Here is a 139,317-nt window from a genome sequence, read left to right on the forward strand (position 1 = left end):
AGGATCTTTTTTCCCTAATGAATCGAAGAGTGAAGAGAAAAAAATTTGATTAAGATTTAAAAATTATGATATTTAATATATTAATAACATTAAATACTATATTTAATAAAAAATATTTTTTTATTTTCTTAAACAAGCATCCTCAAAATACAATAGTAGTTTGCAAAACTGAAAAAAAAAATAATGAACTTATGATAAAGACTCAGAGTCTTGTTACTAAGTCTTAAAAAACATGTGTTAAATGATTTTTTTTTCTGACAAAAAAAAGCTTTTTTCTTAAGTATTACTCTCATAATAATTATTGTGTAAATAAAGAAAATAAGTAACTAAATAATTATCATTTTAGAATTTCAATATTAATTATATAATAATAATTTTAAAAAAACAGGCATAAGATATTTTCTATTAGCAAACTTATTAAATTTATAATAATTATTTTAAAAGATACATGTAAGATATTTTTTAATCGATAAATTAAAACTCATGCATGAAAATTAAACTTAAAAGGCCAACAAAAATTAACTCAATTGGTAGAATATGAGTTCAAATTCTCCTTCTAATGTGATGACCTAATCAGTGAACAATTTATATCTTTATAAGTGTTTAATAAACTTTAGAACGGACCTTGGCGAGTCATCTTAACTTTTTTATATATAAAAAATAAACTTAAAAAGAAGAATTTCTAGTTTGATAAGTCTATTATCAATGGAGAATTCAAGAAGGCTTTTGGGCATTTTTTGTCATTATCCACGACGCTTTTTGTCTAGGGGAATGCAAAGTTGGGTTTTGCAGTTGGGCAGCAAAGCAAGACCTAGTTCTTCATTGTGGCTCCTTGCTTTATTTCAATCTGTAACTATCCTCATGATTCATGAAAGAAAAATATATATATTCTATTTGTTCACGTTGAATTTCAAGGACTCAAACGGAAATATCACTTCACCATTTGGCCACACGGAAGGCACATTTTCTCCAAAATTCTCTCTTCAATTTGGTCTATGGCTTATACACTGGTTGAAGATGAAAGGGCGACAAGATAACGACAGAAAATTGTGACACTTGCCTCTGAATGGTTAGACGGCGCCGCTGAATCGCACTGGGCACTAATTTTTTCTCTTTGTAGGATTTATTTCTCATTCAGAGGCAAGTGATAAGTAAATCTGATGCACCCAAAGATCATTGGTGCCACGTGTCTTGCAGGTGTGCCTTCATTTTACATTCACATAGTGAGGACTAGACTTTAGTTTTGGACATGCACTTCTAGGTTGAGGGAGGGGAGAATCACACGGCAAGGACCAGACTTACATTGTGTATTGGGTAAAATATGAAAGTGTACAAGAATGAAAAAGATTAAAGATAAAAAAATTAAAGTTGTTTGGTTAATAGAGAGTATAAAGTTTTAAATTTGGCAAAGTTTATCTAAAAAGCCTTTTTATATGCAAAAGAAAAAAAATGAAAGAAGGTGAAATGAACAATTAACAAGATCTTTTTAAAAAAGTCTCTGGTGAGCTCATGACCCGCATAGTTAATCTATGTAGCTCCTGATTTCATTTTGCATTTGATTTTTTACTTTGTTGTTATTTTGCGCGTGCATTTTCTTGTTCCTTGAAGATTTGGGTTCTCTTATGGTATATAATTTATTATGTCTTAGGTAAAAAAAATTGTTTTTGTGTGTTGTGTTAAAAAAAAAGTTTATAACAAGTACTTAAATTGTATTTTTGTTAGCACACTAATTTCTTTTTTTTTACTTACTAAATCACTTGAATTCTAATATTTATTATCGTTTTACTTTTCACTTCTTCCCATTTCATACCTTTTCACTTCCTTCCATTTCTTTACGGGTCAGTGTCAAACAAAATATATGTTTTCACTCTTCCAAATACAAAAAAACAAAAACAAAATTTACTCTTATTTTAAATATTTTGTTTACTTTTAGTAATTAATATTAAATAGATTTCGTCTTTTGCTTTTAAAATGTATTAGATATGATTCTTATTCCTTAAAAAAATCATTTTTTTCCTAGTATCTCGCTTATAAAAATAGAGATCACATATGAAAAAAATATATTTTTTAGGAATTAAAAGAAAAAAAAAACTGATTTGCATAAAATAGAAACATATTTAACAAAACAATAATATTCATGACCTACAAATTTTATTTTTTGTTGGCAAATATTTTAAATTGAATTTGTCTAATATTTTATTATATTTTAATTGTAAAATTAACTTATTGTTTATATAAACCAAAGTATGCTTATGATAAATGTTAAATTAGTTAAAGTAAACATATTTGAATTTATTAATATTTAAAACAAAATAGTATTTATTTGGTGTAGATCTATAGGATGAGGGGAAAGATACCGAAGGGTAGGCCTGGTGATGTAGATTGAACTGCCAACCCAACTAGTTATTATTTAAGATTTTCCATTTCATGATTAATGTTTTATATTTTGAAATTGTTTATATTTTAGGATTTATTTTATCTTTTGAAAAAAATGTCTTAGTGCAATATCTTTGGATTTGTGTAGTTGTTATTATGTTGGGACTTTATTGCATCTGGGCCTATTGAATATTATTGTTTTCATTTGCAGAATATTATTGCTTTTCTGTATAAAAAAAAAAAAAAAAAAAGATGCTTTGCTTTGCCTATTGAATATTATAAATCTTAAACAATTTTACCTGTTGAATATTATTGTTTTCATTTACAGAATAATTGAGATTAAGAGAAATGCTTTGCTTTTTAGAGGAGTATTTTAGGTTTATTTTTTCCACTTTCCCGTCACTTGGACTACAACAACGGGCATATTGAGATATTTGTAAAGAAAATACAAATAACATGTTTTTTAATATGCTTTTTCTAACACATCTATTATTAAAAATTAATGTATCAACTCCTAAATAGGAATCTATCTCATTTGCGAGTGTTTGGACACACGTCTGAAACGTATAAAAGTGAAAATTAAAAATAAATAAATAAATATATATATATATATATATATATATATATATATATATATACGTGTAGCATGCAACTAAATACTGTAAAAAAAGTGGATTAGGACCATGTGAATAGGAGATTGCCAGCGTTTTAGATTTGTGGTGTTCTTGTGTTTTAAGTTGGATAGCTCAGGAGTTTTTTTATTTTAGTTTTGTTATATTAGAGAATTTATTAGGTTCCATTTCTCCTTGTTAATATTAGTTTTTCTCTATTATTTTCTGTACAACTTTTTAACTTAGTAATTATGGTGGGACTTTCAAATCCTGCTGTTGGGTCAATTTGGGTTAACCAGAACCCGTCTATATTTTTTTAAAAAAAAAAATTGTCTCATTAGTAGTACTATTTTCATTTCATTGTCCAAGTTAGACTAATTGTGGCTGATTTTTGCACCTCATAACCCTTTTCTTTTTAAATTCAATCCTCATCCACCAAATGACCCACGTATTTTGCTCCAAATCCAATGGGTGCTCAATGTGGGCGAGTTACACGGGCTATTACCAAAACCTCCTTTTCAATACAATAAGGTTTGAATTTTCAATAAAAAAGGATAATGATATCACTCATTTAATTAAGAATCAATTCTTTTTCAGATTTAATTATTTTAATTATATATATAATAAAATTATTTTCTTTTATCCATAAGTTATTCAAATAAAATTTAAAATACAAAATTACTTTATATTTTTTTATTTGAATTAAAACAAATTAAATATTAGTAGTTTTGACCTTTTTCATAAATTGACTGTACTTAAAAGAAATACCAACAAACTTACGAAAGGGATTAAAGTTAGAAGTATTAAACTATATTTTAAAATACTTTTTAAAATTATACGTAATTTTTATATAATATTATTAATAATACTTGTTATTATTGTCGTTATCAAAAGAAAATGTAGACAGAATTTTTTTTTGGTACATAAAGGAGGCCAAAAGCTCCTTACTATCAAAAAAACAAAAAGCTAAAATCCCAAACTAAAAATCACTAGAGAAAGAAACAATGGTCCTAACCAGCCATGTTCACTACTTGGTTCGCCAAAGAGTAGCAAGAGTGCTCTCTAACGCATCCTTTATTCAAAAACTAAACCGCAAGAGCAAAATCAGACTCCATTATGATAATTTCATGAATCCCTCTGTCATGAAGAATCTTCAAACCATGGTAAACTGCCCAAAGTTTTGCTTTAACTAAAGAGAAGGATCCCAACTTGTAGGAAAAAGCTAGCACACAAAGGCACCAAAATGGTCTTTTATTATACCACCACAAGATACGTCTTGGCTCTAACAACAGCTCAATCACTTTTTAGCTAGTAAGCTGCCTAAAGGGGGAAGAGACCATTGAATATAGGAGTTATTATGCTGACAACTCAAACTAGGAAGAATGGGAGACCGATTTTGAAAAGTCTTTCCTTATCTCTTGAGATCGAGCAAGGCTCTCCACAACTAATTAGTTTTCAAAATGTATTAAATAGGTTGAAGAAATGCACTTAATAAATTCAAAAAAACTATTTTTTTAAAAGTATGTTAAACATTAAATACATTTTGTGGGCCCTTTATTGTCACCTAGGATTTAAGAACCATGTTTTTTTTCTTTTTTAACTCGGTTGAGAAATTAAGAAAAAAACACTAGAAAGATTTTCACCCATACACCATGAATAAACTATATGAGTGAACCTCATATCATACCTTAATCTAAAATCTTAAGATTCAAATTTATAAATATTATATTCACTTATATGGTATTCAACATTCTAATTCTTATATAAAGTAAGACTTTACTTGATACTTGGACTTCAACAATTTCTTTCTTAAGCGTAAGTCTCTTTCATCATATGATAACTTTTTTTCTCGAGAATCGTATTGAATCATGAACTCTGATATCAATTATTAGGAAATTGTTAAAAAATATCATAAAGATTTTCACTAATAAATCATGAGCAATCATATACATAAACATAATATCACACCTTAATCTAAAATTTTAAGATTCAAATTTATGAGTCTTATTTTTAATTATATGTTATTTAATTTTTTGAGATAAAATTTCACCATAAACTTATACATAAACATAATATTATACCTTAATCTAAAACTTTAAGATTTAAATTTATGGGTCTTATTTTTAATTATATATTATTTAATTTTTGAGGTAAGATTTCACCATAAACTTATACTTCAATATACTTGTTCGCTAAAATTATACTTCAATATACTTGTTCGCTAAAATTGAACATGAGCTTATATATTAATTTTTGTGGATCTTTATTTCCATTCATCATTCAATGTTTTCTTTTTCTTCAATCACAAGGACGCTCCATCTCCTTTCCCACCCACTCAACGTTCCCCCTTGGACCTTCCTCAATCCATTCTTTCTTGCCCCCTCAACCACTCCGCATACCGCCTCCACTCATTCTTCCCAGTGTCAGCGGTGGAGGAGATCTGCATCTCTCACAGCTTGCATGCGGTCATCCACTTCTCGGAAGGCCACATCAATGACAAACGAAGGTGGAGGAGATTTGTCCACAACCACCACAACAACAAATGAGATCCACACCCGCCGACAAGCAACGGTAAAGGAGCTATGCGCACGACCACGATTGTGAAGGACATTTGGATTTTTGCGAGTGATTCTTCCATATTTCTCAATTATTTTTTTTAAAAATTATCACTTGATTTATAATTTTTTAAAATTTGTTATTGGGATGAAATGTTGTGAAAAAATTGTTTTTGATTATGGGTTGGAATTGTATGATCTCTCTTTTCATTTTCTTCAATTTGGATTGTTGTACTGACTTGTTAATTTTTCCTCTTAAATCAATTAAAGGGAGACATTAAAAAAGTATTCTTACATTGTGGAGAATATATGTTTTGCTCTAGTGGTACGTCAAGAATTATTGCACAGAAGAACTTGCTTTAAAAACTAACGATAGAGATGTAGTCTAACAATGTACTCCGTGTGATTTTCAATGCAATCTCAATTCAATCTTATACAATTTTTTTATTTATTAACCAATGCACTAGTTAGCAGAACCCATCTAGAAATTAATTTTAGAGAAATCTACAAATTCTTAGAAATATTTTATCAAAATTAATTTCCAAAATATGTTAAATTTACTCACAAAAATAAATTTCTTTCGAAAATCATATTCTTAAAAAAAAAATACAGAATGCGTAGAAGAGTAGGAGAGTGCAAATAGAAATGGCCAATATTTGAATTTTTGACCGTTGGGGCCCGTTGCAGTCAAGTAACGGTTGGGACAAGGGGGAAAACTCCCAGAGCCGTTGTCTTCCAACTTTTCGTCTTCTCCAATACCTTAAAACTAACAAAACAATAGAGAGAACCTCACTCACTCATGGGCTGCGTCTCCTCAAAACACATCAAGAAAGACCTTAAGCAAGAAGAAGTCATTGCCACCAATGGCGGCAGTTACGTGAACCACGTCGTATCCCTCACTTCCTCCACCTATGGAGCACTCATGTTGGACAAGGAGAAGGAGCAACACCAACTTCAACTCCCCGTCGAAGAATCCAAAACATCTCCACCTCGGATTCGCGAAGAACCCGAAGTTATCAACGCTTGGGAACTCATGGAGGGTCTCGAAGAGGGAGTGCCCATTTCAAACAACCCCATGAAAATCCCCAAGTCCACACCTTTCCTTCGCGGATTCATCTCCACCGACCCAAAACCCAAAACCAAAACCACCCCCTTCAAATTCCTCAACCAACTCGGGTCCCCCAAGAGTCTCAGGAAGTTCACAGGGAAAGAGAACAAAATTGAAGTGCAAGTTCACCACAATGCCGGTGTAAGACGCTTGGATTACAATTTTAGCCCAAAGGGTATTCTCAAACCCTCCAATTTTTGTTCTCCTCTAAACGGGTCCCCGATTCGTGCTCGAAGGAATAGTTTCGGGAGCGACACCAAGCGGAGGAGTCCTAGTCCTCTGTTCGATCCAGAGCTTCTCGCCTCTTACGAAAAGGAACTCTCCCAAGAGGAAGAACAGATCAAGAGAATGGTGTGGGCCACCCCCAAGACCCGAAGAGTCAGAAAATCTTTGGATTCACAAACTTTCATTAAGACGTTTGAGGAAAAATTGCCCCCCGGAGGGGAAAATTGCGTTGTCATTTACACCACCACTCTAAGGGGAATCAGAAAGACGTTTGAGGAGTGCAACAAGGTAAGGTCCATTATCGAGTCCTATTGCGTGCACGTGCTGGAGCGTGACGTGTCAATGGATTCGAGGTTTAAGGAGGAGTTGCGGAAGCTGATGGGGACCGAGCAAGTTAAGGTTCCGGTTGTGTTCGTGAAGGGAAGGTTTGTTGGGGGTGCTGAGGAAGTTGTGAAGTTGGAAGAGGAGGGGAAATTAGGGGTTCTCTTTGAAGGGATTCCTCCCAAGGCTTTGGGGGAGTGTGAAGGGTGTGGTGGTGTGAGGTTTGTGATGTGCGTGGAGTGTAATGGAAGTTGTAAGGTTTTGGATGAGGATCGCAAGAAGACTCTGAGGTGTGGGCAGTGTAATGAGAATGGATTGATTCAGTGTCCTATGTGTCGTTAAGGTTGCTGGAAATGGAGTGTGTGTGGTTTTGTTGGTTTGGGTTTTGGCCTTTTGGGAGGGTTTGTTTCTGCTTGATTTGTGGGAAGAGAGAGAGACAGAACAAGCATGATGCGCGTGTGGTCCGTTGTTAATTTGTCATGTTCCTAGCGTAGGGTTCTAAAGCGTGTTTTAGTTCCCTGTTTGATGCTTGATTCTTTGGCTGTCTTGTATTTTGGGACACTGGTTGTTCCTTCTCTAATCTAATTATAATTTGCTGCACTATCATTAGCTTCATTTTTAGTTCCACACTTGTTACAATTTATTCTTTGCTGTTTCCAAACACGTTTTTCTTACAGGAAATCTTTAGGTATATTTTCGATGTACTGAAAGAATTGGGCCTTGCTATTTGCATCACATGGTAGTTGTCTCAAATCTCAATATCTATCTATATATAACTTGAGGTTGGATTAGGATGCACCATATATATATATATAGCAATCATATATTGTAAATGCTCTAATAAGTTTATGTTATTACCTTAATCTTTTACTTTTAAAAGGCTATTTAAAAAGATCTAATTACCAATGTTTAAAATAATTTTTACTGCCTTAATTAAACTATATATAATTTGTAAATAGCATAATTAATAGAATTAATTGTTTTTATAAATAAAAATAGAAATTATTAGCAATATTTAACGATTATACTTAATAAAAAAATGAATTATATATAATATTTACATTTATTGATACTACTAAATATAATAGTAGTATATGCTTATTTTACAATAAAGGTATAAACTTGAATTTTTCAATTTTTGCATTCTTGAAGTCAAGAAGTTTTCATAAACAAATTAAATTATATAACAAAAATAAGAGAAAAAATAAAATAAATTTTAACTAAAATAACTCATAAAACAGGAATAATATCAAGTGAAAATACAATTAAAATTAATAATAAGAATTGTAACAGTTCATAAAAAAAATGTAGGGGTGAGGGAGAAGCAACCCTTGCTTTGTAACGGTGAGGGAGAAACAAGTTTTATTCTGCCCTTGGGTTGGGGTACAATCAATGACATTATTTGTCTTATGCAATGGACTAAAGTTGTAATGTGGAATCTAGCTACCAAAAAATTCAAGCTCATTCCTCCTGGTTATGCTGAGTCTATAACACCTTACTGCGTTCTTTTGGTTACATATCAAGGATTTGGTTATGATCATGCTACAAATGACTATAAGGTGTTTCAATACTTATCATTTTTTCCTCGACGATCTGATGTGCCAGTGCTACAGTCATGGAAGAATATGTCTCTCCGCCCCTTGTGGGAGATATATAGTTTGAGAAGTAACTCTTTCGAGGAAACTTGATATCGGTATGCCTAGTAACTTGATATCGGTATGCCTGGTAATATTGATGACCAAGCAGGTTCAAGTGTATATGAATGGAATATGTCATTGGGTAATAGTGATAGTGAAACTGAATTCAGTTTGGTGTCATTTGACTTAACAATTAGGTTTTCCTTACAACACCTATGCACTCAGACAGAGATGACATTAAACCATTCATTAGTTTAACAGATGATAGTCACTATTATATGGGTACATACTTGACGATTTTAAATGAGTCTTTTGCTATAATCTTATATTGTGTAGGTACAGCCGAAGTTATCAAAACTGGACCGGACTTGGTGTGGTCTCATTAATGTAAATGCAAGAAATTTTGTTTGTTTTGGTTTCATCCGGTAGGATTTGATGAAATCTGATGACCTAGACTGAGTTGGTCCGATTTAATTAGATCAATTTTTTTTTCAATTCTTATAATATGTTAAATTGTTAATAACTAATTATTAAACGACATATAATATTTTTTATAATATATTTTTTATCTTGATAACAATATATAATAATTAATTGTTATCATATTGATCATGTATAATATTTGTGTATTTTATATATCTTCATCTTATTTATTTATGTTCATTCGATAACTTTTGTATTTAATCCTGAAAATTAAATGTTTCCTTAGTTATTTAATGATAATACCCACAAAAATAATTTATAATAATAAATGATTATATAATATTTATAGGTTGATCATCACAATGAATTTAATTTTAGAATATAAAAATATAAACTGATCGGATTTTATTAGGTATATTATATATTTTTTAATTTTTTAATATATATACTAGGTTAATTGGGTCAATAAGTGACCCATGGATTGAACCTCCTCTAAACCATTGATCCAATGCCTCAACCGAGTGAATGATTGTCGATTTTCATAACATTGGGTACAACTACTTTTCTGATATCAATTTTGGGTGAACTCAAGTGTGAAAGAATCATGGACTAAAACTCTTCAATGTTGGTCCTTACCTTGGGTTGACACTCCTATTGGAGTGAGACTTGAGGAGGGTGATATGCATCCTATCGGAGTGGGGAAGAAGGGCAACATATTCTTCAGAAAGAATGATGGTGAACTAGTCTCGTTTGATTTGAGTAGCCTGAAGATTGAAGAGCTTGGTATCAAAGGAAAGCTTCACTGTTGTCAGACAGTAATCTACAAGGAAAGCTTTCTTCCGATTGCAGAAATAGATAACTAGTTTTTTTTTCTTTGTTTTCACCTTTGAGGTTTATGACTCTGGTTATCAAGATTTTACCTTGTATACTGTGTGACTTGTCAATTACGCATGTCATACTTATTAATAAGTATATGACAAATTAAAAAACTACTTGATCATGTGAATATTGATTTATCAATTTTATTTTGAAGTTTACTCTCTTTCTATTTGCAAATTTTTATTTAATTGTAAGAATGATTTGTTGCCTTTATTTAATGACCTTTAGTTTTACGTAAAAATGGCATAAATTTGGGAAACTTGATAATCCAATGCCCAACATTGAACTTCATCATCTTTTACTATGTTTAATTTTGTACTTCATCAGTATTGAAAAAACCAGCTATGGGAATCCAATGAGATATTATTAGAATTGAACTTCATCCTTTGCAGCAAGCAGCATGCTCATCTGCAGATGGAAAGCAGTTGTTCAAAAACAGCTTTAGACAAGCGAAAGCTTAAGTTACCAGTGGGAAAAATATCGTGAGTAAAGATTGTCATACTGCGAAATTATGTAAAGTAATCAAACCAAGTTGAAACATTTGAACATTGCAGAATCTTTTAATATATAGAGACAGCAATACAGACTGACACCTAACCAACCAACCAACAAGGAGAGATTAATCATTTTGATGAGAAAACTAGTATGTAATTCAGATGAACTAAATGTGATGAATTAAGATAGCGAATAAAAAAAATAATATTATCCATTGGCGGCGGTTCCTGTAAACCATTGGATGCTCCAAAACCAAATACAATGCAATAATAGTGTGTAGCGGTTGCTAGCAATTTATATTTTAAATTGACTGCTATTAAGATTTAGTTGGTGTGTTAATTGACTTCCACTGTTAAAGCATGTTTCGAAACAAATCTTCCTCTATTTTGTTAACCAGTATTTTCCTTTTCAAGGATGGAAGATTGATCATCCAAGTTAAAGTTAAGCGTGTGGTTTAGCTACTCAAGAATGAATCCAAACTTTTGTATGTATAAGTACAAATGTACCAAAAACCTCATATCAGTAGTTAAAAAAATTTATCTGCTTCTATAACTTATGAAAATCTTCTCCAAACTCTTCTTCCCTGCAAGACATCTCTCAACTGTTTTCCAATCCTTCTACTTCTACTAGATAACCTCACTTTTATGTAGGGACCGAAGGAAAAACTTGCAACGGACTTCAGATTAATTTAGAACAGGCAAGTGCATTTCTGGATTAGTTACACCCCCCCCCCCCTCAAAAAAAGGGTAAATTTTGATTTAAATTTCTTTAAATTAGTTTTGTAAGTGCATATTTTGTTTTTATTTGTTTCAGTTATAGATTAACCTAGTCAATAAATGATTCTTATACTTTAAGAGCAAGTCACTTTCAATTTTTCAGTTTTCCTAAAATTAATAAGTGATTAATTTTTGTTTTGCTATATATTGTATTGCTGCTCAGAACAATTTGATTCAGAAAAATCATTATATTTTCTAGAGATTGTATTGTCTCTCTTCTTCTTTATTTATTATATTTTTCTGCTACAAAACTAATAAATTTGAATTACAAGTTATTTGGAACACAAAAACTAGTCCAGACACAAACTAGAATGAGTAAAAGATAATCATAATAACAGCCAATGAACATCATTAAAATCATTACACTTAGTGAAACCTTCGCTTCGACAAAATCGTTTCAGACTAATTCCAAGCCAAACTGTAGATTCTATGCCTTCAAGGGATGTAAGCATGGTGTCCATTAATACGGTTGAAATGTTAAGCTAGCACACTTATTCAGTGAAATTCTGCTTCTGATATCAGTGTGGATATCGGTAGTTGGTTACTCTATTGTTGCCTTTGCCAGGTTAGGCTGGAAACAGTTGGTGCAGAGATGCAGGTTTTAACAAAAGTGAGAAATGGATCTCGCTTCAGGCCGATGGTCAGGTTGTTCTGACTCCTGACAGGGGACAAGAAGCATCTTCACAGATACTGCCTATCAATTTTGATGGACTGGCAAAGGTTTATTAAAAGCTTTCAGCCTTCTCATGATATTGTGTGACTGACTTGCTTTTCATGTACATATTTTCTAGGAGTATTAACCTGAGTGGTTTCTTTTTAAGTTTACTCTTGGTTGCCTCTGGTCTTGCTCGAATTGGAATCAATCTCAACTTGCTACCATTGCTTAGCTAAAACTAGCTGTAAATTTCAGCTATCTATGTGATTTTGATCTTGCTTATGGTGTTATAAATAGAAGATTACATTTGCATGATTCCTTAGAGGCCCTTTGCTTGAATTGTAATTTGTTACTTGCTACATGATTAATACAATCTATATATTATGACTCAATTTTTTTTTTCAATGCAATGTTTGAGTTTGTTTGAACCTTAATCTTGTATGGATTGTTTACAGTCAATCAAGAAGGGAGACACCAATTTTATTGGTCAATACTTGCTCACAGGAAGTGAAACTACTTCTGTATTGCTAGAGGTAATATGAGTTGAGCACAGAAGACAAAATTTATTCCGATAAGCCCCTTTCCATTTTTTTATTGTCATGTCCTTCAGGTTTTTTTTTTTTTTTATAAAAAAAATCTATATTAACAAACCATTTGTTTGAGTGTAGCCTTTTGGGAGTGAGAATAGCAACTCCCAGTAGGAGATTTCGTATTGAAGACTAGTTTGGTTGCGCTGGACAAAGTGAACCGTGCAGGATATAAGGAGGCCCAATTTGTTATTGGCATCTTGGATGTGTGGAATACAAGAGGTCAATTGGAGCAGACATATTACAGCAACGACTACCGGATTATGTATTGTAGGAGATAAAAATCATACTCTGATTTGAACCGATTCTACACGATGTTAGGACATAACATAATGGATGAGTTTCTTCAAACTTAAACAAATAATTTTAAAATAAGTATTTTTTATATAAATATTTTTTAAGAAGAAGATATGATTTCTTTCTTAAAATAAACAAAAAAAATATTTTTTTAAACAGGAATCGTTTAAACAAACATACTAAAAAAAATATATTTATTTTATTAAAATAAACACTTATTTTAACAAATATGTTTAAATAAACTGACTCAATATAATATTGAGTCCAATGCCTTTGGTTTTCAGTCTTGTTAATATAATAATGTTAGTTTTGATTTTTTTGGATTTCATTCATCTTTTTTGATTTAATAGTCTCAACAAAGCGTATAAAAGTAGCCTATTGAACGATTGTATGTGTGAATGCAACGTGTTTCAACCTTAGTTGTTGTTGAAGCTTCTTGTCTTCCCAGTCAAAACCTTCACCGTCTAACCTAACAAAGAAAAATTACAGAAGAAAAAAATGAGAAACCCAAAAGTTTGTTTTATGAAGTGATGGCCGAAAATTAAATTAGCTACAGCTTGCAAACATGATTCAACGGCAAGTTAGGATGGAAAGCGTTGAATCTTTTGTCATTGGGTTTGACATTTTGGCCATTTAAGAGAGGCTTGGTAAGTGTATAATCATTCTCCTTTGACATGTGATCAATGGAAAATCAAAATGGCAAGCCACCCCTCCCTGTCGTCAAGTCCACCTAGTATTAGTAACACGGTCATTCTACCTTAAAGATCAACGCCACGACACGAATTGATGGTAAGATAAGATTGAGGTTCAACTCTGATCTTTCCTTAGTCCTATGTAATATAAAAATCAGTAGACGTATGATGCAATATAAACACTTTGGCGCATTTTGATTCCAAACCGAAATTATGGAATTAATAGGACTTGAAAAATGGTTTTTAAATTTTCTAGCATGTTCCCTTTGCAAACTTCTCCCATAATCTATTGAAATTTAAAATGATTTCTCAAATTAGTTTTCTAAAAGTTAACGTACACTTTATCAATTTCTTGAAAAGGCATAAATATACTTCTCTTTCATAAAAAAAGTGAATCTTATAAGATTTAATTAACCTGTCGCCATAATAGGTGAAAAAGAAAAAAAAAATTAATTTTTTTTTCCCTAATATATATCGATAGTCAGTGTTCTTTAGAGTCGTCAAGCATTATGAATTACTACAAATAATAATAAAAAAGCACTATGAATTACTAATTTGAGATTATACTGAAAGAAGATATATATTGGTAAATATTGTACACTCATAATGCCCTTTATATGATTAACGTAAAGGAAGGCAAGATAGAAAATTAATTAAATTTTAATTACGTTAATTACCATAATGCCCTTTATATGATGACTAATTAAAGAGAACAATTCTTATGTTGTGTACGTGAGCATACAATAAAAATCTCTTTTCGTAATGTATATTGCATAATACATCAAGAAAAATATTATATCCTCTTATTGATGTGTATTTTTATTAATTCTCTAAGTAGTTCATAAAACAAAAATTAAATTATTTACTATTCTAAAAAACATACAATGTATTTAATTTTTAATTTAATTCTAGTAAGTAAAAATATTTACTAGAAGATATTTGAAAAAAAATAAAATTATTTCTTCCATTTCTCTTTACATATCGTTTAATTTGTTCATGCTATGTTAAAATAATTTGTAAATTAATCTATCCTTTTTCTCTTATTTATTATTTGAGTATTTCATTAACTAATATTTCCCCTTTTTATAAAGATATTAAAAGAGAAATAATAATTAACAGTATCATTAAATTTTAAAATAACAGATAAATAAGTAAATTTCCTTTAAAATGAGAGGTAAAGAGAAACAAAACTAGTGTCCTAACCTAAAAATGGTATCTGCGGTTAAAATACGGATATCCTCCAATCCATGCATGATCTTTTAATTCATCAAAACTGTGCATCTGCGCAGCTCTAGTCTCCCTTAATTAACAATATAGAATTCAGAAACAGCAAAACATTAACACCCATGCTTAATAATTTTGCTTAATTGAAAAGGAGAGGGAACCGGCAACGCATGCACCGTTGGACAATTCATACAATTATTGAAACCCAAGAGAGAAAATCAAAATATACATACATCTGCTCAATTCAAAGAAACAAAAACCACTCATGACTCGTGTATATTTACAAGACAAAACTTTGTGGCTACAAAATACACCAGATTCAATCAAGCACAGCACAAAAGGAAAAAGATTTTACTTTCCAAACAGTAACAAGTAAAATTTGTTCAACGCGCCACGTCACTCCCTCTTCCAACGCCTTGGTCCCACGCCAAAAGACTCGCCTTTTTATCTCAATTGCTTACATCCAAGGGCAAAGGGCCCCACTTCGTGTTTGCCCTCGCCGAACGGTTATCTTCATCCAATACTACTGTGCCACGTGTCCTTCGGAATCACCTACTCCCCACGACTCAGACCTTCTCCCAGACGCGAACCGCATCATGCCACCCAAACCGGGCGGTTCGCTCTCCGACACGCTGTTTCGCGAGACTGACTCCTCGAACGACACGTCGTTCAAGCTCGACGTGCTGTGCCGCGCTCTAGAGTAGTTAACGGCACCGCTCTTCGTCTCATGAGTTGAGTCCGCGGCCAGGGGATCGCTTTTCTTCCGGTCCGGTTTCCCTTTTCGGCCGGACCGGAAAATAGAGCGAAAACTCTCGAAAAAACCGGGTTTCTTTCCGCTTCTGCTGTGTTTTTCTTTGGCGTCTGTGTCAGGGGAAGACTTTCGTGAACTTCTCAACTTGCGATTTCGATCGCGCTTGGATCTGACTCTTCCCATGCAAGAGACTTTGGGCGAAGACGGTTCGACGAGTCCTGACTCAGATTTTCCGACCGAAACGCTGCGTTTCGGGAACAGCCTGATGTTACTGGGCTTGTTGTGGTTGCGGCGGTTCTTGACGTCGACGAAGGAGGTTTTCTGCGGCTTAGGTAAGCCAATGATGGTGGAAGCCTTGGACTTGAAATTGAGAGAGAAACGCTGGGAGTTGTTGCTGGAGTTGATGCCAGGGTTTAGGTTTGTTGAATTATTATTACTTGCCTTGGTGGATTCTTTGCGCTCGTAAACGGCGTTGCGGTCCCACCAGTCGTATTCCTCGTCCCTCGAGAGCCAGAAGGACTCCGGCGGAGAATCCGGGTGGGACTCCGGCGGATCCGTGGGGTGGACGTCGTCGGCCAGGGTCTCGCAGGCGATTTTCCGATCGCTGGATCCGCCGGCGCACGCTGAAACCAGTGATTCCACCTGTAGCATCGATCCTAGTTCGAAATGGAAGGGTTATTAAGAGAGAAACAGAGACAGAGACAAAGTAGTGGGAAATTGTTTGAGGATTGTGTTTGTGACTTAGTGGTATGGGGTGGGGGAGGAGGAGGAGGAGAGAGAGAGTATATATAATTTGGAGGGAGAGGTTTCAACTTGCTTACTCACGCTATTTACTAGAGCGGTGCTTTTGTTTAGTTTTGAAGTTGACAAATAAATGCCAACTATTCATGTTCAATTATTTTAGTATTAAAATCATGATAAAACCTATTTTTAAATAGGCCAAATCACCTATTTGTTTTTTTTTGTTCAGTCTATTTATTGTCTTTTAAAAAAATTATTTTAATAATTTATCTTATTTTTTATTCAATTTAATAATTCAATTAATTTAAAATTGATGTCGTCAATTATGAAGCAAAAAAAAAAAAGAAAACTGAAAAAAAATCATTTTTAAGTTATTATTGAAATCAATCTTAAATAACTTAAAGAATTAAATTAAACAAAAATAATAAAATAAATGATCAAATAAGATTTTTAAAAAATAAAAAATTAAACCTAAAAAAACTTTTTAAAAGATAAAAAATCTGAACTAAAAAAATAAAATAAAATAAAACATCTAACCTTTTAAATAAAATTATAATATAAGTACGACTCACACACGAAAAAAATTGTAACCGTACTGTTTTATTATATTTTATTAATGAGGATTTTTTTTTACATTATTATTAACGATAATAGGATATGCAGCGCGTATCATTAAGTAGTTTTAATTTAATCGGTATTTAGAGATCTTAAGTTTAAGAGAAATGTTACTTCTGAAAAAAAGTTTGAAAGATTTAACAACATATTCACTGGCATATTTTGTTTAGAGTAAATTAGTCATGAATCTTATGTATTTTTAGTGAATTGTAGGATACCTCTTTATCATTTTTTATTATTATCACCTTATTGATAAATAGTATTTATCATTAATTTTATTGATAATTAATAATTATAAAAAATTTGGTTGATCATTTTGATGAAATTTTCATTTTCAATATTATCAAAATTTTCATTTTCAATATTTTTTTTAATCTAAGACGTGACCTAAGGAAATCAAACTTAATAATATTTGAATTAAGGGTAAAAATAACACTTGGTGTTATTATTGTATTTGAATAGTAGTTTTTAGGTTTTTTTAAGCAAGGAACCATATAAAAAATGGAAAAAAGTCCATGAAAAAAATATTAATGATTCATATAAATCACTAACCAGTAGATGGCCTGAAAAAATCCAACTATAAAAAAAAATTATTATCATGATTTTTTTGATGAATAAAATAATCCTATGATTTTATTTACAAATAATAAGATTATCAAATGAATTGAAATAATTTATTGATTATGTTTATATTATGTCATCCTTTTACAAAAAGTTTAATTGTTTTTCAGGTACAACATCCGATACTCATTCCTCTAAACATGTTTACCCAAATAAATGAAAATACTATTTTATTTATTTATGGGCAATGTGATTTTGATATGCCATCTTTATACGTAATTATACTCACACCCTTGTGTGTTTTCTTTCAACTACGCATAATATCTTTTCATTAATTTTATTGATATAGAATTTGTATGTATATAGATAAATGTATCGTTATTTTTCTTATACATTATTGATTGTTATATTTATCAAATATAATATATTTATTAACTTTAATGAATATAACGACAATATACGTATATTAAATATATAATTTTTAATTGAATTTATATATTTAAATATTATATTAAATAAAAAGTAATTGTAGCTAAAATTAATGTGTACTTTTATGTATGTGTGTATTAAACAGATATTTCTTATTATTCCTTAAAAAATAATTTATAAAATTTATTTTAGAATAGAAAAATTGAAGTATACATAAGTATTATATATATATATATATACAAGCTGAATTCTAATTTTAATCAGGGTGATAATAAAACAAGTACCATTAAGGTAATATTTAATTAATTATATTAATATAATATTTGTATAAATACATTATATATGATTTATTGAATAAATTATATTTACACTTCCTTGTTTTTTTACAAATTGTGATACCCTCTATTTACATATGGTTGTTAATTAAAGATGTTATAACAAGGTGTACAAAAGTAAGATCAAATAATAGATGAGTATTAGGCACAATTCACACAGATTGTGTGTAATTTACTCTCTCTTTTTTATTGACCAAATTAAAATTTATCAGGATCACAACTTTTTGGTGTCCTATATTTGAAAAAAATAGTTTTCAAATAAGATTAATAAAATTAATTAATCATCTTAATTAAAAAAAATTTAAAAATAAAATAATAAAGCTAATTAGTATTAATTAATTTTCTTAATTAGGACATAAATTAATTGTTTTTACTTATGTTTTAGTGCGAAACGAGTAAATGGGATAAATAAAAATTAATGAAAGCGTATCCGTGATTTAGCTTTTCAACAATTCATCTTTCAAGTTTCCGAAGAGAGAGAGAGAGAGAGAGAGAGAGAAAATGAGGAAGAAAAGCATATTTTTTTTGTCCTCGTCAAATGCACACGAAAGCAATGGCGAAGCCAAAAGCTTATTCGCCCTTTGTTTACAATTTGTATATTTTAAAACAGTGGGTAATCACTTTTTTTTTTTAGTTTCAAGTTCTTGTTTGTGTGTATGTGTTTTTTACTTTTCCCACCCTTAAATTGCTGTTGTTTGATGGTTCGTAGTCTTGGCTCTTCAATGCTTGCAGGTTGGTTCGGCGTCGTCGTCCAACATAATGTTCCGTTTTTAATGATGTTAACTAAGAAGAAGAGCTTACCTGTGGGTGATCTAAAAATGTTCATAATAATTAGGAAATTAAATCAAGTTAGTATGACACAAAGTATAACTCAAACTTTTCTTGAAAATATATATGGTCTAATTTCTAAAACTCAAATATTTCAAAATCAACCTTGGGCTATGTTGGATGAGTAGGATAGGACAAGCCATGCTCTCCTATGAGAATCTCACTTTCCACTTCACATAAGAGAATTATATGAATATAATATGTATGGATAAACCTTTTTATAAACACTTATAGGACAATAAAATATTTCTAAAAAAAATAAAATAAAATAAACTTCTGTCATAAACTAAGACTAGTTTTTACATGAGTTAAAATCATTTTTTTTATAGAAATTAAATGAAAAAACTTTACAAATCATTTATGCATAAATTAATTGATTTAATTTTATTTTTGCTCTATTATATTTTACAATTATTTTATTTTGATATATTAAATTTTTAAATTTTTATTTTAATTTCTTATATTTTTAAAAGTTTATCATTTTAATTATTTTTTTAATTTTCCATTTAAAATATTAGTATTTTATTAACATTTAAATTTTAAAATAATTAATTTAGTCTAATAACAACTAAAAACTATCACTATTTATCTTTATTTCGTGTCACAACCCCACAAAGTTCCCATCAGATGCACCCCACAAAATGCATAAATAGAGCAACACAACAAGACAGAAGCAGACGACGTGAGAGAGAAGTAGCACTGCGACAAGTGCGCAAAGGGAGAAACAACAAAACGACAAGTGCGCACGCAAGCACAAGAGAGAAACAACATGACATCTCTTGCTTTCATGGTCTACATCGCCACCGCCTTATTTCACACACACATATTCTCTCTCTTTCTCTCTCTCAGTGTATGTCTCATGCTTCATCATTCCCAGTAACTTGAAAGAAAAACTCAATTCAGATGTGTTTCATGCTTCGAATTTGCCACCAGTGATGTTGTCAGGCAAGATGAGGGGAATGACAATGAGAAGCGAAAGAAAGGAAGAGAGCGAGGATCGGAGGTGGTGGGTCACGACAACATAGAAAAACAAGAGAGAAGCCAGTACCCCAACTAAAACCACTAAAGAGCCCGCCTAAGTTTGGTAAAGCTATGAAACCCATTCGGTCACTCCCCAACAGAGAACCCAAGCTAGCAATTGCTCCAAACTACATATCCCACCACATACAATGAATTATATCCCCTAAATAAATACTTGTACCCCCTGGCTATATATCAATCTCGTACCCTTGACAGTGGTTATGGAGTTATAGATTTGATGGTCATAAGTTGTCTTGATAAGATCATATTCAATTCTTTACCCAAAAACTCAGGAAAGCTCTCACAAAAAGAAAAAAAAAACTTAAACTTTTATTCAAACTCATTTCGCCTCAAAGCTACAAAATTTCTACTATTTTTAGGCTAAATTTTCTAGTTTTTTTCGATCTTGCTTTGGTTATTGGGTCTTTCATCAATTGCAAAAGATATTTGAAGTGATTGGAGTTTTATTGGATCATATAAAGATCATAATGGTCGCTAATGTGCAGTTTGTGTTAGTTGGATGAGAGGAGGTGGTAAAAAGTTATAGTCCTGTTTATCGTTGGTAGATTTGGTATGAAGGTTAAGCTTGATGAACAAATAATTTTGATAGCTAAAAAAGGCCATAGAATACAAATTCGTTATTCCTTGTTTGGTACATGCTAGTGACATAAGGGAAAAAGACTAAAAGAAAACATTTTATAAGTTTGAAGGATTAGAAAAAACATTTAAATTTAAAAGACTAAAAAATATGACTCAATTTAAAATATTAAAAACATATGTAAACCTTAAAAAAAATCTTCCCATACATACCAATTCATAATTGAATAACAAAGTAAAAAAAAAAAACGTTTACACGATCAGTATAGTCGAATTAAATTCATACGCATATACGAACAAATGTTGGTAATTTTATGTTTCTTATTTTAAACATTACATCGTCTTACGTATATACAAAAGATCAAAATCTCGTCTTAAGACACATTTGAATCATGCCTAGAAAGTGGGAACTTCACCTTCGAAGGATTTGTGATGTTACGTCAATATCACGACTTCATGGTATTAGTTTAGCTCAAGTTCCCAATCGATGTCTCCTTTCATCATTATGCCATGTATAGTTCAAAAGACATTAGCTTGTTTAGTTTGATATATTGGGTTGTTTACGCGCGCCAAACCACCAGTGTGCATGCTTTTTAACCAAAAAGCGATGCTTTTTATGACAAGCCATGGTTGATAGTTGAATCACATCTGACGGGTTTCTTTCTTTTGCTTGTATAAGAATGATAATAGGTAAAATTTGAGTGTAGTATTGTGGTGTTTTGCTTATACTTGGTTGAATCACATTTGTCGATTCATATTCAAATATATTCACATGAGTAACAACTTATATGCAATGGAGATTTTTTATATCTATGTTTAGATTCTTTGGATCTATTGTTTATCAATAAACCAAAAATTATAAGATAATGACATATTGTGATTAATGTTTCGCTCTTACTTTTAAATATTTATCAATACAATCTCTCATTTAATTATATATATATTTTAGTCTAAAAATAATTAATTTAAAAATATTATAAATTGAATTTTATAAAAAGAAACAAACTCTAATTTGAGTCTTATGAATATAAGAGATAGTAATTTTTAATAAATTTTATTTATCCTCTATAAAAAATTACAACCATTACTAATAATTCATTAGAAAGTATATTATTGACATTTATCTGGTCATTATATCATCAAGCAGGTATTTCAAATAAATTAGTTACTAAATTAATCTCTTAGATATTTAAAGTGTCGTCTTAATCTTAAAAAAATGTCACTATATTAATCTGTTGAAGATTTAATATTTTATTACCGAAATAATGTTTTTTGAAAGATTAATTTAATGATAAGTTAAGTATTTCATATTAATGACTTTTTTTAAGGATTAAACTAGTCATAAAAATATTTATGAACTAATTTAATAACCATTTTTTTAAAATACTTATTTAACAACACATGTCGTTTTACACGAATAAATTAAAGATTTACTCTTATTATTGTTGTTACATCAAAAACATTTTAGACTATGTTTATTGGTCCAGTTTACAAGCTTTCATTGTGTTTTCCATGTTTCTAACAAGATGGAGATTTATTTTTCATTTCAACAAAGTTTTGTTTTAAATTTCTTCCAAAACCTTGGAAAGAAGATAATTTTAGGGCGACATTCATAATTATTTTGCCCGTTTAGTATAAGGCCGTGGGCCTCTTCCTCCTTCTGTGAATTTACCCATTGATTGTCATTCTCAAGCCCAAAAAGTGAGGGGAAGGAACAAACAAGAGCTAGCACAATAATTGATTGCGCAATTATTTAAGCCCATTCTGCTATAAACACACCAAGCATGGCATCGGATTGATCACCGAAACTAAATCTTATCAAGATTAACCAAGAAAAAAAGACGGAAAAACATAATCAATGTTAAGAAATTAAATTATCATTTAATGATGTGCTGTCATATTATTTGATAATTTTGTGTTATTATTTATTATTGAATAATGCATACAAATTCATTTCACAAACTTATTGATCATGTTGGCCAACAAGTTTTTTCATTGCTACTACAAACGGTTTTTCATTTTTTTCAGGGTTTATTGTGATGCTTTTATTCTGTGTAAAAATTAAAATGCCCAGTCTAATTAATTAGATTTTTTATATGAAATTTAACATTTTGTGTGCACATTAGTCATACTAAGGTTCAAACTTTTCCTCTCATGCGTATTATTTTGACTCCACTACTAGTATGATAATTAGATATCTAACCCAATTAACAAGCATGTTCATTTATATTATAATCACTCCTTTTCTAGTAGTTTTTTGTGAACTTCATAATTAATCAATTGGTAATAAAAAAAACACAAGTGGTTTATTTTCGTTCAAATGTATTAATAATTTATGATAATTTAGCTTTTTTTTATAACCTGTAGTTAAATCAAATTTGAGATAGCGGATTGGAAATTTTCCACACAAAATAAAAGTATTTGATAAAATTTTGTCAAATATGTAAGTCCCTTAACTCGAATTAAATTAGCTGGGTCTTAGTGATTATAAATGTAGAAGGCTTTTATAAGATTTTTTTAAACATTCGACACCAAAGTTTTATCTCGAATTAAAAATAACGAAAAGATAAAAAAATATACAACCTTAACTTTTAGATGTTCAAATAATCGAATTCAAACCTTTTTTTCTTGGTTGAACTGATCCATTGGTCACGTTTATTAGTTTTATCTTTTATTCTTTTAAAATAAAAATGTTACTCCGTGCTTCTTTTACACCTTATCCGAATTAGATTGATTATAAGCGAAAGTGTTTGCAAGTTTCTTTGCGTACGCCCATAGGTTTTGAGGACACGTCTATCTTTTTGTTAGAAAATTGACTTTTTTCTCCCTCTAAGAATCGAAGAATTTTGAGTTTTTATTTTGAAGAAAAATAATTTTAGAAGTTATTTTTATTAAACCATTTATATAAAATCTGTCCAACCGCTTGTCAAGTGTTATTGTTAATGTGCTGCAGGCTCACCATTTTTTTCATCTTTTTATTTATTCTCTCTCTCTTTTTAGCACGGACCCACCATCTAGTTTTTCTATATAATGCATGTGTAATTTTATATTTTATTAATATTTTTTAATAAAATTGAAAAATAAAGTATAAATGATGATACAATTTAAAATTTATATAAAAATATTTAAAAGATAAAGAGACATTTCAATTTATTACTTGTTTGCTTATTATAATTTAAAATAAACAAATAAATGAAATCATGTGAATTGTAACAATTTTTTTTTAATCAAACTATAATCATCTTGATTGATAATAATTACAAATAAAAATATAATTTACTAAATCATTAAATGTAATTAAATGTTGTTTTATTCATTTTTATATGCATTAATTTAACTCAAACTTAGATTATAAATCAGAAAAAATTCAAGGTAATCAATCACACACATAGTATAAAACTATATATAGAGGGTCAAATTGTGCTTTTATATATATAAATTGTTTAAATTTATGATTATATCAATATATATTTAAATAAAAAAATATAATCTATTTACGGTCAAACCTCAATTTTTATTTTTGAAATCAATGATTAGATGTGATCGATTGAGTGTAGGAAAATAAGAAAGAAATGAAATAAAAAAAGACAAAGGGGTGAATAGTCTTGACTTTGACCAGAGTGAACAAAATCCTACAAAAGCACGGAAGAGTTACCATTGTGTGCGAAACAGCGCACACACTGGACAAAAATGCACCACTAGATATCTGACACGTCACGATAATTGGCAAGGGTGTAGCGGCGGGGCGTGGAAGCGTTCACACGTTAGTATTTGTACAACTGTGTGAGTCATTCACACGTGTTGTTCATGTGCTCTCGTTAACCTTTTCTGCAGTTTGTGTTTGTGTAATGTAGGAAGCAACTTCATTCTTCTCTCTCTCTGAAACGCAACTTCATTAGCCAATTAATTGGCTTCGCAAAATGTCGGGGAAGAGAAAGAGGAAGTTGAAATTGTAAGTTATATTCATCCTTAGTCCCAATTTGAACTTTGCATGCTTATAGGGACATGAAGCATTTCCACAGGGTTTCAATGCTGGATCAGTACGGATTTGTAGGATGTGTTGGTTTTTCTTCAGTTCTGTTTTTGCTATTGAGTTTGAATTTCGCAAAAATGAAAAAAAAAGTTGTGTGGCCCTAATTGACTTAGTTTGTGATTGAGAATGTTTGCTAGGGTTTGTGGATCGGATCAGTGTTGGATTTTGACAATTGAGTTGAAGAATGGGTTGACTTAATTTGAATGGCTGAGAATTGGAATTTGTTACTTGTAAATATGTTGTGTTTGATTTCAGTTATCTAGAATAATATTATATTATACTTACTACATGTATGTTATCTCCAATTTGATGAATTTTTCATATTTCATTCACACTTATTTACTGTATATGAAGTTTGCTATTGATATCTTGTCCTTTCTCTTGGAGCTGTGATTGGTGCGTCATGACTGGTTCTATGAATAACCATTTCTAGGGTTGAGGCTTGTGGGATGCTCCTGTAGATCCATATCATTGGTATTTATAGAGTTCTTAATGGTGGCGGTATGATATTGTATAATTGTGGTATTGTATACTTGTCATCACATAAGCCTGCAAATTTTTGTACCTCACAGAAATTTACAAGTTTTGAGAAGAGATGCAAGTTGGTTGAATGTCTATGCCATTGTTCTGTTTATTTTTTTTTTCCTGTTCTTCATTTGATATTTTTCTAAACTGCTAGAAGTTAAATTGGTATACATCTTTGTTGGGATGGAAAACTGTTTCTAGTTTCCAAATTCTGGCTCTTTTATCATTCTTGTTGCATAAGTTCATTTGTTGAATTTGTTTCACTTTTATCTTGCATGCACATCTCTAATACTTATTATTTAGGTTAAGCGATGCAATCACAGATAATAGAAGAACAGTTGCTGAGGTGAAAAGTGAAAATTTGGAGATGCAATCCTGGGCTGATCTCCCTGCTGAACTCTTAGAATCGATCTTGTCCCGATTGATCCTAGCGGATAACATCCGTGCTTCTGCTGTTTGCAGGAGATGGCATTCTGTTGCCAGTGATGTACGTGTAGTAAACCAATCACCATGGCTTATGTATTTTCCAAAATTCGGTGACTGTTATGAATTCTATGACCCTGTGCAGCGTAAGACACACACCTTCGAGTTGCCAGAGTTGAATGGATCTAGAGTTTGTTATACAAAAGATGGTTGGTTATTGCTATACCGGCCCAGAACTCACAGAGTATTCTTCTTTAATCCCTTTACTCGGGAGCTGATCAAACTGCCAAGATTTGAGATGACATACCAGATTGTGGCCTTCTCTTGTGCTCCAACATCACCTGGCTGTGTTCTGTTTACTGTTAAGCATGTTAGTCCTACTGTTGTAGCTATTAGCACTTGTTATCCTGGGGCAACAGAATGGACCACTGTTAATTACCAAAACCGCTTGCCCTTTGTCAGTAGCATTTGGAATAAGCTTGTGTTTTGTAATGGGCTATTTTATTGTCTGAGCCTCACTGGTTGGCTTGGGGTGTTTGACCCAGTAGAATGTACTTGGAGTGTTCTGGCAGTACCTCCACCCAAATGCCCAGAGAACTTTTTTGCCAAAAACTGGTGGAAGGGAAAATTTATGACTGAGCATGAAGGAGATATATTAGTAATTTATACATGCTGTAGTGAAAACCCCATTATTTTTAAGTTAGATCAGACATTAATGAAATGGGAAGAGATGACAACACTAGATGGAGTAACTCTTTTTGCTAGTTTTTTGTCATCTCATTCAAGGACTGACCTCATTGGAATAATGAGGAACAGTGTCTACTTCTCCAAAGTTCGTTTCTATGGTAAGCGTTGCATTTCATTCTCTCTTGATGACTATAGATACTATCCCCGTAAACAGTGTCATGACTGGGGAGAACAAGACCCTTTTGAGAACATCTGGATTGAGCCACCAAAGGACTTTTCTGCTTGCATGTGAAGAATTTTAGTGAAGCAAGTAAGCATTTTCCGAGTCAGTATTGTGTATAGCTTCTTTTCTTTTTTCCACCTAAGCTTTTAACTTTGTATAACTGTTGGATCCATGCTTTTATAGCTAGCATAACAAGACATTTATGGGCCAACTAGTTTATGCTTTCCTAATTAATTTATGTATCTTTGAACTTTTCATTAATGTTAAATATTTTTGTTTGATAACCAATGTTTGCCCCATACAAATCAATCCTGCCTCATGTAATCTTATCAGGGCTAAGTTATATGCAGACCTTAACCGGATTTTTCAAGTGGTTATGATAGGGTTAAGAGAATGCCTAAACCTCTTGTTACCTAAGTGTATGTTAGGCGCTAGCCTGACAGTAATGGGATTAACTAACCGAATTCTGTTAGGAATAACTAACTGAATTTTGTTAGTTAAAGAGTACTATAAATAAGAGCTCTAACGGATTGTAAAGGAGTTTTTGGCATATTGGGATTTGGGACTAACTGAATTGGGATCAGAGCACCAATCTGGTGCCCTGAGATCCGCGATTCCAGACGCTGCGTATGAAGACCAGGAGTATGGCGCGAAACTCTGAAGATTGGGAGCAAGAACATGAGGAGATGAGGATTCGATTGGAGCTTGCTGAAGCTCTGGCGAAGAAACACGAGGAACAAATCGCAGAGATTGTCGCGCGATTTGGCCAAAATCGAGATCGTGATCGCAAGGGAGGTCTAATTCTTGAAGGAATCGGCAGCAGTGGTGGTCATCTTGAGGATACGAATCGAAGGGAGAAGTGGCGCAAGCTGGAGATTCCGAATTTTGTTGGAGAAGATGCGTTTGGCTGGACGTATCGACTGGAGAGATATTTTCTGTTGAAAGATGTCACTAAAGATGAAAAGATGCAAGCGGCAATGATGGCTTTGGAGGGAAAAGCTTTGAGTTGGTATCAATGGTGGGAGAGGTGCAATCCAAATCCAAATTGGGAAAGGTTCAAACTTGCTGTTGTGAGGAGATTTCAACCTTCCATGATTCAAAATCCGTTTGAACAATTGCTATCTCTCAAGCAAACAGGCACTGTGGAGGAATTTGTGGAAGATTTTGAGAAGTATGTGGGAGCATTGAGGACTATTGATCAAGAATTCGTGAGAGGAATTTTTCTGAATGACCTTAAGGAAGAGTTGCAAGCAGAGGTAAATTGTATGATTTACATTCCTTATCGGAAATCATTCAAAAAGCTTTATTGATAGAACAAAGAATGTGTTGCTTAATAAGAGGAATAGTTATGGCTATGCTAGAACTTCTAATTATTCTAGAAGCAGTACCTACACAGAAACTGTTACTCCAGAGTCTAAATTGGGAAATGATAAGAAGAACGAAGTTTCTGCTGTGAGTAGTACAGGGAGTGGTACAGGGCAAAGCCAAATTGTAGAAAGTGGGAGGAATAGAAGTGGGGAATTTAAGCACTTAACTGGGGCAGAAATGAGGGAGAAAAGAGAAAACGGACTATGTTTTAGATGTGATGAGCCATTTACTAGAGAACACAAATGCAAAAATAAGTAATTCAGAATGATAATTCTAGAAGCAGAAGAAGAAGAGGTAGAGGAACAAAAAGACAGTTTGCAGACTTTTAAATCCTTGCAATTATCATTATGCTCTATGTCTGGATTTACCACTTCAAAATCCTAGAAAGTGGAGGGTTTATTACAGGGCCATTCTATTGTGATATTGTAGGATTGTGGGGCTTCCCACAATTTTATAGCCACAGAATTGGTGGATAAACTGAACTTGAGAGTTCAAGATACTCCTTCTTACCTTGTGGAGGTGGGAGATGGCCATAAAGTGAGGTGCAAAGGAAAATGTCTCAAATTAAAGTTCCAATTGCAGCAACTAGAAATTGAACAGGATTTCTATTTGTTTACTTTGAAAGGGGTGGATATTGTTTTGGGGTTGGATTGGTTAGCTGGTTTGGGGGAAATCAAGGCTGATTTTGGCAAGCTGGAACTTACTGTCAAACAGGGAGGCAAATTGATTAAGATTTCTGGAAATCCTGCATTGACAAGAACTGCACTTCCTTTAGGGGCTTTGATGCAGATTCTGAAGGAGGAAGGAGAAGGATTAATGATTCATTGTGAATAATTTTCTACTGAGGCTGCCATTGAAAAAGTGGAAATTCCTACAGCTGTTCTGGATTTGTTAGCAGAATTTGAGGATGTTTTTGCTGATCCTCAAGGGTTACCTCCAATAAGAAGACATGACCATGCCATCCAATTAACAGAAGGTGCTTCTATTCCCAATCTGAGGCCTTATAAGTATCCTCATTATCAGAAAAATGAGATAGAAAGGATGGTTAGGGAAATGGTGGAATCAGGGGTCATAAGGCCTAGCATAAGTCCTTATTCTAGCCCTATTATCTTAGTCAAAAAGAAAGATGGGGGCTAGAGATTTTGTGTGGATTATCGAGCTTTAAACAAGATAACTATACCTAATAAATTTCCAATTCCAATAATAGAGGAGCTTTTGGATGAAATTGGTGGAGCTACTATCTTCACTAAATTGGATTTGAAGGTTGGATATCACCAAATCAGAATGAAAGATTCAGATATTGAAAAAACAGCCTTTAGGACACATGAAGGGCACTATGAGTTTGTGGTCATGCCTTTTGGTCTTACCAATGCTCCATCAACTTTTCAAGCCCTTATGAATGACATATTGAGGCCATTCCTTAGGCAATTTGCTTTGGTATTTTTTGATGACATTCTAATCTATAGCAAGGATGAGTTGGTTCATGTGGATCATTTGAGGAAAGTGTTAGAAGCTTTAAGGACTCATTCTTTAACTGCCAACAGAAAGAAATGCAGTTTTGCTAAGCCCAGTTTAGAGTATCTTGGCCACATCATTTCTGGTTCTGGGGTGGCAGCAGATAAATCCAAGGTGGCAGCAATGAGTTCCTGGCCAGTTCCTAAAGATTTGAAGAGTTTGAAGGGGTTTTTAGGACTGATAGGCTACTATAGAAGATTTGTCCTAGGCTATGGTAAAATAGCAAAGCCTTTGACTGAATTACTGAAGAAGGATAGCTTTGTATGGACACCAGAAGCTACTCTAGCTTTTGAAACTTTAAAATCTGCCATGGTCAGTTTGCCTTTATTAGCAGTTCCTGATTTTTCAAAAACCTATGTTCTGGAGACAGATGCTTCTAGTAAAGGAGTAGGGGCTGTTCTTATGCAAGAGGGCAGGCCTTTGGCTTTTTGGAGCAAAGGACTCTCCCCTCAAGCACAGCTGAAGTCAGTCTATGAAAGGGAGTTGATTGCAGTTGTGCAAACTGTACAGAAATGAAAACACTATCTTATGGGGAGACACTTTGTTATCAAGACTAATCAAAGGAGTTTGAAATTCCTCACAGACCAGAGGCTCTTTACTGAGGAGCAGTTTAAGTGGGTTGTGAAGCTCATTGGATTAGATTTTGAGATCCAATTCAAGCCAGGAAGGAAAATCCAATCGTCGATGCCTTCTCCAGAAAGGCTATGTATGCTGTTGTTTCTGTAATACAGTTAGCTGATTCTGAGGATTGGTTTCAAGAGGTGCAACAGGAACCAAAATGGCAGAAGGTTATTTAGGATCTACCTGGGGATCCTAATTCTCACCCTGGATTCCAGTTTCAAGCTGGGAGGTTATTGTATAAAGGAGGATTAGTGTTGTCAAAATCTTCAAATAGAATTCCTCTTATTCTGGCTGAATGCCATGATAGTGTTGCTGGGGGCCACTCAGGTTTCTTCAAAACTTTCAAAAGGGTATCTAGTTTTTTTTATTGGGAGGCCATGAGGAATTATATGAAACAGTATGTGGAGGCTTGTGATGTTTGCCAGAGATACAAGCATTCGACCTTGGCTCCTGGAGGTCTTTTACAGCCATTGTCGATACCAACTCAAGTGTGGCAAGATATCTCCATGGATTTCATTTCAGGTTTGCCAAAATCCAGGGGAAAAGACACTATCTTTGTGGTAGTAGACAGGTTAACGAAATATGCTCATTTTTATTCATCCTTTTTCTGCTAAGGATGTGGTTGCTGTGTTTGTCAGAGAAGTGGTCAAACTCCATGGTTTTCCCGCTTCTATAGTTTCAGATAGAGATCAGATTTTTCTCAGTTAGTTTTGGCAGGAATTGTTCAGATTGGTAGGAACACAATTGAAGTATAACACTGCCTACCATCCTCAAACCGATGGACAAACAGAAGTGGTTAATAGGAGTTTGGAAACTTATCTCAGATGTTTTGTGGGTCCAAAGCCAAAATAGTGGGTTGATTGGTTATCTTGGGCAGAATTTTGGTTCAATACTACTTTCAATATTTTTGTTGGCATGACACCATTCTAGGCTTTATATGGAAGAGATCCTCCTACTTTGATTAAAGGGTGCACTTTTACTTCCAAGATTGACGCAGTGAATCAGCTACTGGTAGCCAAAGATGTGGTCTTACAAGAGTTAAAGCGGTATAAGAGACAGTAAATGTAAAATAATACTTTATTTGTACTTAAAACTGAAAATGAAATGCTATTCATGTACATGTAACCTTGATAGGGTTAAGAGAATGCCTAAACCTCTTGTTACCAAAGTGTATGTTAGGCGCCAACCTGGCAGTAATAGAAATAACTAACCGAATTCTGTTAGGAATAACTAACCGAATTCTGTTAGTTAAAGAGTACTATAAATAAGAGCTCTAACAGATTGTAAAGGAGTTTTTGGGATTTGGGACTAACTGAATTGGGATTCAGTTGGAGTTGGTTACAGAAGTTCAACTGAATTGGGATTCAGTTGAACCTTTTTCAGTTGTAATTCTCTGTTCTGAGTTCTTCTTCTGTAACCAACTCTAACTGAATTCCAATTCAATTAGTCCCAAATCCCAATATGCCAAAAACTCCTTTACAATTTGTTAGAGCTCTTATTTATAGTACTCTTTAACTAACAGAATTCAATTAGTTATTCCTAACAGAATTCGGTTAGTTATTTCTATTACTGCCAGGCTGGCGCCTAACATACACTTTGGTAACAAGAGGTTTAGGCATTCTCTTAACCCTATCAAGGTTACATGTACATGAATAGCATTTCATTTTCAGTTTTAAGTACAAATAAAGTATTATTTTACATTTACTGTCTCTTATACATTGAATTGTTTTTAGTACATTATAAAGTGTTTCTGATTTAGTATCATGTTGCCAAGTCTTCTATTTCAACATTATGATTACAGTCAAGTTTTTGATCATTGGCTATGGAAATGTGAAAGGATCAAAGTTACATGTTAAACCGCAAAACATAATTGTGTGCCTGGATGCAATTAAGAGCACTAGTTTATTGTTAGAATGAGAGAAGTAACCAAGTCAAGTCTGCATACTAGAATTTATAATTAATATTTTTAAAGTTCAATGTTAATTTAGACAAATTTCCTTTATTTGCATTTAGTTTCAACTTTTGTGAAATTCTTATATGAGTTGGGTAGTAAAAATTGTCAAATTGTGAGCTTTATATTGCCTTGTTACCTTCTCATCTAATTAGAGCCAACTTAAATAAATTTGACTGGTTTAGAAAACCTATTAGTAAGGGCACCATTTTGACTTTTATTGGTGATCCATATGTTTCTTAATTCAGCTCGTGTACATGTCGATGATGAAAATATACACCTGCATTCCTTAAAATTTTAAGAACATTCTTGGCATTGGCAAACCTTGTCTAGGCTAGGGCTAGTTTGTGCTGAACCAGTCTGATGGGTAAATGGTTATTGAGTTGTTGAAAGGCTTCCTTTTTTGGGTGGTTAAGCTGATTGGACCAAGCTGTTGATTGATCATATATATCTTGTTTTCAAATGAAGAGTGGAAGATCAAACTTTCTTTTTCAGATTGAGATGTTTCATGAGATTATAGTGTAGTGCTCTCTACCTTGCCATTCGTGGAGTTTTCCCCCTCCCTCTTGCTTTATTGTTTGTTCCTTCTACTTGTTAACTGTGGATCAGCATTGCCTAATATGATCTATGTCTGTATGCAGCATTTTTTATTCATCGTCAAGTCCTAAACCCTAATGCAGAACATGTGAATATTTGGAAACATTGCTATGTTTGCAGTCTGCATATAGGAGGCTAATATATGCAGAAAATGGAAGTTACTTGTAAAGGAATGGACCTCTGTAAGAGGGAAGCGAAAAAGACTTGCCTCCTTGGTTAGTCTTTGCAGATTCTGGAGCAATAAGATTTTTTGCCCCAGCACAGCAGAAGACATTAGAGTTGATGCTGATCTAGAGATTAATTATTATTTTGGGCATGATCCATAGTTTATTATATGTAGGAATGGACATCTGTAAAAGGGAAGCGAAAAAGAGTTGCCTCCTTGGTCATTTTGTCTTTGCAGATCCTGAAATATTTAAGTTTTTTTGCCCCTACACAGCAGGGCTTATGCAGAACATTAGAGACTATACTAATAAAGAGATTTATTAATTACCTTTGTTTATTGTTACTATTGATATTAGTCTTGTGTTTAGTATTAGTATCAATTAGCATTTGATTCAATCAAAGTTGTATAAAAACCGTGCTTTATTAGGATTCGGCTCTTCTGAAACGAAGAGATGTAAATTGAAATATGAACTGCATGTGATTTGTCTCAAATATGAGTTAATTATATCCCTTTATTTTTTAAATCAAACAAATTTAATTTTGTATTAATTTTTCTATTTAAAATGTTAAAACTCTTGTTTCTACTCAAAATCTTTACAACTTCAATTCATTAAATTATTAATTTTTATTTATAAAAAAAACTGAACTCCTCTTTTCAAACTCCAAATCTCATTTTATCAAATCCTTTAAATTTTCTCTTAAAAAATTTCTTTAAATTTGATCCACAAATTTTTAACATTGAAATTAATATATTTTCTAGACTCATAGGTAACTCTTCAATATTTAGAAACTAGCAATTTAAAGACTTTAAATAGAAAAATAACGATTAAACCAAAATTGAATAATTGTATAAATATAAAAAGAATAATAAATCAAAGCTATTTGTAATTCTAATAAGAAAAATAAAAATACAATAATATTTTCACTTAAATTATGTGTGGAACTTACACTTACCATTTCCTAATAATTTTCTATTGTAAACAATTTCTTTATAAAAAAAAAGTGTGTTATCATTTCAAAAGTATACAGTCAATTGTCTCGGCATGGTAAAAAGATTGGATTGCAATATGATACTGCATTACAAACTTTTAGCAAATGACCTAATTTGTATCATTGTTACCTCGGCAGGTACTTTAAATTTTTTGAGTCAATGGATCTATACATGTTCAGTTAATTCTTTTTAACTCTTCCACGAGTCCGTAAATGGAGCATACGAAAATGGTATCATGCTACCTTTTTTTTTAAAGGAATTATTAAAGTAAACTCCTTGAATTGAATGTAGATTAGTTCTACTTCTAACGATAAAATAGCACGGAATGCAACTTTTGTACGGATAAAGTACTGCGTACAGTCGCTTAATAAAGATAATTTTATGGGGTTAGATAAGAGGAGTTTGTGTTGCACTGGCACCAATACTCATTCAAACATCGTTCCAATTCTTCTAGAACGACGGTTAGAAACATGAATACATGAACCGCTAGCAAAACATCTGAAACACCTCTACCAAATTTTTCATCAATCTAGTAAGATTTATCGTGTCCATCAGATCACTGTGGTATCTTTAAGAATTTGAGAACAAAAAATTGAAGGACAAGTAAAATTATACGAAAAGCTGGCTTAGATGCTTAACTGAATCTTGGCCTTAGGCAGATGTATCAAAATCATAACTTCGTTCATAGCAGCGCCCTATTTGTCTTTTAATCGGTTGGGCTCCGTGCCTTGAATCGTCAACACTTTTAGGCCTCAAGTGCAATTGCTGATGGACACAAAATACGATATCAGAAAAATCTCGTTTCATAAATTGTCTATCACGCAGAGATAAATGAAGAAAATGGAAGGCAGCATTATATGTAAGAATTTCAACAAATATACATGAATTGAATTGTAATTTCATTTCCCTGGATTTGTTCTCCAGAATTTTTTATCTGTTCAGCGACAAAGCTTTATTCAGCATTGGTGGAGGTAAACCACTAACAAGCAGGAACAAACCTCCATTTCCTAGCTCCTTAAAGCCCAAGTTAGTAGGGATGATAGCGGCCATGTCCACGATTGCTGTTATTATCATTACTGCATTTCCCACCACTTGAGCTACCGCCACCACTCCTCCCATGTCGGGATACTGGCATTGGAGCAGGCTGTTGAAACCCTGGCTGTTGCCTATAGGTATAGCCCCACCAAATGACAAAAGAAATAAAAAAAACTTGGTAGATGGTGTCAATTGTGAATTGTTATACTAATGTGGAAAAAGCTAACATGCTCCCATGCATGAATAGGAATGATGAGTAAAACATCTAAAACTAGATAAATCATGATGACACTCACACTATGTATGCAATCCTTCCATCTGATAAAATCATCGGCATCATTGCCATGCCACAAGGGGTTGGTTACTGTGATTCATATCTATTACCAATACATATGATAATATAATTAACATAGATATCAATACATGTTCCAACTTGTCAAGAGACCCTTAATCCACAAATTGAAGATCATGTTAACCTGTTTCTCCACGGGATGAGGGCAACACAAGTCCATCTACAAGTAAATTAAAGAAAAAACAAACTAAAAGTTGGGGATCATTTACAGCAAGTAAAATTAAGTTGGACAGTTGAAGGCATTAATCATCCAAATTGATAAAAAATTTCATGCTTTACAATTAAGTGCAACTCACTCCTGTAACCTATCAAGGTGAGACAGCACAGTTGCAGCAGTGAGTTCATGGGAAGCATATTTCTGGCTAACCTCCAACCCTCAGCTTTATTTAGAATACTGCAAAACTAAAAGGTTGAATTCTACCAGGCGAAGAGCAACTTGTGCAAAGCCAGCAGTACCAAATCCTGCACCTATAGCACTACCAATCATACCACCATAACCAAGATGAGGTGGATAAGCAGGAAGTACAGCTGGCTTATGTGAATTTGCTTGTGGCTTTGCTAGTGAACACTCCAACGTTTGTCCTGTCCATCCCCAGAAAAAACAATGCTTACCATATATAACAGTCCAGTCCACTATTACTAAAGAAAACATAGGGAAATAAAAACTACCATCAATTTCATATTTCTCTGCGTTCTTCAAAGCCTTCATGGCACTTGACCTTTCAGCAAAGTGAACAAAACCAAATCTGCTCTTTTCTTGCCCGGTTTTAGCAGAAGGGAGAACCACTTTTGTGATCTTTCCATGATGTTCAGACAGCTCCTTAAGACGATCCTGAGTAATGTTTTCTGGAAGGTTCTTTACATACACTAATTTTACCTTGTAACGAGAACTAAGTCTCAGTTATGAAACTTTCTATAAAGCATAACTAATAATCCAACATATTTCATGAGGAAAACAACAGGAAAGTTAATCCCATAATCACAACAGCTGCACAGACTACATAACATGAAATACAATAACCAAAGATACAGGAAAGTTAATCCCAGGGCCAGTCCAATAGTAAGACGGATAAAGGCCTTGCTTTAAGCCCTCCCAAAATAATTTTACTAACTATTAAATTTTAAAAAAACTAAAAAAGTCAGTAACTAATCAATAAATGATAATAGTTTATTCGGAGTAACTAAATAATTTTTTTATAAAGATCCCTCTTCCTATTATAACTCTCCCTTTTTCATAAAAAAAGCACCATTTGTTCATTAATGAAAAACAGATAGCAATATACTATAGCAGAAATGCACTAAAGACAGAAAATGGAGAATCCAAAGTACCTAACAAGGTTTTTTTAGGATAAATGATCATTTTGATCTTTGAATGTGTAAACCAATGATAATTTAGTCTATGAAAGAATGAAAATTTTGATTTAGTCCCTGAATGTGTAAGTGCGACAATTACATCCTACCATACAACTTAATGACAAATTGGTCCATGAACTTTACAACTTAATGACAAATTGGTATTTGATCATTATAACTTAATGACAAAATAGTCCCACAAAAACATAATAGCAGGACACAAGTGTTGCACTCTTTAATTTACATAATTTCTCTAAACTATTAGTTTGATTAACAAAGAAGAAAAAAGGCATTTTAAATGAAATTTATAAATAGGAGTAGTACTGGTTATAGACACCCATTATTTTCATGTGAATATAGTCTTTCATATATATATATATATATATAAAAGATTTTTTTATGTTTATTTGCATATTATTGTCATTTTGAATAGTAATCAATACATCATATCTTGTTCATAAAATAGGAGCCATTATTCAAATAATTTCATTATCCTATACAATGCATGAAGAGGTTGCAGATGAAAAATATGATCTAAACATTATGCTATACCCTAAACTATAGCCATGCATGAAGAGGTTGCGGGATGAATTCAGTCGAGGGGCTTCCATTCACCAATACGGAGATAGAAGCAGATTTGAGGCACCCCTCAACCCATTTAATCCACTTGGGGCAGAATCCCAACCTCCGTAACATGTATATCAGAAAATTCCATGAAACTGAATCATATGCCTTTTCGTAGTCTACTTTGAATACCATGCATGGCTTTTGGCACCTTTTGGCTTCCTCGACTGCTTCATTTGCTATAAGCACGCTATGCAGTAAATGTCTACCCCTTATGAAGGTAGTCTGTCTTTCGTCTATAATGGCTGGCAGCACCTTCTTCAATCTTTTTGCTAATATCTTAGCCACAATTTTGTACATGCAGCCTATTAGCGAAATAGGTCTGTATTCGTTAAGGTTTTGTGGGTCAGCCACCTTAGGGATTAGAGCAATAAAGGAGGCGTTGCATCCCTTTGGAAAAATTCCGTTAACATAGAATTCCTCCAAAAACCGAACAACATCGGATTTAATGACTTGCCAGAACTCCTTAATGAACTTAAAGTTTAGTCCATCTGGACCAGAACTTTTCTCGCTCCCACAATCCCATACAACCATCTTTATTTCATCCTCATGAAAGCGCCCCGTCAGCATATCATTTTGTTGCTGTCCAATGCTCTGAAATCTGATCCCATCCAGCTTGGGTCTAACCCGCTCGATTTCTTCAAATCTTTGCGAGAAAAACAGCCGAACTGCCTCTTTCACTCTTCCCGGGTCATCAACCCAGGATCCGTCAATCATCACTCCTTTCATAGAATTATTTCTATGATTCGAATTCATCAAGTGGAAAAAACGTGAGTTGCAATCTCCTTCTCTAATCCATCTTGACCGCGCCTTCTACCTCAATAAAGACTCATGTGATTGGGCAGCTAGCCATAGATCCTCCTGTAGCTTTTTTCGGGCCAACAATTCTTGGGGAGATAATTGCCTGTCAATTGTGTCCGCTTCCAGCTTGTTCAAGTCAGCCTCAATACTTCTTAACTTCTTGAGAGTATCTCCAAACTGTTCTTTGTTCCAGACCTTCAGCCTCTCCTTAAGTCGTTTTATCTTCTCTTTCAGCACAAAACCCCCCATCCCCTTTACTGATTTTTTGCCCAACAGTCCTGAACAATTTTTCTGAATGTCTTGTCTCGAAACCAGCAGTCGAAGATCCTAAATGGTTTGGGCCCCAGTCAACATGTTTAGATCTCAACAAAATGGGGCAATGATCAGAGAAGTTCTGATCCAAAATAAATTATGTACTTCCAGGCCATTTGGTAAATCAGTCAGCAGAGACGAAAATTCTGTCCAGCTTACTTTTGGCTGATCCATTCGGCCTGTACCATGTGAATTTTCTCCCCACGCATGACATTTCTTCTACCTCCAAGTCCACAATCCAATCATTGAACTCCTTGATATTCCTATCATCCACCCCTCTCTGACAAGCATCCATTCTTTCTAATGGTGTTCTGATATTGTTGAAATCTCCCAATATGCACCATATTCCTCCAGGGTTTGAATTTTTCATCTGGCAGACAATGTCCCACAAAGCTCTCTTCTGATAAATATCGATGTTCTGATATTGTTGAAATCTTCCAATATGCACCATAGTCCTCTAGGGTTTGAATTTTTCATCTGGCAAACAATGTCCCACAAAGCTCTCTTCTGATAAATATCACATGGTGAATAAATGTTGACTATATATACTTTTTGTGCCTCCTGAACCCACACCCCTTCCAACAAGATAAAGCCACTTCCACTGACCTTCCTTTCCATTGCGAAAGTTTTCTCACTCCATAGACATAATAGGCCCCCTCCTGTATTGGATGCAAGTTGTATTACCTAGCTAACTTCAGAGTCCCCCCACAGTGCTCGACACATCGTCTTCTCAATTCGCTCCTTCTTGGTCTCCTGGATGCATAGCAAGTCTATTTGCTCTTTTTTGACCATTCTTCTAATTGCTGCCCATTTCACCCCCCTCCTCAGCCCCCTTACATTGTATGTTATAATATTCATATGAGAGCAGTCCTATTTCCCAATCTCTCTGCCTCTTTCCTCCATGGCCTTTAGCTTGTCAATGATTGTATCTTGCTCTGTCCCGCATGTTACCCCCATGTCTTTTGCCATATTCCAATAGGATGTTGCCTCTTCCAGCTGGACATTGATAACATTGTTATTGGTTGGTGTTACTTCCTCTATTTCATTTTGCACTGGGTTCGGGTCCACCCAAGTATTCACCTCCTTTCGTCCATTGTCTCTTAATCTCAATAGCAGGCTTTCAGCTTTCTCAGGGTCACCACTGTGCTGTTGTTGACCGTTATTTTTTGTAGCTGGTTTTGTGTCTTCGGCAGCCCCCTTGTTATTTATGTTGCCTTGGTCCAATTGCTTTTTGCACCTCCTATTTTGTGAGTACACCTACCTTGCGCATATTGTCCCCTCTTTTTTATTTTGTGGGCTGGTGAGTTTCTGTTGTGATGCTACACTATTGGTGTGAATAGTAAGGCCCAATAAATTTCTGAACTCCCCATCAGCCTCCTGTGGGTCACGTGACCCTTTTCATTCAAATTTTGTTTCCCTGACAGCTTGTGACCTACTTCAAGGTCAACATTTTCACTTTCGTGAAAACACTGCTCCCTCCCTGTCATGTTGATTTGCCTCTCACCCTGTTCCGATTCGGTCATGTTTGCTTCCTCTTCTTGGGGTCTGTCATCTACCGCCATCCTGGGGCACGCCATATGTTTTGTCTCTTTTCCTCCTATGCTTTCTACTCTGCACCCATTCTGAGTTGGACAGTGTGTCCACAGAACTCGGTTTTTACACTGTGGTCTTTCCGGTTCGTTTTGACCGCTGGACATTAGTGTATTCCCCTGAACTGAGAAACCATCGTTCGGATTGCAACTGGTTCTTCTCAGTGCAACTTCATTCTCCGACGGGGCATCCTCCTTTGATCTCGGGGTTCCGACTTCACTTTCCTCAGACTCGATTTCCTCCGATGACCCAAAGACACTCCTAAGTCGACAATTGCATTTTCCGGTGCTGGTCCCATTCTCTTCCGCTATATAGACTCTACAAGTCTCCCCGTCGATGACTACATTTATTGTGTGTTGGATTGGGGGTCGCCACGGAGTTTTGATGAGTACCTGTGCCCTATCCAACCTCAGAGCTTCTTCAATGTCGTCGTCCACCTCCACCATCTCCCCTATCGTTGCCACAATCTTTTGAATTTGCACCATGTCTCAAGTTAGTAGCAGGATACCCCAACATTGTACCCAGACCAGCCTATAGCCTGTTCGCATCCTCGGGTTACACTTCTCCAGTGAGTGAAACAGGGATGATCCATTCATGGTTTCTTCCTTGGCCATCTGTTCAGCTCTGGCATCAATGAGACCAAGTAACAATACCATATCGTCCCCTAGGTACTTCGGCGAAATGTGTACTCTTTCATCCCACGAAAGTTCGTCTTCAACTCTATCAAACAGGGCCAAGTTCTTCAGTCGACCCACACAAACGCCGATGAACCATTTCTTCTCGTCCATCAGAATATCCAGCTGGATCGATGAATGTGAACTTTCATGCCTGTGGATCGTGTTCTCGTCTGTCCACCTTTGCCCTGAGTTTCTGGTGTTTGTCGCCACCACGTTCGCATACGATACTGAAGTTAGCCTATGTTGTGGTTGCCTTTGTCGATCTGCTTCCCTTTCGTGTTTCTCCTTGTACTCCTGTACTTTGTTTTCTGCTATCTGAGTTACGTTTCTCTTCATCTCCCTTCCATATTTTGGTATGTTGACATGTAGCTTTAATCCTCCAACTATGATATTATCCAGCTGTCGTTCTAATCTGTCCACATCGGTCACCCCTTTAAACCTCGTGAAACCGTATCTCCTACTGCTTTTGTTTCTCTGTTTGGAGATAAAAATCTCCCTCACATCCCCCCACTTTTTGAACTGGTACCATAGATCCTTTTCAGTTACATCTTCTGGAATCTTATAAAATAAAAGGATGAGATGTCAGCCATATCCCTCCAGTTTGCCCACTTAAAACTAGGTTGTTGTTCATCCTTGTTTCCGGCGAAGTTGAGTCGAGGATCCTCTCTCGTCCACACTCTGCCTCTCTCTCTCACCCTCTTTGTGTTTCTCACGCTAACCCACTCTCTCTCTCTCTCTACTCATTCTCTCAAGCTCTTAAGTTCATCAATTATGTACTCAGTATGGAATTTTCTTTACCCTGATCGACCCTCTAGTGTATAGAATATTTTAAAACTAAAAGGTAAACAAATCAAAAGATGGGTACACTGGAGTAAATGATGTGATCAATGGACAAGATAACAACTAAAAATTAGAGAAAATAACAGCAACAAGTGTACCAAAATACCTTAAATTCAGAGTTGTTCAGCTCCTTAATAGCCTTATATGCCAATTCCTTTGTCTTGAAGGTCACAAAAGCATAACCTTTTGCTTCACTGGTTTCTTTTCCCTTCATTATCCTAACCTGTACAAGTTTGATTAGTTTAGGCAGTCATGGAAAAGGGAAAAAAAAGGAAAGAAGAATTTCATGTATCTTACCTCTGAAACTTCTCCCACGGATTGACAGAAGACCCTCAAATCTTCTTCGGAAACATTTGGAGAAATGCCCCCAATGTAAACCTCAGACCCATGAGGTGGAAGTGCAAGAAGCTCAGCATGCTTCTTTTTCTCAACTTCTCTTCTTCCTCCTCCTCTACTTCTTCATACTCAACTTCCTCCATTGTCTCCTCTTGATCATTGTCCCCATCAAAGTCTACTTGCTCATCAGAATCTGTAGGTTTCTCAAGCTCACTGTTCCCCTCTGGTGACTCTAGATTTTGAGCTGTATCTCTCTGCCTCGTCCCAGGCATTTTTTGCATCTAGAAAAGCAAACTTGCAGGGGAACTGTGAAGGAAGCACAGATGCCAGAAGCATTCATAGAAGAGAGATAGCAAATATGTAAGGGGGAAACAATATGAGAGACCAAATGGAATAGCAGAGTAAGAATTTTGATTGAATCTGTTGCATGAGGTATGGACCAAGGAGTAGCAATATGGTTGATTTTTAATCCAGGGGTCATCATAGCATAACAACAAAAGTAACAGAGATAGGCATGAGAGAACTCCAAACAAAAATTCAAGAGGATAACAATGCTCAACAGGCCAATCAAAGATAAAAACATCTATGGAGAAATGAATTAACTAAGATGCTGAGAGTTGCCCACAAAATAGAGGCCAATTTAATTATAGTTTAACTATTTGTCGGAGGACAATATACACAGAGAACAAGGTGGAAAAGGAACAAAAGTAAGAAATAAGAAACTGAACTGTATACAAAATATACATAAAAAAATAGATAATATAGAGAGGCAGATAAATTAAAAGTAAAAACTAAAGAGCAATACATTCTACTCCAAAGCTCTCCCTCCTTAACTAGGTTTTATTGGAGACTAAGATACGTCATATTATCTCAGTTCTTTTGAGATATGAAAAACAATGTTACTGCTCCCTATGAAATATAGAGCCTTTACTACGAAATTTCAAACGATAATGTGCTGTCTAAGAACCATACCTCTACCAAACGGTTCCAATTGAACGATTTGCTACGTAGAATAGCCTAGTTAATCTCATGGAATATCAATAAAACTAAGGGCACATGATTTCTTCTATTTCTTTCGCAAGATTACGAATTTACGAGATAAAAGAAAAATAGTAAAGCCTGCGAAATTGTGCATTATTAAGAACTACAGCAAGAGAAGCGAAAGTAACTGATTGTGCGCAAGTCGAAGTCGAAATCGAAATGGAAGCTCCAAAATCGTTATGTTCGAAACTCTAATCCTTTGCGCGCGCGCTCTTATGGTGGCCAAATTCACTGTTGCTCGGCGGCGTCGGGGGGATTTTGGCATGGGCCTTTGAACCGGGCCTTCTTATTTTACACCACCTTTATTATAAGATATCTAAAAGTACTTTATTTAAAGAAATCTAAAAACAATTTTAGGAGAAGATAATAAGAAAAAAAATGAAGTTTTTATAAGTTAATTAGTTTAGGTACGAGATAAAAATATTTTCAAAAAAAATTATTATGCAAAAATTTCTACAGATTAACTTATACATAACTAATTTTAACTTATAAAAAAAGTTTTTATTTTTTTCTTCTTCTAAATTTTTTTTATAGATATATTTATTTATTTTTTATCTCGATGTACATTGAAAAAATATTAATTCAGATTGAGCCTAGATCATTAAGGCTCTGATTGATTAGATGAAAAAAAAAGTTAATTTAAATAAAAGATGTGAGAAGAGTTTGAAATTTGAATTGCAAAGAGAATGAACAGAAAGAAATAAAAATTAAAAGAAATAACTTGTCTCATTTTTTTTATTTTCATTTTATTTTTAATAAAAAAATCATTGTCTATTTTTTCCTCAACTAAACACATCATATAGGTCATGTTGCCCTCCAAGCTTGTATTTATATTGAGGACAAAGCTATTAACATATTCTTTAATATACTTTATATCAGTGGTTAAATTTTATTAAAACTTGGAAAATTATGAATGAGATTCATTAAATAAAAAGAAAAATATGCAAAACTTTAAAATTTGTAAGTGTTTATGATGCCAAATCATTATGGACTTTCAATACAATATGTAACTGTTTATAAGAAGAGTCAAGACAGCTAATTTAATTTGAAATTTTGATAAAATCTTGTTGTCATGGTACTGTTTATGTGTTCTTAATCTGGTTCTTATAGTGCATTCTTAATTTAGTCCTTTTTTTATAAGCTAAATAATTTATTTGAAAGAAACCAATTGCTCGCAAGCTGTGCAAAATTGGAATAGAATGTTAAAATATAATATGCACAACTGCCTAACCATAAGACAGAATCTTAATTTAGTCCTTTTTTTTCTAATGGATTCTTAATTTGATCACTATAAGAATTAAGAATGCATTATTTATATAAGGACCAAATTTTACATGCATAGAAGCCAAATTAAGAATGCGTTATACATACAAGCCAAATTAATGTGTGAATGGTATCGACCAAATTGATAATATTTAAGGAACCAAATTTAATAAATTTTTATGTATAGGGACCAAATTAAAAATTTGCAACACATATGGGGACTACATTATGCATTTAACCTAATGTGAAGGAATGTGAATTGTTCGGTAGATATGTTTTCACAAAATTCAGTGCAGATGAGTTGCATGAGCATGAGTAAAAGCTGCATGCGAAGCATGAAAGGCCAGAATCTGATGTAAAATGCTATCACTGCAACACTTGGCTGGATAGCCCTGAGAACTTAATAAAGTTGCCACAGATTCATAGCCAATGTAAAAAGTAAATCAACAATCTACTTCTCAATTTTGGGGCTAATGCTAATCATAAAAATTGAAGTGAAAGAAAGTGTTTTAAAAACCAAAATACGATCTCCATTTCACATGACCCAAAAAGATAAAGATCTCCATTATAATCAGTAAAAACTATATTTACCAAGAGAATCCAAAACAAATTATAAAAAATTGCAGCTAGTTAAGCACTAGGACTGTGAACATTGCCCATTGGGCTAGTGCTGATGGGCTTGGGTAGTTTTTACATAAGATCAAACCTATTGTCACCATCATATCAGAAAAAAATTTGAAAAACATTGTTGCCAACACATTGATTATGTCATGTCTCCTCTAGTATTCCAAATGATAGAAAGGCATCCGCATCATCAAACAAGTTTGTTATAACTCACAGGAACAAGTGTTTAAATTCTCCATTTGCAAGCTGACAGAGCTTATTGTAGCTATCCATATCTGCCAACATGGGAAAAAATACATCAGAGTCCACAGCTTCATAAACTTAAGAATGTCATCATTAAGAACAATGACAAGAGATACAAAGTATTCCATATGTTTCATAGCTATATGTCAAAAATCAATTTGAGGAATGGGAGGGAAAAACAATACCAATGGCATCACCAAAATTGGTCCATATCTCAGCACCATAAACTTCGACATAAGTTGTATGAGGAGCAGGTGGGGGTGATCCTTTTACAACTAGTTGTTTCTCATCTGTTGATTTTCCAATCACAACACCATCAGATCGCACAACCTGCATCACAACCCTTACCCTGCTTCCAACATAGAAGTGCAACAGTTCTGCATTGACTAAGGCTGCTGGATTTGATATATCCATACTCTGAAAAAGAAACAAGATAACTTGATTTAAATACAGAAAAAAAACACATACACACAGAACAAGAATTGATGGTAAGAAAAAGCTGTCTTCTTTAATTAGTTTGTGCGGAAAAAGACAATTCAAATTTTCAAACCTTTGAATTTGTGGTTCCAATGCATTATGAATTGTGATTTTATGGAATTATTATTCCAACTTTTGGTAAGCTCGCATTCAACTTTGGATGAAGGAGATGGAGATTTTCAAAGGTGTTAGGATTATAACAGGTAACAAACTTGCACTTATCCATTATTGAATGGAGTTGTACCACATCAATAAAAAAGGGAGTCCTTATGAAGAGAAGGGACATCATCTCAAGTCCAAGGGGGGTTGTATAAAGGGAGGAGAATCCCAAATAGAAGAGATGTGAGAAAGTCTCTGGCAAGTGAAAGAACCATCATTACTTGCAACTCTTAAGTAGGAGGACTAGGGTTTATAAGGTAATATACTATTTGGAGAGAATTTTTCAAATTTGTCCATGAAATGTATAATCTTTATTTGAGATACATGATATTTTTTGTTAAAGAACATTTCCGTGTACATAAGCAAAATGTGTTTAACCATATTAAATTATGTCTTTCGTTATTTCTATTTCTATTGTGTTTTTTGTGTTGTTTTCCTATCTCGCAAATGTTAATTACACTAGTTAAGAGCTCACAAAAAACTTTTGATTTTTTTTGGGTCCTTGGTCAGAGAGAACGCTGATGTCCCTCACTCAATGGGTCAAATACTAATCTTGTTCGCGGTGCGTGATGTTCACTGGCTCAAGGAAATTTTGTACATGATGAAAATCGAACACAAATTTTTCCACTAAATAAATCGTTTTCCCCACATGTAAACGTAGCAGGACTTTTCATCAATCCTACGGGTTAATCCCAAGTCTCTAAATGGAACAAGGTTTCACCATTAAAGTATATATCGCAAAAAATTTAAAAAAATCACACAAGAGAGGGCTTCATGGTTAATAATCAATTACAATGAAGGTAGGATTAGTCGACAATCATGAGCAAGGTCAATTTACTTGATTCTTCTCTATTCCATCCCTTTTCAACCACGAAGCTGGGGGCTTCTCATTTTGCCATTAATTGAACTCTATCAAAACTCGCTCAAATAATTATATGAAGACGACACTGTTTATCAACACGAAATTATTATTTGTGACACGCACAACACAATCAAAAAATAAGTGGTATATAAAAAGAATTGTTAATTATGTTGGTTGGTGAAGAAAATTCGAGATTCGAAAGTGAATGCAAAGAAGCATGAAACATGTTTTGTTATGGAGTGAAGGGATTGTTACATGGTGACTGAGAAACAAAGTGGCAACCATGAAACGCACAACACAACACAACAGAGCAGAGGTTCTCCTTTCAATCCGGGTTTGGATGATTTTTATAACTATTAAAAAAATTAGGTTAAACTCAAATTTTAGTCCTATATAAGAAAAAAAAAAGAGTTTTTGATTTTATCCCAACTCGAGAATTAGTTCTTGTTTTATATATATAGAGAGAGGATAATAATGAGATTATGAGTTATTTTTTAACGAAAGTATTTTTAATTTAAAAAAATCTCCAACTAATGTTTTTTTTATGAATTTGTCTTATCTCTTTTAACCTATCCTTTCCATTTTCTTAAAGTTTAATTGCAGTATTTTAAAAAAAATTATCAATTGTTAAAATTATTTATCATAAATTTTAATTATATAAAAAACATTTATCCCCTACAAAGTTGAAATGCTAGTTAATTATAATGTGGTTTTGATGCATATTCTTTTTTTTTTTTGGTGAATGGTTTTGATGCATATTGAAAATTAGTTTTTAGTTTTTTAAATTTATTTACTTTCAGTTTTTACAAATTAAGAAAAACGTGATTGTGATATTAAAAGTTATCTAGTGAAAAAATTTTAGATATTTTTTTATAAATAAATTAATTTATGTTTGTTTTAAAAAAAGTAGTTAGTTGATTTGATGATAAATCATTTAAAATAGCTTTGGTTTTTAATTAAATTATATATTTTTTTAAGCTTCTAGTCGTTTTCCAACAAAGTTATTAAAACAGAAATTGATTTCAATGATAGTCGATTTTTTAATTAAATTAGATATTTTTTTAAGCTTCTAGTCGTTTTCCAACAAAGTTATTAAAACAGAAATTGATTTCAATGATAATCGATTATGATACAAGAAACCTCTTGTTACATCCAATACACATTGTTATTTTTTTCATTCTAAAATCAAACAAAAGTGTTGAAATAGAATAACACAATTGTTCAATACATGCATGAATTAAGTACAGATTGATGTGAACATAAACTTGTATGTCATATTAAGAAAGCTGGTGAGTTTAAAAACTGGTACACAGCCACCGGATTAACTGACTCAACGAGTCTAAAATGCTTTATGCTTGAACGATTAATTAACCAACGAAGAATGGTATACAATGGCTCATTAACAATGTATCTAAATAAATTACATGTAACGTGCACTCAGAAGTGAATCATCAGGTACATCGCAAAAAGCATACATGATGACCATTTCAACATTAATAATATTGTTGGGACTGAGGATTTATTTGTGAACCCAAAAATTAAATTTATATATAAGAGGGAAGAGACCTGACCAAGAAAACCAACCTAAACCATTGTCTATAATCTTCCATATTTCTTAGGAGAAGGAAAGGTCATTTCTCTCTTATTAACTTCTTGGTTATGGCAAAGGCAACACCTGCCACAGCCACAATTATGCCTGAAACTATAACGGCTGATTTTAGCGTCTGCAAGGCATCCTTCTTTTTCCTTTCCCTTTTCTTTTGTTTGGCCTCAGCATGTTCCTTCAAACAATCAAGCAAGCATATACATATAACAACCATCAATGCAGACATATACATACCAAACAATAACATATATAATTGAAAAAAATCTAAGGCCCACAATTGATTGGTGATATGATTAAAATAATAAGTTAACTTTTGAAGTTGAATTAGACTCAAAATTTAAAATGATATCAAAGTTTATCTCATATTAGACTACCTATTACTATTATATAATCCACATCAAGCCTAAAATGCTTAATAATATTGGGCGTGAAGGAAGTGTATTAAAAAAGCCCAAAACCTACATAATGATATTTTCAGAATAGTATATATAAGTAGGAACCATGCACCCTTTTTTATAAGCTTGTTTTTGCGGCTATACATGTATAAAAAAAGAGTTGTTCCACTATTCAAATGACATGTTCTTTATGGATAGTACCTTTGATTTTTTTGTGGCAGCAATCTCTGATGATTCAGGATCAACTTCAACACGAACGTTATGCCCAGGATTCAGTTCCCCATCCACGTCTGCTGGTGGAAACGATATGTCTGAGCTCACTGGCGGGCTTCCCATTTTCTTCTTCTAGCTTTTACTTAAGAATAATACTCTTATTCAATTCAATAGTAGGGGAGAAGGTATTGGAGAAAAAAGAACACATTCATGATCAAGGTTTCATGGCCAATTATTCAATGCCAAAAATATTGCTCAAGCTTATTTGACACGTGCAAGTGTTCCAAATGTGGTGGTTGTTAGAGTTTTATGGGTCCTTCCTGTTCTTAAACTCGCCGAGATAATTGTTCAGACTCCGCTAAACTTTAGGTGGTTAGGACAAAAAAAAAAAACCATGATGGTTTCTTCAAATAAAAGAACAAACGGTGCAAACTGTCTTCTGTCTGCTAAAATATTGCTATACCCATTATTTTATTTCCACATTTTTTAGTGAACTCAGTTTATGTTACATTCCATTTTAACATTACTTAATTTAAGGGTGTAAATAGCTTCAGTTATTTACCAATGGTTTGGGTTTAATAAAAAAGATTAATTTCTTTCAATGTGTTGAATCGAAGTTCAAATATTTTTCACTCGAATAAATACTCGTATTTAATATCTAACATGACATGAATAGAATTACTGTAAAAAAAGAATACGTGTTATATGTTAAAAAAAACTTCAGTTATTTGTGAATTATTCAAATTTAGCGTATTAAATATTCATTCAAACTCATTTATTTAAACAAGATCAAGTTTATTGTTAAACTTGATTATTTACTCAAATTCAAGCTTTAAAACTTAACATTAATAGTTTTTTAATAGCTTGCATGTGTATGCATTACTTAGACAAATGGAATTTTAATTTTTATATTTACTTAAAAAATATAACTTTGTTCATTATTATCTTATATATCTAACATTTATTTAATGTCAATTTTTAAGAATTTACGTGAATGATTATAAATTTTCTTCAACGAAAGTCATCATTTTCATCATAAAAAATTGCATCTTCAATCTTAAAAACATCTTTATGAATATAAAAGTATATTTGATTACAATTTTACTTTACTTTTTAACATAAATATATTTATTAAGTACTAAATTAATAAACAATTTTATTTTTAAAAAATAATGAAGAAAGAAAAAACAAAGATCAAGCTTAGTCTTTAAAATTTTAAACCAAATCAAATTGAAGCTTTAAATTTTACTCATTTAAATTTAATGAATCAAATCTCAACAACTTATTTTTTTCCCAAAAGTCAGGCCTGAGATTACTCTTGCTCAATGCAATCTTGTGGGAAAAGAATTTAACGAAAAACTAGAAATTATCACCAACAGAAACAACACAATTTGTTTATTTTGGTTACTAAATAAATAAAATGATGTACAAACACAAGATACACGTACAAGGCATTGTGAATGAAAGAGATTTCACAAGTACCATTGTTCAGCAATATTCTGTTGTAGATGAGCCAGATTATAAATCTACACAAGATGGCATCTTTACCTTTTTAGATTATTTTTTAACCATTTTTTACACATTAACATGTATTTTGCCTTATGCCATCCATTGCATGCATTTTCAAAATTCGGAAATACGTATAAGGGGACAAAGTAAGGCTTTCAAGTTAGAAAATCAAATGAAAAAATATTGGACGGTCTTTATGAGTAACATTCCACTCCCACGCCAAGATTCAAAGTTGAGATTGTAGAAGAATGACACGCTTATTTCTTAGATATCCCGCATATGTATGATACAACTCATCTCTGCCTAAATTACATCGTTCTCCTGGACAACCCTCAGTCATTGCAATATGAATTGAACTAACTATGGTAATTAATTATTTTAGCCGAAGAAAGCTGAATCAAACGAGTTGGAGCTATATGAATTGCTCTAATGATGGCAAAGAATTATTTTAGCTGAATAAAGCTAAATCAAACAAGTTGATCACTAGTGACCCGTTGATCCAGACTTTCTATTATATTGTTGTGTTAAACCCTTTATGGATTTTCAATTTTTGCTCCCAAAACCACGAGGACTTGGCCTTGCTGGTGTTGAGTCCCCAAATACACTCCTTGATTCCGATCTCTTCCTCCTCCTTGCAGTGCCAGGTGGGGCCTGATACAGTCAGAATGCAAAAACCAGAAATCATTAAATGTTATGACAAGTAACATGCACATGCAAGCTCAAGATTTACAATTATGTTCTGTATTTGTTCCATGCTTTTCTTAGAAAGTCCAGAAATGCAAATGACAATAGGATATTTTTATGTAAAAAAGATGCAGAATGTCCTAAAAGTCTTGCACCTCCAAAAAAAAAAAAGTCCTGCACCTCCAATCAAATTAAAAGAAACATGAAAATGAGTCAAATGACATCAAGGGATTAGGATTATCTCAAAATCATCACATAGCACGGATTAAATGCATGCAATTACACATTTTAAGCATGACATTCTAGACATGTTACAGCCCACCAAAGGATACCTATAGATGAGGGTTTTGAATACCTAGTATTATTCTACACAAACTAGCTCAGTTAATTCAAAAATAAATGAAGTAACTTGAAAATTGTTAAATCTCATACATGTACAAAATGAAATCACCTTTTCCTCTGCTTTAAGCGCTTCCTCAAGATTACTAAGTGTTGGAAGTGATCCACTTTCCATTACACCCATCAGGTTCTTCATACGAACACGCATTTGGAAAAGTTGAGCTACAAGTTGGCTTACCTGATATTATTGATGAACATTCCTCTAAGTTAGGAAGTATAGCACTGATCGAGAAACCACAGCCTCTAAAATCACTAAGAGAAAGTTAAATTTGAAAGAAAATTCATTCTACATACCTGCTGCTCTGTTTTCCCTGAATCCTGAGCAACTCTTTTCCTCCTGACAGGGGATTCTGCCAACAGTTCTGGCTTTTCCCTCTCCTCTGGAAATAAATAAAAAAGGTTGGTTAGCAAAATCAGTTAATGTAGGTTCAAAAAGACGTAGGGTAAAATAGCAAAGTTAATTCTCCTTACAATAACAAAAAAAAACATAAAATTAGCATTTTTATAATTTGATAACCAAGGGAATTTGGCCCTGGGGTGTTTCTGTCAATTTTGTTGTAAGAATTCTATGTAATGACCATTTACTCGTTGAAGATGTGCTTACCCGTAGCACAGATTATGTATTACGTTATCTCTATAATAACTCCATTTGAAGCCTATACATGTAAATGTCTCGTTCAAGCCAAAGTCTTCAAGGAAAACAATTGACTAGAAGCCTAGGGGATAATGGATAAAGTATTGATTGCAAAACTGGGAAAACTAAAGGGTAAAGACACTGTGCAGGTATCAACTAGATGTCTCACCTAAAACATACAATTAAACAACTGGGTTTAAAAAAATACAAAACACTAACAACTGAGTTTCAAAAATACAGAAAAACAATCATTGCTGATAGATAATTGCACTGGTAGTAAAAGCAAAAGTGATCGATCAAAGGACATGAGTCATCCAGGTAATGCAAGTCATCAACATATACTGCATGTGACCTCTATCATTGCTAAGGCAGGTATCTTATTTACTAAAGATATTCCCATGTTAAGAAAAAAAAATCACAGATAAAGATGATATGAGCAATTTTTATTAACAGATGTAACATCATTGATCAGTAGAAAGAAAGGACCAGGGGTCATTGCTTCTATCATAGCTTCCATGTTCTGCAAATTCTTCTCTGCATCTCGAATTTGAGCAGGAGTAACCTGTATGCATGCAGATGATATTATATGAGTTTTATAACAACTACTGAATCAAAACCATAAATATCAAGAAACGTTCGCAAATGCTAGCAATGCTGAATTTTAAGGTTCATAAACCAAAACTGAGAGCTTGTTGTCACATAACTCCCGCCTTTGTTTGCATTTGCTATGAGGATAAAACTGTCATGAATAGAAATATTTAGTGTAATTCATGTGCACGATCTAATACCTTCCCCATACCAGGAATCATTCCAATGACACGAGAGACAGAACCCATTTTTGCAACAGTACGGGTTTGCTTTAGAAAATCATTGAAGTCAAACTTTGCACTCATGATCTTCTTTTGCAGTTCTTCAGCATCTTCTTGACGCATCTACAACAAATGTGGTTAATATTGAACATCTTATTTTTGTTTTGTGGCAATAACAATATAGGAATATAGTGAGACTTACAACTTGTTGTGCCTTCTCTACAAAAGAAAGAACATCTCCCATTCCTAGAATGCGTCCTGCCATCCGATCAGGGTAGAAAGGTTCAAGATCCTCCATGCGTTCACCCCGTCCTACAAGTTTAATTGGCTTTCCGGATACCTGCCATCATTGAACTATCCAATTAAAAAAATGAGAGAGAAAGGAGAGAGACTTAAAATGGTGGACTATATTAATCACTTCACAATTCCAAATGTGCTTATTCCACCCTATTTTTCCTTCATCCAAACAAAGTGCAAAAGTTGTCACTTCAAAAAATCAATTAAAAATAGAAAAACCTCCCATAGCTGAGGGCATACCAAAATCTATATATTCACAAATTAAATGCAGCACCAGTAGTATATTAGGGCATTGAAATCCAGGAGTCATATAAATTAGGTTTAGATATGCCACTCATTCCAAAATCAATGTGGTTATAACATATCGATGGACATGTACATTACAAACACAGATCCTCCAATAAATCATGAGTACTAGATACAAAGATATAGGGGTTACTGAGTATATCTCCATGAGAAAATCTGCAAGTAACATTTTCCAAGGCACATACATTCAGAAGATGAGAGGTAGGATGCAGTAGACACAAAATTTGTCTACCCTAGAAGAGTTCGTCAACATTCCATTGTCAGGCTGTTATGTTTTTTGAAATGCATTCCAGGGAGACCTACTAGGTTAACATTTACCAGAATACCATAAAAATTATTTGTTATTTCAGAGATAAAACATATAAAAGTTGATGCAGGTTGAGAAACTAAGAGAAATAGACTAGTTGGGTGTTTGGAAGAGCTTATGGAAGTGGCTTATAACCTTTCTAAACTTCTTTTTTTACCTTATTTCAATAATCTTCATCGAAAAGCTTATTTGATTGTATACACTTTGATACTTAACCCAATGCTAACTTAAGGGGGGAGGATTGCCAAGTCTTATAAGAAGTATTTTAGCTATATTCCTAGCTGATGTGGGATCTTAACACCATCAAACAGGGTACTTTATGATCTCTAGCCTTGTGTCAGCATCATTGACATGACACATCATGCAAAGACAAAAACAGCAAAGATGATAAGATCTCTTATCATCAAGCATCTATTAATCACATCTTGTAAATTAAGGGAACTAGCTTTCAAGAGTTTTTAATGTCAAAAATTCTGGTATAGAATGGTAAACTTTGCTTAAGACAAGAACAAATTGCAGGGTTGCAGAAATTTTTGAAAATTAAATACAAAATAAAAACATCTTATGAAAGCTAAGATTATGCAAGCAAACCTCTTTGACACTCAAAGCTGCTCCACCTCTTGAATCACCATCAAGCTTTGTCAAGATGGCACCTGTTATTCCAATCTCAAGATTGAAAGTAGTCACCAACGCTGTACAAAGAAAAGAGTAGTGTCAGAATTTTGGAATGATTTATTGTAATATAATAACTAATAAGCTACATAAGGCACAAAATTATACCAAAGCCAAAAGAAACAGATCAATAATATGGTAATCATTAACTTATAATCATTTCACAATTATGGATGATTTCTTTTCATTATATTATTTGTAGAAAAGATTTCTATGCATGTAAAAGAGTAAAATACACTTCTAAATACCTGCAGCTTCTTGCCCTGTCATTGCATCCACAACTAGCAACACTTCTGTTGGATTCAATGCCTTTTTCACTTCTTTTAACTCATCCATCATTGTCTTGTCAATCTGTTTGATAAGAAATGCAAACATGATCAATAAAATAAAAATGATTCAAGAATAAACAGAAAAATGAAATAATTATTCATTATAATATTTCCAATCCCATAAAGAATCACCTGCAGCCTACCAGCAGTATCAACAATAACAACATCAATTTTCTTCTTTTTTGCCTCTTCTAAACCTTGTTTGGCAATTTCTGAAGGTTTAACATCGGTACCTGCTGTATAGACAGGCACATCCACCTGATACAAGCTAAAACTAATTATAAATATGACTATATATAAAAATGAGAGGAGAAAAAGAGATAAATCAAACAGTGTTAATTAGATATTGGTGTCTGATGTCTTAATCACTTGATTATAAAATATCCATATTTTAAGAGCCTAATATAGATCAGTAAGTACACTGAAAATGCCTAGGAGGAGAAAATATAGCTAGATGCTAAAGCACTGCCCAACAACAAATGCATAACAGCCCATAAAACACATCACTTCTTCTACAATACACTCTTCATCAGTTTTGTAATAGTAACAACAGAAATCAGAGGGCTCCAAACAAAACTTTCAATTCAAAATTTACAATGGCATTGATGGCTATATTTAAAGGATGCATATTTCTCAAAAAATGAAATGATCAACTTCAATGACATAAAATTCCAGGCTTCCAGTACCTGTTTTCCCAAAATAGCAAGCTGGTCAATAGCAGCAGGTCTGTAAACATCCCCAGCAACTAGCATGCAACTTTTTCCCTGAGATAAATTAATATGATTTGCTTCAAAATTTCAATAAGGTGCAGGAACTACAATCTACAAGAAAGGAGTAGAGTAAGTGGGAAGGACACCTGTTTCTTGAGATAATTTGCCAACTTTGCGCAAACCGTTGTCTTCCCAACTCCCTGAAGTCCAGCCAATAAAATGACAGTGGGCCCAGATTTGGCAAAAACCAGTTCAGAAACTTCTCCACCCATCAATCGTACAAGTTCATCATGTACAATCTGCACAAACCAATGATCAACACAACACCCATTTCATTCAGTACTCAAATATAGATCAACATCTCAAACAAATCTGACCTATACACATTATCAAGACAAACCAGAAATATACATAAACATGCAATCGTGCAATAGTCATATGGTGCATTTCATGCCACAAATTCCAAATGCAACTTCACACCCCCTCCCCCCTCCCATCCACATACACACACAAAAAAAAAAAGAGACAAAATCAGTTGAATTCAAATGCAAGTTCAGATTGTTCAAATGAACCTTTGCAACCAAACACACACACACACACATTGGAGACTGAAAACTTTTTGTGGGGCCTAAATTGAAATTTCTAGCACAAATTGAAGCATTGCAAGAAAATGGTGGACTTGCATCTTATGGTGATTTAAAGATGATAGAAATGCTAGTAATCGTTCTAAAAAATGATCTGTGATTTCGGCTGCAATGTTAAGGTTTTTGGACTCTCCACGACCACATTGTGGCCACATTTGGCGCAATGTCAAGAATCGCAATTTAAAACCTTGGCTTCTGATGAGTGTGAAACTAAATGATTTTACCTTAACCAATTGCTGATCCGGTCTCACTCCTCGAATGACACCAACACCCACAGCCTGATCACTGACAGACTGCACAAACCTTCTGACAACAGGAAGACTAACCTGCAAACACAACATGCATACCATATTTTACCTGTTGTTTGTTTACTGTTTTCAAAAACAGTTTTCTAGTTCTACAGACAACTCAAAAACATGTTAAAAACGCGACTTACATCAGCTTCTAAGAGAGCTCTCCTAATATCTCGCATGGGCTCCACAATGTTCTCTTTAGACAAAACCTCTACAAACAAAGCAGCTCATTAACACTCTAAAGTCTAAACAATAATCAAATAAGCTAGTAATTCTTGACATGACACATCAACAAATCTGCTGAATCAAATGCTCATATCATAACATACTACCTTCTCCTTTGAGCTTGTTCCATGCAGTCTCAAGGCCACTAGTCAATTGGCCGAACATTTCAGCCCTCACCACCACTCCGCGGGTGTCCCTTCTCACGGCGACGCCCTTGGAGTTGGAGTTCACCCAACCCCATACCTCTTTCTGCCAAATTAATAGTCACTAAACGTGTTTGTTTGTGCCAAACGCGCTTCCAAACAGTAAGTAAGTAACGTACTTACCGCGAAACAGTTTGGGGAAGTCAAGGAAGCGTTGGTCCAAGGAGAGGAAAGCTTAATTGATTTGGCAGAAGAAGAGCGCAAGGTTTTGTTTTGAGAGAAAGAAAGGGGGAGAGTGGAGAAATGGCGGGAGCCTGCTACTGCTTCCATGTCGTCTCCTCTGCCTCAAGCTGCACCTGCTTGCTTCCTATCTTCTATCCACAGCATCCACGTGGCATGCATCTGTTATTTACTTATTATTAGGTAATCCCATACTATATCTTCTTAATTAACAGGTAAAGTTTATGGACCTTGAGGTTCATAGATACGTGTATATGAAGAGTTATATTTTTAAGATAATATTCATTCTTGTTTACTAAGTTCATTATTTGGCATAGGAAGATTGCGTTGCCCAGTGCTAAGAAAGCACACCCCAGAAGGATACAACAAGAAAGAAAAATATTTGGCATAGGAAGACTTATCATCTTGGCTGATAGAATTTGAGACTTGAGGAGACATCTTACAATTACAACGTTGAATATTCAATTAGAAGGATTTTGTGAACTAAACTGAATAAATAAGCTAGCTGAAACAAACAATTTGAAATCAAAATTCTCTCTCTTTACAAATCAAAATTAAATTTAATGGATGGAAAAATAATGTTGCCTAAAAAAAATTAAGTTACTCATAAAGTGCCATTTTATGTTGGAACGGAAACTATTAAAGAAGTTTTTTTAACAAAAAAGGAAAAAAATATTAAAAGGTACTCATATTAACATATTTTATCATTGTTTCCAAATGACTTTTAATAAAAAAAAAGTAATTTCGCATGTACAATTTTCAAATTAACATTAACAAGTTAACAAATGATTGATATATGTAATAATGAGTTCAAGTTACTCAAATATATAATAAAAATTTTGATTTTTTTATTCTTAAAAATCGAACTCAAATATTAAGAGATTTACAATTATAACAACTCACAATTATAACCAAACTATTTTTTTCCATAACACCATAAGAATTTTCGTACATTAAAGTGGTATTTTTATTCTATTTCACTCCATCATGTTTCATCTGTTCAAACCATTTCACTCTCCCTTAAACATCCAAATTGACATAGGATTTAAAGATCATGCTGTCATCCATACAAAAATGTGTTGAACAAAGCGGACAAACAACTTTGAATTCGTTAAATTCTATACTTCAGGAACAGAAAGCAAAACGTTAGAAGTCTGCATGGTTAATCACATAGAATTAAGACGCATGGTTAAGCAACTCACCCAGAAACAATAACATAAAAACACACACCAAACCAGTAGCAAGCATTTCCAAACGTGGAAACACAAATAGAGACCTCCCCTTTACACCTTGTCCTTTCCATTCCCTTCCCAAAAGGAGCTTATGTGAGTGCTCCCAGTACATGGACGATGGATGCTCTCCATTATGACATCAGCAATTATGCAACTCATAAGGGGTCCATATTTACTGAAAATCACAATTGCAGAAACATTATGGGAGTACCATTTTTCTTTTTTCAACCTGTCCCTCAGGCAGCAAGCTAAAAGGATCAGATGCCTTTCAACGCCAAGCTTCAGCCAACTCCGTTCTCGAATTTATACGCTCAATAATTGCCATTCCAAGGTTCTTCTCTGCAGCTCCGGTTACTGGAAGCTGAATCACCTTTCTGGAACACTTGTCCGTGTCATAAGTGCTCAACTGAAGGCTTTTGCTCCTGCAAATTTTTGCTTGATCCCCCTTTGTCTGCCCGGTAGCGAGGCCACAGTCTTGAAGTCCAATTGCCAAAGAGCAAATTTGAGATACAAGATTGCAAGGACAACTGTCAACCAGCAACCTATTTCCACTTGAAATATAGTTCTCAGTAGATGCTGGCAAACTTTTGGATTTGGTCGCGGTTTCAGTTTCACAACCATCTTCTGTAAGATGACTAGGGCTTTGTTGAGAAGGCTCTGCAGTGACAAACACTGTATCTTCATCGTCATCGCTACAATCATTTCCATTTTCACTGTCCTCCTTGTCAAGCATTTCTGAATTGCTATGGTTCCCATCATCGTCAAAAGAATTAAGGTCAGGAACAGGATTTGATTTTACAATAGATTCCTCTCTTTCTCTCAATGCCTTCACAACAAGAGTCTTGAGAAAATTCATGACTTGTACTGCATACATCAAAGCAGTCAAAGGATCTGCCATCTGTAAAAGACATGCCAGAAAGAAATGCTGTTATTTCACCATAGATTAATCATAACCACAGACCAGCACTAGAATTTTGTGTAACATACTAGAAACAAGATTAAAGGAACATGCACACACAGACTGGAGTCAATCAGAAATGCTGTTATTGCACCATAACTCAACCATAACCTTTGACAAGACAATATTTTACATGGCAAACTGAAAAAGATTCTAGGAATGCAAGAGACCACTGCTAATTTTATATGGTACTAAAGTGGAAAATTTTCTAATTATTCACCAGAATTAAAAAAAAAATGATTTTCCAAGTTCCCCAGACACTTCTCTAGTTTGAACATATCATGCCATTCTGAGTAAATATTCAACCATCTAAAGGATTGTGTCTTGTTACACACCAAGCACGTGATTTAGAACAATGAGTTTAGACTACAGCTCAAGGGAAAAGTACTCCTCTAACCAGGGTATTGGATGCTCTCTCAAGAAAAGAAAAGCTCAATATTATAATTATGATGCCAAATGTTAACAATGATGGTCTATCTAGAGCAGTGTTATCAATGGTGGATAGCGGAACACGGCAGAAGGCCAAAATTCTGCCATATAAACACACCATTGCGGCCTATGGTGCCGCCACAGCGGGTTTCCCTTTACAAATTGCCTATGGCGGTTGGCAAAAAAACGCCATGCCATTCTGCCATAGCGCCGCCATTTAACAACACTGATCTAGAGACTCAACATAACAAGCTAACCTTATTCTGAATAAGATAATCCAACATACAATAAATTCCTAAAGTAACAAATAATATTGAAACAAAAGACTCAATTTCAAAATTAAAATCCTAAAACTACTAGCCCATTTTACATCAGTATGCTCTCCCAGATTTTCAAAAATATCCAGAACCCTTGTTAAGGGTGAAAAAACTAATAATGTAAATCTTTTTCACCAATTCTTTTGATTCCTTCAATAGAAGACTTTTACATAAATGAAAATATATCAAAATGTTTGTTTCACTCATTGATGTTATATCCAATAAGATGAGTTTGACTGGTATGAACTCAATAACAAAAATTGGGGCTAAGAGCAGAACCGTATACTACATTTACAACAAAAAATGATTTAGTCTTACTTGAGTCATGTTTGGTGCAAAAACCATTGCAATATTACGTGCATTCATCTTGTTCAAGTTTTCCATTTGAGCAACATCTGCCATTAAGTTTATTGCCCAATCTAGCAAAGCAGCTTCTGTTGGAGGAAGAAGCCTCACAAGCTGAGCACATTCTTCTTCTGACTGGGATTGCATCACCTGCTCTGGCAAAAGAGGGTCCAATACTCCAGTTGGTAGTTCTCTAAACCAAGCCTATGAAGGAACAGAAACACAAAAAAATTAATGAAATAATCTCTTTAATATAGCTGCCATAATGAGTTAGTGCCTTAGTGGCCTCTTTAATGCATCCACCACTCAGCCCCATGGTTAAAAAAGGAAAACAATTAACATTAGTGTATTTATTAAATTCACCTAGACAACTTTCAAATAAGAGACCAGACCAAAATCCAACAATCCAAGACCAAATAAATCTCAAAATATATAGGGAAAGAAAAGGAAGAGTAATTTTGAATAGGAAAAATGGTAATACCTTTATGAGACCTGCCAAGCAGTGCACATCAATGCCATCTGGTACTACACCTCTGTTTAATTGTTCCCTCACAAACTCCTCTTGACCATTTTCAGCATTAATTCTGAAGATTCCTTCAGCCTGGATGTATACATTTAAGTTTCAAGTTTCAATTTAAAGATTCAAGCCTAATTTAAATTAAACAATCAATCATACGAAAGGTTTCTGGTCAAATCAGAAGCAAACATGGTAAAATAATAATGTACAAATTGTTTATCCACTAACTCACATTATCTGTTCAAGAAGCATATTAATAATTCAAAACACCTTTAGATTCTCACCAACAAGGCAGGGAAGGACATAGGAGCTAGGATAAATACCTGCAGACCTCCTTGTGCATACAAATGTCTTTGCATTAACAGCAGTATTGTAGGTACACTATTCCCTCTGGCATCAAAAGAAAGCTGCATAGATTCTGTTGAAACTCCAAAAACATTTGCACTGCGAATAGTAAATGAAAATATATCAACATTCAAGAGGATAATACAATTCAGTATGCATCCACTGGACACATAATATGAAGAAAGCACCTAGATCAATGATCTCTCCCTACCTCTCATTTTTCTCATATTTTGTTACGATGAACCAAACCCACTTCAGAAGACTAATTTTGCAAGACAGACAAGTAGCACCTTATCATTATGAATTAAGTACTAACTACAGTTTGTAAATGGATAACATGACAAGCCAGTTGAAAGCTACTCCATTCACTGAAAAATTAGAATTATATGTTGTAGCGAGCCTTCAATAGTATCTATCATTCAATTAAACTCCAAGCTTTTAAAGAGCAAGAGTAGAAAAACAAATCACGGTAGCAGAAACTAGAACAGTAGAAATAGAACCAATTTAAGCACAAACTATTAACTTAAAATCTCAATTAGGAAACAAGAAGCAACAAAATTCCATGCCATTAGTTAAGCATCAGATATGAATTTCAAAATTATATATAACACAAGTTCAATCAATTAAACTCTAGACAGGGGAAAAAATGGAAACATTAACACGGATTTCCAAGAAAACACCCTTTTCAGAACCAAACCTCATTAAAAAAAAAAAAGCACGATTCCAATGGCAACAAAATTCGAAGAAAGATGAAATTTTGAAGAAACCCCAAGATTCCTCAAGAACCTACCTAGCGCTGGGAGGTCTCCTGGGAACTTCGGGTTCGAACTCAACAGGCAAACCGAGAAAGCCATGGAAGCGATCAAAGGTGACATGTGCCACGTGTCTCACATTGGAAGGCCACCCAATCTCCATGGAAGAAGAAGAAGAAGAAGAAGAAGAAGTTGTAGTGGTGCTGCACCCAATCAAAGATTTCCTGAACGTAGCAATCAAAAGGGTCAAAATAGAAAGCTGATCCCTCTCCCTTTCCCTTTCTTTCTCTTCTTCTTCTTCAATTTCCACCCTTTGATCTTCCACAGTGGGAGGAGCGTTAATAAGGGAAATTGGGTGCGACCCATCATTGGGTGTGAGACTACCACATGGACGACGCGAACAGCTTGAGGATGAAGGCAACTGAAGCACTTCCGTCATATTTTTAATAACAATATTAACAACAATAATATATTTATTATTATTGTTGTTGTTATTATTGGTATTATTCTTCTTGTTGTTCTTCACCAAGAAAAGGCAAGATTTTGGTGGATTAGAGTTTCCTTCAAGAAAAGGGTCTCGGAAGGTGAGACGTGACTATCATTACTGTGCCTTCGGAGATGATTCATGTCATATGAGAGAAAAGGAAAAGAATGAGATGGTTGTTGAAAATGGTTAGGGTGAACACAACCGGAGATGAATGAGAGAGAAACAATTGTGTGTATATGTAATGTATAATAATGTAATAATTATTATTGTTTATTTATGTTTGTTCAGTATTATTTTGGAGGTGGCACTGGTAGTGTGGCAGGCGTTGCTTTCCACCTCACACCTTTCCAATCTGGTACTAAATTAATAATTCAACTCTTGAGTCCTATCTAATTTTCTTTCCAAGTTTTTTTATTCTTCTCAGATTCACTTCCAAAGATGACCCAAGTCCAGAACAACCTCTAAGTCTAACCTCTTTTTTTTTAGGTAAAAGTCTAACTTAATATACCGATATTTTATCTTTGTTTTTTTTAGGGAGATATTTTAGCTTTGATAATTAGTATATTAATTCAAGAATCAACGTATAATACGATTACATTTGAAATTAGGATAGAAATACGCTGATAGCATTTTCAGTAAATAGGGTATGACTTTTTGCAATGTGATGTAATCACATATGGTCAAGTGGTTTGGAATCAAATTTGCAGCATGAATTCTCATTCTCTCCATGTTTATAAGTGTGTATTTTGATTTTACTGATTTTGAGTGCAAATTTAATTTTAGATAAAATTTTACTTGTTTGATTTTACATTTGACAATAGATCAATATTAATTTTAGGTTTAAAATTAATTATGAATTGAAGTAATTTTGAATAAATTTTGCATTGGATTAAAAATGTATATTTAATTTTACTCCTAACTTATTTTTATAATAAAAGAACTAAAAATATCTAAACATAAATCACATAATTTTAAAATTAATGTTATAAAATTAATTTTGTTAATATTCAGTCAAACACATGTTAAGAAACAATAAGAAATAGCTTTTGTATCAATTGAACTTACTTTTTTAATTGATGTGGTATGTTAATATTATTTTAAACATGTTGTAAGTTTATTAATTTAAAAGTTATATTTGTTATAATTTATAATTTGTTACAATAAATGTGAGAAAAATGAGTTATTTGACACGAGTTGCATGTTATACATGCAGAACAATAACATAACTCAGTTCAATTTGGATGTCTAAGATGAAGTTCAAACTTAATAAAAATAAAAAGTTTGATTGGTTTTGTGTGGTAAGCCCAGGTTAAACCATAATTGAATTGGGTTAAAAATAAAAAGGTTCATGTTTAATTTGGACTCAAATTTAAAAGTTTCAATCCTAAGTTTCATCACACAAATTTAAGTCAACTCGTGAATCTGGCCAAATTTAGCACCACATGAAAAAAAAAGTAGTCTCTTTTTTTCAATAATAATCGGAGTATCTTTCTTATTCTTTAATAATGTGCTAACGATATTTAATTGCTTTTTTCGATATGTGAGTTTTAGACCAATTCTAAGTGCAGCATTTTGCTTGGGTGAATTTAATTCAAACCTAATCGACTCTTGTTGCAAAATTAATGCCAACTTCTCTACAGCAGCAAAAATGAATGTTTCGTTTTGACGTAGGCCAGCAGAAGAGGGTGGCGTGGTGTATTAGTAGTTATTAGTCTCTTAATTTGTGTGTCCATTTCAAAGAGAATGACAAGCATTACTCACAAGGAGACCAATCTAAAGTCCAAAACCCAAGATGATGAATCCATGATCATGACATGTGAGAATAAGACATCAGAGGTGTACACTAACCATTCGCTAATGGCTTCGCTGCCCTATCCATCCCCAACTTTTTCAGTGAATTGTCACTTTTCCTCCCCTTTATTTTTTTCTCTGCTTGGGACCTGTGTTTGATTATTATGCATGCTTTTTGGAGGGGTCATTTGACTGTACATGTTTAAGAATCACTGTGCATATAGCCATATAGTCTTTGTCTTACTAAACTACCTAAACAAATAATGAAATGGTGGTCCACATGGCACGCCACCATATAACATTTCGAGGTTAAATCATCTAAAGAAACTCTTTAATATTGTCTCCACGTGTCAATAACTTCGTTGTCATTGTTGCAATGTTAGGGCCATTGTTAGCGGAAGAAAATTAAAAAAAGACAAGGTATTAAGGTTTAGCGACATCATCTAATGAGGGCCTTTCAAACTTGGAAAAGTTAAAATGTAGCAGCTTATAACCATCTTAAGAATAAGATTACTATCACATTCATATTTACTAGCTATGTTGCTTTAAATATGTACTTCTTAATATGTTTAACAGCGTGACTTATTGGATAAAAGTATTATTTTTTCCAGGTGTTATTCCGTGTTTCTTTAATTGAAAGGAAGAGAACTATCATTGGAATTGAATTTCTTTAGTATTGTCTTTTTTTTTTTCCACTCTATCATAAACTTAATTATTAAATTTTTAAATAAATTGAAAATAATTTATACGATTCATATATTATTTTTTAAATCTTAAATGAATTCTCTGCAAGTTTTGCTAACTTTCACACAACATAAAATATCGTTTTCAGATCAGGGTGGCCCACTTAATGGTGATTTATTGTCGCAACTCCGATCTCTCATCTCAGACTCCACAAATTTGTTCTAAAACTACTTACGATACAGCCACGGTGCCACCGGTTGCGGGATCATCTCACAACCAACCACACATAGTGATTCTCATCAACACTGCATCAACAACCTTGCATTGGCTTCGGAAACCACCACACACGGCACCACCGTTTGCTGGATCGTCGTCAAGGAACACCACCACCGTCTGCTGGAGACGATTTCCAACGATGGCATGCGGTGGTTGGCTGCGAATGAAGGTCGAGCAAATCTGGACGCAATCGGAGAGATCTTGACATCTCCATAGCCAAAGCTAATCTGTTCCAAGGGGAGAGAGAAGATATCTTAGAATAAAGATCTCAAGTGACAACATCCTGTTTACTAAGGTGGTTGGAAGCAAGGGTTGCCAAGGAGAGATTTGTGGAAGCAATAGTTGATAATAGTTTATGTAAATTTGACCTATCGAAAAAGATTAATTTAATGAGTTAAAGCTGTGGTTCATTTTGGACCATTTGAATTAATGACGTTGTTTCCAATAACAAATTAGATATAAAGTTACAATTTTAATCTGCATTATCAAAATAATTTGTGACTTCCGCTGACCTCTTTTTGTTTTTTGTCATTTAATTTAATTGTTGTTTTCCACAATATATGTACTTAATTTCAAGTTAATTCATTTTTCTAAGGAGATCTAAAATGCCTCGTGTGGATGCTCATAAAAGGCTATATCTAAAAATTCTTATTGTTTAATTGTTTTACCTTTACAATTTAGTTACTCCTTTGCACTCATATATTAAAAAATGATATTGTATATTAGACTAAAATAGAAGTAAATCTAATTAATTTTATTCTATTTAATATGATCATTCATATAGATGCATTTTTTTAGGTATATGCACTGAATATATAATGAATTCTTTATTTATTTATTGGATTCTCTTTTACTCTTTTTTTCACTACAAAATATGTTTCTATTTCGATATTTTTTTTTTAATTTTAATTTTATTTTCAATGATTTCTTTTTAGTAAATTTCAATAAAAAATATTTTAAAAATAATCTTATTTTGTACTTGATATTAGAAAAATTAAATAATATCAATTAACTTAATTAATGTAAAATTAATTATTTTAGTTTATACATGAGTTTAGAGGGAATATTATGAATGCAATATATTTGTTGATGCACAGTTTCATTATTTTGAATATTAAAGAAATTGACATTGTATATAATTATCCCTATCTCTCACTTACGTTTTATTTTTTGGTATATACACATCTCAAAAATACATCCCAAAATCAAAAGAGATAATATTTTGTTGTCTCGTTTTGATATTCAGTAAACATTTTATTGTCAATGTATCATAATCATAATAGAATTAGAAATAATGTTTTCATTACTTTAGCATAGAATAGGACAAGAAGCAATCTGCCTAATGAATTTGCTTGAGAAAAGCAGCATCCAGCTGTCGATGACATGGTAGATTTTTTTTTAATAATTTGGAAGTATAATTCTCACCAAACACGTACCACCATTTATAGTGTTTAGAAACACATTTGGTATTGTTGAACGTAGATTAATGTAACTAATAGTTACTTTTGTATTGTTTTTAATGTGATTTATACTAAACGTAGATCTTGGATGGGAAACCAAACAGGTAAAAGCAGCAACTGAGATTTGAGGAGAAAGAAATGAAATGTAGAGAAACATATATATTTTTTTCTTGCTAATAGGTAATGCTGTATATTGAAACCTAATGAATGTTGTGAAGCTAGTCATGGACTTGTTTCTTAACGGATATATAATGCTAAAGTAAAGATACTTCATGGCTCCATAGGAGTCTAATAACAACATATACCTCTCTCCCGTTGCATAAAGTGAAAAAAGGAGACTGCTAGCACAAGCTTCTGTGCAGATTCCGCGAAAATGGCTTATGTGACAATTTATACAACTTTAACTCTATTATTGGTAACTTGCATGCTCTACATAAGGCTCCTAAGGTCCTACCCCGCTACAGCATTATTCATTCTTTCTACAAACCAAGTAAACAACTAAAATATAATTCTAACAAAGCTTGCAATTGAATTAAAGAATATATGATTGCATTGATATTGTTCAGCCTTTTAGTTCTAAAGTTATACTTCTGTATACACTTAATGTGCACTCTTTATTTTGGTTTTGTTTGTAATCAATATTTCATAATGGTATAACCATTTCTCTTCAATTATCTGTTTGCCTAGTAGTGGTCTCCATGCCAATAAAATACTAGAACCCAAGTCTCATGGTCAATTCACTTTTATCATATATATATATATATATATATATATATATATATATATATATATATAAGTAAAAATAACTATTTTTTACATAAAATAAAAAGTTAGTTATATCATTTAATTTTATTAATTTCAAGTAAAAAAATAAAATTATTCTTAAAATATTATTCATTGAACTTAATGTTATGAATAAAAAAATAACCATTGGTAATAGAATTACAATTAAATAAATAATATTATAAGTAATTAATATTTATTTATATTTAAGTCCAAATCTTTGTTTATATTTAAGTCTGAATGGAGATATAATAGGATAAGAGAGGCACGGTGCCTCTCTATATATTTTAGATTTTAAATAAAATAATAATAGAAGAAAAAAAAGTTAAAAAGTAAAAAACAAAATAACAGAAGAAGAAGAATGAGAAGTGAGATATGATTATTAGATGAGAATAGTGAAATTTTAAAACTTTTGTTGATGTGAATTATGCAAACTCTGAAGAGTAAGTGTGTGTGGACACTCTGGTAAGCTTAGTTTAAAACTTTTGAACGCTAAAAATGAGCAAATGAGTTTACGTTATTGAGACTTGGTGAACAGGGTGACGGCGATGCACACAGTTCCAAGTTAAGTAGAAGATGAATAACAAGAACACTTTCGTTTCCTTACGTTTCATTTCCCTTACAAACTCATGTTCGAAAATGTAACATGGCGACAGTAAGGGAAACAATGATTTCCATTTTATATTACATCAGTTTTTCTATTAAGCTAGATTTATGTCTATAGAAGTTCTTTATTTAACATTTATTGAAATTGCATAATTATAAATTTCAATTTTTAACATTATTTTATCATATAAAATTTAAAAAATAAATAATATATGTCTTCAAAATGTAAATGTTTTATATGTTGTTGTTGATATTCAATAATAAACTATTATATGCGGTAAATTTATTTAATTAAAATAATCACTTCAAAATTCATATTGATAATAAATTTCTGATTTTGATAATGTTTTAAATAGTGATATGGTATTGTGTGGAAATTTATTTGTTTTTTTAACAATATCTGTCTTTTTTTTTTTAACAACTTTTCAATGTGAGAATTTTTTTTACAACGTTAACACATGACAATCTGAACAAAACTTAGATTATTGATTAAAGTAAAATAACTATGAATAAGTTCATCTACAGGTCAGTAATATTTTTATAATTTTAACTATAAAAAGCAGATGAATAATTAAATTAATATTTTTAAAACAGATAAGAAAATCTAGATAATTAGATTAATCCATTGGTCCAAAATGAAAGAAAATCACCAAAATCATCACATTTAAAGTAACTGAATCCAAATCCAAGTTCAACTCACAAGCTGCCTACCTTATGTAATATAATATTTGATGGGACCATAATAATCTATCGGACTAATCTTTTTATTTTGTCCATTGGTTAATGATCGCATTTTATACTATTGTATTTTCATAAATACTCATTCTCTTGCATGATGTACAATAGTATTGTTTCAAAAATAATTTTGTTTGCTACTTACTTAGTTGTGAAAGGATGACCAATGGCAAAAAATTGTATCCTTCTTGTGTCCTTGGCAGTCCTTTAATAAGATTGGCCGTCTATCTGTCTTGTTGTTGTTTACACAGAAGGTGTCCGTGGTTCGACAAGCTAGGGAGTAAGTGTGCGTATGACTGTATACTTAAAATTAAAATGTAGTAAAAATATAAGTGCAATATAATATTGATGGTAGAGGAAGAAACAAAGTTGTGATTTTAGAATTGGGACGAATGTCATTTATAAACATGAAAATCATCAAAAGTTGAGTGGTTCACGTACTCCGCAACATGAATTGGTTAGTTCAATTAGCATGCATTATTCTCAACCTAACTTGATCATTCAGATTTTGTTCCGTTTCTCAACTTTCACTCTTCCTCTTAGAGTCGTAATCACAACTTTCACTCTTCCTCTTAGAGTCGTAATCACAACAATTCAACAAATAAGAAAACCATCAATATCATGTAGACATTCATAATTCACGGAGGGCACACATTTATAGCAATTAATTAACTAAAAACTGAATGGCCAATGAAATTACTTTCATTCTTTCTAATTCACCTCACACAACGACCCACATTCCACACACTCTAAACGTTTAAAGCCACTCTTTTAATGATATAAATGTTAAGTTTTTAATCATTAATAGTAACATTAATTAGTAAGTAATAAATTATTTTTCCATCGAATTGAAAGATCTATTATTTTCAATGATAGAAGGAAGTTTTTAATTGATAGTAGTTTTTTATCTGTAAAAAAATCGATAGTATTTTTAATTAAAAAGAACAAGGAAAAAAAAAACATGGTTGTATATATCAATGGTGGATCTACCTTTGGAGGTGTCCCACAAGGTTTATTTTGTTACTTAATATATTTTATATCTTTTATTTTTGTTCCCATAAAAAATTAGAACAAATTGATAAAATTTATCACTTCAACTTGCTAATTTTTATAGTATTCACAATTAAAAAAATCATGTAACATTTTTAAAATATGAAAATGTGGAAAGAGTAATTATAATTTGTAAAAAAATACACTTATTTTTTATAATATTTTTCAATACAATACACAATGGAAAATTTACGAGTATAATTTTGTATATTTTTTTTGCATACAACTATAATTGTATCATTATACTATATTAATATAAAATTCCAGGAATGCTCGACTTCTATTGATATCTCTACCCTCAGAAACACTCACATGTCCTTTTATTTTATTGTTCCGCATGTCTATATCAAATAGAAAGGTGTTATGATTAAAAAATAAAAAATATAGGGAGAACATCTAATAATTCTCTCACCTATGCTCAAAGTTACTCCATCATCCCACCTATTGTTCTCTTTGACATTATATCCAATGCAAAATTCTGAGTTTTAGCAAGGAAAACCTTCCTTAAGAAAAAAAAAAAAAATAAAGTAGGAAAATCTTACAAACTCCAATTCATCCAAAAAGGGTAGTGCACCTGAGCATGCACCTGTCATCCTTCATTGTAACATTAGTTTGAGAACTTTTGTGTCTGCATTGACACCAGTTGCTTACCTCCTTCATCTTTTCTAAAAATCAAAATTCACCTCCTTTATCTTTTCTAAAAATCAAAATTCACGGGCTCTTAAGTTTGGCCAGTTGGAATTCCATCAATTTCAAAGCCAACAATTACATTGCATTAATAGATTAAGCAGAAATAAATTTGACAGAAAATAACCATCACCAAAAAGAAGCAAACCAAGCAAACCAAATAAGAACAGTGTATGTTATCTTAGATCTGAAGCAGGGTAAGAAAAATCAAATTCAATGCCCATAATGAACTAATAAAGATTGCAATGAGCTCCATCATTTTTTGCAACTCCATGCTTCTTCTGGGACAGAAGACTACATCCATTCAACCACTCATCACAAACAATATTATTGAAGTGTAAAGATCAGTTTTTTCTACAAGCCTCTATTACAACATACAATATACATCATCAAAGTGAACTACAGTTGGGAAAATAAATAGACAAGCATTTATATTTGTTTGTTCTCTTGTTTACTGTGATTTGATGTATCTTACTGTGATTTGATGTATCTTCTGTGAGTAATAACAAATATTAGTGTTTGGAAACCTGTTTGTATCAATGCAAACAGGGATTCACTCTCCAAAACACTCAAATAGGAATCAATCAAGCTTTTTTATCTATTCCATTAAGTAATCAACTGCAAACCAAACACACAATATGATTCCTTAGACAAACCCTAAGTTTAGACTTTAGAGCATAGAGAGGAAGAGAACACTAAATGCAATATAAAAAGAGAAAAAAATCGGCTAAAAGGGATATACGTAAACATTTCGATTGAGTCTAGTCACAGCCATCACACTAAAACACTATAGGTATCCTTCCCGAACAATTTAGCCCGAAGAACCCAAATGAGTGGCCAACATGACCCTCTTCTTAAGATCCACAATTACATGTGACTCTCCATAGCTACATTGTTCAAATACACAACCGTTAAAACCAGGAAATACTCATATAAATGTTTACAACAAACAGAAATCAAGTCCTATTCACGGGTTCAAGCGCCTCAACAGTGACCACACTATTTCCTCTAATTACCTGCAATAAGAGGAAAAAATTATCAATTTCAAATCCATGTTCATGCTCTATTAACTGCAATATCTTAACAACTTAAATTTAAAAGACAATGCAAAAGAATAGGACTCACCACCATCCCTATGTCATTTTTCTCATTGCCATTCACTTCCACAGTGTTGTCAACAACTAAATTCATAAACTGGTCAAAGCCACGGAGAGTACCAACAACCATGCGATTTGCGTTCAGCTTGACTGCAAGAAAACAGCAAGCATTTCAGTATAATCTTCTCACAAATAATGTAAGAAAATCATTGTCTAAGAAACAATACAAAACTTGAGATATCAGATATTCATAACATAAACCCTAAAGTAAAAAAATACCCGTTGAATCAACAACCAGGCTAAGACATGCTCCACTCCACTCAACTATTTCCATCAAATAAAATCAAAACTGCTTAACAACACTGAACTCTACGCGAAAGTAAAAATACAAGGATAGTGAAAATTGGAGTTTAAGAATATTTCCAGGCCCTAACAAAACAACACCCACACTCCAGCTCGAAAAAACTAATGGGTTTTTTTTATATAAAAAAAAACACGAACACGTTCAGATACAGATAAGAGAAGCAACAAATAGAGAATCAGACTTACTCTGAAGCTTCTTATCCATGTACCTGCCCGAATCCCCAAAACAAAAAAGATAATTACAGATCAATCCACAGCAGTGTAACAGAACATGAAAAATATGAAAAATTAAAATAAAATAAAATAGAAGTGAAAAATGAAAGGTACACTTACTTCTTCAAATCCGGTGGTTGCCCTGACCTGCTCATGGTGGAAGAAGAGATCACAGAAGGACGAACGAAGAAAATTTGGTTTCGAAGTGGCAAAAGCAAAACCTCAACTACGCTCACCCCAGCCCTATCTTCGGAGGCTAAATTTTATAGTTTAAAGCCAAGCCCAGGAAGGGAAACTCGGTTGCTCAAAGGCCCATGGATCGGATGGCCTTAGTCACGGACCAAAATACGGGAAAACCTAAATTAATATCGGGGGCTCGTTTATTTAAACTTTTAAAAAAGTTACTTTGAAATTATGTATAAAAGATATTTTTTTAGATTTTATATAAAATACAAACTATTGTTCATCAATTATAAAAAAAAATTAAAGTTCCGATTGATTTATTCTTTTAAAATTAATCAAATTTACTTTTCAAAACAATCAAAAGTCTTTTTTTTTTAATTTTGATTTTCATAAAAATTTAAATAAATCAATTAAAAATTAAAAAAAAAAAGAAAAAAGTGGATTTTTATTATCAAAACAAAATAAATGATTCCATATTAGTATTATCAAAACCATAATGGTCATTGACTCAATAAGACTATTGAGTTAATGGGTCACTAGTTAAATCAACAAATCACTAATAAATTGTACAAATTAGTATACATTAAAATAAATATATTTATAAAGATAATATTTTCCTAAAAAAAAATAGGTTTATGTAAATGAAAATAAAATTATCTAAATAATATTTTCTTATACTAGCAGTATAATTTACTAGAAGAAAGTTTACTTGTTTACGGTCATATAGTTCGTCCAAATATGTATAGTTCTGAGAGTGCATTATCAATCATGGGCCAAGAGAATACCATCAATGTGAATGTAATCAATACACATTTGTGACATTGCCTCAGTCAATTTGTCACCACTGAACAACAAATTGATGCCTGGTCTTCCACACACTTGTCTTTGTGTTAAAGGCTTTCACATTTCACTTCCATAGTCAACACATCTCTTCTTATTATTGACTTAGACAAAGCCGTCTCTAACCCTTTGCAGTCTTCCGTACAAGTCTTGGTGTTTACGGTAATAGTTTGTTTGGTGAGTTGGTGGTAGATAATGATGTATCAAAATATATTCTATGGTCAAAAAAGAAATATAAATGTGAGGATGTCGATGATTCCGAGGATATTCTTCATTGCGTTTATGAAAACGCTAATAAAAAAAGCTTCACATTAGCTCCATCAACTTCGTGGTTACTTCACAATGACAATGACATGATCAATTATTTATTTTTTTTCATTTTTGTCGTTACTGGATTCGAGTTATGAAGTTCTAGAATATTGGTTTTTTAAAGCATCCCTTGTATATTCAAGCTAAAAAAACCTTGATTCATTACTGAAACATTATAATAAGTTAAATAATTATGTTCGTTGAATGGTCACTTGGCTTTACTTAAATTCAGATTAAACGTGAAGAGCGATCCTGGGTGTAGCTTGCACGTATAAAAATGTAAATTTCGAATTCGAGAGAGGTGGAGGGCACTGTCATTGATGTAGGTATAGGAATCTAAAAATCAAATTATTATAAGCCATTTGTAATTTTAAACATTAAACATGCGAAATGGACCAGTAGTCAATACGCCGGCAGTAGTATAATACTGTTCTATTATTTTTAACGAACAAATGTCAGATGTTTAGTTAGAAGTTAGAACATGTTAGCAATATCAATATTTTTAGCCACAATCAACCAATTGATTGGCGCCATTGCATTGGCTTGTATACTTTGGCCAATGGCTACCCAACAAATGTGAAATTGAAACCACCCCAACTATATTATGCTATTTTTTTTTTTTATTGTGTCGTACATTATGCATGTTTGCTTTTGGTACTTTCCAAGTTTTTACTATTAGTATTATGAACTATCGCCATTTATTTTCAACTACAATGATTAGGTCAGGCTTAGCCATGAGCCACTTCAAGATAACTGAAAGTTATTGGAATATAAAAATTGAGATTACTTTTCCACATTCAAAGTATTCAATTCAACTCTCCTCAATTCAAAAGTAAGAAACTACTCCTTAATTTCATTTTTATAATAAATCCCTCTCATACTCTAATTAGCCGATTATCTTACTCAAATATAATCATATAAATCATCCCTTCACCTTGCACAATAGCTAGTTCTTCTACATAGCTTTCTTCCTATATACATATTTGTATCCTTAATCATCCTTAAACAACATGTTGGGGAAAAAGATGGTATTATTCAAGAAACTGGCAAAAAAGGTGAAGGGTGTACGTGGAATTGACCCTGACCCTTACCCTGCACATCACGAGTGTTTGCTCAAGGAATATGAAGAAGAATGTGCCATTAACACACCCCCAACTGGGTTTTTTGCACTTTATGTTGGGGAAGAGCGTCAAAGATACGTGGTTCCGACACGCTACCTTTCTCACCCGTTATTCAAGATGCTGTTGGAGAAGGCTTACAATGAGTTTGGATTTTCGCAAAGGAATGGCCTTGTAGTTCCATGCAGTGTTTCCACATTTCAGGAGGTGGTGAATGCTATAGAATGCAACAACGACAAGTTTGACTTAGGAAAGATTTTTGCAGAATTTGTTTGATGCGCATAAAACACAAGATATTTCATTTTTTGCTATAGTCTGATAACTATAGCGTCTTTGGTGGGTTTTTTTTTTCTAGCTATAATGTATCCCACACACATGTAGTGCACGACACTCCAGATAGGTAGCTTTTAACTTCAAATGAAGTTATTATAGCAAGCAGATTCAATTAGAATAGATCTGACCTATAAAGTAGCGATTTAGTGAACTTTCAGCATTTGTTTATCTTTATAGAGTTTGCCTTTAACTAGCTTCCATTATGTGGTCATCCAAGAGTTGAGGCTTGCAGAGACAGAAACCTTCGCTTGTGTATGATTTTATTTGTTTCTTCGTTGAAAATTGCGTTGTATTTATATCTTGCTTTTATGATTCTGGGGAGATTCAACAGATCTCGTAGAATCTACACCAAAGGTAGAATTTTGAACAGACGAGTATGATGCATGAATTGCGTTGTATTTGTTTCTTTCACTTTTTTCTTTCTTTCAAAATCCGTGCTAAGTGCATGAGTTGCAATGCTAGTTAATTTCATATAACAATTCTACATAACCAAGGCTAGAGGCCAACACATATACAGTATTTTGGAAAAAAATGATGCAGATGCATGCTTCCTACTTTTATTTAATAATTCTGCAAACAACCAGAGCCAGCGGTAGAGTTCCTGGAATATGCCCTGCCACTCACAGACCAGAATTGGAAGAGAAAGACAGATTACGTGAGGTTTGGTATGCTCACTCACTAAAATAAGGGACATTTTTACAAACACCTACTGCATTAAGCGTCATGATTTTCTTCAAAGTTAGTTTAATGATTTGTATTTAACTGCTCTACCAAATACTTTAACTAGTTTAATCCAAATTCATCAAATCTTTCACGTGAGGACTAGATATCAAGTCATGTTCCAACTTTATTATAAATAAACTAGTTAGGAGGCAGAAAAAAAAATCTCCCTCATTTCTTAACAGTTCAATGATAAGCGGGGTAAAACAATAGGACTGTAGAACATAAATGCCCCCAACAGACACGAAAATCACTTTAATAGAAAACAGTTGCATATTGTCCCACACCTATCTCCAATGGGTTGATTATTTTAATTAAATATGAGAGAGTTGGAGAGGGAAAACATTATGTTATAGTCGTTTTCGTATCATACTTCGAGACATAAATACGGAAAGAAAAAAGGTGTTTAAAATACATAGCAGAATAAATAGAATTGTATGTGTTAATGAACTCTTAAAACATAATAATTTTCTTTAATAATATGAAGGTTTCATATTTAGTTACACGCACGAGATAACAAAACAGATTTGTGCTGAGATCGAAATAACTATCTTATCTTTTAATCCATTTTAATCATTTAGCAATTTGAAATTATAAATAATAATTGGTTAAGTCCAACTTATGTGTAACAACTTTTCAAACCAAATTTTAAACATGAAATATTGCCGTTTGTTTCTTTTCTTTCACCAAATATTTATATTATTTATATTTTAAGTTCTAGCAAAAAATATAATAATATTTCACTTAGAAAATTAATTAATCAGTTGATCATATTAAATTCTCTGATTCAAATGATCATCAAATATTAAAATAATTTCCTTAACAGAGATTAGATTTGTGTGACTTCGTAGGTTCAATATTAAGCCGGTAATATATTAATCAAGCTAGACTTCTAGCAACACTTCTTAACGTCCGTATAAAATAATGTTTTACTTTCAAAAACCCCTAGAAGAATAATATAATATTCTAAAGTATGATATTACTATCAAACTCTTTTTTGAGTTAACTTATAATAAATTAAGAAACTCATTTCTTTTTTCATTTAATTTTTCTGGCCAAAATATAATTTTATTCATAAAATTCAAACTCATTATCAAAAGTTGATTGATTCCTTCTTAATTAATCATTAATTTCACATGTATTTAATCATATCAAATATTTATTCAACGAGTGTTCTAAAGCATTAGGTATCTAGAATCAAAACATAACAAATAACCTATTAATTACTATGACAATCTCATGTCAAATAAACCTATTAAACCTCTTATTGAAAATTTTCTATTGACATTTTATGGAAAATTTAACCATTGAAAATCTCAATCGAGTAAGTTCAATAATGACATCCACACATACATCATTTATATATAGAATTTAATAAATGAGATCTATTAATTTTTATCTAATAAAGACTATTACATATAAATTAATCTATCTGTATAATTTATGTCTTATTAATAATTTAATAAAATAATAAATATGATAATAAAATAAAGAATAATTCCTTACTAAAATTATTAACATGATGGATTAGATATTGAGTATAGATATTTACCCTCAACAATAAATAGGACTACTGGGATAGGCCACATGTTCTCCAATCAAAATAAAATACATTAGAGATATATTTTATTTTATTCGTGTACCACATGAGATATTGTTTGGTAAATTACTAGCTAGGTCATCAACCCGTGTGTGTATTTGTACATAAATGACAACAGCAATTTCCATATAATAAAATTACAGAATTATGAAAAAAAATGGTGAAATATAGACAACTGATCAATTCTTGAAACAATTTTAATATTATATATTGAGATCCAATTAAATAATATTTTCTTAAATTTCACCGTTGGATTAAAAGTTTTTTCTATATAGATTATATATGTAAAATTTCATGTTAATCCAAAATCATTTACTATCTTGTTCATATAAATTAAAATCGATATAATATAAACATGTCAAAATATATTAAATATAAATTATTTGATTACTTGTTGTTGTTCAATTTTGACAAAATTAGATACAAACGATCTTGATAATATGTAAATATAATTTAAGGGTTTGATCAATAAAAATTAAATTCTATATCAAATTATAAAAATGGTGAAATAATTATTAAAATTATATTGATATAGTTTGATTCATCCTCTTAATTAATTTAATGTTAGTATACTAATTATTTAGTTGGTTTTTTAATTTTTAATTAATTTTTAGTCTGTTTGTCCAAACTACCCTATGTATAAAATTTGATCATTAAATACATAATACGTTATAAATATTTAGTAGTCAAATTTACTATACCGAAGTTGATCATTAAGTAAACAACATGTTACTATTCAGATGCAATATATTACAGATGGACCTTGTATGCTTTTTTTGTCAGTGTCGATGGACCTTTCAACACTGAGGTGGGCTAGAATCCAGGCCCGACAGGGGTAAAACGGTAAGAATATGACAGAGTGGAGCACCGTTGGATCACTATCACCAAAAACGTTGAGCCGTAGATATATAGCGAAGATGAAAAGCGAAGAGCGGATTTCAAAAATTCAAATCTCAAACGCTTCTCTCCCCGAACCCGCTCTCACACCCTTTTTTCACATCTATAGAGAGAAAGAGAGAGAGAGAGAGAGAGAGAGAGAGAGAGAGAGAGAGAGAGAGAGAAGGAACCATTTTTCATTTCTCAGAAGCCATTTCAGAATCGGATCTAAGAACCAAAAATGTCTTCGAAAGAGAAGGGCGTCAACGTTCAGGTCCTCCTCCGTTGCAGGTAATTCCGTTTTCCTTCGTTAATTTCCGCGTTCTGGAACTCCATTTCCCATCCTTACACGTCGATTTTTCGCAGGCCCTTTAGCGACGAAGAGTTACGGAGCAATGCTCCGCAAGTCGTGACTTGCAACGAATACAATCGAGAAGTGGCCGTGTCACAGAGCATCGCCGGCAAGCACATCGACAGGGTTTTCACCTTCGATAAGGTCCCTCTTCTCACTCTTCCTCACATTTGATATGTTATAATCTCCAAGCTTGAGTTTACGGAAATGGACACAAATATTGGGATGTTAAGTTAATTTTAGGGGGATTTCAATTTCAAATCTGAAATGTGTTCATTTTATTGTGAAGGTTTTTGGTCCTTCTGCACAGCAAAGGGATCTTTATGATCAAGCTGTTACTCCGATAGTTAATGAAGTTCTAGAGGGATTTAATTGCACTATATTCGCGTATGGTCAAACTGGTACGGGAAAAACCTACACAATGGAAGGGGAATGCAAAAAGGCCAAGGTATGCTTTAGTGTTTTGATGTTATGCACACACAAATTATTGAGTTATGTTAGTGACTTTATTTGAGTATTGTACTACAGAGTGGTCCCAATGGAGAGTTGCCTCCAGGAGCTGGAGTTATTCCTAGGGCTGTCAAGCAGATTTTTGACACACTTGAGAGCCAGAATGCTGAGTACAGTGTGAAGGTCACCTTTTTGGAATTGTATAATGAAGAAATCACTGATTTGCTTGCCCCAGAGGAGCTTTTAAAGGCTTCTTTGGAGGAGAAGCAGAAGAAGCAGCTGCCTCTCATGGAGGATGGTAAAGGTGGAGTTCTAGTAAGAGGCTTGGAGGAAGAGATTGTGACGAGTGCCAGTGAGATTTTTACTCTTCTGGAGAGAGGGTCTTCTAAACGACGAACTGCAGAAACTTTGTTGAACAAGCAGTCAAGGTAATTGTTGTTTTGCTATTTCTTTAGTTGATAGGTAGTGGAATCAATTTTTGATCACTTACTAAGACTTGTTTTCTCTTTTCAGTCGATCGCATTCGTTGTTTTCCATTACAATCCACATCAAAGAAGCAACCCCAGAGGGTGAAGAACTGATAAAGTGTGGTAAACTTAATTTGGTGGATCTTGCTGGGTCAGAAAATATATCTCGTTCTGGTGCTAGGGAGGTAAGCTTCCCATTTGTTCAGCGTTCTATATATTCTGGTGTTTTCCCAAAAATAATAATTTTGAACTAGTAAGTTGAATTTTGTTCGTGTAATATTTGTTAGGGTCGTGCAAGGGAAGCAGGGGAAATTAACAAAAGTTTGCTTACTTTAGGGCGAGTGATCAATGCACTAGTGGAGCACCTGGGTCACATCCCTTACAGGTTTTTAACTTTTGGGCTTTCATTCTTTTTAGTCATTGGCATTATCCTTTTCTTTGTGTTCTTACATGGATAAGTTGGTATTTAGGGATAGTAAATTGACGCGTTTACTGCGTGATTCACTTGGGGGAAGAACGAAAACATGCATCATAGCGACAGTGTCTCCTGCTGTTCATTGCTTAGAAGAAACTTTAAGCACGCTGGATTATGCACACAGGGCAAAGCACATAAAAAATAAGCCTGAGGTTTGTTATTGACTGAGTGACTTGAGGGTTGAGAATGTTTACGATACCATGCATCTTTAGCGAAATATCTTTCAAACATTTCATGTGAATATGTTACAAGTATACCACTTCTACAAGGATTTTATGAGATACTTGACTATATTTGTGTTTTACACCCATTAACTAAATATATGATAAAATCATCTACAATAAAAATTTTAAACAGAGGGACTGATTTGTGTGTTCTATTGGATCCATATTAGACAAGTATGCATTGCTTTTAACCTCCTTTTTATTTTCTGATGCTTTTTAGGTTAACCAAAAAATGATGAAATCAACACTTATCAAGGATCTTTATGGTGAAATTGAACGCCTTAAGGCAGGTGAGTTGCGTTGTAGATTTGTAGTTCCTAAAGTAAGTATCTCTTGGGTTTTTCAGATTTCCTGCTAAAGTGTCTTATTGTTGATGAAACCATTAAATTCGTGACTATGACCAGAGGTTTATGCTACACGCGAGAAAAATGGAGTGTATATTCCGAAGGAAAGATACTATCAGGAGGAGAGTGAAAAGAAGGTTATTTTTCTCTCCATATTTGTCTGTTACCTTCTGTCGCAATATGGAAAATTTATCAAGAGCACTAGAGCTGTACTATTGTTCCATGCAACTTTCAGCTGCTGAGAATCATAGAGATCATTCTGGTTTAGTGCCTTGGTCATTTCTAGTCGTCTAGCATGTTTTTAAATATTGATCCTTGATAAATATAAATTGATTTGGTGTTTTATTTTCATGATCTGGTTGTTAAAACCACTTTTTCCAGGCCTTTCATTGATGCATGCTTTTCTTCTGTTTAGGCTATGTCAGATCAAATTGAGCAGATGGGTGTCACAATAGAAACTCAACAGAAGGTTTGTTTTATTGAAAAAACTATTTATGTATAGAATATACGGCGTGCCTGACTTGTTTTCTATGTTTCAACCAGCAACTTGAGGATTTGCAAAACAAATACGTTGACCAAATTCGGCAGTGTTCAGATTTGAGCAACAAACTTGATAGTACTGAGGTGAGTTATCGATTTTTTTGTTCAATATCATGGAATTTTATATGCGTTATTATATGGAAATGGTGATGAACCACACAGAAAAACTTGAACAAGACTAGCAAGTTGCTTGCCAACACAGAGGAAGAATTGAAGAAATGTCAGTATACCCTGAAAGAAAAAGACTTCATCATTGCTGGGCAGAGAAAAGCAGGTATGCCGTATACACTATCGCCTTTCAATCATTGTTTCTTGTGTAATGTTCCTTTGTGATAAAGTTAATTATGCGCGACAGAAAATGCTCTGGCTCATCAAGCATGTGTTTTACGAGCTGATTTGGAGAAAGCTCATCAGGATAATGCTTCGTTATTTTTGAAAATTGGTAGGTGTTATTCTTTTCTCTGTTATGAACTTATGATCGTCTAAGAATTGAGGATGTGTTTATTAACTTATTTATCTGTCTGGTAATATAGGTAGAGAAGATAAATTGAACTCAGATAACAAAGCTGTAGTGAACAATTTCCAAGCGGAGCTTGCTCAGCAGGTTGGTTCACTTTGCAATACTGTTGCAACATCATTGTCTGAACAGAATGAACATCTAGAAGGTGTGAAGAAGCTCTGTCATTCTTTTTTGGACGTTCATGATAAGGTGTGTACGTCAAATATCCAATACTGTTGCTCTTGTCAGTTACATTCTTTGATGGTTTCATCCAATTTATTGAATCCTTTAGCCCCATATTTTTACGTTTCTTGTAGTAGTTTATTTCTAAATTCTCTCATTCCCCTTTTTGTTTTCTGTAGGCGGTTGTCGATTTGAAAAGGAAAGTCACATCTCTGAGGGCCTTATATATATCTCATTTCGAGGCAGTGGAAAATGTTGTGCGCTTGCATAAGGCGGGCTCTGATGCTAACTTGGAGGAACTATCATCTGTTATATCCTCTAATGGTCATTCTATTGAAGAAGTATGGTTCAGCTGTTTCAACTTATTGTTTCTACTTTTACTGTTATGTCTTTGGTGACATTTTTTTCATTCTTATAACCACTAAAATAAAAAATTTATTCTTGGTGAATCAGTTTCTTGCATCTGAAGCCACTGAAGCTGGTTCAATATTTGACAATCTTCAGAGTACCCTTTCAACTCAGCAGGGTGAATTGGCACTATTTGCAAGGGAACTACGCAATGTATGTGCTTCAAAGTTTTCCTTCATTTTATCTGTTTATTATAGCTTTTAACAAATTTGTCACATCTTTTGTCTTTTGTTTCTCTGTTCTGTACAGTATCCTGTATATTTCTTTTTTCTTTGTTCTGACTGATGTTCTTTATCTTCTTCTGACTCTATTATGTTGTGTATTGTAAATCAAAGAGATTCAATCTCAGCCTCGAACAAATAAAGGATATCTCTGATCGCTCTCAAGAATTTGTGGATAAGCTTTTTGAAGAATCAAAGAAGCTTGAAGACTATGCATCACAGGCTGACCAAATGCAATTGAAGAGCATTGATGAGTTTAAGAAAGCATACGAGGTTATATCATAACATTAACATGTATGGTTCGAAAGATGGTTATGATTGCTGACATCTGATGTGGACATGCTATTCTATTCTGTACAGGAACAATCAAAATCTGATACAGAGAAACTTATTGCCAATATGACTAGTTTAGTTTCAGATCACATTCGGCGACAAATGGATCTGGTCAGTTTTGGGTGTTATTTTTTATAGACGTATCGTTTTTTGGCCCTTGGCTTGATGGGTGATGATTGGGGTCGGTGGGTGGCTGGATACTTTTGTGTTTCTATTCCTGTCAATTTAGTTTGTTGTCTTTGATTGATGATCGGCCTTGCAGGTAGACGCAAAGCTTGTTGATCTTAGAGAAAGTGGCATCAAGAACAAGTCCTTCTTGGATGGACATGTGTCATCAGTGGGAGACATTGTGACCAATGGAAAAAGAAAATGGCAGGCCTTTTGCGAGCATGCAGAAAAGGATGCAAAAGACACTGCTGATTATTCTGCCGCAAAGCATTGTCGTATGGAGGTGCTCATGCAGCAGAGGTATAAGTGTTTTTCCTCAAGTTTTCTTCATCCGGATTCACTCACATACATTCTAACTCTCCTTTTAAATCCTTAGTGTTAATACTGCTCAATCGGCTTTCGAACATACAAAGAGAACACACGAGGCTATAATTGAGATGGGGACCAAACATATTTCAGCAACAGAGCCAATTGTCAGGTGCGTGGCAAACTGATTGTCAATGACTATCTCTTTGCAGCCCATCTCTGCATGTGGAGTGGGGAGGGAGTGTTGTACCGATATGGTTATTGCCTGTGTTTTTCTTGGTCCATTTTTCTGTTTTGATGCCTCATCAATAGGCTTCATGCGATGTGATATCAAATGTTTGGTACAGGAATGCTACTGATAACAATGTGCAACATGTCGTTGAGGTTGATTCTGCACGAGTTGCAGCAGAGGAAGATGTGGCAAAGAACAGTGAGGATCTTCTTGAGCAGTTAGATGGTGAGTATTATTGTGTTGGATCATGGTCCTTTGATTGATAACAACATTTACCTCTGCAGCTGAGATTGTTTGATCATATGATTACTTTTTTTTTTTTTTGTGATTTAACAAATTTCACTATCACTTTCATGATTTAACAACTTTCATGCACGCAAATACCTTAAAAACAGTCTTTCAAATATTTTAAGAGGCACGAATAACCAAATATCTCACTTTTTTTGTCAAAATGTCTTGTATATAGGATGCATTCATCCTTTTTTTCTTGGGGTGCATTTTTTGCAGTCACGTCTGCACAAGAGCGGGAGTCCATATCTGGCGTATTAAATGTGGTGAGAACTCATGCAAATACACTTGAGACGCTACGAGAGGATCACGCTGGCCAAGCTACTTCAATTGAACACACAACAAGCGAAACTTTTCAACGGCAGTACAGGGTATGTTGATTCGGTTTATATTTTGTTCTCGAAAGATCAAATATAAACATGATTTAGTAGACATGTTTAACATTAATTAACATGTGTTGTTGCTTCCTCTCTTGTCTTGCAGGACTATGAGCCTAGCGGCACAACACCTATAAGATGTGAGCCTGATGTTCCGACAAAGGGGACAATAGAGTCTCTTCGATCGTTGCCAATGGAAGCCCTTCTTGAGGAATTCCGAGAAAATAATCCATATGAATCTAATGATGTAAAGGAGTTGAAACCATCTCTTATTCCACGATCGCCTCTTACTCAGCTGAACTAATGGCGGTGGTCGGGTCCTCTGTTGAGTCAAATTTGTATTTTCTTTTGTAACATCACATTGCCTTTGTTACCCATTAATTGTTGGAAGAATGCATCATCGGCAGATAGATGATTGTAATGTGATATTTAGAGCAAAATACTCATGTAAATCCCACCTTGGGATGAAGTATAGGATAAATAATGCTTCATTTTACGTAAGGCTCTCCCTTGTGGTTAATCTATTCTTGTGATGTTTTGGCTGTTTGCCATCTACTTCTGTCTCTTGTAAAGGTGGGCATACTCGCTTTTGTTTTGTTTGTGGGTGTAGTCTTTGAAACTTCGAAAACATTTCCTATCTGCCTAATATTGGAACTACTTTTTAAATTTTGTTTCTGTAATCAAAAGGTTTAATTATTTATTTGTCCTATTGGCAGGGCAAGAATTAGTGACTGCTGCGACGTTATTCTTTAGCTGATAGTGATGATAATATTAGTTTAAGTTCTTGAAACTTAAATAATTCTCCCCAAAAGAAAACACTCGTAACTCGTAAGCACTTCTAGAAAAAAAAATAAGATGAAAAAATAAAATAAGTTTTCTATAATTTAAAATTAACTTGTGGAAAAGTTAAATTAGTTTTTGAGATGCTAATTTTAATTTTTATAAATTAAGTTATGAATAAGTTAATTTTAATTTTATTTTTTATCCTATAAATATTCATCGAGAAATTTATCAAACATTTGTCTTTTGTAATATTTTAGTTCAAATACATGATTCTAACATGTTTCAGTATCCGTAAGCTTACTCTTTTTTTTTTTTTTTGAAAAACTCAAATCTTTGACTAGAATAAGATTAAAATATAGTATATAGTTTTTCCGATTAAATTAAGTCTAAATCCACATTTTAAAATACAGTGGATAAGTTTATTTTGCTCCTGAACAAAAATAATGAAAATGATTAAAATCACTCAAGTTGTAATTGAATATGAAAAATGTTAAATCAAAATTTTAATATATTTTTCTGATCACATTTTTTTATAATTCATTGGAATTTACTAAAAAATATTGTGTAGGTTTTACATTTATTTTTGCTTATAATTTCTTAAACGTGCATGATTAACATTTGTCATAAATATACGAAAGTCATTAATTATATAAGTATCCAGAAAGTAGTCTTTAATTTATGAGAGCATGGTGTGGGTCTTGGAACACAACTTTTACGTATTCGTATGATGCACAACACGAGTTGCATCACCGTCGTTAAATGAAACAAGTGACGAAAACATATTTTTTTTATCTTGTGAGTTGAAATATTAAAATATCTCTTGAAATAAGTTACTCTTAAATCAAATTAGATTAATCAAGTCGTAGATTATTTTCTAAAAATCAAGAGTCTAGGAAGAAATGTACAAACTGTAAATATATTTAATTAAATAATACCATTTTTAAAAATTAAAAAAATAAATAATAACGTACATCACATCACATATTTCCTTTTTACATTTTTACTATTTTTCTTTCACGTACACATCTCAGAAATATATTCTAAAATAAAAAATATTTTGCACTGTCCTATTTTTTCGCCACAATATTTAAGAAAAAAAGAATGATGCCTCAGTCTTAGCCATGCAATAGAAAACTGTTAGACTCAAAAAATGCTTACAAGAAAACTTCCATTAACCTTAGTTACAAACAAAAGTACGTGACTTATCAACACAAGACCCTATCTTGTTTTATTGTTCGACGGATCCTTGACTTTTCATTGTCTTGTTTTATTGTTCACAAAACATTTCTCAAATTTAAATTGGGTGTACTTAAAGATTTTATGACACAATATAATACATTATGATGTTACTTTGTAAAATTAATATTATATATATATATATATGTTTTGGCCTTTATCAATTCTTTTAATTTTGATTGTTCCGATGAGAAAGGGGAGAGACGAGATTTAGGGTGAAGAGAGAATTGAGAAGTGAGAAGGGTAGGGTAATAAACGCACATTTTATTTAGTTTGAGTGTTTTGTCTCAATCTCAAAATGAATCCATTACGTTTTTTTGTGTATTTAGAAAGGTAACATGTTCAACCTAACTCGGGTTTTCAGAATCGACCAAGTTACAAATATTTACTAAAATCTATCAAGTTAATCTGGGTTACTTGTTTAACTGATCCAATTATTGAAGTGTATTAAGTCATTAGTTCTCGATAAAATCGACTGATTGATCCAATGAGAAAGGGGAGAGGCGAGATTTAGGGTGAAGAGAGAATTGAGAAGTGAGAAGGGTAGGGTAATAAACGCACATTTTACTTAGTTTGATTGTTTTGCCTCAATCTCAAAATGAATTCATTCCGTTTTTTTTTGTATTTAGAAAGGTAACGTGTTCAACCTAACTCGGGTTTTCAGAATCGACCAAGTTATAAATTTTATTAAAATCTATCAAGTTAATCTGGGTTACTTGTTTAACTGATCCAATTATTGAAGTGTATTAAGTCATTAGTTCTCAATAAAATCGACTGATTTATCCAATTTTTACGATTATGCATGAGAGAATTCAACGCACCAGTTATCGTATGACATGTGCTCTAGGTTTTGGATGTTTAAGTTGAAACATTTAACCACAAATTTTAAGAAGCTTTGTGACAACTTGGTGAAACTACCAACAACAACAGCCAACAGATATTTTTATAATTAACTGTTTTATTTCAACATTTTAAATATACCAAAATTAATTTAAAATATTTTATTCATTATTCAATCTCTTGCTAATAAGTTACTATAATTATATCCATGATATTTAATAAAGTAATTACTGATTTATCTTAAATATAAATCTATATAAAATTTAATGTTTGAATTTATTGATTAAGTTAAAATATAGATTCACTTTAATTATTATAATTATGTATTTTTATTTATTAAAAATAAAATAAAAAATCCCAACTACAAGAAAAGAATAAATGTAGTGCTGTTATATAATATTTACATATATAGCAAAACCATTTTGTATTGATTGATATGTATGTTTAATTTTTTTAACCATCAGTCCATTTTAGTTAAAAAATAAAAATAAATAAATAAATTATGCACACGATATAAAATAATTGTATTGTCATATAATCACAATTAATTCTATATGTCAAATTTATTGAGTTTTATGATAATTATTTTTAAAATTATTGTAATAATTAAAGTTTTCATCATAAAATTAAAATATAATTTATATATTTAAAATATTTTCTATCATAACTTTTAATTATATAAAATAAATAATTTTGTTGTATAGTTAAAATAGTAATTAATGATTATAAGAGTGTTTTATAATTAGAAGTTCCACTCGGTTTAAAATATTTAGATCCCAATAACATAGACTCAGCTTCCCCGTTAGAATCGCTCAAAACAATGGTAAAAAACAACTACTGCTTTTATTTTGGATTTATTTATCTGATTCCTATTTTCTGTCTACGTTAGCCACCTTACCCCCTTTGAATTTCACTCTATAAATAATGTGAACCATCTAATTATTTCTCTCCATGCTTTTTATTCCCATGCTAGACCACCCCACGCAATAAATCCTTTTATTTCATCTTGTTTTCTTTCTCTTTTTTTTTTCTGATGGTTCTTCCAAAGTGTCGCTATATCACTGTAGTGTTTTTTGCCTTTGTTGTGTTACTGATCAACAATGGCGTTGAAGCTTTTCATAAAGTATATCCTCATCTTCAATCTGTTTCAACGATTTCCGTGAGCAGACAACACAGAACTGCATACCATTTCCAACCTCCTAAGAACTGGATCAACGGTTCGTATCATACGCTTTTTAACCTTGATATATTTGTAGTAATTTGAGTGCAATTTCCTTTTTTTTAAAATAAATTGTTTAATAACAAGTATTTGACATAAACTTATTTATTAACAACTAACTAGTATTTAACAGTGGGATGATAAATGCACAGTGAAGGTTCTGCTTTCATAACAACGAAAAAAAAAAAACTGAAGAAATTTTTTTAGTCTACAATTGAATTAATTATGGTTTGAAATTATGATAACATCAACATGATGATATGATATGATGGATAAATATGTCTCTAAAAATGTAATTTAGAGTATTTAATCTTTTTGTTTGTATAAAAAAAACATGATGAGAGATTTCTTAAATAAATCTCTATGTTTTGAGAAGTTATTCATTGACTCGCTGAATTGAGAATATCCTTAGTTCTCCCAAACTATGGTAACGATTTTATATATTATCATAAAAAAAAGAACAAAAGAAAAAACTTTCTATATCATAGTTAGGTATGAGGTATTCATACTCAAAATTTCGAATATCACGGGAAAAGAATGGGCTGTGAGTTTTGGTTTGGTGAAACCTAACAAAATATGTATTTGCTTTTTTATTCCATGCTCTTGATTTGATTTAGCGGATTAGGCTGTAATTAAGGATCCGAGCATTCCTTAGGGTGTTAAACGGAAATTTTGATGCGATAGAAAACAGTTATTATATATGGGAATACTATCCTTTTGTTGTTCCTCCTTTTTATGCGGCTACGACGAGCATCATTTTGTGGTTATTTGGTACACCCCTTTGAAGCTTAAATAATTATTTCTCATGCATTAATTAAGTGCTCGTTAATAGGTGTAAATGATATACTACATCTGGCTAAACCTATGCCTTTTAGCATGGCTTTCTAGTAGTTAAAAAATGAAGCATGCAAAAGTCTTCTATTCAGCAGGGGTATATAAAGTCTAAACTATTTTGTGTTAGTGCTGCGTGGATTTGGACGAAATTTTTGTACGGTCCAGGATAGTTATGTTTTTTAATTTAAGAGAAAAATTTATAACCATATAGTAATCTCAATCTATACGATAGTTTTTTTTAGATTTAAATGCATGGGAAGTAGGGCAGGGAATAGTAGATTTTGTTTTTCATACATATGGAATAGCTTTCCATCTTATTCCCTTTGTTAAATAGTGGAGAATCAGACTTCTTTGTATAACAAATTATAATTTTACAACAAAGCAAAAGAGATAAAAGTTAGAGAAATGTGGAATTAATATAATAAATGATATAATATAGAAAGAGAAATCTAGAACATAAGGGATAAATTGTTGTATAAGTTGTTGCGTGATTCAACTCTAGTCACAATGGTGTTGGAGTTTTGACACTTAATATTTCATGTTTTATAAAACATTTGATCGAATAAAAATAAAAATATCATTTAAAATTATACTTTTTTTGCATTTATATTGTTATTTTTTCAACTACATAGGTCACATCGTGAAAAAGGGAAAAAAAGTTACTCTTGTTATCCTAAGTTAACTATATGTACTATCGCACTCAGGTGGTGCGCAAATCATCATCCTTTTTTATCTTTTACATTTTCGTACTACAAAATGAAATCAAATCAGTAATTAAGAGTCTCATAAACTTATTTAAGTATAATTTTAAAAATGATTATTATAAAAAATCATCTGAATAGCTTGAAACAAACTACTTCGGTTCTAGCTAGTTACTTTTTATCATCACGTGTCCTATTCTATGGTAATGGCTTCAAATTGTTCTCCCCGGATAGTTCGCACCTTCAATTCTCCTTATCCCACGCCTCAACATCGCCAATGTTGTTGGGACAATCACTAACACGTGGAGATCGATGCATGGCTAATTATAAGCTTCCATTGGTTATTATGAATTGTTATCTCATAATACTAACTTTCTAATCCTTCCATATGGTTAATGGACACATCAACCACATGCAGATCCAAATGGTAAGTAGAAACTTAATTTTTATTTTACTTTTCATTTTCAAATTAGCATCCATACATTTGTGTATTATCTTATATTCGTAATTGCAAACAATGTAGGACCCATGTACTACAATGGAATCTATCATTTATTCTACCAATACAACCCCAAAGGCTCAGTGTGGGGTAACATTGTGTGGGCCCACTCAATATCAAAGGATCTCATCAATTGGAGGACCCTTGAACCTGCCCTATATCCATCCAAACCATTTGACAAGTTTGGTTGTTGGTCTGGGTCAGCCACCATAGTCCCAGGTAAAGGACCTGTGATCCTCTACACCGGAGTTGTTGACGACAAACAAACTCAGGTTCAATGCTACGCCGTACCCGAAGACCTAAATGACCCACTCCTCCGAAAATGGGTTAAACCTGACAAATTCAACCCGATCTTGGTTGCTAACAAAGGTGTTAATGGTAGTGCCTTTCGCGACCCAACCACGGCATGGTGGAGCAAGGATGGACACTGGAAGATATTGGTGGGTAGTAGAAGGAAGCGTAGAGGTATAGCTTATTTGTACAGAAGCAAGGACTTTATGACTTGGGTTCAAGCCAAACATCCGATCCATTCCAAGGGTGAGACAGGTATGTGGGAGTGTCCTGATTTTTATCCAGTTTTGGTTAATGGCAATCAAGGATTGGAGACGTCCGAGGGAGGGAATCATGTGAAGCACGTGTTTAAGAATAGTCTTGACATGACTAGGTTCGACTACTACACCGTAGGAACATATTTTGAAGATAAGGATAGATATGTCCCAGATAACACTTCAGTGGATGGTTGGGGTGGACTTAGGTATGACTATGGTAATTTCTATGCTTCAAAATCGTTTTTTGACCCCAGTAAGAACAGAAGGATCTTGTGGGGTTGGGCAAACGAGTCTGATACCAAGGAAGATGATGTTCGCAAAGGATGGGCAGGAATTCAGGTACTTAAATTATATATATGCATTTTCTTTACAATTTTTTTCTTTTTAATTTCATCTCTCAAGTTTACAAAATTTGACTTTGTTTAATCAGTGTTTTTGTCTGACCAATTTGAAAATGTTAATTTTGACTGTTGTGGCATGTCTCACAATTTATTGTATCACCAAATTAACTAACTTAGCACACTAAACTAACCGAAAAAGGATCAATTTCATCCAAATAGACCAAAGTGGTTTTTTTTAACTTAAGATACTAAACTGTAATAATAATAATTAAGAAAAGATGAAAGACTAAGAAAGTATTTTTTGCCTCAAACTAACTTAGCTTGCAACTGATATAGTTATCTTTTAAGAAATTAATTTTCATGCATTTCCTAGTCTAAAAATAAACTTCATATTTAATTTCATATATATATATATATATATATATATATATATATTTGCTTTTACATTCTTTTAAAATTTATAATTGGATCTGCTACTTAACACACGGAGAAATTTATGTTTGCATAGGAGTTTTTTTTTATAATGTGCTATAGTTCCTTTTTTTATACTTGTGCAAATTAAAGGAATTTAAATATTCATGTAAGTGTTTGTTAAAATAATTAGGCAATTCCGCGAACTGTGTGGCTCGATTCTACTGGGAGACAATTGGTGCAATGGCCTGTTGAAGAATTAAATAATCTCAGAGGGAAAGAAGTTAATATGAACAGTCAAAAGCTTCAAAAGGGAGATTACGTTGAAGTAAAAGGAATCACCGCTGCCCAGGTTAGATTCTTAATAAGCATTAATATGTGTGTGTGTGTGTTTTCATACATACATATAATGATATAAAACTGATGATATTATATAACTAATTTTTTCTACAGGCAGATGTGGAAGTTACATTCTCATTTGCAAGCTTGGACAAGGCAGAGACATATGATCCTAAGTGGGTAAATGCACAGGACCTCTGTGCCCAAAAGGGTTCAAAACTTCAAGGTGGGGTTGGACCATTTGGGCTTCTCACATTAGCTTCTCAAAATTTGGAGGAGTTCACTCCTGTGTTTTTTAGAATTTTCAAAGGTCCAGTTAAGCATGTGGTTCTCTTATGCTCCGATGCAACAAGGTTAGTATATAATACAAATTGGGATGAGAACTTCTAATTTCTTTCCATTTTCACATCTTTGATTTTTTTTTTTTGGCAATTCTGAACAGTTCCTCTTTGAAGAGTAATATGTACAAGCCATCATTTGCTGGCTTTGTAGATGTGGATTTGGCCACTAATAAAAAACTCTCTCTTAGGAGTTTGGTATGTACAAATGCAACCATTGCTCCATTTAGTGCTTACATATAATATATTTATAAGCTTCAATACAACAAATCAATGTTCTTTATTTTTTTCATCTGAACGGCAGATTGATCACTCAGTAGTGGAGAGTTTTGGTGAAGGAGGGAAGACAAACATTTTGTCTCGGGTTTATCCACAGTTAGCAGTGGCTAATCAAGGTCACTTGTTTGTGTTCAACAACGGAACTGAACCCATCTCGGTGGAAAACCTCAAAGCATGGAGCATGAAGCCGGCTGATATAAAATAATCAGCCAGAAATCAATAGTAGGCAGAAAGTAATATGGCTTATTACTCGGTGAATTAGTATTCATCCCACCACTTTTATTTCAATAGATTAAGGGTTTTAGTGAGTTAGGCTTTTATTTTATTTCAATAGATTAAGGGTTTCAAACCATGCTACCACTTTACGATTTACGATATAGTGGATAAATTGGCTTTAGAGTTTGATTTTGAATATTAAAAAATTGATATCATGTGTTATTTTATTTCTCTTATTATTGACACATCTAAAACAATATCCCACAAAATCAAAATAACTTTTCGTCATCCCAAATGTGTTTAAAAAAAACATATTCATTGTATTTTTAACTACTTCACAACGTTTTTGATTCAAATATGTTATAAAAATTAGGCTAAATGCCTATTTTAATCTTTTATCGTATTTTACTCAAAATGGTCATTTATTCTTTTAAAAAATTCACTTTATTTTTTTTTATTTTATTTAAAAGGTTTAAAATGATCATTTAATTATTTAAAATATACTAAACTTTGTCTTTCAAATAACATTCAAATAAAACCCTTTAAAAGAATCATATTCTAAAGTGAACCCTTTAAAAGACAAAAGAGTTTAAAAGATGAAGAACCAAATTAAATAAAAAAATAATATAAAAGACCAAAATGGTTATTTAGCTTGAAAATTATCCAACAAACAATAGGAAAAGAAGAATGTTTGTGTGATATAACTGATGAAAAAAAAAGAGAAAAATATTATTGTAGAAATTTTCAAACAATTTTATTATATAAATTAATGATCTATAACTTTACATTTTGTCTTATTATTATTATTAAAGTATCCAATTGAAAAAAGCCACAATGTTTTACACGATTGTGGCTATTCCGTTTAAATTTATTTCGTTTTCGGCTACAAAACTTGGTTTGAACAAGATTGTGGCTATTCGGTAATTCTGCAAAAACAAACTTGATTTTTTTAATTTAACAAGCTTCTTTCATTAATTTCGTCTCTTATTTTTGTTACTAGACTCCGTCCTTAAAGTCCGGAATGATTATTTACTAGAAATTTCAATTAAAAAATTGAAATTGGTGATTAGATCTAAGTTTTTATTGGTCATGTTTTTCATAGTCCTAATTAATATGGTGCCCACATATATAGCTGATGAAGATTACTATTGGTCTGCCAATGCTTTCGATGACCAACCAAATGAGTTCCAAGTCCAAAGTCCAAATGCAAAAATGCAGAGCGTGTATAAAAAGTATGTTGCTCGTACTTCTCAAAAAACAACGTGGTTTTGAAGAATTTGGGAGTAGCAAATTCCATATATTAAGACACAACATTGCGGAGTAGCAAAGAACCAAGAAAGCAGTGAAAAACAAAACTTAACATTACCAAATTAACTTCACTAGCAATAACACGACTTGCAATACAGAACAATCTATTTGGTGTTTGAATTCACGCTAAATTCATTCCCGCAAATGGTTCTTATTAATGTATAGTTCAGTTACGTTACTTATACTAATCTTAAACATTACACTCAACACATTGTTCATCTTAATATGAACAAGCGATCTATTTTCGTTTTTATCGTTTGAGACTACGATAAATACAATATAGATAGTTAAAGCTCAAAAGCTGACTGTATAAACGCTCAAAACATCAAAACATAATTTCGTTTATTAAATAAAAAGGTTGATAATTGTCAAAAAACAATGGGCAACGACATTAAAAATTGATGCTAAGGAAAAAATAAGCTAAAAAGTTTCAATTATTATAACTCGAGTAGAGGCTCTTCCTCGTTATAATGAACAAAAACAAACTGTCAATCAGGGAAGTAAATGAGTTTTTTTTAAAAAAAATGAATTAAGTCAAATTGGTCCATAAAGTATTAGTTTCTCTCCTAAATAAGCATGCTACATAATTTCTTAGGAGAGGATAAATAACGGATATTCAATAGTTTCGGGACTAGTTATATAAATTCACAACTTTAAGGATTTGTTTAGAAGAGAGAATAATACTTGAAGGATTGATAGTTTATGAAATTATATACCTACTGCTTTCTTAAAAAAATTTACTGCAGGAGGTGAGATAAGAGAACATTGCAAAAACATGAAATACAACTTACGAGAGATCAAAATGTCGTCATAACAATATAATTGGCTACTTCAAAACTATTGTCTCAAAACAATTAACATTAATCAAAACCAGAACTATAAATATCAAACCAGTCCCTGTTCCAAATCCAACAACACGAAGGATGAGACCAACAATATCACACAGAATTCACTTGATCTTCTTCTTAGGCCTCAACTGCAAGAAGGAAACAACGTTCAAACCCAATCAAATTTTTAACCATTAAGCGAAATAATAAAAATGATAAAATTTAACATCAAATGTAAACCCACCTGGTTACTATGACCGCACTTTTTCTTGCGGCAGTTCACAGCCCTAGGATGCAGACGGGCATAGCACCTAACAAACCAAAACCAACACACCTCAATAAAAAGCAAGCAGCGGCTTAACACAAACAAATAGCAATAAAAAAATATCCAATACAAAACACAAAAAATAAATTAAGCTTAAGTAAACCCTAAACCCTAATCAATAATAATTAGGAACAAAACTAGAATGTACCAACCATAGAAAATCAACTGCGAGTAAACAATCACAGTAGACAAAGTAGAGATGGACATGAATATAGGGAGCAAGAATAACCCCTTTTCCACTTGAGAAGCAAAAGGGGCTAAGTTATTGTCCCATAAAAGATGATATAAAAAACAAAAGACGATAGAGTGCATACTTGCGGCAAATCATCTTGTCCTGGTTGTATTTGCGAGCCAAAGCCATGAGGGAAGGCTCAATGATGCCACCACGAAGCCTGAGGACGAGATGAAGGGTTGATTCCTTCTGGATGTTGTAATCGGCCAGGGTCCTTCCATCTTCAAGCTGCTTTCCGGCGAAAATCAAACGCTGCTGATCCGGAGGAATGCCTGAAAAATTCAAACGAGAGATTTTTTAGGTTATGGAAAATTGAAAACGCGATTCGTTGAATGGAGTTTGGAATTTATGTGTAGTACCTTCCTTGTCTTGAATCTTGGCCTTGACATTGTCGATGGTGTCGCTGCTCTCGACCTCGAGGGTTATAGTCTTCCCTGTCAGAGTTTTCACGAAGATCTGCATTTTTAATGCCGCTACTCCCTCTGCTTCTTCACTCACACAACAAATGCTAACCCTGCAACCCAGCGATTTTATACTATCCTTTCTAGGGTTTCAATTTCACTGCTCAATACTGAGCCCAGCCAGGGCTTGCTGTTCGACGGTTCGGACCCGTTTTTGCGGATGTTGGGGTGTTGCTAGGTGCACCAGTCATATTGCTTGTGCACCCGGCAAAAAAAATTCATTTTTACAGTAACGTGGTCATTCTTTCATTTTCTCTGTCCATTTGTTCTGGTTTTTTCATTGTCCTTCGAGAGGTGAAAGTATTATTGGGATATGTTAGTGGTGATTGTTGCGGTGGCTATTTTGATTGTTAACGAAAATATACATTGATGTTTTTTTTTTGTTTTTTGCGTATACGGATTAAATAATTTATAAATTTTATTATAATTTACGGATTAACGAATCCGTATGAGTTATATGAATTACATAATATGTATATCTCAAACAGATTAACTAATTTTATCTAAAAAGCAAACAATAGCTATTTAAAACAAATTAAAATTAATATATTTACAAACAATAACTATTTAAAAACATAAAACAATACCTTTTTCAAAATAAAAATGAAAATAATCTATTTTTTATTAAAATATATGAACTATTTCAAAACAACATTCTAAATAATATATTCAAAATTTAAAAAATACAATAACTATATATAAACATAATTCAAAATATTCTATTTTCATTTGAAAAACAAATGATAGCTATTTAAAAACAAAAATAAAATTAATATATTAACAATTAAAAAAAATAACTATTTAAAAACATAATTCAAATTAAACTATTTTTACATAAAAATAATCAATAGATATTTAAAACAAAAATAAAATTAATATATTTACAATAAAAAAATTCACTATTTAAAAACATAATTCAAAATAAACTATTTGTATTTAAAAAAGAAACAATAACTATTTAAAAACAATAATAAAATTAATATATTTACAATCAAATAAACAATTACTATTTAAAAAATAAAATTAATATATTTACAAAAAACTATTTAAAAACAAAAATTAAAATAATACTTTTTATAAATAAAAAACATTTAATATTAAAAAAATAATTTAATAATTTAAAAAAACCATACGGATTAGGTAATCCGTATGAGTTATACGGATTACCTAATTCGTATGCGTTATATGAAAAGACGAAGCAGCCATAAAAACGAAGAAGCAACCTTACCTCAAAGGTGGAAATGACACGACGATGGTGAAGACTTCCTCAAATCTGGCAATGGAAGCACCGAACAGCAATGGCGCGACACAAACCAAACAACAACGAAGGAAAAAGAAAAACAGTAGTGTCAGCATACGAAATATGCAGAGGAGGAAGTATTTTTAAAATTTTGTTGAAAGACATTTTCGCCACTTCACTTAAATTGCTAGTGCACCAACAATATTTTGGGTGCACCTAGCAACAGCCTAGATGTTGTCTTGTTGCCCTGGAATTGGGCCCATTTTGATTTAGCCTGTTTGGTGACTGTAAATATTTTTATAATATTATTTAATATAACTTATGACTTTTAAAGTTGTTTTATAAAAGTTAATATTTTCATCATACATGATAATATGTGAGTAGATGATGATTGAAAAATATTTACATTGTTGATGGTTGTTTGGTTGAAAAAAATATTTTCTATTTTTTTTTGTTTCCTGATTTCAAAAGTTTGTTCAGGAAATTATTTTTTTCCATTGTTTCCTGTATAATTTATTTTAAAACAAAGGAGTATTGTGAAAAAAAAACTGATTTTTTGCAAACTAAACGACTCCCAAACTGATTTAGTATTCATTAAATGATATTTTTATCGACATAATAGTTGTTGATGAAATAATTTATTTTGTATTTCAATATATAATTATATTTCTCTAATCAATTTTATTAAATGGCTTTTTTCAATTTTATGAAATAATATTTTATCAATCCAACAAATTTTGAAAAAATTTAAACCAAAAATAGTTTGTCAATATATTTCCCGTAATTGAAATTGAATTCTTTTAGTATTACTTGTTGGATTTTGCAAGTTATAAAAAACTTTTCGCTATATAATAAAATATATAAAGTGGATTAGCAGTGTTTTCTGTTTTTTTGTGAATATTAATGGTGTTGCTTATTACTTGCAACTTCATTAATCATGTTTGAACCTTTTATTCTATTTGCGGCTTAGCGTTCTAGTGCAACAATTAAGTTGCGCTTCGGTGACAAGTTAGTCATGGATTTAAATCCAAAAATAGCTTCTTTACGGCAAGGAGAAGACCATGCATAATTACCTTCTCCCATAATTTTGCAAAACAAAGAGCCTTCATCACTTATAATTGATGGACGTAGTACATTTCCTATACATATTTCAAATAGGTATCAGAAGCATGCCCCAATTTAGAGGTCTAAGTTCAAATTTTGAAAAGTAATGGAACTAAAATAGTTAAATTAAAAACGAGAAGTCCAAAATCATAGATTAACTTTATTAGAAAGACTAAAATTAGGATTAAGTCATTCTTCAATTGAAGAACACTGTAATAGCAAAAAGAACTTTATTTTTATACCAATTAAATCAAATAGTATAAACACGTACTTATGCGCAACACATACATGACATCAAAAAAATTAAACACACCTAAAATTCTTAACAATTATGAATCCTTATGGGTTTTATTTAGTTGAGTAGTGGTTTCAAAATCTGCGCAAAGATATTCGCATTACAATGAATTGTGTGTGAATAAATTATTTGGTAGTTCATAAAATTGTACAGAATTAATGTTATTACCGGCCAACCACTTCTGCGTATTGTTAAGAATTTTGACTCTGGACGCAACAATTTTCAACGATGGATGCCCCATAGTTCAACTAAAGCAGGAATTAAAGGGATGCTATCTTGGAAGCCACGATCTCAAGAAGTCCCTTTGGGTTATCTACATGAACCCAATGACCAGCATTTTGAACAACACAGAAGGAAACTTTTCCAGGAGAGTCGGATCCTCCCTGACTGGCTAGTTTCTGGATCCTCTCAATAGCATCTTGGTCCCATCTATCACTTTTTTCAGCACGCACAATTACTATTTCCATACCTTTGGGAGGGTTCTCCAATAGATTCCAATAGGACTTCTCACTGCAGAATTGTAAAGTTGGGGATTGTTATTTGTTACTTTTGTGCTGTTGGGGAAGATCGCAGAAAACACTCAAGAAAAATGAAGAACAAGTTTGAATGAAGTGTTCAGAAGTTCATTTTTATTTCAAAATAGGTTAAGCTCATGTTAGATATTTGAAGAATTGTTTTATGTTTTTATTTCTTATCTCAAATATTTGTATAGAAAAGACGAAAAGAATATTTCAAATATTTACTCAAACAAAACAATGCTTCAATTACCAGTAAGAATCGAACATCTCCTTAGCATTTTGAAGATCAAATATCCATGTCTCATGATCACCAACTTTTTTCAGGTTGGTGCCTATCCAGTCTGACAGTGCTTTAGAGTAATCAAGTCCCATCAGATGACTCACAAGCCACCTGAAAAAAGGTGCAGTCTACATTTTAGTCTAACTACAATAGAGTGGCACGAGAAAGATTTGTATACCGTACATTTGTGAATTGAAATAGTATTTAATAACTAATACACTGCACTTTCAACAAGATTCAAGACACCAATTATTTAGACATTAGACAACCAATTAGATCATCGCCTCATCAAAAGTAAATGAAGAAAGAACCTATAATGTCCTTTCCGCAATATAAATGACCTCAATCATTATGCTTAAGATCACACGCAATGTCCATAATGTCTAGCAAGCATTTGTAGACTTCCACTGAAATATCACACGCAATGTCCGTAATTGGATATGCACTTCATTTGATTGTAGACAGAAAAGCATATCACATACATGAAACTAAATGGAAAATGGAAAATTTAACAATTCTCTCTCTACAATCTCCATGATTCCTTGGAAGACAAAATTATTTTCATGCATATTGTTTAACATGTCTTCATATATCTTGTGCTCCAAAAATGCTACTGAAGGAAGCAACATATATCAGGTCATAGATAATGTCCACTTGGTACACCAAAAATTATAACTGGCCTACTGACAAACTACTAACATGATAAAAGAATAAGTTCGGGGATATAGAATCTCACTTGCGAGATGGGAATTGTGATGGTAAACTTTGCAACGTTGCTAAAACATTCCGGACTTCATCATTACTGTTTTCTTGATTCACTTCTCCAGGGACAGAATCCAATACCCAGAGCTGTTCTTCAGGAGGGATAAAAAGAGAAACATACCACCGACATTAAGCCTATAGTACAAATGCTTCAAATTAAAATCCATATATACAATGATTCTTGAAAATTGCAGAATTTCAGACAGAAAGTGATGAATTTATTAAACTGAAATTTTTGATAAGGGTCAATTAATTCTCTGTTCTGAGAATCTAACATTTGTACATGTAGTGTTCAATTTCTCTTGGAAGCTAACAAATACTAATAGGTTCTAACTAACTAACAACTGTCATAACAGAATGTAACCTGTAGAAGTTTGGATAACCATCACGGATAAATTTCTCTGTAAACACTTATAAGAGAAAAAAATAATAAGTAAAATGAACTAAATTTCTCTCATGAGCTAAAATCAATTTATGCACTTAACTTAAATAGAAGTTTCTCATCTAACTTCTCGAAAAGCTAAGGTGCATAAGTTGATTTTAACTTGTGAGAAAAGCTCCATGCATTTAACCTTCTATATACACACACATATACTAATTCAAAGCAGACATACAAATCTTATAATGCGCACAACCATCATTCATATGGGAAAAATAAGTTCTAGATGGGTCCATCTTACTTATCCCTAAAACAAGAGAAAAATCGCAGCCTTGCAACCAGCACATCATAAGGCTGCTCTTTGTTTCTGCTAAGCAACATTTCTCTACCAACAATACATTTTCATGTACTGCAAGGTATGCATATTTTACAAGCATTATAGTCACTAATGAATACTGCTATACCTTTATCCTTTTTTTTATCCGAAAATAAATCATTCATTAATAGAAAAGGACAAAAGAGTCCATCATTAAAGTCTTACAGAGGATAAGGCTGGCTGAGGCACCAAGTCTTCCCACACACAATTTAGGTATGACCTAGCAAGTGATGCTATAGCATGTGCTGGTTTATTGCTATCTCTTTTCACAAGAGATAAAGAGAAGTTAAAACTCTATGCTAACTGAATACAGTCCTTGACTGTGAAGAGCAATTGTGGACATCCTTTACTATTCTTAAAGCATGCTCAAAAAACTTGAAAATCAGGCTTGGCTTCAATCCTCTCCATCCTATAACTAATTGTCAGTTGCAGACTCCATCTCAAGGCTAAAACTTCTGCTATCTCAGGTGCTACATTAATCTGAGAAAAATAGCACACTGATACCTATGTTGCATCTCAGGTTCGAGTATTGAATATACATATACAATACAATACATAAATGTGATAATCTTTTTAAAAGATCGAATATGACTATGACAATGTATATTAAGTCAAATACGATTATGTTTATATATTTCTCATATTTTATTATTTAGTTTTCTCGATTCTGTTATATTTTTCATAATATAGTTGATATTCATATAGATGTTCTATCATCATTCATCATTGTATTGTTATTGGTCTTTTACATTTTGCAAAATTTATTAAAAAAGCATTATAGTAGCCAAATTTAAATAAAATTGTTATTGAAGTTATGATACTAATGTCATCTCTAAAACACACACACACACACATTCACAACAATTGAACAATGTAAAACATGATTCACATGAACCACTAAATAAGTTTTCTTATTATTGAATTCAACCGTTGAATTTATAACTAGCCATTGCAATAGAGAAGAGAAACCTGTTTAGGCAACGAAGCAAAATGGCCATAGTCACCACGGCTACAACTCTCAGCAAACTGCAAAGCCACCTTTCCACCCATGGAGTGGCCTACAACAACCTCAGGCCAAGACCAACCTTCAGCCTTCACCAAATCGGCCAAATCTTTGGCCGCATTTTCCATATTATGAGGCGGATTCAGTTCCCTCTCCGTCGATTGTCCGTGGTTCCTCAGATCCAACATCACCGTCCTCCAATCTACACGGAAAATTAAAAAATTCGATAAATAACAATTCAGTTCATAATCAGCAAATAAATAAAAAAGGGAAAATGAAAGAGTGAAGAGGTACTGGAAGAGGGAGAGGAGTTGGAGAGAGAGGCCAAGAGGTTGCGAGAGAAAGATCTCCAGTTTCTGGAGGATCCCAAAAAGCCATGGATGAAAACGGCCGTTGAGGTGTAGGGTTTGTCAGGGTGAGCTCGCAATTCTTCGTAGGCTACGGTTTGCAACCACCTTCGACGAGGGAGACTCACTGAGTGGAGGAAGCGAGTTAGGAGGAGGTGGGAGGAGCTGTTTCTGCATCTCAGAGATACAGCCATTTTCTGCTTTATATGGAACCAAGATAACGGTATTACAAATTTACAATAGAGTTTTTAGTCGTAAAAAATAAAATAATTGTCATTGTAAGGGCACATTATAAACTAAAATTGACAGCTGTGGGATTTGAACCCACGCCCTTTCGGATCAAAGCCTAAATCTGGCGCCTTAGACCACTCGGCCAAACTGTCCCTATTAGATAAATTTCTCAAAATACACTTTCTCAACCCTTCAAATTCAAGATTACACATTTGGTTTAATTGCTTTTTTTTTTGCCAATTTTTAATAAATTTTACTCCTAATTTTTTACTTTGACATATTTTACCTCCAATTTTAAATAATTTTTTTAAAAAAAATTAATGCAAAATTTGTCAAGAAAATATAAAAGCTGAGAATAAAAACTACAGTAAAATAACAATAATAAATCTTTTTTCCGTCAAGATAGTCATCACCCAAAGAAATAATCTAACATGTTAAACTATACATTATATTAAAATTATACTTTAAATAAATTATACAAATTTAATTATACTATTTAAATTTTTAATCGATATACTATTTTAATTTTTTAATTTTATTATAAATAATATATGTTATGCATGATATGATGCATATTTTCTTAAGCTAGAGAGTTGGACAGATATCTTAATTAATGATAAAATGGTATTTAAATAGACATGTTCAATTTTTTATTCCATATTTGATTTCAAATATTTTTTAATAAATAATATTTGATGTGATTCGAAAAAATTATCAAAAGATTTCTTACTTTAAAAGGGAACTTTTGGAGGAAAATTAAATACCATTGTATCCAACTATATATATATCAGAAAAACTACAGTGTAATTGAACTTGAAGTCGTAAGGTGGATCCTTTGGTTGTTTCAACGAGTGGGTTGAATTTCAATAGTGGTTTTCAGGGTCACTATACGCAGGACTTCCACGCCTATGGGAAAAGGCGGGCCCCACGGGAATAGAGATTCCCAATTTCTCATTCTTTTTGGTGCCACTCTGCGACCCTCCGCCACATCACCGGGATTGAGAATTCACTATTCACCCTACCTCATTTTTCTTTCCCTTCACTCCCTCCTCTTTCCCATCCCCACACCAACCAACCAAATGGACCCCACACTCTCCTTCCACCGCCGATCCTCCTCCGACCTCCTCCTCGGCCCCTTCCCCTTCTGCCCCTCCCCCTCCTCCTCCGCGGAGGAACTCAACGAGGCCGAACTTTTTTGGGCCACGGATTCCTCCGAATCGGAACCCCAACGCCCTGCGCCCTCGCCAAAACCCCACCTCCGCAACTTCGATCGCCCCGTGGATTCCGGAATTCTCGTCTTGCTAACGGAACCCGATTCCCGCGGCGGTCTGCTCCGCGGCAAGTCCCCCGTTCCGACCTCCTCGCGGATGACGATTCCGTCGCTTCCGAGGCCGCCGGCGCCACCCGCCGCCGATTACCTCGCGCAGTCCGCGCCTTTCAGAAAGTTCCAGCAATCGGCGCCCGTCAAGGTCCCGATTCTCCTATCGGCCGGTGCCGCCAGGCGGAAAAACGCCGACGACTTCGCGCGCGTGGTCGACGACGACGACGACGAGGAGATGCTGCCGCCGCACGAAATCGTTGCCAGAGGCTCCGGCGTTTCGCCCAAAACCACTTTTTCGGTGTTGGAAGGCGTCGGGAGAACGCTCAAAGGGAGGGATCTCCGTCAGGTTAGAAACGCCGTTTTGCGCCAAACCGGTTTTCTCGATTGATTTAATTTAATTTAATTTTCCTTTTTTTTTCTTTCTTTCTATTTGAGGTGGGGAAGTTAAATTTTGATAGCTTCTCTGCATCCGGTGATAGCTTTTCTCTCCTTGTAACTTCGTTTTCGGATGCTGTTTTTGTTCTCTTTTATTTTATAGAATCTTGAAAATGATGTAAGTTGCTGGACCAAACTTGGATAAAGCTCTCCATGTTTTTTTCTTTTTCACTTTTTCCCCCTCTCTCCATTTTTTGCATTAGATTAATGATTAACCGATTTGCCTTGGATTAATGCTTAGGAGAAAGTTGTGAGGCATTTAAATAGCAACTCTTTAATGCCTAAACTTCAATTTCAATGTCGTTCCTGCTTTTATTTTTACGTCAGTTGCACTGTTTCTGAATACTCCATCTAATCTTTGATGATAAATAAATGAAACCATCCCGTGTGGTGATGAATGGAGTGAATGCGATGCTCTAATCAGATAATTGTTGTTTTTCATTTGATTATCAACATTATTAGTAGATGCTTTGCTAGGAGGTGAAGGACAATAATTGTGCTTTGAAAAGCTTGGAGAGTAGGTGAGATTGTTGTCCGTATTCGTTTTAAAATGTTTGATAATGAATATTACATCACGGATTAGATTCTTATTAAGCTTAATTATGTTTGTTATTTTCTGATAGGGAATAGTTCTGATTTGTGAATGACATTCTATTATAGTAGTATACTGCATGATTTGTTTCTCCCTCAGTTTTCAGCTGAATGACGTATCATGTCCTGTAGTATGTGTATGTATGTATGTCTGTCATATAGGTAAATTAGGTTGGGTAAAATGTTGATTTGAGAATACAGTATTGGCATTGCCCCTGTATGTGAAACCTGAAGATTTTACCGCATGGACTTGTGTTGGGGTAGTTCACTGTTCATCTATTTTACTTTCGTGAAATTGATTGTTTGGCCCAACGTAGGCAAAGTTGTAGGCAACTGGATCGATTCATGACCTTGAAGTTGCTTATGGAATTGGTATTATCAGTCATGAAACATGGACAAATCATTTTGCTAAATTAAAATATTTTATTCCTTCATCATCCAACTAAGCAAACTAGACAGCAGTTTCAACGTCAATTAAGCTAAAGCACATGTTTCGTGTTGTTCTACTGAAAAAATAGAATCCTCTGTCACAAGATTAGCTTTATTATACTGTCCCGCAATACACCAACAGTTGAATGGGTTAAAGTGGGTCACTAGTTGCTCGCAAAAGGGTGCTTAAACTATTCTAGTTTGTAAAAAGTATTTTGTTAGATAATACTCCCGGTTGATGTCTAAGGTTTTGACATAGCCACATAGGTATTAAAAAATGTATAATATATTGAAATTTGTAAAAAGAATATCATGTAACTTTCTAATAAATTCTTTATCTCTCTTATCATTTATTAATTACCTAGTAACAACTACTCTCACTAGTGAGTTCCTTTTGATTTTGAGATCCAAGGGGAATTTAAACTCATACCATTTGGAGGTTACTCAAATTATGGGAAATCTCTTGTTATTGCTCATCTTATCTTATAATCTATCAAATTAGATAACGAGTCTCACATATAGTGATAAGACGATTTAGGGTCACAATTATAAGACATATAGCTTATCCTAAAACAGAGAAGGTGCAATAACCATGTCAATTTCTTAAGAAAAATTTGTTTCAAGATATCATATTGAATTTTTAGAAATCTCACTTTTGAAAATACAATGACAAGAATGATATTTATGTATATTTTAAGAAAAATATGTTTACTTAATAATTAAAATAAGTTGGGAATATTTTTATATATATGAAAGGAATAATACATGATAGTGGGTACTAGATAGTGTTGATGTATATTAGAATTAGTATAATAAAATTTATTTCCACTACATGATGATTTAACTTTCTTAATCTTCTCACATATAGGGATAATGACAAGGTAGGGGGGGCACAGGTAGTAGTCCCTTGCTACTCATTTTGTCCGATAAAATTTGCCCTTTTCCTAATCCATACTCATGCAGGTATTCTTTATGTGGATACTTGTAGATGTTACTGATATAAATGAAAATCTTTTGATGATTTATAATAAGTGAAAATAACTTAACAATAATAATTAAGGGAAATTTTTTTGTAGTATTATATATTTAAATAATTGTAATAATGAATATTTGCAAGCATGATCAAACGAGTACCTTGACACTCATCCTGCCCTCGCTGCATTAATAAATGAGTAGTGAAAATATTCATATAAATTATTTGCTATCCACTTGATTATTATATTCTATAGATTATGAATTTTATTTGCAGATGTTGCAAGTACGAATATTTTTTTCATCCCTACTCGCAAGAATGAAAAACTAATTAAACATTGGAATGTGACTTTAAACTAAAATATATATCTTTTTAGAGGAAAATAGAATAAAATATATCTAAAGCTATATTTTGATAACCTTTTCTAATAAACATTAGAATAAATATTTTAGCTTTCATATACTCGAGAATGATAATAGGTGCCTTCAAAGGTCATTTTGACCCTTTGTTTGACTCCTACACACATTAATGTGTAGCTAACTCCATCACAATATTCATCATAAATTTTACACTTTAAAAATACATTATTCCATTCACCATATCATAACATATTAGCTGGGTTCTTTTATCTCACAACAACTTTGAGCAAATTACCAAAATATCCATGACCACATATTCTTCATTTTTATTTTATACATAAGGTCTTGCTAACCAAGTACATTGCAATTGATTAAGAAACTAAAAAAAAATAATTATTGTGGAAATCATAAGAAAACGTAAAAAAAGTTATAAAAAACACAATTTTACATATTTTTATAAAAATATTTCTCTTTTTAATTTCTTAACTAATACACTAAAGACACTGATTAATATTTACCTTGTACATTTCATGTAGCCTCAATACCAAATATAAGACATTACTTTTTTTAGGTAAATGACTCAAACATGAATGACCTAAATTGACAAGAACAATAACTTGCCGATGGGCAATTTTTCATTGAATTTGCCTATGAAATGCTTTGAAAGAGAACAATTTCAAACACAAATATCTGGAAGCATGTTTGTGTGATCCCCAGTAATGGTCTAAAGCCGCATGTCAAGAGTGAACAATGTTCTATAGTTGATAGTAATTGTTTTCCATTATGTAGCAGCCATGCTGAGACCTCTAGTCGTATACTATGAGATTGCCACAATGTTAACCAAGATTGGAGTAGTTTGACAGTTGAGTTTCAAAGGCAGATGGTTGGTTTCTATGCTCGAAATCTTCCTAATTGGATTATGTCTAATATCGGGAGGGGTAGTGAAAATTGGTTTCTATGTGGCAGTCTCCGAATGATTTTGTTTTAAACAATGTCTTTTGGAATCCGAAAGGATTTGTTAGTTGGACTCCACCACTAGGTGGATGGGTTAAGTATAATGTGGAAGGTTCAGTCATTGACCGAGGCTTGGAACATGCTTGGGACTTGGGGGAAAGGGCAATCTGGATTGAAACTCATTCTTTATCAGTTATTTTTTCTCTTCAATTTATATACAACAAAAATGCTGACATACAGGTTCACAAACAAGGGAACTTCGGAGCTGATTGGTTGGCAATTTTTTTTTTCTTAAACCCAATTTTGATCTTCCTATTTTTTTAAATATATAATTTTTATTCTCCTATTTTAAAATATAAACACTTAATTCCTATTTTTTTTAAAAATAAATTCTAGTCCTTTTATTTTAAAACAAAAAACTTTGACCTTTTGTAAGATTTAAGATTATGATCATTATATTAAACTGAAAGTGTTAATTGTTAAAAAATTAATGTTGACTATTACATAAATTAAACAATAATAAACTCATTTTGTGTCACTAAATATGAATTATATTAGATTATTTTTTATTAATCAACACTTTTTGAATTTATTGAAAATACCAAAATTACATATTATACAAAACGTAATAATACAATATCTCTATTTTAAAATAGAAAAATTAAAGTTAAAGATTTTTAAAAATATGAGAATTAAATATTTCTATTTTAAAATAAAAAGAAAAAAATATGAACTTTTTGAAAATTAAAAAAGACTAAAATCAATTTTTTTAATAGACTTGGTCATCCTTTAGTTTATTTAAAGTCCTCACCGTCGGGGTGTATGCCTCTTTATTTTATAGGGGTCATTATCCCCATAAATATTTAAATATAATGCCTTTGGCCTACTTTAATGGAGTAATAAAAAAATGCCAACAACTTAAGCGCACGTGACTTTTAAAGTGAGGTAGGAAACTTCTTAAAAAAATTGAAAATGAAAAATAATTAAAATAAAATAAATGATAAAATTTCCAACCTGTATAGGTGAATTGAAATTAATTAAATTGAAGTAAATGTCTCTGGCTTATTTAAAATAATAGGTAATTAACTAATGGTTTCTGAAAAAAATATTTAAACCAATTCTATTTTTTTATAAAGTAAAAATAAAAACATAAAATTCTCTTTTTTAAAAAGTAAATAAATAAAAATCTAAAGACAGTCAATAGAACTATAGTATAGAAGCAAAGGCAAGCAATATCACAGTAGAAAAATATGCACGCTAAAGGTATTGCAGGTTCTGATATTCAAAACGCTAAGGCGCCATGGTTAGATAACTTCAAGAAATCAGAAATATGATGGTCCTTAGGCAAGTCAGATATATGAATGGATATGCCTCAAAATTCTGAATTCAGAAAGGAACTTTCCTTTCATACATCTAATTGAATCATCATCCTTGCCTTCCGTTTTCTTCAAATGAGATGAAAAAATAAACACAAAACGAAGTAATAAACCTTAGCTAAAACAAATAAAATGTGTTGTACAAGTGTTTCCCACCCGACAAAAATGGCCTGGTCAGAGGAGCTGAAGTCTCATTTGTTGAATCTAAAGAGGGCAAAAGCCCAATTGGCATATAGAGATACAAACTCCAGTGACCTAGATAGGTATCAATGACTCGTGATTAGAAGAACAAGGTGGCAGAAAAGAGGACCCAAAAGGAAAACTCTAAAGAGAAACCTCAAGGGGTGTTAATGTACCGCTGCTATGACTCAAAACGCTTCCATCGTGGAATAGGGAAGGCGATCTTAAGGGCAGCGCCGACATATTCCAAAAAACAACAGATCTTACAACGCTGTCTGAAACGAAAGAAGAAGGATAAGGGATAAACCCTAGTAACCGATGAGGAGAATATATAGTCTCGTTGATATTCTGAAAGACGAGTTTACCCTTATTGGGCTTTTCTAAATCACGCTTCGGCTTCCGGGTATGACCTTTTTAGCTATTTGGGCCGGAACTGATTTAGGTTTCTAAATTTGCATTCTGGAATGGAATATGGGCTTTTCGGCTCCTTTTTATTTTAACGCTTTATTTTTTTAATAAGTTTAAAAAATATTTTCGAGGATTTAAATTTTAAAATATTTTGGAAATTAGTTTACGGAGCATCTCTACTATCTATCTACTGTATTTATACAAAAGAAGGTTTGATTTTATGAGATAATGTCACATGATAATTTTATATTTATTCTCTTCAAAGTTACAATTAAATGATGTATATCAATTTAGTTCCTCGTTCAAATAAATAATATTTTATTGGGTAAAATACACAGACAATCCCTAAAGTTTAGATATATTACACCTGTATTTCTTTCATATTTGACCCTTACGCAAACACTCATTATTTTGAAATTCTAATTACGGTAATAGCTCTTATTCAGTGATGGCATTGATTCCGTTTACCCATAATAGTCACATGGTCCTTTAAGAAAAATTTTATGACAAAAATATTCATGTCTTCTCTCCATCAAATATTTAAATCATACATTTTAGAGGGATTTCATGCCTTTGTTAGTTTTTGTTTGATTTTTATTGGTCAAATCAATTTTTTCATATCCTTATTTGATTTCTTAAAGCGTTCATGAGTTATTGATCATGAATCATGAGTTTTATTTGTTTTTGTACTATAGGTTTCACAACTTGACCAAATCACAATTTGTTTCATAGTTAGGTGCATTTTTTTGTTTCTTTTTGTACCTATATGGTGCATTTTTTGGGCTAAATGTTTCTATTGTGGGTCATTAGGTGTTGTTTTGTGATATTGGGTGTTATTGTTGTTTATTGTTCCCCAAATTTAGAATGTTATATCATTATATTTTTGTTTTAATGTTTTTGTTTGTTGGATGAAGATGGATATGGAACGCATGAAAGAGAATTTGCATGAATGAAGACAAAGTTGTTCGTTTTAGAAGGAAGTTATGAATGGTTGAAAGGAAATCTTGCATCATTTATTGTGTTAATTGTAATTGTTAAAAGGACCAATTTTAGAAAGAATTTGTGAATAGTTCACGAAAAATCTTGCAACATTTTGGAATGTTTAATTTGGGGGTTTCAAAATATATGGGAAAGCAATAAAATGAAGGATTTTAGAATTGTGAAGGGTAATTTTGAGCTTTCACATATACAGTAACAATGTTAATTAATGGAATCGATCAAAGGATAAAAAAAAATGTATTTTAAGAAAAGAGATATGCATGTAATATTTATAAACTTGATGAAGTGTGTGTTTGATTTGCTCTATTTTATTCTACTATATTAGCCAATTGTATTTTTTTTATTATTCATTCTATTTTTGTCAGGACATTATTAAATTATTATTTTATTTTTGTAAATAACTATTTTATCGTGATACTCCATGAATATTACTCATAGTATTTTCTTTAAAAAATATATAAACTAAATTATTATCATTAATTTTGTCTAACTAATTAATTATTAACAAATAAATTATGTTATGCTACATATTCTAATTCATATATAATATTATAATTCATTTTTATTAATAAACTATGTTGTCTTGCATATTCTAATTCATATATAATATTTTTTGTTTAAATGCTTTTTTTTTACTGCAGAGAAAGAATAACCTCTCCATTGATTTTTTTAAGAAAACTAATTTTTAAAATTAGTTATGGTATATGCACATATATTTTAGTTTATGGTGAGATATAATAACCTTCTTTATATTACTTTACCCTTTCAAACATAAAATTAAGATGTTTTAAATGTTTGTTTTTATTTATGATACTTTTTAACGTTCTTGTATGGGTGTTTGATTTTAAGATGATCTTTATGATGTTTGTTTTTTAAAAAAATTCCCTTTCATTTTTGGGGTTTGATTTCTAGTCACGCATACAAAGAAAACTTTGTGAGAAGAGACAATACTTGAATATTTGGTGATCTTTATGTTTCACATAAATTAGTAATTGCTATAATTCTCTTGGTTGAAATATATCTTTGCTGTAAATAATTTTTTTTAGTTTCATCTTTTTTTTCTTCATCTAATGTAATATTTTTTATTTATTATCATCAATCTATTTTTTATAGTTTATTTTATGCTTTCATATTTTCTTCTAATGTAACAAATTCTCAAAAGTTAAGACATTACAAAAATAATCTAAAAGCAGAATTATTTTGGTATATCAAAATTTAAAATGAATGATTGATTTTAAATGGATGATTATTTTCAGAGATAATTTAATATAACACTTAATTTGATATAATAACACATACATTCATTAAAAAATATACAAAATAATTAATAATATATTACAAAATTATAACACTATTAAATAATTATAAATTATCGAATATAAATTTAATACTCGTGCAAGTCAGGTACTACTATGCTAGTTAAATATAGTTTTGAAACAAAATTTCAGGCATCAATATTCAATTGTAATCAAAAAATGGTTTCAAAATTTGATTTTTTAAAAAAGAGATATTGTTAACAAAAAAAAAAAATGAAAGAAAAAATAGTGAGGTTATATAGGTTAAAAAGGATTGCAACAGCCAACCCTCTTCTGCGAATTAATATAGGCCATAGTTGGCGTACCGAAGAATTTTCGGCTCTAGGCCCATGAGCCGTGATCGACACCCAAAATAAATAAATAATAAAGCTCCACTCTCTTCTAATAACATTTTTGAACCAAAAATATTCTACCAAGAACTAAGTTAGTAGTGACTAACCGTAAACAATTATTTTTATTTTATTGATTTTCGCCACTATTTATATAACGTTGTAATCGTATTATATTTATATAATATACAATTACATTTAATTGTATATAAATATACGAAAAATTCTAAAGAGATAATAAATTGCATTCGAAGAGTTTTTTTCGTCACTACTTATTTTAATTTCTGAAAAAAAATTATATTGTTAACCGATACAAAAATTATGATAGATATTTTTTAAATAGTTTTTGCAATATTCAATTAACTTACCATTTTTTTTATTAGATGACAATATAAAAACTCTCTACATAGCAGTGCATATATTATTTTCTCATAAACAAATGGTGTATGCATTGATATTATAAATAAATTTTCATTGTTATTCAATAACAAACTGTCACATTGGTTTCAACTTTCAGGTGGTTTCACATTTTACTTTGCTTACTGTGTCAGCTTCTTTTTTAGTCCAAGTGTTGATATCCTTCACATTCAGCCAAATTATTGTATAAAAAAGTTTGGCCCAATAATATCTCCGGGCTAACTCGGGTTAGTCGCCCCACCTACCCACACAAAAAATAATTAGGAACAGAAAAAAATACAGAGAAAAACCCTAGGAGCTCGTATTTAGGCAGTTGTGAGTGTTATGAGATTACGATGAAATGCAAGCAAAGGTATGATTATAAGTTGTTGCTATTTAAACTTCAGCTATTAATTTTCCATTCAATAACTTAAATTCAATCTTTGACTAACAAGAGTCAAATCCAGAATGTGGTTAATTGAGTCTAAGCATCGTAAAAAATAATAAAAGGTCAGGTTCCTTTCTTCAAAGTTCAAAGACAGAAATTGTGGTTCTTATTTTAGACCACTAAATGTATAACTTGTTGGCGAAGAAAATAAGTGTTTTGTCAATTCATATGTGAGGGACAGACGCGAGTCACGCGACTACCTTCGCGCCAGCTGCATGCACGCTTTCGCTATAAACATCAAACGGTGTGAAAGGTATGAATTATTTTACTAGCCTATTGACCTACTTGCTCCAATTGTCCATGCTTTCTGTAAATGGTAATCGTGAATTAATATTTAAAAGTGAAAAATCGCACTACTTTTACTACGCGATGTTCATATATATATATATATACTCCTTCCTTTTATTGTACTATAACCATAATTTATTATGGTATGTTTCTCTTGAAGCTACAACTCTTAATATGTCGTATACTAACCAACTAATTCAAGAACTTATTCTACAAGCAAAGTCTCCATCGCGCACGGCCTTGCTAGAAGAGCTAATTGATACAGTTTACCCGGTAGAGTGACCCGATTGTCCATAAGAAAGTTAATTAGTTAATAGCATTGAGGTTAATAACAATTGTGATATATATATTGTTTTCAATTATCCTGTTCATCTAAGTAAGTTGTGTCTCAAAGAAAGAAGACCTAATCCAGAAGCATTCAAGTTTAAAAGTCTCGTCTGTCACTTAGGTCAAGTCCTAGGATTTATACACAAATATATTGTAATTGACCAATCTGATACTTGTACAAGAGTTATTAGTTATTCCAAGATTCTCAGGTATGTATTGGAGATAGTTAAGGTTGCCTAACAACTAAGGATTGAGTGACGCATATGGCAACGTGCCTGATGGGTAGTATCAAAAGGTTGGTTGGTGATTGTCGACACTGATAGGCCAAATTCGACCCATATAAAAGCACAAAAAGGACAAATGCGGGAAGATGTCTGCCAATGGATGACCTTTAGGATTTGAGGGGTACACAATTCCTTAGTCCCAAGTGTGTAAGCACAAAAGGATTCAAAGAGAGATTAGTCAATGTACAACAAAAAGGATCCAAGGGATATAATCCTAAAAACTATTGAATCTCATTATCTAAGTCTTTTCACTTAATTACTTTTTATCCAATAATATGTATTACGCATTTAAGAAAGAACAATATTATCTTATGAATCTATAGGAGTTTTTGTAAAATAATTAAGAATATTTTAATGAAAAATAATAAAATAATTTGAGACGAAGCTCTTATAAAAAACGACAAGTATTTTTTTTTTTATTTAAAAAAAGTCGTTCATATAAGAATGGAGATAGTAATTGCCTTTTCTTTATTAATTTATGTTGGCCATGGTGGTTGATTGATGTAGAAGCTACGAGGTAAGAATGAGCAAGATATAGACCTAAGACGTGTGTAAGACACACTATCCAAAAATATTTATATGCGTAATGCACAAATTCCCCAAATATAAAGGCTTTTCCTGGACGAATAAGGAACAAAATTGGCAAGAAAAATAAAAGAGAGAGAACCAGAGAGAAGAGAAAACAAAGATGTTGTTCGTTTGTGGGGCATTAAAGATTACACGTCCTAACTATCACACACGAGGGGAGGGTGATAAATTGGTAGATCTACACTACAGAAAACCCACGAGACCCAAACTCATGTGCATAAGACTTCCATCATTTGCTAGACATTTTAAGAGCTCATATCACAAAAATGGTATATAAACCAATGAGCTAAAGATATAAAATGTGAAACTTTGCCTTTTGTATACCAATCAAACTACAACAATTTACACTATATTTCTCTTTTTTTATTAGTTAAATTAACTTTTTATTGTAGGAATACACAATATAATATAAGTATTTTGAATAATTCAATAAATTACTACAAAAATTTAAAAAGACTAAAATATCGTGTAATTTTTTTTATAGAAATCACATGGAATATGAATATGATTTGTCGATATATATTAGCTGCTATATTGGTTTTTCATAATGAGCAACCGAGCGCTGGATTAACTAGTATTAGATTGTTATAATTCAATGAATAGTCTTGATTTCAAATTTTAATTCTAAAATTATATTAACTAAGAAAAAGAACTTTACTCTTTATCATTATCTTACTCAATTCAAATATAATTGTTTTTAACGAAGAGATAATTGAAGTATTTACTCTTTATGGACGTATATATGGAATTGTTTCAACGTGCTAAAGCCCTAAAGGCACACGTAATCGAAACGAGTTGTGTTCCACGATGAACCCGCGCGCAAGTGGTGGATGAGTCTATTAATTTCTAAACTTGAAAGAAGGTCAAGTAATCTTGACTATCTTGACTTCATTCCTCTTTTTATTGGATTGTTCCCACGAATGCAACGCCATTCATGACAAATTGGAAATTACTTAGTGTTACTATTTAATTCTATTTTTAGGTCTGTTCCTTTTGTACAGACTTTGTAGTTGGTCCTTTGGTTTGAATTTAGACAGTTCAAAATTCTCATTCCATCTATTTTTAAGGGGCCAAGGTTAATCAAAATGATCCCAAAATTGTAACATTGACCGATCTGGAAGGAGGGAGGCAGGGTTCCTAATCTCCCTGCTTAGCTTCCTCCCTCTTGATACTTTTTATTTATTTTTATGTTGGTTAGTATAAAATTATGTAAAATCAGATATGGATGGAGAGGGGTAGGCAGGTTCTCCCCCCTCTTCTTTGGTTTTTTTTTTTATTATATATATATATATATATATATATATATATATATATATATATATATATATATATATATATATGTAAGTTAATTAATATAAAATTGTATAAAATTAATTATGTATGTTATTATTATAATTAAGATTAGGTAGTGTAAAATTAGTTTGTGTTTGTTATTATTATTGTAATGATTAAGGTGATAATAAAATTGTGTAAAATTAATTATGTGTTTGTTATTTTGATCATAACAGTGAAGGTAATTTAAAATAAAACTTTGTTTCAATTTTATGTGTAAAAATAGTAAATAAAATATTTTAAAAATAATTACTTATTAAAATTTAGATATTTAAATAATTATAAAGGAAAAAAATAGCCTCCCATTTGATAGATTTCTGAATCTTTCCATGTGTAAAACTAATTGTATATGATACTCATAAAAAAAACTAATTATATATGATATAAAATAATATTGATTAAGGTTAGATAGCATAAAATTATGGAAAATTAGTAATGTTTGTTGTTATTAAGACAATAATTAAAATGATAACTGGTGTAAAATTAATTGTAAAATTAATTGTGTGTTTGTTGTTATTATAATAGTGGTTAAGATTATTATCATTTAAAATAAAAAATTATTTCAATTTTATGTGTAAAAATAATAAATGTTTTTAAAAACTATTATTTATTAAAATTTAAACATTTTAAAGGTTATAAAGAAATAAAATATTCAACCCCTCTAATAGATTTATGTATCTGTGTATTGCTATCATTTTAATATCTACGAAGGGTTTAATTTTCTCCATACAAAATTATATTTATGAACTAACATTATAAGAAAAAAATACTTTTATAGGAGTATATTAGAATTTGATCGCTAAAATAAGATATAAAATTACTGAATTAATAAAAGTTATACAAAAGTAATCCACACATGGAATTTCTCTTTTGGAATTCCAATGCTTATATATTCAAAATTGTTGGCATGTTTAGTGTGAATATAATAGCTATACATTCCTCTTGACAACGGCAACTATAAGGAATACTAAATTTCAATTTTAATTCATGACATAAGGAACTTTCAGAGACATAATTGGACCTTATTATATTTTTTCCATGGCTTATGCGTTGAAGTTTTTTTTTTTTTTAATCAGCAAAGATAATTGTATTAATATGTGTAAGGTATAAAGGATACCCAAACCAATATACAAAAGATTCTGTCCAAAAAGATTCAACCACCTTCCCAGCTTACCAAATATTAATATGAAAATATAAATATAAAGTAACCAAGGATGATTTACAATTAAAGGCAAATTTCCTGACAGGTTTTTTTTCGAAACTAATTTCCGATATGAGTTTCTTTTCAAACTATTTTTTGCATGGTGTCGTTTTTTTACGTAAAAAGCATGCAACTCCCAGAAGTCATTGGCGAGTTTGGCTAGCCTTTGACACGTGGCACTAGTCTCCACTAGCGATTTGAGCTTCACGGGACTCGCCAGTTTGACTGGCGAGTTGAGCTAGGTAAGCTGGCTAGCGTTGTAGAGGGTTGCAGACACGAGACAACTTTTTCAGGTTGAGAATTGTCAGTGAGACTGGCGAGTTATGCTTTATTTGGAACTGCCAGTAGCACTGACGATTTGCTCATTGATTAGCTATTATGCGTTTTTTAAACATTACTCAATTGCCCAGTTTTTATTTCTCATATTTTGTATATACCGAACATACTCACTTTTGCTCATTCCTCCTCCATTTCTTTGCTATCTTTTTGCCACCAAACACAACATTAGTATTTTTGCTTATGAAATCACAATATAATTTTAAACATCAATTTGCTTTCGAAACTAATATCTATATTATATTATAAACAACCAATTTTATATTTCATGCATACTTGAGTATCTTTTAATGTCACACTCAACAAATTTATTTAAATGTAGAAATAATAAAGCAAAGAAAAATATCATAAGTAAATATAAGCAAACTACAAAAGTTTGTATAATAACTTAGACCCCAGTATCTTCGCAAGCATTATTTGTAAAATCCTTTAAAATATTATTTCATGTAGGAAGTCTTTTTTAGAGTTAACTTTTCTACGTGCTTGAACTATAAAAATATTTCTGTTCATAAGCATGTTTTTCTCTTTATTTTTTGTGTGGATTCAATTCATAAATATAATGTTAATAAATGAAAAAAAAAATCAAAGCATATGAAAGCGAGATATTTGACTAAAGGGTTGAGAACTTGGCAATACTTCAGCACACGTTATATGATGAGCGCACAACAAATGTGAAAAGATGGAGGCTATTTAAAGCTGATGCAGCTAATCATGAGCAAATCGTCAGTGCTACTGGCAATTCCAAATAAAGCACAACTCGCCCGTCCTATTGGCAATTCCCAACCTGAAAAAGTTGTCCCGTGTCTGCAACCCTCTGCAACGCTAGCCAACTTACCTAGCTCAACTCGCCAGTCAAATTGGCGAGTCCCGTGGAGCTCAAATCGCACGTGTCAAAGGCTGGCTAAACTCGCCAATGGCTTTTCCGATGTATGCTTTTTACGTAAAAAACGACACCATGCAGGAAATAGTTTGAAAAGAGACCCATATCGAAAATTAGTTTCGAAAAGGAGCCTATATCGAAAAATTTGCCACAATTAAAACCCACCCATCACAGCCACATAATTATGAGTTTGAAGTTGAACGTCGTTGTGACTTGAGTTATAAATAAAATGAATTCAAATGAAAATATAATATAATAATATAAAAAATATGTAATATTAATTATTATTTTTTCACATGTACCCCTTATAATATATATTAATTATGAACAATATAAAACTATATATGGATTATTGATATTAATAAGATTAATTTTGTAAAATTGTTATTATCTTTTATCCATTTATTAGTTTTCTTGATCTATGTAAAATAATATATTACAACTTTTTTTTTATAGATTATAAGTATCTTTCATAAGAGATGATTATGTTTGAGTTGGTAGGATTATTATGATTATTAAAACTCTCTTTTTAAATATTTAGCACACTAAATATATTAATATGAGGCTTATATGTATTTTATGTTTCTCAAATTTGGGTCAATTTTATTTTTGATCCTCATATTCAATCTTATTTTTTTAGCTCTTCAATTTTGAAAAATATTCTTCTAAAAAGCCAGAAAATGTTTCTTTAGTCTGCTCCAAAAAAAAATCCTATTACCCCAAAGTCAATCTGATATTTTTCTATGAAAAATGATTAAAAAAACATTTTAAAAAATAAATTCAAACTTAAAAGATAAAAAAATAAAATAATTGAAACCTAAAGAATTAAAAATATGTTTAAACCTTGAATTTGAGTCCTCTAAAGTGATGGTACACTTTAGAAAATAAAGTGCAATAATAATTGTTAATTCAAAAATTAAGAGCAAAATTTGTGATAAAATAATATATATATATATATATATATATATATATATATATATATATATATATAACAAAATATAAAAGTAATTATAATATTTTTTTAAAGATAATATATGTAACTATTATTTTTAAATTAATGATTATTATCACCCTTTATTCTCTAAAAGTGCACTTCCATCTTGAGGTGCCAATTAAATCCTTAAACCTTAATATAACAAATCAACTAGAAAAGGGGTAAAGAAAAAGAAAAAGAAAAGGAATGCGCCAAGCAACATCTGAATTTTCAAAAGGCAGTGTACGGACACAGAAAACAATGACAACGGTGTAAGCGCGTGGAGTGGAAATTTCCTAGCAAATTAACCAAATGACACTTATACAATTTCTTTTTTTCTTCATTTCACTCGGAACGCCATTTGTCTTTTAGTACCTTTGCCTAACTTTTTCAGTCATTGATTCTCCGAAGCCACTAGCACTTGATGATCTATATAGTATATAAATACATCACGATCGTGTAGTTCATGAGAATTGGTCTTCACCAATAACGAAGAAAAATTTCTCCTTGTTTGTACGGCACACAAGTGAGATCAAAGATGGAAAATATGCCACCAGGTTATCGTTTCTACCCCACAGAAGAGGAGCTGATTTCGTTCTATCTTCACAACAAGCTTGAAGGAGAAAGGGAAGACATGAATCGAGTTATTCCAGTCGTTGATATATACGACTACAACCCATCTGAACTCCCACGTAAAAATCTTATATATATATATATATATACATATATATTTCCCTCATCTCCCTCTTTCTCTTTTCATTTTTCTAATTTTTTTTTCCTTTCAATCAAAATCGAGCTTGACTTGAAAGCTATGGTACAAGTTGATTTATTGCATATATATAGAAGCAAAGCACATTCTGGATAATTTAAGGTTACATACTTTTCTTTTAATTTTTCTTAATGACTGTAATACCGTAAATGCTGTTGATATATTATTATTCTGTGATCAAGATTGGAGAAAAGGATATACAGTCCTTTTGGCTTCATGAAGATTGCTCATAAAATTAATATTGATAGATATATAGATATACACTAGTTTTGCGTAACTGACTGGTATATTTGATATTAAACATGATTTACTGAAACAAAGATATAGATGCATTGATATATTTTTATTTGGTGTTGAATTGCAGAAATTTCAGGAGAGGCAAGTATGAGAGACACGGAGCAATGGTTTTTTTTCATTCCGAGGCAAGAGAGTGAAGCGAGAGGAGGGAGACCAAAGCGTCTCACAACTACAGGGTACTGGAAGGCAACAGGGTCTCCTAATCATGTTTATTCTTCGGATAATCGCATCATCGGAATTAAAAGGACTATGGTTTTCTATAGTGGAAGAGCTCCAAACGGAACCAAAACCGATTGGAAGATGAATGAGTACACTGCCATCAAAACATCATCCTCTAGTCCCACGGTACCTTATATTTACTATACGTGTGTCTAAGAATTAGGGTTGGCTACATTTTAATTAGTTGCCTATTAATTTAATTTGTTAAATCTTCAAGGTTTATCTTCTCTACTCTCCATATTCTCTTCTTCCTTCTTCTCAAATATCAGAATTTGAGCACCCTTCTGAACAAAAAAATAAAATAAAAATTGAGCATTTTTATTTCTTACGAATGCATTGACACAGAGGCATTTCACTGAATTTTATCAACTAATAAAATAATAAAAACCAAAATAAATTGTGCTCGATCGTGATATTTCATAAGTATTTCGTACGAAACTAACTCGTACATTAAAAAAATTGATCATAGTACTCAATATTATTCTCAGTCGATAATTAACTTACAATTAATCAACCATTCAGTCAGAACAATTAGGTTTGAATTATATAGTATATACTATATATATAGCATGGAATTTCATGGATGCAGTGCAATTTTAAATATTTGTTACGTGACAGTGCAGTTTTATATATATATATTGTATACAGATCATATATAGTTGCACTTCTTAATATAACTAACCTTCTGATTCTACTATATATTAATTGCAGCTAAGGAAGGAATTCAATTTATGCAGAGTGTACAAAAAATCAAAGTGTTTGACAGCATTTGATAGACGACCACCGCCAAGGAGGGACACAGAAAGCTATTCGGGTGCTCAAAATGTAGAAGAGCAACAAAAGGGTTCAACATCATATGATGATTATCATCATAAAATGGTGGAGAGAAGTGCAACGTGTTCACCAGCAGAGAGCTCTTCCTCCGGAGACCATGACCAACCCCCTCTTCACGGTGAGGAAGCTACTCAAATGGATGTTGACAACAACGATGACCCTTTTTTGGATTGGGAGAAAGTGGATATGTTCTTGGGATCAGAACCATGAACACATCCAATCCAATCTATCTGTGCTTTGTTGGTATGCTACAACAAAGTTGACTCTCAAGTCTCAGCTACACCGATGACTGAATAAGTAGTAGGTTATGTTAATTAATTGTGTATGTCGCACCGCATGCAGAACAACTACTTTAAATATTTGTTAGATTTCTTGCTAGCTTTATAAAGTTGTGTATAGTGGCTAATTTGTCTGATAAATTATCACAAAGTCTTCATCTTGTGATCTATGGTACCAATATCTCCCCGTCTTCATGCAAATCCTTAGGAATCAAAGATTTGAACAAATTCTTCATTCATACGACGACAATCTAATATTAAACAAATTTCACCGACCCTTGTAATTTCTTTAGATTGTACATGATATCTTTTTTATTTTTAATGTTGATGTAGTGGTTAAAAAGACATGATATCATGTACAATCTCAAAATTCGGTAGGATTATTATTTAACTAGTTATTTGAGTTTGAACTAATCTGAGCATAAACTATTTTTCTAAAATTTTAGCAACACACTTTTTAATATATTATTTTGAACTCATATTTTTTATTATTAACTGAAATTTATTAGAAATTAAAAAAATATGGTCAATTTTCTTATTTCATAACTTTCATTAAAATTTTGTAATTTCTAATATATTTTAATTAATAATAAATAATGTGTTTAAAATCATTTCTAATATATTTTAACTAATATTTATCAATTCCAAAATTTTATTTTATGAATTAATCTTCATATACTTAATTATATTTATTTCGAATTAAATGCTTACATAAGTTTTTTTCTTCTTTCCATTAGAATTAAATAGGGAATCATTTACATGTATTTTTTTTAAAGAAGGGAATTATTTGCATGTCTTAAGTCGTTCTATGTATGCATAAAAAAAAGGTGTAACAAGGTTTGGTAAAGTTTTAGTTTACTTTTTTTTTATGAAAATTTTATTCATTATTTAATCATATATAATCAATTTAATAGAACAGTTTGAGTTTTAAATAACTATTCCTCTATCTTAAATTTTAGTTTAAGAAAGCATACATATCTTTATAAAGTTATTAATAACACTAATTATCATCATAACAAAATGTTCTATAACCAAAATATCCATAAAAGAATTAGAAAATAACTGAAAAAGACACCAATAAATAAGGGTGTTAATGGAAAAGTAATACTTTTCTGTTTTTATAGAAATGATAGATATAACAAAACATCTACCATAATTGATGGAGATAATTGAGTTCCCTAATATCTTCGTAATAATTTGATACTCTGATTATACATATGAAAAATACTTTATTAGAAGAGATAAAATCTACTTCAATTATCTTTAGGATTAATCTCATCACTTTTGGTTATGAAAAAAATGATAGATATTAAAAATCATATATCTTAAGGGTTGAAAATAAATTAAAACTTTTAAGATGATATATAAATTAAAATGTTTATCAAGGGGAGGATGCTTGTTGAAAAATTCATGTTACATGTGTTCAATTTTTATTAATATTTTTTTTTGAAATGGGTAAAGTATAGTTGTTGTTTTTTATGATTTCATACAAAATATGCAACCATGTTAAATTTATGACTCGTGTGCAACCTAGTTATAGTGTGAAAAGGATCATTTAATAACGTTAGACCTATTGATTTACAAATTGTAATAATCAGCTTTTTGATTTTTTTAGAGGTAATATTTCTACTGCGTTTTTCAAGTTTTATTTTTGTAATTTATCGCTTGATTTATCCTATGAATGTCTAATTATTGAATTAGACTACGTACTTGTCAAGTCTATGAATATGATCGTTGAACCAAGATCGTCGAACCAAGCAGACTAGCTTAGTTTTAACAGTTATGATTGCAAGTTAATTTTTCTATTTTTTAATTTTCAAATTATTCACAAAAATGTATTGTGATTTCCCTCTAACAACTTTTGAAACCAAGAAATTATTATACTTTTTTCTTTTCCTTTTTTCTCATTTTATTAAATATAAAACATTTATAATACTTTTCGAAGCATCTTACATAGATTATATATTTTTTTGTGAAATATTTTATAGTTATTTTTCAGTTTAGAAAATTTATTACCAAATGCAACCAATCCGTGACTGGTGAATAGAAAAGTATAAATAAAAATGGACAATATTAATTGGAGACGAAGGAACGGCGTTGACTTGGACACAGACCCGAAGCCTCTACACTAAAAAGTCTATCAAGTTTTTTTTTTCTTTTTCTAAATTTATTGGAAATATGTATTTTGTCGAAGCTAATGGATTGACCTCCCTAAAAAACGTCATTAATGGTCCTTGGTGCATCTCAAAACCCTAAAACCTAGCTCCACTTGACGACAAATCGTGTTGAACTCTACCCCAGCAAACAGAAGTAAGCACCTTAAGGACCACCGAACTTTTAATGCAGTGGGGACATTTATGAATGATGACAACCCATAATATCAATAGGATTGCTAATGTTAAAGATAAATGGATTGACATACAACCTCTATCTGGTCGAAATAGTAGGCTACAATTGGGGTATGGAAGTGTCAAAATAATTGCGGGTTACACTATTAAGCTGTTTTGGTAGAGAAAAAGGAAATAAAGAAGAAGAAATAGGTAGAAAATAAATGGAGATTGATAAGAGAAACAAAATAAAAAAACACATGCAGGGAAAATATGAATGGCTTGTTTTAGAGAAATTAGAAGAAAAATAGAGTACGTGAAAATAAATTTTCAGTTTGCTTGGCTTGAAAGAAAGAAAAGACAAGAAATTAGTACCTTAAGAAAATATCATTTTACCCTTCATGTTTTTACTATTTCAATCCAAATAATCGATTATATGCACCATATATAATCAATTAAGGAATTTTGTATAATTAATTATATGGTCACGCCATATAAATAATCAGCCTTTTTATCCCTGGTCGAATTTGTTTTTTTCCCCTTAATTAATCGATTATATGCTTGAGAACACATTGCAATTGCATGATCTTTTGAATACATTTGTACTCCACACTAATAAGCCATGTCTACTTCCACCATTGATTCTACTTACGTGAGAGAGTGAAGCAGCAATTAGCGGGAGAGAGTGAAGGCAACACTGCGTGAAGTTCACGAGGGAAGATGCATAAGAGCCGAATTTCTTTGCATTCAATCGTGGAATTTTTTTTGTATGAACCCCACACAGATTTTAAAATTTTCATTTCTATTTCTTTGATACCAAACGACAGAAATTCATAAACGCATCTCACTTCTCTTCCCTTTCCATACTTTTTTCTAATTTGGATGCTACCAAACAAAGCGTTCAAGTATTAGCCAAATGCAATAAACAATGGCACATTGAATTTTGAGGCTTTTACTTTTTAGAGTTAGCTATCGTCACAAATTGTTTGTTTTTGCTTTAGTACGCACATACGTCAATTAGCATATTTGAGATTACGTATTTATTGAAAAGTAATGTTATGTTACCACAAATTCTCCTATTGATCCTTTTATCATTTTATAAAAAAATATTAATTGAGCAAGTAAGACATTCTAATATTTTTTTTTTTACAAACACATTTTCTAATATAGTATACTTTCTATAACACATATTTTATTGAGTTTAATGTCTATGCGTTAATGGTGTAAAATATTCTTACAGTATCATTTAATCATAAATTATTATTTAAAATAATTACTTTAAGATAATTATTTTAAAAATTAATAAATTTATTTTTTTTCTTAAATAAAATAGTAAATCCGTTTAATTAATTTCTTAAAAATTATTATTCCATTGAGGTGTTGAAAGTTTTTTTTCCATAAAGACTACGAACATCAATAAATTAGTTACTTGTTGAATCAAGTATACCAAAACATATTTACTTCCCATAAATATATTATTTCTCCCGTTTTATTATAATTATCATATAATAATAGTCATTTTAAATTTTTCAATGTAACATTAATTATGTTTTCACACATATATTACTTATATTATTAATGATGAGAAAAAAAAATAAATGAATTAATATTGATATAAAGTTAATTTTATAAAATATTTTTTTTTCATCTATTTTTTTACGTAAAAATTGACATAATCATTAAATTGATGTTTATTTGGAGTAAATATTTTACAATAAAAGTTTTAATATCTCATTAAAAACTAAAAACATCAATATATATATATATATATATATATATATATATATATATATATATATATATATATATATATATATATATATATATATATATTAAATATTAAAACATGAGTCTTTTCAAAACAAAGGAAGCATTAATAAAAGGCAAAACCACGATACTGTACAAATGTGCATGACATGAGATTGGCAGCCAGAACAATAACAAAAGCAAATGTGTCTCCATTACGCCCCTGCATACAAAATAAAAAAGGAGTATTTAGAATAATTTTTTTAATAAATTTGCAGCTTTCAATTGTATACAACGTAATATATATAGTGTCACAATGATCACGTGCAGATTTCCGAAGCTACCAGGAAGTCTCTAAAAAAAATAGCAACCATGGATTTATCTAACACGGACTCATCTATCATAGCCATATATAATCAAATTTTTAGGGTTTGGATAGGACCCAACCAAACTCTCGCTAGGGATAACATAGAACATGACATTCATCCATTAACGCGTTACGTTTTGAATATTTGATTCTGATATATATGTACAAGTAAAGGGCTGCAAAAAGAGAGTACTGGATCCTATTTGTCCCCAAGAAAAGCATTCATTCGCTTAAAGAATTTCTCATTACTTACTACTATAGATAGTGTTGACTGAAACATCTCGTTCACTCTCGCTCTCCTCAAGGTCAAGGTCAAGGTCCCTCCTATCAATCAAGTTAAAACAATTACTAAAGCATAAATTTTAAGTGCATCAATAGAAATATTTTATAAAGTAAAAAAATCATATTTTTTTAAAAAAAGTTACATTTGACAATAAAAAGTCTAATATATAATTTTTCATTTAAAATAAAATATATTCTTAAAAATGTATATATGTTTTTTCGTTTGACAAATTTACTAATTGAATCACACATAGTGCGTCTCTGATGATATCCCATATAAGACGTAGTTCAGATTATTTAACCAGGTCAAAAATCACGAAAGATGCAAAAACAAAACTAGATAGATATAGCTTTAGGAATAACGTGCGACAAGTGTCATTGACATTAATTCAATTTAGTTAAACATGGAAAATCACATTCGGAACGTAGAACCAAACAGCTATTATCTATTTCACTGACCCAATATTATACAATTTTCGTTGCAAAGTTTTTTTTTAAATTTTTTACATCAAATTTTAATAAAAATCAGTTTAGAAAAAAATGACTCCTAAATTAAATTAATGTAACTAATTTTTAATCAATATAAAATTATTTTTTCTTATATTAGAAATCAAAGAGAATATGAATAGTTAGAGTTATTCAGTTCACTTGCAAGTACGAGGAAGTCCCCTCAAGCCAAACAAACCTAGTGTAAAATAGTAGTAGCATGGTTGAATAATTGTTGGAAAATATAGCGAAAATGCAAACTAATAATTCAAAACTCGATTACTGACCGGAAGAATTGATAGTTGGAATTGCACTTGCATGCTGGACCAAGAAGAAGTGAAATATGCTATCACTTGCTAGTTGAGAGTGTATTAACGCGTTGAAATCATCATGTTGGACTCAATAAATCAAAGCGTCAGACATAAATCATAAATCATTCATTACGTACTAAATTAATGAGACTCTCTCTCTCTCTCTCTCTCTCTCTCTCTCTATATATATATATATATTCATTTAATTAAGTAGCTTCCAAGTAACTGCATATATGACTTGAGTCTGTAAAGTGTGTTGATTGATGACGTACAGCACTAGACCGTCTCTCCACCAATTAAATGAAAATAAATAATAATGGGACAGGATACTTAGGGTTCACTAAAAAAAATAATGGGACAGGATCAAATTACAGGTCTCTCATTAACTATTATTCTATTTAATAAATTTTAAGTAAATAATTTTATTTTAAAATTTATTATTAGATTGAAATTTATTTTTACAATGTGCATAAATCACGTATGTATATATATATAAATTTAAATTTATTTAGTACTTCATTTATAGATACCAAAACTAGTATAATTATATTTTTTTTTAAATATACTAAAATACAAATTATTTGATTATATTAAACGATTTTTTAGTAACTTTTGTGTTTTTAAAACACTAACTAAAATAATGTTTTTTAAAGTGTTAGATTTTAGTTTCTAATTTTTTATCTTAATATATTTAACTAATTTTCTATTTATCCTTTTAAATAAATATTAATTTTATTATTTTTTTATCATTTTATATTTTTAATTACTTTAATAGTTAATATTAAAAATACTTATGATCTAATAAACTAATTTTTTAACTTTCATATATAAGATAACTTTTCAGTTTTTAACTAATTTTTTAGTTAATCTTCCTGAACATATCGTGTATCGTCCATTCATTTTTAATTAACTAATCAAACATCATGTAACAAAGAGTTATACAATGATCAACAAAGAGTTCCCAACAAAATAACTGTGACCGACCTACATGCATGGTACCAACCAGCCCCAACCCCATTTACTCCAAAAAGTTCCCGAGACTAAACCAAGGGCATTACTCCACATGCATGCTAGACTTGCCACCTACTACAAAGGCATTACTCCAATTGTTTACATTAATGATGTTGACATTTTTTGTGTGAGCTCAAATAGATTTTTTTTTTAGTGGAGGATAACGTGGTTTAGATAAAATATATATATATTAACATTTATATTCATGACATTGCTAAATAAAAAAATAATAATAGTTCATGTAAATAAATGTTGTTACATACCTTAATGAGAAATGTAGTTTTGAAAATAGTATTTTCATTTTGTTTCAATGTAATTAGTCTCGTAAGTGAGAAAACAAAATGTTAGGACTCGGGTTTTCTTTTTATTCTCTTTTCTCATTTTTTCGCTTATAAGTACAGTATATCCTAGTGGAAGAAGTTCTGTTCGCTACCCCAATTCTCTTTCCTATACATTTTTCTACTCGAATTCTATGAAAACAAGCATACGCATGTTCCTTTTCCTGCATATTATTATTTTATTTTCAATATAGATTGACTAGATCGTAAGTAAATTTGTCTTTGAATAAAAAAAAACATTATTGTATAGAATGTTACATCATTGTAAATATTTTAACATGCAAATGTAAGAGCGTCATGTCAATATTTTTTTTAATTATCAAAGTAAAATTAATAAATGAAATAGAATTGTACAATTAAAATAGTGTGAGGTTCAATCAATTCATGGAAAAAAATTGAAGGGACAAAAATTTGCAAAATTACAACAATAAAGGGACCAAAATGCAATTATGTTTTTGTTTTTATTTATTAGAGCTTGAGGATTATAGGATAACAAAGATGGGTTAGAAACTTTTTTTTATATAAATTTATGGCAGTTATTTTTTTTTTTGTTTTACAATGCCAATTTTAGTTTTGTAGCAATTTATAAAGCATTGGATGTAAGGACATCGGACGACTTTAGTTGGCAAAGACTAAAAGGATTAAAAATTATAATTATATGAACCAAAATGAAATGTTTTAAACAATAGGAAATAATAGAAAAAAAATTATTATAACTTTAGGGATTAAAAGGATACTTTTTTTAGAGAAATTAAAAGGATAATTAAACCTTAGATTTTTGTACATAAATTAAACCTGGGATTAAAATATGTTGTAAGAGAAAATTATTGTCAAAGGCTGTGATCAAAGTGGTCCACATTCTACACCAAGTCCATAAGCTGTTCAAGTCTCATAAAATCAATTGGTGAACCGACTTGAGACCAAGTCCTGAAAACATAGAACTATTTCCTTCCAGAATAAAAGCAACTGTAATTTGCATACCACTATCAAGGAAATCTCACCTTATATTTTCTATTTAGTCCACAACAACTTAATTTTATCAGTCTCTGAAAAAAATTGTCATGTCATGTTTTGTTTACCAACCCCAACATACACGACGTCCAGCAAACGCTCATCGATATATCACGCCAATCCTAAATTTTTGAACTATCCTTAATTGGTTTAATCTAAAGAGACATTTTCTACTTAAATGTTTCACACACCTAATTTATCAGAAATTGAGGGAAGATGAATATAAAGGATAACATATGACTATAAAAAGTAATCGTATAACCACAAATATGGGTTCATCTGCGTGTAGTCGTGTACAAGAGCATTTGTGTGTGCAGAAACATATACATAGTGTTGTTAACAGAATTATTATACAACGTTATACACACCTTATGAACAATATAGAAACCAATGAAGTCAAATGTCACGTGTTCTCCAAAAATCAAAATTACCACAAATATCTTACTTTAACGAGAATACAAATTGACAAAAAATGAAATTACAGGAGAGCTTTACAGAGGTTTGAACATACATTTATTTTTCCATGGATGTCGTAAGTTTCACTATCTGGTTTCCCTTTTTACGGGTAAGAAACCCTAATGACTAGCAGGATGTCAGAACTTTGTGGATTTCGCTATTACCAATCATCATCAAGGCTGGCTTGGTGGAAACATAAAACAGTACATATAAATATGAAGAATGATACAAGCTCAATGAGCATCGCGCCTGTCTCAATCATATGAGCGTGCTTGAGAATGATAGGAATGGCTAAGCTCCCAACAGCTGATGCTCCAGTCAAAAATTTTGCAGCATCTATCCAACTGCAACATAATATCAGGTATTACATTCACAATTGACAACAAGTAATCTTTAAATAAAATTGCCCCTGCATTCTTATTAAATTGAAAAAGGTTTATATAAAAGCAACACCCATCACATACATGTATACATATGAATATTAGTAACGCAAAAGCCAATTGCATGGATATTGTTTCTACATAAAATCAGAGAACTTTTCTGAGCTCTAAATGGCAACAGATACTTACCCACCACCATCACGGGTCATTAGAAATTGAGTGGATCCACCTCCAAAGAATAAGCAAGGCATAGGAACCAGCACATACATCAGAGCTGCAGGTACAATGTTCTTACAATTAAAATTTCTGAACAAATATACAAGACATTCCAGTTTAAAAAACTATAATTTACCTGATAACATTGGCCACCAATTGTTATATATTGCACATGCCTGCCACAGCAAATAGAAAACAAATGGAACACACTTAATACTTGAAAGTGAATGTGCATTCAACAGATCAGATGAGTCATGAACCACTATAGAGTTCACATTCAATATTTCAATTGATCATGTATCAACCATATCATCATAAAAAATATCTATACTATGGAATTCACATTCAATATTTCAATTGGATCATGTATCAACCATATCATCATAAAAAATATCTATTTTGAACACATAATCATCTTTTTTTTCACTGTTTTAAGTGTTTAACCCAAATTTGGCCCATAGAATGTAGGCTTCACTATGCATTCCATAAAATTATTTTTACCATACACATCCTTGAAACCTCCAAGTTTAAGTAATCAGAAAAGAAAAAACAAATTCAATAGTGTCTCTAAAATTATCTTGCATAAATTATGCTGAGGCAATAACGTGTTCTCCTCTTCCACTCAAATTTGATAATTATAAAATTTAAAATCCAAGACATAAAGATTAGATAACCCACCAACAATCGTGTTAGAATTTAAAAAGTTCCCCATATGTGATCATAGTCTCACACTCTCACAAGACTCCAATAGAGTGCTACTTCATGTAAATTTTGCTTCACTAAATATTTATGCTCTCTATATCCTTTTTGTCCTATATTCATGCAAGCTTATTAAATTTTAAAATTACAACCATTCTCATTCCATTTTGTGCCCCATCAATCAATCAAAATTAAACTTAGAATAATAAAAAAAACAAACATAATACTTCAAAATTGGCCAAACCAAAGTTGGAGGAAACATAATTGTGAGAGGGGGAAAATGTACAGAGATTACTCATTTCATTTCAAGAATTTAGGGCAAACACAATTAGTCTCATTGTGAAAAACATACCAGAATCTGAAGCAAAATGCTAGCTGAAAACATAAAAGCCAACCCAGCAAGGCTGCAAGTCCAGGAAAGAGATCGTTAAAAGTTGATTTACCTTATATTAGAATATAATCAATCATGCTACAAAACTCAGAGAGTTTAGCTTTACACTTACACTGTAAAGATGAGAACAGTCCCAGAACACCAATTTGTAAATCAGATACAGGACAGAGTCAGTAACATGATTAAAATCATATACAGTGAGGAATTAAAAAAAAAAAAGTGCTGCATAAATTTTACAACATTTCACAGCAGTATAATCTCCAAAAGTACAAATGAAATAAATGATAATAAATATAACGAGTGGGATTTAGCTACACTAACTCTGGATTAAAAAATTAACTAGAGATTTTAACAGCTTCATAGTTTGTTAAATATGTATATGTATACCTATCGAAGTCTCTCAACTCTTGATTAACAGTTATATCCTCTAAAATGCACTCCTCTCACTTTGGAGAAGCCAAATCCCTTGGGGGTGATGGCGATCTGCGACACACACATGCAGGGGACTAATTTGAACCTCTAATCTTACCATCCAAGCTAAACTGTAACATGTGTTTTACATTCTTACTTCTTTGGACTTGAACTTAATATTGCAAATTTACAAGCATCACCCAAGTGTCGATGACGTGAGCAGCATAAATTTCCAATTTTATTACAGCCTGGACCCCGTACTGATTAAAATCAACAATTTACTCGAAAACCCGTCTGCGGAATTGTATGTTCCTTGAGCAATTTCATTAATCTTCACGAAGCGACCTAACAGAGAGGCGAGTCTTTCTTTGTATGCCCTAATTTGATTAATCTGTCGGGAACCCAATGAATTGCTACGGGAATTTACTATTTATAACCCTAAACGAATTGTGAGTGAGTTTAGTTTAATCCGTTTGTTGTAAAGAAACCTAATTAGAGTACTAAAGAGAATTGCGAAGTGGAGAATGGAGAGTGTGAGCAGAAAGCACGTACCGTGTACTGTCATCGCCATGCCTGAGAAGGGACCTTATGTCGCTCGCCGGCTCGCTCGCTCGCCTCTCCCGATTGCAAATACCGAACAAAGATTTTCTCCGGCGGAATTTTGACCCTCCCTTTTTCCTTCCACTTTCGAGCTATTTTCCGTTATAGAACGGGGGCACGAAACAATTAAGAAAATAAATTTTAGTCATCTTATAATTTATTATTTATTATGTTAGGATTAGGTTTTAACGTGTATTTCACATAAAAATATTTATTTTTATATGATTATTTTTTAAATTAAATATTTTAAATGTGTAAATTCTATTTTAATTGAGTTTTATAATAAATATATAAATCATATTTTAATAGGTATATATATTATTCGTGTAAAAGCTTTGTATTGTTAGTCAATTAAAAATTATTTATATATAATTTTCAAAATAATTATTATAAAAATGAACAAACATATATAACAGTTATCATGTAAAAAAATTATACGGTCAATGTTATTTATTTTTATACCTAATAATTTAAATTGTGAATTAGGATTAATTTAATTATTAATAATTATTTTATAAAAGTTGTCAAAACTCAATTCAGAGAAAGGGGTGAAAAAAATAGATGAAAGGAATAAACAATTAAAAAATCAAAATATATAGATAAGGATAAAAAAAAAAGTAATTTTGCATGCTTGAGAGAGAGAGAAAAAATTGGTTCCTCACAGGAATAATAAGGAAAATGCACATAAAGAGAAAAGGGGAAAAATATTAAGATTTTTAATTTTTTGGGGTCCAAACTATAAGTATTTCTTACCAGAAATCCTTTAATTATTGATTAAGTTGTAACGATTTCGTATCATAGCACACACTGGTTAAGAATGTTTAACTGATACAGTGAAGGTGGTGATATTTTTTGCTTCAAAATAATAATTGACATTTTTGATTTTTTTTCTATCACTTTTCTTAGTTTATGATATCATTAATAGATATAGTAAAATTGTTCAACCACCAATTTATTTAGCCAAGTGTCAATTATGGTGCAGTGGGATCCATTTTTTTTTTTCATTTTTCTCTTTCAATTACTTTCTTTTATTTCTCAATCCTTTTTTTTCATTGTGCAAAACACAAGTTTATTTTCTAGTTCATCATATTTACATTACTTTTTAAGTGATTATCAAGTACATTAATTAATTGGTACGGTGCATAATTATTTTAACTTAATCATAGTCTTACTTTTATTAGAACATTTCTAACGATAAATTACCTTGAAGTAAGACAAAGTTAAAATTGAAAGTTAAAAATCTTAAAGCATAGCCAACCGAAACTGAAAAGCAAAAAGCATGCCCTCATTAGCTTTTGAGATAAACGTAGTTTGGAGTAAAACTCAAATGGATGAATTACTTTCAGGGGTTGCCAAACATCTGTCCAAACTAAGTTTTGTGTTTTAAAAGCATGTTTGAGGCTGCCCGTAGGAGAACCAAACATGCTCTTATTCTTTAAGGTGTTAAGGTTATAACTGAAATTTTAGGATCATAGTTACTTTCTAGCTAGTCGTGACAATACATTTTGACACAACATCTATTGTTGCTTTAATTTTTGTAAGCTATTATTTTAAATACGTGTCTATATGAAAAACAATGAACGTTAAACAATAAAAAAAAGATAGTAATGCACAATCGATCTCAAATGCAATATTTAAAATTAGATGTTCTAACATTATTAAGTTAATTATTTCAATTAGCACATTAGGCATAAAAAAAAAGCCACAAAAATTACACTTTGAGTAGCTGTAAGTTCAAGAAAGCAAGGGCAATCCAATCCATCTGCACTGGGGACCAACGCACGTGATTGATTTCAACTGATGAAGCCTACCACATCACAACCATTCCCTGAAGAGAACCCTATGTCCATCACCTCCCAAATGAAGGCCCTTGCATCATCACTAAGAGAGCACAAATGTCTTCCAGAATCTGGGAACACCATGGCATAGCATTAACACGTGTTATATGTTTACTTAGGACCATAAATGGTGTGGTCGGTCGCCTAATATCCAATATCACCACCATGTTGTTGTCTAGCTTGACCATGGCCACGAACCTTGGGTCACTTTTATTCCATTCAAACGAAGCAAGGGACAACCATGCACTGCATTTTCATATATTATGGTCGATTTCTCTTTGTCTCTTAAATCAAACACCCTCACAGAACCATCACCTACGCGGAAGCAAAGACATCATCAAACCCACCCCATGAAATGTCATACGCTTCTTTATAATTGTGCCTTTGTGGCTTCCATCTCAATGATTCTGCACTACTACAAAAATATTTTCAAGGGAAAAAAAAGGGAAAAAAAATGAGATGAGTTTCTGTATAAATTAATGAGTTATTTATTAATTAATTTATAGAAGTTGTCTCATATAATTTTTTTAAAAATGAGAGGGTATTTATAAATTAAATAATAATTAATTAATTAATAAATAACTCATTTTAATTTGTAAAAAATTTATTTCATTTTTTTTCTTTTAAAAATGTTTATAGAAAAATTTATCCAAACATACCTGTTCTTCCAAATGGTGCATGTTGTGTGTACCCTAGAATTGGCTATAAAAGGTTATCAAACACGACCCAATCAAAGGAGGTAATAGCCGAGTGGTCACTAACTTTGTTACCAACTAGAGGGGATTTTGTTGAATTTGGTCTTTGTGGATTTCTCATAGTCTTAGGTTGTCGCCTGACGTGGCAACGAGGTCAGGATTCGTGTCACCTCGTAAGGGTGGTTGAGCACCAAACGAGGGTCGGAGGTGAAGTTGAACGTGTCGTGGTTGAAGTGATGGACAAGCTCAACCTTGTTGGTGTAGTGTTCCAAGTAACTACCAATGGCAAAGCGGGGGCTTTTGTCGCGGCGCATTGACCATGCTAGAGAGGATATTAGCCACTGAGCAACGTGGTGTGCACGCCTTGCTTTGGCTCTGTATGTATGACTTTGCATGGTAAAGTTATTAACTTCAATGGAATCCATGGAAAGGCCAAGTAATAACTTCTGCATGGTAGATTAATTGGCATGTGCAGATTACAAATTCGGTTTTGGTTTTCGTTTTAAACTATGGTTTATTACATTAGATATATGATATATATTATAGGATTAGATAACTAGCTTTTAGTTTGTTTCAATTAGAACAATAATGATTAATTATGTTGAAAATTGGTTAACAAACTAACTAATTTTCAACATAAAACTAATTTTTACAATTATTCTAACCCAAACCAACTATTTTAGTTCGATCCTAATAGTATGATATTGCACAATTTATGTGTAAATTAAGTATTATTTATAATCTTGCTCCATATGTTAAATCCCATGTAATGATCGAAAGACCTATATATAATATATAGACATTTTTATAAATCAAACACTTTATTAACACCTCTTTTTTCTCTTACAAACAATATTATATTGCATATCATTCGTACATTTCTCTCTTTCTTTCTTTGAGTATTGAACAAAGTTTGGTATCTATAAAACGTTTACTACTCCAAATTAATGAGAGCACACAATTAATTTTCTGGCAAATTAAGAAACATTAATGATGTCCTTAAGTGTGTGTATGTTTAATAACTAGACTGAAAATAGAAACAGGAAATCGTTAAGAAACTAAGAATGTTACAATATTTAATAACTGTGATTGATGATTATTTTGACTAAAGAAACCAAGATAGAGGCTGAAAATATTATGAGCCGCTATAGAAGATGGAAGTAGATCATATATGGACATGCTTAATTGATTAGGTTTTTTTAGAAACATTTATAGGAAAAGAAAATAAAAAAAATAAAATGAATTTTTTTAAAAGATAAAACGAACTCTTCAACAGTTAATTATTAGCTACTTGTATAAGAGACAAACAGAAAAATACTATGTAGTAAATATGTTTGTCTTAAAAGAGGAGTTACAAAAGGGGCTTACATTGCTGAGAGATCCAAAATTAAAGCCTCCGGTGTTAGCTTTGTGCAGTACAATCACGACGGCATGTGCATAGAAGGGAAGGTGAAACTCATTGTCAATCATTTCTTCTCAATAGTTCAGTCAGCCTTTATATAGTATGTTGTTCAGGAATTGTTGTAACAATTTGTTCTAACAAGAATTCAAACACGTTTGTAAAATCAAATTGTTCGTGTGATAAGACAACTTTGATATATTGTGAAGCTGTGAGATATATATGAGAATATCTAACAATAAGCATTGAAATTAAAGGGGCAATTGGATTTGTTTTCACTCACCCTTATAAACTAATGAAAACTAATAAAAAACTTTAATTTACTCTTCAATTAGATTTATTTGGTCAGACATGTGATTTTGCCAAAATCCAACCTGGCTATTTTAAAGTAAGAACCCGTGCATATCAGGAAATATTGACACTCTATATTGAACATAATATATAATTAATATTTATGACAGTTGATAGGAATGAAGCATTGCACAGGATTTCGTATAATAAATTCCATCAGAGCTATCGAGCTGGCAGAATGTTTGTGGCTAGGAAAAATATGTTGTCTGTTGTTTCTCTATGGAATATCCAATTTCTGTTAAATGTTTCCATTCTATTTTCTTTTTTGTTTTCGTTTTGCATAATGTTTACATATAAACACTTATCATGTAATGAAAGACACTAGAAAAATAATACAATCTTTTTCTTCACCTTCTAGGAGGTCCCTAATCCCCGAAAGTTAGGATCCATATTTGAGTTGGTCTTCTGCACCTAACACCTAACATATGACGTTTTGATTGAGTTTCTGTTAACAAATTGATAAGTGCACCAATTCATCCTAAGTAATAAAATTAAAATAGAAGTTTGAGTGTCAATTTCACATAAACTTTGTTTATACTTGAGTCAATAAATACTCAAATTGTAAGTAAAAGATAAAGAATTGCAATAGAGAAAAGAAAGAAAGAATTCAAAATTAAAAGGCAAGAACAATAAAATAAACAAGATTAAATGCAAATGATAATTTTAGAATTTAAATATGTTGGGCCTAACATGCTTAACTATCCTTGGTGTAATATTAATGTTTTTGTATATTTAATATCATTCCAATTTAAGAACCTAATTTATCTATTCTTTCTCTCAAATTTCTATGCAAAGATTAAATAATAAATTGCATGAAGTATAAAAATGTATGTAAAGGCAAAACAAAGTCGTTCTATCCCTAACAATAAGTTGTTTAGATGCTCTTTCTCAATTCTTTAGAAATTATCATTTCCCAATGTATAACCCCTAAAAAAAATGTATGGATGATCAGACCATGCAATAAAATGAAAAGCAGAAAAGAGACAATAAAAACAGAAATTACATGTAATAGATAGTAAAAAAAGTTAACATTACAAGGGTGTTAGCTGCTAAGCTCCTAATAGAGGGTTTAACCTCTCATGGCCATGAGAGACTTTATACTTTAGAGGCTAATGTGGATGAAAGAAAAAAAGAAAATGGATAAAGGAAGAGAATGGAAAATGTCTAAAGAGATAAGGTTTCCCCTATGAGAGATGCTCAGGCTTTGGGGTGTATTCAATAGAGAGCTCTGAGTTTCGGTGTGTTTTTTTCCTTTGCTTCTTACTCCTTTTATAGGCTCAAGGTAGCTTAAAATTCATGCGACTTCACATTAAGCACGCCCCTTCTGGACTTAGCGGGTTGATCACACGCTGAGCGTAACACGTCTGGGCTTAGCAAGGCGGTCATGCGCTTAGCGCGAGATTTCGCAATAAGCCTGCCTTTGAGCTTTTTCGTGGGTCTTCTTCACGCTAAGCTTGAGCTTGCCCACTAAGCGAGGATGAACGCTAAGTGTGGCTTGGGCGCTAAGCGAGCTATTCCTTTTTTAACTTTTTTTTCAAGTTTTTGCATCAAATTCCTCTAAAGCACTTGTAATTTCCTTCTTTTGAATCCTACTTGTCAAAAATTACAATGATATTAAATTCTTCATTATTTCATAAAAAATAATAGTAAAGTGAAGAAATTTTTTCATTCTTAGCCAAAACTGACTATCAATTAAACTCAAATTTCGCAATTATCAGTTTCCATGGCTGAATCCACCTGCTCCAAATCACATATGGACTGAATTGATCGCCAAGCTTATCGCCAATCAACTAGCCCTTACTGCAACTCAAAACAATATGTCCACAAAGCTTGACGAGCTTTTGCATAAGTTGGCCCTTCTCGAGACCAACCACCACTCCTCATCTTCTTCTGCACACCTACACTTTGCATCTCCATCTCTGAATCCGCACCATATGAAGCCGGAGGTGTCGCGCTTTGATGGGTCATACTCCTTGGGTTGAATCTTCAAGATCACCCAATTCTTTTAATATCACTCCACTTCAAACCATGAATGCCTCACCATCGCCTCCTTTTACATGGAGGGACCTGTGTTGGCTTGGTTACAGTGGATGACCCGCAATGGCCAGCTTACCTCATGGTCTGGTCTCCTTCAAGCATTGGAGGCTCGTTTTGTCCCGTCAACATATGAGGATCCCTCCAGAACTCTATTCAAATTGATGCAACACAGCTCTGTCAATGATTACTTGTCGGATTTCGAAACCTTGGCTAACTACATCATTGGCTTGCCTGCAACTTTTCTTGCTAAGTTGTTTCATCTTCGGTTTGCCTCTGAAGATTCGTTGAGAGGTTCAAGCATTACAACCTCTCACATTAATTCAGGTGGCAGCTCTGGCTCGGCTGTAGGAAGAGAAACTTAGTGACTCTCGTCCGATGCTTTACGGAAAGCCCCACTTCCCCGTTCCTTCTGACCCATTGTCGCCATGAGCTTCGAACTTCAACCCATGACCTCCCCTTTTACCTACACCACCGAAACAACCGCCCATATCCTTCAAACGCATGTCGTTGGAGGAATTGGCAGTGCACTGCGAAAATGGTCTCTACTTCAGTTGTGATGAGAAGTACCACAAAGGTCACAAGTGCGCTTCCGAGTTTTTCTTGCTGATTGCAGAGGAAGATGATGACTCGCCAACGAACCATGTCCTTTTGGATTCGTCACCTCATAAAAGTTACCCATCACCTTGAGGATAATATGTTTTTTGAGGGGTCAGGGAATGATAGGAATGAAGCATTGCAGTGGATTTCATATAACAAATT

General features: G+C 32.2%; 17 protein-coding genes, 1 long non-coding RNA gene, 2 other non-coding genes and 2 pseudogenes across 23 annotated transcripts; 9 read left to right on the top strand and 13 right to left on the bottom strand.

The window, feature by feature from the left end:
* Positions 1–5,245: 5,245 nt before the first annotated feature.
* LOC114399054 (uncharacterized protein At5g39865-like) lies at positions 5,246–7,817 on the top strand. Its single transcript, XM_028361155.1, has one exon. It carries the CDS (start codon positions 6,342–6,344, stop codon positions 7,536–7,538), a length of 1,197 nt encoding a protein of 398 aa, XP_028216956.1. The 5' UTR covers positions 5,246–6,341; the 3' UTR covers positions 7,539–7,817.
* Positions 7,818–11,780: 3,963 nt separating this feature from the next.
* Positions 11,781–12,981, top strand: LOC114398486. The gene is made up of 3 exons (XR_003663606.1): positions 11,781–12,126; positions 12,517–12,594; positions 12,730–12,981. It is a non-coding gene; the product is annotated as an uncharacterized LOC114398486 (long non-coding RNA).
* Positions 12,982–14,974: 1,993 nt separating this feature from the next.
* Positions 14,975–16,500, bottom strand: LOC114397922. Its single transcript, XM_028359985.1, has one exon. It carries the CDS (start codon positions 16,261–16,263, stop codon positions 15,385–15,387), a length of 879 nt encoding a protein of 292 aa, XP_028215786.1. The 5' UTR covers positions 16,264–16,500; the 3' UTR covers positions 14,975–15,384.
* Positions 16,501–24,539: 8,039 nt separating this feature from the next.
* Positions 24,540–33,192, top strand: LOC114399824 (F-box/kelch-repeat protein At1g57790-like). The gene is made up of 3 exons (XM_028362043.1): positions 24,540–24,690; positions 25,600–26,716; positions 32,726–33,192. The coding sequence occupies exons 1-2, from the start codon at positions 24,659–24,661 to the stop codon at positions 26,696–26,698; spliced, it is 1,131 nt and encodes a 376-aa protein (XP_028217844.1). The 5' UTR covers positions 24,540–24,658; the 3' UTR covers positions 26,699–26,716; positions 32,726–33,192.
* On the top strand, positions 26,723–27,964 carry LOC114399826. The gene has a single exon (XM_028362045.1). It carries the CDS (start codon positions 27,259–27,261, stop codon positions 27,937–27,939), a length of 681 nt encoding a protein of 226 aa, XP_028217846.1. The 5' UTR covers positions 26,723–27,258; the 3' UTR covers positions 27,940–27,964.
* LOC114399825 (uncharacterized mitochondrial protein AtMg00860-like) lies at positions 29,252–30,065 on the top strand. Its single transcript, XM_028362044.1, has one exon. It carries the CDS (start codon positions 29,282–29,284, stop codon positions 30,026–30,028), a length of 747 nt encoding a protein of 248 aa, XP_028217845.1. The 5' UTR covers positions 29,252–29,281; the 3' UTR covers positions 30,029–30,065.
* A 1,032-nt stretch (positions 33,193–34,224) lies between the features above and the next one.
* On the bottom strand, positions 34,225–43,085 carry LOC114398226 (annotated as a pseudogene). Its single transcript, XR_003663524.1, has 6 exons — positions 41,719–43,085; positions 41,528–41,644; positions 35,894–36,101; positions 35,169–35,806; positions 34,719–35,003; positions 34,225–34,602 (listed from the first exon to the last, which is right to left on the bottom strand). The product of XR_003663524.1 is annotated as a heterogeneous nuclear ribonucleoprotein Q-like (transcript).
* A 1,526-nt stretch (positions 43,086–44,611) lies between these two features.
* On the bottom strand, positions 44,612–45,342 carry LOC114399459 (replication protein A 14 kDa subunit B-like). Its single transcript, XM_028361656.1, has 2 exons — positions 45,114–45,342; positions 44,612–44,960 (listed from the first exon to the last, which is right to left on the bottom strand). The coding sequence occupies exons 1-2, from the start codon at positions 45,340–45,342 to the stop codon at positions 44,896–44,898; spliced, it is 294 nt and encodes a 97-aa protein (XP_028217457.1). The 3' UTR covers positions 44,612–44,895.
* A 2,406-nt stretch (positions 45,343–47,748) lies between these two features.
* LOC114399390 lies at positions 47,749–48,981 on the bottom strand. The gene is made up of 2 exons (XM_028361576.1): positions 48,629–48,981; positions 47,749–48,207 (listed from the first exon to the last, which is right to left on the bottom strand). Exons 1-2 carry the CDS (start codon positions 48,761–48,763, stop codon positions 48,058–48,060), a joined length of 285 nt encoding a protein of 94 aa, XP_028217377.1. The 5' UTR covers positions 48,764–48,981; the 3' UTR covers positions 47,749–48,057.
* Positions 48,982–50,309: 1,328 nt separating this feature from the next.
* LOC114397981 (signal recognition particle 54 kDa protein, chloroplastic-like) lies at positions 50,310–57,056 on the bottom strand. 2 transcript variants are annotated; one of them, XM_028360074.1, is made up of 15 exons: positions 56,785–57,056; positions 56,566–56,707; positions 56,377–56,444; positions 56,165–56,266; positions 55,443–55,595; positions 55,273–55,350; positions 54,719–54,844; positions 54,506–54,608; positions 54,177–54,277; positions 52,878–53,015; positions 52,655–52,798; positions 52,353–52,428; positions 51,527–51,612; positions 51,266–51,410; positions 50,310–50,800 (listed from the first exon to the last, which is right to left on the bottom strand). In XM_028360074.1, the coding sequence occupies exons 1-15, from the start codon at positions 56,929–56,931 to the stop codon at positions 50,661–50,663; spliced, it is 1,749 nt and encodes a 582-aa protein (XP_028215875.1). In that variant the 5' UTR covers positions 56,932–57,056; the 3' UTR covers positions 50,310–50,660. The 2 variants fall into 2 exon arrangements, with proteins under 2 accessions (XP_028215875.1, XP_028215876.1); XM_028360075.1 differs by having other exon boundaries at positions 51,285–51,410; positions 56,785–56,931.
* An 829-nt stretch (positions 57,057–57,885) lies between these two features.
* Positions 57,886–62,556, bottom strand: LOC114400320 (rho GTPase-activating protein 5-like). Its single transcript, XM_028362731.1, has 5 exons — positions 61,775–62,556; positions 60,963–61,083; positions 60,604–60,723; positions 60,096–60,326; positions 57,886–58,971 (listed from the first exon to the last, which is right to left on the bottom strand). The coding sequence occupies exons 1-5, from the start codon at positions 62,173–62,175 to the stop codon at positions 58,342–58,344; spliced, it is 1,503 nt and encodes a 500-aa protein (XP_028218532.1). The 5' UTR covers positions 62,176–62,556; the 3' UTR covers positions 57,886–58,341.
* Positions 62,557–70,996: 8,440 nt separating this feature from the next.
* Positions 70,997–72,240, bottom strand: LOC114399041 (probable small nuclear ribonucleoprotein G). Of its 2 annotated transcripts, XM_028361139.1 has the most exons (4): positions 72,089–72,240; positions 71,942–71,964; positions 71,421–71,542; positions 70,997–71,311 (listed from the first exon to the last, which is right to left on the bottom strand). In XM_028361139.1, exons 1-4 carry the CDS (start codon positions 72,121–72,123, stop codon positions 71,252–71,254), a joined length of 240 nt encoding a protein of 79 aa, XP_028216940.1. In that variant the 5' UTR covers positions 72,124–72,240; the 3' UTR covers positions 70,997–71,251. The 2 variants fall into 2 exon arrangements, with proteins under 2 accessions (XP_028216940.1, XP_028216941.1); XM_028361140.1 differs by lacking the exon at positions 71,942–71,964 and having other exon boundaries at positions 72,089–72,220.
* Positions 72,241–74,189: 1,949 nt separating this feature from the next.
* On the top strand, positions 74,190–75,072 carry LOC114399860 (auxin-responsive protein SAUR23-like). The gene has a single exon (XM_028362076.1). The coding sequence runs from the start codon at positions 74,311–74,313 to the stop codon at positions 74,692–74,694; it is 384 nt and encodes a 127-aa protein (XP_028217877.1). The 5' UTR covers positions 74,190–74,310; the 3' UTR covers positions 74,695–75,072.
* A 2,950-nt stretch (positions 75,073–78,022) lies between these two features.
* LOC114398015 (kinesin-like protein KIN-5C) lies at positions 78,023–84,480 on the top strand. The gene is made up of 23 exons (XM_028360123.1): positions 78,023–78,238; positions 78,314–78,443; positions 78,589–78,747; positions 78,828–79,177; positions 79,263–79,401; positions 79,504–79,601; positions 79,687–79,843; positions 80,136–80,205; positions 80,320–80,396; positions 80,675–80,728; positions 80,803–80,883; positions 80,962–81,073; positions 81,155–81,241; positions 81,333–81,508; positions 81,661–81,822; positions 81,935–82,042; positions 82,225–82,383; positions 82,471–82,554; positions 82,706–82,911; positions 82,988–83,089; positions 83,265–83,374; positions 83,657–83,808; positions 83,921–84,480. Exons 1-23 carry the CDS (start codon positions 78,189–78,191, stop codon positions 84,116–84,118), a joined length of 3,021 nt encoding a protein of 1,006 aa, XP_028215924.1. The 5' UTR covers positions 78,023–78,188; the 3' UTR covers positions 84,119–84,480.
* A 3,193-nt stretch (positions 84,481–87,673) lies between these two features.
* Positions 87,674–92,620, top strand: LOC114399480 (beta-fructofuranosidase, insoluble isoenzyme 1-like). The gene is made up of 6 exons (XM_028361680.1): positions 87,674–87,890; positions 89,951–90,813; positions 91,420–91,578; positions 91,680–91,918; positions 92,008–92,101; positions 92,208–92,620. Exons 1-6 carry the CDS (start codon positions 87,707–87,709, stop codon positions 92,385–92,387), a joined length of 1,719 nt encoding a protein of 572 aa, XP_028217481.1. The 5' UTR covers positions 87,674–87,706; the 3' UTR covers positions 92,388–92,620.
* A 1,841-nt stretch (positions 92,621–94,461) lies between these two features.
* LOC114398220 (ubiquitin-60S ribosomal protein L40) lies at positions 94,462–95,609 on the bottom strand. The gene is made up of 4 exons (XM_028360391.1): positions 95,450–95,609; positions 95,173–95,362; positions 94,778–94,844; positions 94,462–94,682 (listed from the first exon to the last, which is right to left on the bottom strand). Exons 1-4 carry the CDS (start codon positions 95,550–95,552, stop codon positions 94,656–94,658), a joined length of 387 nt encoding a protein of 128 aa, XP_028216192.1. The 5' UTR covers positions 95,553–95,609; the 3' UTR covers positions 94,462–94,655.
* A 2,605-nt stretch (positions 95,610–98,214) lies between these two features.
* On the bottom strand, positions 98,215–102,119 carry LOC114399328 (protein ABHD11-like). Its single transcript, XM_028361511.1, has 5 exons — positions 101,803–102,119; positions 101,475–101,710; positions 99,725–99,837; positions 98,959–99,099; positions 98,215–98,700 (listed from the first exon to the last, which is right to left on the bottom strand). Exons 1-5 carry the CDS (start codon positions 102,047–102,049, stop codon positions 98,451–98,453), a joined length of 987 nt encoding a protein of 328 aa, XP_028217312.1. The 5' UTR covers positions 102,050–102,119; the 3' UTR covers positions 98,215–98,450.
* Positions 102,120–102,158: 39 nt separating this feature from the next.
* Positions 102,159–102,238, bottom strand: TRNAL-UAG. Its single transcript has one exon. It is a non-coding gene; the product is annotated as a tRNA-Leu (tRNA).
* Positions 102,239–108,487: 6,249 nt separating this feature from the next.
* Positions 108,488–108,588, bottom strand: LOC114401074. The gene has a single exon (XR_003664189.1). It is a non-coding gene; the product is annotated as a small nucleolar RNA Z266 (small nucleolar RNA).
* A 10,584-nt stretch (positions 108,589–119,172) lies between these two features.
* On the top strand, positions 119,173–121,483 carry LOC114399569 (NAC domain-containing protein 90-like). The gene is made up of 3 exons (XM_028361767.1): positions 119,173–119,501; positions 119,943–120,220; positions 120,806–121,483. The coding sequence occupies exons 1-3, from the start codon at positions 119,348–119,350 to the stop codon at positions 121,136–121,138; spliced, it is 765 nt and encodes a 254-aa protein (XP_028217568.1). The 5' UTR covers positions 119,173–119,347; the 3' UTR covers positions 121,139–121,483.
* A 7,930-nt stretch (positions 121,484–129,413) lies between these two features.
* On the bottom strand, positions 129,414–132,364 carry LOC114398388 (vacuolar protein sorting-associated protein 55 homolog). Its single transcript, XM_028360573.1, has 5 exons — positions 132,191–132,364; positions 131,189–131,240; positions 130,274–130,313; positions 130,111–130,195; positions 129,414–129,885 (listed from the first exon to the last, which is right to left on the bottom strand). The coding sequence occupies exons 2-5, from the start codon at positions 131,219–131,221 to the stop codon at positions 129,702–129,704; spliced, it is 342 nt and encodes a 113-aa protein (XP_028216374.1). The 5' UTR covers positions 131,222–131,240; positions 132,191–132,364; the 3' UTR covers positions 129,414–129,701.
* A 1,585-nt stretch (positions 132,365–133,949) lies between these two features.
* Positions 133,950–135,223, bottom strand: LOC114398867 (annotated as a pseudogene).
* Positions 135,224–139,317: the final 4,094 nt, after the last annotated feature.

The sequence above is a fragment of the Glycine soja genome, chromosome 19 (assembly GCF_004193775.1).
Source record: "Glycine soja cultivar W05 chromosome 19, ASM419377v2, whole genome shotgun sequence".
Classification (NCBI taxonomy): domain Eukaryota; kingdom Viridiplantae; phylum Streptophyta; class Magnoliopsida; order Fabales; family Fabaceae; genus Glycine; species Glycine soja.

What these genes read in the sequence shown, in the direction of transcription:
- LOC114399826 (XM_028362045.1), top strand. Translation starts at nt 27,259, where the DNA reads ATGAAGACCAGGAGTATGGCGCGAAACTCTGAAGATTGGGAGCAAGAA.
- LOC114397922 (XM_028359985.1), bottom strand. Translation starts at nt 16,263, where the DNA reads ATGCTACAGGTGGAATCACTGGTTTCAGCGTGCGCCGGCGGATCCAGC.
- LOC114399569 (XM_028361767.1), top strand. Translation starts at nt 119,348, where the DNA reads ATGGAAAATATGCCACCAGGTTATCGTTTCTACCCCACAGAAGAGGAG. An exon ending in CAACCCATCTGAACTCCCAC is followed by an intron (nt 119,502 to 119,942) that starts GTAAAAATCTTA and finishes GTTGAATTGCAG; the next exon opens with AAATTTCAGGAGAGGCAAGT. An exon ending in CATCATCCTCTAGTCCCACG is followed by an intron (nt 120,221 to 120,805) that starts GTACCTTATATT and finishes TATTAATTGCAG; the next exon opens with CTAAGGAAGGAATTCAATTT.
- LOC114399860 (XM_028362076.1), top strand. Translation starts at nt 74,311, where the DNA reads ATGTTGGGGAAAAAGATGGTATTATTCAAGAAACTGGCAAAAAAGGTG.
- LOC114399480 (XM_028361680.1), top strand. Translation starts at nt 87,707, where the DNA reads ATGGTTCTTCCAAAGTGTCGCTATATCACTGTAGTGTTTTTTGCCTTT. An exon ending in AAGGATGGGCAGGAATTCAG is followed by an intron (nt 90,814 to 91,419) that starts GTACTTAAATTA and finishes TAAAATAATTAG; the next exon opens with GCAATTCCGCGAACTGTGTG. An exon ending in AAGGAATCACCGCTGCCCAG is followed by an intron (nt 91,579 to 91,679) that starts GTTAGATTCTTA and finishes TTTTTTCTACAG; the next exon opens with GCAGATGTGGAAGTTACATT.
- LOC114398220 (XM_028360391.1), bottom strand. Translation starts at nt 95,552, where the DNA reads ATGCAGATCTTCGTGAAAACTCTGACAGGGAAGACTATAACCCTCGAG. An exon ending in GACAAGATGATTTGCCGCAA is followed by an intron (nt 94,845 to 95,172) that starts GTATGCACTCTA and finishes TTGGTTTGTTAG; the next exon opens with GTGCTATGCCCGTCTGCATC. An exon ending in AGTGCGGTCATAGTAACCAG is followed by an intron (nt 94,683 to 94,777) that starts GTGGGTTTACAT and finishes TCCTTCTTGCAG; the next exon opens with TTGAGGCCTAAGAAGAAGAT.
- LOC114399054 (XM_028361155.1), top strand. Translation starts at nt 6,342, where the DNA reads ATGGGCTGCGTCTCCTCAAAACACATCAAGAAAGACCTTAAGCAAGAA.
- LOC114399041 (XM_028361139.1), bottom strand. Translation starts at nt 72,123, where the DNA reads ATGAGCAGGTCAGGGCAACCACCGGATTTGAAGAA. An exon ending in CAACCACCGGATTTGAAGAA is followed by an intron (nt 71,965 to 72,088) that starts GTAAGTGTACCT and finishes GGATTCGGGCAG; the next exon opens with GTACATGGATAAGAAGCTTC. An exon ending in AAAATGACATAGGGATGGTG is followed by an intron (nt 71,312 to 71,420) that starts GTGAGTCCTATT and finishes CTCTTATTGCAG; the next exon opens with GTAATTAGAGGAAATAGTGT.
- LOC114398388 (XM_028360573.1), bottom strand. Translation starts at nt 131,221, where the DNA reads ATGTTTTCAGCTAGCATTTTGCTTCAGATTCTG. An exon ending in TTGGTGGCCAATGTTATCAG is followed by an intron (nt 130,196 to 130,273) that starts GTAAATTATAGT and finishes TTGTACCTGCAG; the next exon opens with CTCTGATGTATGTGCTGGTT. An exon ending in ATGACCCGTGATGGTGGTGG is followed by an intron (nt 129,886 to 130,110) that starts GTAAGTATCTGT and finishes ATTATGTTGCAG; the next exon opens with TTGGATAGATGCTGCAAAAT.
- LOC114399328 (XM_028361511.1), bottom strand. Translation starts at nt 102,049, where the DNA reads ATGGCTGTATCTCTGAGATGCAGAAACAGCTCCTCCCACCTCCTCCTA. An exon ending in CAACTCCTCTCCCTCTTCCA is followed by an intron (nt 101,711 to 101,802) that starts GTACCTCTTCAC and finishes TTTTCCGTGTAG; the next exon opens with ATTGGAGGACGGTGATGTTG. An exon ending in TTGCTTCGTTGCCTAAACAG is followed by an intron (nt 99,838 to 101,474) that starts GTTTCTCTTCTC and finishes CCTGAAGAACAG; the next exon opens with CTCTGGGTATTGGATTCTGT.
- LOC114399824 (XM_028362043.1), top strand. Translation starts at nt 24,659, where the DNA reads ATGTCGGGGAAGAGAAAGAGGAAGTTGAAATT. An exon ending in AGAAAGAGGAAGTTGAAATT is followed by an intron (nt 24,691 to 25,599) that starts GTAAGTTATATT and finishes CTTATTATTTAG; the next exon opens with GTTAAGCGATGCAATCACAG.
- LOC114399825 (XM_028362044.1), top strand. Translation starts at nt 29,282, where the DNA reads ATGAAAGATTCAGATATTGAAAAAACAGCCTTTAGGACACATGAAGGG.
- LOC114397981 (XM_028360074.1), bottom strand. Translation starts at nt 56,931, where the DNA reads ATGGAAGCAGTAGCAGGCTCCCGCCATTTCTCCACTCTCCCCCTTTCT. An exon ending in GAGCTCTCTTAGAAGCTGAT is followed by an intron (nt 56,267 to 56,376) that starts GTAAGTCGCGTT and finishes TTGTGTTTGCAG; the next exon opens with GTTAGTCTTCCTGTTGTCAG. An exon ending in TGATTCCTGGTATGGGGAAG is followed by an intron (nt 52,429 to 52,654) that starts GTATTAGATCGT and finishes GCATGCATACAG; the next exon opens with GTTACTCCTGCTCAAATTCG.
- LOC114399459 (XM_028361656.1), bottom strand. Translation starts at nt 45,342, where the DNA reads ATGGATATATCAAATCCAGCAGCCTTAGTCAATGCAGAACTGTTGCAC. An exon ending in CAATTTTGGTGATGCCATTG is followed by an intron (nt 44,961 to 45,113) that starts GTATTGTTTTTC and finishes CCATGTTGGCAG; the next exon opens with ATATGGATAGCTACAATAAG.
- LOC114398015 (XM_028360123.1), top strand. Translation starts at nt 78,189, where the DNA reads ATGTCTTCGAAAGAGAAGGGCGTCAACGTTCAGGTCCTCCTCCGTTGC. An exon ending in TTCGTTATTTTTGAAAATTG is followed by an intron (nt 81,242 to 81,332) that starts GTAGGTGTTATT and finishes CTGGTAATATAG; the next exon opens with GTAGAGAAGATAAATTGAAC. An exon ending in AGTTTAAGAAAGCATACGAG is followed by an intron (nt 82,384 to 82,470) that starts GTTATATCATAA and finishes TATTCTGTACAG; the next exon opens with GAACAATCAAAATCTGATAC.
- LOC114399390 (XM_028361576.1), bottom strand. Translation starts at nt 48,763, where the DNA reads ATGGGAAGCCCGCCAGTGAGCTCAGACATATCGTTTCCACCAGCAGAC. An exon ending in CTGCCACAAAAAAATCAAAG is followed by an intron (nt 48,208 to 48,628) that starts GTACTATCCATA and finishes GATTGTTTGAAG; the next exon opens with GAACATGCTGAGGCCAAACA.
- LOC114400320 (XM_028362731.1), bottom strand. Translation starts at nt 62,175, where the DNA reads ATGACGGAAGTGCTTCAGTTGCCTTCATCCTCAAGCTGTTCGCGTCGT. An exon ending in AGGAGACCTCCCAGCGCTAG is followed by an intron (nt 61,084 to 61,774) that starts GTAGGTTCTTGA and finishes TACTATTCGCAG; the next exon opens with TGCAAATGTTTTTGGAGTTT. An exon ending in ATGCACAAGGAGGTCTGCAG is followed by an intron (nt 60,724 to 60,962) that starts GTATTTATCCTA and finishes GTATACATCCAG; the next exon opens with GCTGAAGGAATCTTCAGAAT.